The following is a 144179-nucleotide window of genomic DNA, read 5'->3' on the forward strand; positions in this document are numbered from 1 at the left end:
CTTGTCTGTGAAATCAAGCCCATGTCTAAACGGATATCTGCAGATAGTCTGCAGCTCAAACAGTGCATTATATAGAAAGTAAAAGTAACACAGTAGACTATATAAAGCTTTGCAGCGGTTTCATTTTGTCCAGTAAGGACAGCTGAATGAGTCGACATCTTCAGTGTGTTAGAGACTGAGATCTGCATCAATAAACCCAGGTGAGAAATTTTATTAATATTTTTTCAACTCATCACTTTTTAGTCTGCATGGGTTTGAATTAAATTAAATTGTATGTGTCTCAATAATTAAAATTGTACATACAGATGTTGAGTCTGTCCCACAGAACAGACACATGGGAATCTCAACAAATACATGAAAGGACTGCTATATTATATTGTGTATATTACATTATGTTAATGTTATATTATATATTTATGATTTAGGATAAAGACAACAATAAAAAATGGGGGGACAAGCTCCATCAAAACCTGAACTGCCTGCCCCGGGTAAGAGTTTTTTTCTTCAGACACATTGAAGACACTATCACTGTTACATATTAACTGCATTAAATTAAATACTATTTTTATATTTTACTTTATTGCATTCTGTTCTATTGAAAGTCTATGTTATGAACTGTACTGGGCAGAATATTGAAAATCAAGTTAAATTACAAATGTAATTTTAATTATGATTTATTATTATTTATGTAGAATAGAAGTTTAATTTTTATTTAATTATTAGTTATTGTTTTTTCTTTCTTTCTTGGTGACACTACCTGTTTAGGGAGAGAAAAAATAGTTTTTTTTTTACATAATGTTCCTATTAAGTATTCACAGAAAAGATCCCCGGCATAAATACATATATAAAATCAAACAACATTTACTTCTGTAAATTTGATGGTTTCCAGGGATGGGGAGTCATAGCGTGATGTATTGCACCTGGGCGTGGCTTCTGACATCACACTGGGATGTGAGCTGAGGTGGATGTCCACCAGCTTGCCTCTCTGTGCATTTAAATAATTGAGATGTCCAACAAGATGGCTTAACTCAATTAGTTTTAGGAGAAAATAACAATTTAAGTATTGAGAAGCACCCACCTCACTGGTTCCCTTCTTCTTTGTGACATGTTCTGATCAGATCCATAATTGTAGTTATGTTCATTTTTATTTTAAATAATTGCAAATTTTGTGTTATCAACTAAATATTTCACGTCAACCCCTATTGCTTAACACAAATCGACCCTCGATTGTAGTTAACCAAGTTAACCATTCTAGTTACCCATTCTCACTTTTTCTTGTTGAAAACTGTTTAAATCATCTGTAATTTCTTCTCTAGAATTAGAAAAACCATGGAGAACATTTGATTGGAGGTAAGTTTGTAAAAGGGATATATTAAAGTAAACTTTTCTGTCTACCATAATAATAGCGCTGCATTTACACAATGCCATTATCATCATTACTCAACTACTACTCTAAAATTGGTGACATCATGCTCATGTCTATAACGTGTTCCGACATTGTGTGACATTGCCAACTGCTGCCTGGCATGCACAATAGAGCATTTTACAGTTATAGTCTGTGTGCAAAAATGAAAACCCCATACGCATGAGTTAGATATAAAGACAGCAGAGTTTAGACAGCGTCTCAGCATATTATGGTAGCATCTGCACAAAAACGTGTGTCTTTTGTCTTTGCACAGCCAAAAGAGAACGCTGAAAGAAAAGCTAGAGAAATTCTCAGTAAATAACCCAGATGTAACAAACATCAGGATCCTGCTAGCTGGACAAATTACAGCAGGAAAATCCAGCTTCATAAACTCGGTCAACAGCGCCTTTCAAGGAGAGATTATTAATGAAGCGCTTGCTGGTTCAGCTGCTGGTGCGAGTTACAGTTTCACCAAAAAAGTATGAATTGTTTTATCGCTGAAACTTTGTTTTAAAAGAAATACACTTGGAAAAATTATATTCAAAACTAATAGATTTGTGCTGTTTTGATATTGTTTTGTAGCTCAACACATATAAAATCAGAAATGAACGTGGAGATGTGTTGCCTTTTGTCATGAGTGATATAATGGGCTTAGAAGCTGAAAAGTTGTCTGGGTTACAAGTACCTGATATCATCACCACCATACTTGGCCATGTGATGGAGGACTATAAAGTAATAAACTACTACTTCATTTACTTCACATTGAAACACTTTACAAGAAGATTTGTATGTGTGCAATATCTCATGCTTTCTATTTTGTGCCTTATTCACAAACCTAGTTCAAAAAAGACAAAGCAATCACTTCTGAAGATGAATATTACAACCAAAACCCTTCGGCCTCTGACCAGACTTTCTGCCTGGTTTACGTCATAGCTGCAGATACAGTCAATTTAATACAACCACTACTTTTTGAGAAGTTCAAGATTGTCCGTGAGAGAATCAGTGAAAAGGGTAAAACTTCATTTTTAAACATTGGGTTATGTATTTGTATAATGTAATGTGTATGTGACCACTTTTAAAGGATGCGCGAACTGCAGGCTATCCATCGTCCCCTCAAATCACCCACAATCCTTTGCACACATTCAAAAAACATAACGAGAATCAAATTGGCAGTTTCTTTACCCAACCCCTTTCTAAAATATAAACCAAACATTGGTAAGAAAAGAGTGTGCACAGAGCTCATCCAATTTCATTATGAAATTCATCTCCTCATTTGCATTTAAAAGGACACACCCAATCACGTTTTTGCTCACACCTATAACGTGCCGATTTACATACTATAATATATTATATGTGGGGTATTTTGGGTTAAAAACTGACATACGCACTCTGGGGACACCAAAGACTTATTTCTTTAAAAAGTATTATAAAATGTCCCCTTTAATCGAAAAATGTTAAGAATAATGTACATTATAATCTATATCTTGTAGATGATTTACATTGTCTCTGTGTAATCACTGTAGGGATTCCTCAAGTGATTGTCATGACCAAAGTTGATGAAGCATGTCCACTGGTGAAGAATGATCTGAAGAAGATCTACACTAGCAAGAGGATTAAAAAGCTGGTAAATAACAAGATTAGTTTATTTGCTGTTGTAGTTGTTCATATTACAGGTTTGAAAGACTTAAATTGACTTTTTCTATTAAGATGGAGAAATGCAGTATTGAAGTGGGTGTACCGATGAACAACATCTTCCCAGTGAAGAACTACCATGATGAGATTGACACAAATGATGAAGTTGATGTTCTGATTTTAAAGGCAGTTGATCAGATTGTACGTTCGGCTAAAAGAAAAGTGGAAAAAGGTGCTTTAAACTGATGGGAAATGTATGCATCTTTTCTACACTTTCTGGCTATATTCGCTGCAGTGCACATTCAGTTTGCAGTTCTGCAGTAGCCTTATATTCCACACTGAAAAAAATATTATTAGTTTAATTACGTGATTATTTAGTGTAGACATTATTATTTAAATGAAATAAGTAGCTACTGTGTGCAAAGTGACACACATTTAGTTGGTTTTTGACCTTTAAAAATAGGTACAATTTGCACTTGGAGCCTAGTTCCCAGCTAACAGAAAAAGCCTTGAAAGCACCCATAAAAAGTGTCCAGGTTTTTTATGTTTCAGGAAGGTTTCTTGGTTGTGTAAATGTTAGAGGAATGTTACAGTGTATCATTTTTTGAAATGTGATGACAATGTCATGTTTTAATGTTCTTGCAGTTTTTAAAAGACTTGGATGTAAATAAAAAAAAACATTACATTCTATTATTTTAAAACTGTTATAAAACATTACTTCTGAATGTTTGGTAAAAATATTGCTGCATAAAACAATTCACTTATTAAGTTTTGATGTTGGCTTTGTTTCATTTACGACAGTGAGCACAACTGGAGGTACATGTGCAAAACTCTAACTACAGTCTGCACTACCAACAGTCACCTGAGCTAAACAGTTCATCACCTGCAAAACTCACTCCAAGCAACACAACTCTTACAGTTTTTTACAATTGCTATGACAGATTTTTCAATACTTTTAACAAGTTTCCAAAACTCTTAACACAGTTAGCACTACATCCACCTGTGAGCTATACTATTAACACATTTCTTGTTGGTTTAACACAAAATGCATATATTAACACTAATTTAAAATGCTTTAACTTAGTTTACAGACAAGCTCAAACAAGACCAAAACAATAGATTTTAAATGTCAAATTTACAAATGCTTTCACACAGCATGTCAAAACAGATAACATCATGTGCTAAACCTCACTTATAGTCAAACTAAACAGCTATTTATATGATGAATTGAAACATAAATATATCTCCTGTATTTTATTCCATTGGGATTGAAAAACAACTTATTGTACTAATGCAAATATATAAATCACAGTTGATTCCCACCTAGGAAACACACTCAGGTTATTTCTATTGCATGACTATATGGTATAGTAAAAGAGGGGCTCTTTAGCTCGATCTTGTGCGGAAAAGGAACAATATGAGAAACACAAAAATATGTCTGCACGAGTCAGCGGAAGACCACCATGACAAGGGAGAGGTTTTTCTCCAGTCCCACCTGGACATAATAGATGGTGCATTCCCAGACATCACACCTGAACACTGTCAGAGGTGGATAAGACATGGCAAAAGATTCTTCAGAAGATGCCTTGCAAGAGAAAAATCAGGTGTAATGTGAATGAGAACATGTGGCCAAATAGAAACGCAATAGATTAGATTATGAGATTTTCTTTTTTGCTTTATACTTCAGTGGCTTTTTCTGTTTGTATTTGTTTATTTTTACTTTTTTACTGTAAATGGAAGTAATATTGAATATGTTTGTTATCTTGCAGTATTGTCCTGTTGTAAATACTGTAAAGTCTTTACTGCAACAATTCTACTTTTTTCATAAACCGTACTCTAAGATGAATGATTCATTTTTCTCTTGAATTGCTGCAGCAAAACAAACATAATGAATGGCTTTATTAAACCCAACTAAACAAAAATATAAACAAGTTTTCAAAAGAAACTGCAGTGCAAAACTCAGTCTATAATCAATACAATCTACTGTCTATTGTATAAGGGCAGACTTACACATAAACTTATGCAGTTTTTGTTTTTCCATCGTATGTTTGTGTTTTTTATGACATTGTGTTGATGTCACAGGAGTGACGATCTTTTAGGCGGAACCAAAAATTGGGAAAGTTTGGTTCCGCCCGGATGTTTCCGCCCGGACCGGTAAGAGAAAACACCGGACATCCGGTAGCGTCGCGAACGCTGAAATCAGCCAAATTACACACAGCTGGGAGTTATTAGGAGGAGCGCCGGGTGATTGGACAAAAGCGACACCAAGAGAGTATTTTAGGACAACGTGAATTACAGGCTTGGTCGTTGTTACGGTGGGTGATTGTGTATCGCAGCGCCGAGTTGGGCTCGCCGGATACGCTGCTTTGGATCGCTGTATTGCTCTCTCTCTCTCTCGTTTGGATTATAGATCTATACAAAGGAAGACATCGATGACCTTATGGGTGGAATATTAGACAGATCCCGACGCTGAATGACAGAAACGGAGGAAGAGGAAAACTTACTGTTGTGAGTACACACCTGTGGAAAAGTGGTGTTGGTGGCTGGAAACGCCTCGTTTATGCATCTGGAGTCATTACAGTGTGAAGTCAACCTAGGACGAAGGGAGACCGAAGTTGTGAGTACATACATCACTTGAAGTAGGTGTTTTATATGCAGTTGATTTATACAATCGTTTGGAGTGTTTTCAAGAGCGAACGAAGGCCCTACCCCTGTGAGCCGAAGGGTGGGTGAGCCGAAGGGTTATTGTGTAAGCAGCTACAGTGACGCCAATAAACAAATACTAGGCCGTCTACCATCTTCCTATTCTCGCCCAGAGCAAAGTGGAAGAAGGCGGGTGTCACCGTGTGCACTGAGCGTGGTGGGTGAGTCTTTTGGATGTAGAAATTTTCACTTGAAGTGGTGCTGTGTAATGCTGTGTCTTGCAGTGAGAGTGCTGTGTCTTGTCTGACGTAACCCTGCCTTCAGTCACTCGTCCCGGGACGACGAAGAGGAAAAACGGCGCTAGAGAACATCTGCACGATTATGCTGTAGTGTGCTTCAGTCTGACGGTATTATAGAGTGGCGGTGAAGAACTGTGCGAGTCGCGGTGTGCGTGAGTACTACATTTGCTGTTGTTACTTTATCTGTGTCCTTTTCATCACTACAGAGTAGAGGCGAACGAGACCCGCCGGCCCGAGGTCTCGACGAAAGGGCGCCCCGGTCCGGTTTTCGATTGACCAACGGGTCTCGAGGAAAGGGCAGCGCTCGACCCGGTGTGCCGGCGTGACGTCCTCGCCCCTCTGTCAGCCAACAAGTTCGCCGAGTGGGTCTTGGTCCCCGGCGTCCCATTGTAAACTACCGTCCAATCGACGCATTGCATAGCTAGCCAGCGTTAAGCCCGCCACCCGTAGCCGTTTGTGAGAGATTGAGCTGTGGAGAGAGCCATACCTACCTAGAAGCTGTAATCAGCACAGAGGTGAGAGAAAACCTTGAAGTCAATTCACTGTATCCTTGTATCCCAGCAGTCGTCTGTGGAGAGAAAGAGAGCCAGCGTGAACACTGAGATATTGAGCTGTGAAGAGAGCCATACCTACCTAGAAGCCGTAATCAGCACAGAGGTGAGAGAAAACCTTGAAGTCGATTCACTGTATCCTTGTATCCCAGCAGTCGTCTGTGGAGAGAAAGAGAGCCAGCGTGAACACTGAGACATTGAGCTGTGAAGAGAGCCATACCTACCTAGAAGCTGTAACCAGCACAGAGGTGAGAGAAAACCTTGAAGTCGATTCACTGTATCCCTGTATCCCAGCAGTCGTCTGTGGAGAGAAAGAGAGCCAGCGTGAACGCTGAGATATTGAGCTGTGAAGAGAGCCATACCTACCTAGAAGCTGTAGCCGGCACAGAGGTGAGAGAAAATCTTGAAGTCGATTCACTGTATCCTTGTATTCCAGCAGTCGTCTGTGGAGAGAAAGAGAGCCAGCGTGAACACTGAGATATTGAGCTGTGAAGAGAGCCATACCTACCTAGAAGCCGTAATCAGCACAGAGGTGAGAGAAAACCTTGAAGTCGATTCACTGTATCCTTGTATCCCAGCAGTCGTCTGTGGAGAGAAAGAGAGCCAGCGTGAACACTGAGACATTGAGCTGTGAAGAGAGCCATACCTACCTAGAAGCTGTAACCAGCACAGAGGTGAGAGAAAACCTTGAAGTCGATTCACTGTATCCCTGTATCCCAGCAGTCGTCTGTGGAGAGAAAGAGAGCCAGCGTGAACGCTGAGATATTGAGCTGTGAAGAGAGCCATACCTACCTAGAAGCTGTAGCCGGCACAGAGGTGAGAGAAAATCTTGAAGTCGATTCACTGTATCCTTGTATTCCAGCAGTCGTCTGTGGAGAGAAAGAGAGCCAGTGTGAACACTGAGATATTGAGCTGTGAAGCGAGCCATACCTACCTAGAAGCTGTAACCAGCATAGAGGTGAGAGGAAAACCTTGGAACCGATTCACTGTGTCCCTGTGTCCCAGCAGAGTCTGTGGAGAGAGAGAGAATAAGGAAGAAGAGTGAGTCAACGAGCAGGGAGCTGTGGGAGACAGGCGGCGAACCGCCGCGCGCTGTTAAAGGTACACTGACAGGAAGAGCTTATACCAACGCTCATTGTGATTTTATTCTGCCTCCAGGAAGGAAGAGGAGCGCGCCACGGGCAGAGGGAACCAGAGGCGGGAGCCCGTTCCCCGACGCAAACCCCCCCCCCCCCCTGGAGGACAGATTCTGACTTAGTTTTAATTTCCCTTTCCCCAACTCCCCGTATATTTTAACTATTTAAATAAATAAAGAATATTTTATACTTACCTTGTACTCGTTGTTGTCTGGTCATTGGGTTGGTTTTGGGGACCTCCTCGAGGTGGAAGTTTAGAAGGGGCGTGGCTTAACCACTAGCGGCCAGCCCCTGGCTTGTGACAGATTTTGGCGTAGTCGGCAGGGTTCCACCTCGAGTTGAGTAACCAGACTAGCCCAATGACCGACAACGCGGGGCCCGCAGCCCAACCCCGTGCGGTGCCTGTCTTTATGGGCAGCCCTTGGGTCCAAAAGTATGGAGGGACGGAGTCGGGAGTACGACTTACAGAATGGAAGGCCCAGTTGGAGTATCTAGCTGACCTGCAAGGCCTCAGTGTAGCCCAGCGGCTCCAGTTCGTGCTGAACTCCCTAGAGGGAGAAGCGCGGCGAGAAGTACAGGCCGCCCCTGAAGCTGTCCGAACCAGCGCCCAAACTATATTCCAGTTTCTCACCGAGCGATATGGTGATCACACCCCCGTAGCCGTCCTCCGTTCCCAATTTTTTAATAGTAAACAAGGCCCCCGACAACCCATTAGAGCTTTTGCCCTGAGACTGCGAGAGCAGTTCACCCGGTTACAGACCCGCCGCGATCATGGATTGGGAGATGGAGAGACTTTGCTGCGCGACCAATTCCTTTTGGGGATGAAAGAGGGCCCCGTGAGACAGAGTCTGAGGGTCCAGTTTCGAAGAGACCCCGACCTCACCTTTGAAGATTTAAGGAAAGAGGCGCTGGCGTTGGAGGGCGACGAGGTTGAGGTGAGTGAGACCCCAGTGTGTGCGGCTGTAAATGAAAGCGTGCCACCACCACCTGAGCGCACGGATTGGAGGCAGGCTCTGAAGGCAGAACTTTTGAAAGACGTCCGGGAACAGATGTCTGAAATATCTAAGACCCTCCTGGGAGAGCTACGCCAAGGTAGGGCGCGGGAGGAACCAAGGCCGGCACCCCGAGAGCGAGTGTACTCGGAGAGGAGCCGAGAGCCACCTGGACGCCCAAGCCGCTACAATCGGCCCCGTTTCGAATGGGATGACCAGGGGCGGCCGATTTGCAACCGTTGTGGTGAGCCAGGACATTATAGCCGTCAGTGTGGGCCCCGCAGGGCATCGGAAGGGGGTTTTTAGGACGACCGGCCACAGTGGGTCGTGTGGCCGGGACCCCTCGAGAAGACCCGGGAAGAAGGGACAGTTCAAGGCAACAGATGATCGGACATAGCCCGGTGGCAGAAGTAAAAGTGTGTGGCCAGTGGATTCAGTGCCTGGTAGATACGGGCTCACAGGTAACGATGTTTGCGGAAAGCCTCTCCAAGGAGATATTCGGACGAGGGGGAACACAAGGAGCGGAGGCCCCCTGGCTGACTTTGAAGGGCGCTAACGGCCTGGAAATCCCCTACATTGGCTATCGCCTGACGGATCTGGAACTGCATGGAGTAGTTGTCCCTCAAAAAGGTGTGATCATTGTTGAAGATAAGTGTTTGGGTGCCCACAGGGCCCTGTTGGGCATGAATGTCCTCTCTGAGTGTTGGGAGGAGATATTCCGGGCTAGGCCTGGTCTAAGGATCTCACCTACCGAGAGGCCCAAGTGGGAGCGCGTAGTGGCCGACTGCCGCCGGGTCCAGATGAACCAGGTTCGTAGAGATCGGGAGGTGGTGGGAAGAGTAATGTGTCGTTTTGCTTTGTCTATTCCCCCTAGGAGTGAGGCTATCGTATGGGCAAGAGTGCCCCTTCGGGAAGCGAGCCCTGAGGAGTGGGTGTTGGTAGAGCCACACACAGATTGTCCACAAGTGGAGGTAGCACGAGGATTAGCTGCGGTCCACCGGGGGAGGATCCCTGTGAGAGTACGAAACGAGCACCCCTATGCAGTACAATTGCACCGACATCAACGACTGGCCCGGCTGACGGTGGTCACACCCCACCAGGTGAGAGAGGAGAGGGACGTCAGTTTCCGTCAGGTGTGCCCCACTGTGATCGAGGTGGCCCTGACTCAGATGGATGCCCCGGCGAGTAGCCAGGGGAGAGGTGTGCCAAGACATCTGGCGGGTGAGGCACTGCAAGGGGATGACCTGGGACGGGTACAGACCCAGAAACTACAGACACTCCTTCGAAAGTGGCAACATATGTTTGCGAGGCACGATGAGGACTATGGGTGCACCCGGGTGGTGGAACATCACATCCCCACTGGGGATGCAGTGCCCAGCAGGGAGAGGTACCGACCGATTCCACCTACCTTGTATGCAGAAGTGCGTACACTTCTGCAGGGCCTGTTGAGCCGGGGCATCGTCAGAGAGAGTAGCAGCCCCTGGGCAGCCCCCATCGTGCTCGTACAAAAGAAGACGGGAGCCTGGAGGTTCTGTGTGGACTATCGCAAGTTGAACCTGGTAACAAAGAAAGATGCTTTCCCTTTGCCACGTATTGAAGACTCCCTCGCTGGCCTCACGCAGTCAGCCTGGTACTCCACCCTGGATCTGGCCAGTGGATATTGGCAGGTGCAAGTAGCCGAGGTAGACCGGGAGAAGACTGCCTTTACGACCCCGTTTGGACTATTTGAATGGGACCGGATGCCTTTCGGGCTTTGCAACGCTCCGGCCACCTTCCAACGCCTGATGCAACGCTGCCTTGGAGGTCAGTTGATGGAGTCAGTACTGGTATACTTGGATGATGTGATTGTGTATTCCCCAGATTTCGACTCTCACCTCCGGCACCTAGAGGAAGTCTTTCGAGCCATGGAGAGATATGGGCTGAAGCTGCAGCCAGACAAATGCCACCTGCTGCGGCGAGAGGTGAAATTTCTGGGCCATGTTGTCAGCGCAGCAGGGGTGGCCGTGGACCCCGAGAAAGTCTCTGCAGTGAAGGATTGGAATGCGCCTAAGACTGTGAGGCAAGTACGATCCTTTCTGGGGTTCGTGGGATATTACAGACGTTTTATTAAGGATTTCTCGAAGATTGCCAAGCCCCTTAACCAGTTGCTGGTTGGCACGGGACGAAGCCGGGGCCGTGGATCGCCCTCTATTAACTGGGGTAGTGAGTGCGAGATGGCTTTTCAGAGGCTAAAACAGGAGTTGTTACAGGCCCCCATCTTGGCGTATGCTGATTTCTCTAAACCTTTTGTCTTATATACAGATGCGAGCAACCTGGGATTGGGGGCAGTATTGGCCCAACGACAGGAGGGAACAGAGCGGGTGATCGCTTATGCGAGCCGGAGCCTTCATCCGGCAGAGAGGAACGACGCAAATTACAGCTCCTTCAAGCTGGAACTGCTGGCCCTGAAGTGGGCCCTGAGCGAAAAGTTCAAGGACTACCTTTGGGGAGCTAAGGTAACAGTCATCACAGATAACAACCCTTTAGTACATTTACAGACGGCGAAGCTGGGGGCCGTAGAACAGCGATGGGTGGCTCAGCTGGCCAACTTTGATTACAAGTTGCAGTATCGGCCCGGACGAGAGCATACGAACGCGGACGTCCTCTCAAGATTGCCAGAGGTAAAGAGCCCCAGATACCAGGAGTATCGAAGGGAGGATAGCCAAGAGGAGGGCTACATGATAGGGGCTGTAGAGGCGCCAGGAGATCAGCAGGAAGTCGCACCAGGGAGCTGGGGGTGGGACCCCCGCCGTTGGATGGAAAGGCAGGCCCAGGATCGGGACGTGCGCCAGGTGAAGACGTGGGTGGACCGGGGCCAACGGCCCACACCGGCGGAAAGGTTAGCCCAGACAGAGACCGGGAAGAAGTTGCTGGGACAGTGGGAGAAGCTGGAGCTACAGGAGGGGGTACTTTGCAGGAAGACCCGTGATCCGAAAGTGGGCGAAGAGGTGTGCCAGATCGTAGTGCCCGCCGACCAGGTAAACGCATTGGTCTCAGCCTATCATGACCAGTTGGGACATCAGGGACAGGAGAGGACTGTATCTCTACTGCGTAGATTCTTCTACTGGCCGGGACTGGAGGCGTCTGTGCACAACCTAATTCAAGCTTGCCCCCGGTGCATGCTGTTTAAATCTAGACGAGAGGCCCGAGCACCGATGGTACCCATTCACGCGAAAGCCCCCCTCCATATAATGGCAATGGACTTCCTGACGCTGGGTCGCCCTCGGGACCGTTATCAAAACATTCTGGTAATTACTGATCTATTTACCAAATACGCCTGGGCAGTCCCGACGCTCGATCAGACAGCCAACACCACCGCCACAGCTCTATGGCGAAATGTGTTCCAGACATTTGGATGCCCCGAGTTTCTGCACTCCGACCAAGGGGCAAATTTTGAATCCAAGGTAATCCGTGAGTTATGCCAGCTGTATGGTTGTACCAAGACCCACACGACGTCGTACCATCCCCAGGGGAACGGAAGCTGTGAGAGGTTTAATCAGACCCTATTGGGGCTACTGGGGACCTTAGACCAACGACAGCAGAGCGATTGGGTGAGTGCTTTACCAAACCTTTTGCAAGCCTATAACAACAGTGTTCATAGCACGACGGGGTATGCCCCTACTTACCTGATGTTCGGCAGGCACGTACGGATGCCCACTGACCTGGTCTTGGGAGTAGCAGCAGACCGGGAAGAAGTGAGCGTGACGGAGTGGGTGGGGCGCCATCACCAGCGCTTACACTTTGCGTACGAACAGGTCTCAAGGAGAATACAGACGGCAGGAGAGAGGAACAAACGGTTGTATGACCGGACTGCCCGAGAGGCCCCCCTGTTACCAGGTGAGAGGGTCCTGGCGAGAGATAACCGGCGGCAAGGAAAAGGCAAGTTAAGTGACCGCTGGGAGGCTATCCCGTATGTCATCTGCAAGCAGCAGAGGCCGGGACAACCGGTGTACACCATCCGGCCGGAGGGAAAACCCGGCCCCGAACGTGTGGTGCATCGAAACATGCTTCGTCCCTGTCCGAACTACCCTGAGGCCGTGATGGAGGGGCCACCCGAGCCAGTACCGGAGGCCCCCTGGATGGAAGGATGGGCTATGGTACCAGGTCGACCCGCGATAGCGCCACCCCCGGCCACCCAGAGACAGCCAGAGATAGCACCCGAGCCGGCTGAACCCTTTGTGGCCCAGATACAGCCTGAGCTGGCACCGGAGCCGGTTGAACCTCCGGCGGCCCAAATACAGCCTGAGCTGGCACCGGAGCCGGTTGAACCTCCGGCGGCCCAAATACAACCAGAGGTAGTACCCGAGCCAGCCGAGCCGGATTCACCCATGAGACGCTCCCAACGGGAGAGCCGAGGACGCCCCCCTGCCCGGTACGGTGAGTGGACAACGCCGAGGCATTCCAGGGACTAGAATGCATTGGCGGGGGAGGATGTCACAGGAGTGACGATCTTTTAGGCGGAACCAAAAATTGGGAAAGTTTGGTTCCGCCCGGATGTTTCCGCCCGGACCGGTAAGAGAAAACACCGGACATCCGGTAGCGTCGCGAACGCTGAAATCAGCCAAATTACACACAGCTGGGAGTTATTAGGAGGAGCGCCGGGTGATTGGACAAAAGCGACACCAAGAGAGTATTTTAGGACAACGTGAATTACAGGCTTGGTCGTTGTTACGGTGGGTGATTGTGTATCGCAGCGCCGAGTTGGGCTCGCCGGATACGCTGCTTTGGATCGCTGTATTGCTCTCTCTCTCTCTCGTTTGGATTATAGATCTATACAAAGGAAGACATCGATGACCTTATGGGTGGAATATTAGACAGATCCCGACGCTGAATGACAGAAACGGAGGAAGAGGAAAACTTACTGTTGTGAGTACACACCTGTGGAAAAGTGGTGTTGGTGGCTGGAAACGCCTCGTTTATGCATCTGGAGTCATTACAGTGTGAAGTCAACCTAGGACGAAGGGAGACCGAAGTTGTGAGTACATACATCACTTGAAGTAGGTGTTTTATATGCAGTTGATTTATACAATCGTTTGGAGTGTTTTCAAGAGCGAACGAAGGCCCTACCCCTGTACCAGCGTGGTGGGTGAGCCGAAGGGTTATTGTGTAAGCAGCTACAGTGACGCCAATAAACAAATACTAGGCCGTCTACCATCTTCCTATTCTCGCCCAGAGCAAAGTGGAAGAAGGCGGGTGTCACCGTGTGCACTGAGCGTGGTGGGTGAGTCTTTTGGATGTAGAAATTTTCACTTGAAGTGGTGCTGTGTAATGCTGTGTCTTGCAGTGAGAGTGCTGTGTCTTGTCTGACGTAACCCTGCCTTCAGTCACTCGTCCCGGGACGACGAAGAGGAAAAACGGCGCTAGAGAACATCTGCACGATTATGCTGTAGTGTGCTTCAGTCTGACGGTATTATAGAGTGGCGGTGAAGAACTGTGCGAGTGACGGTGTGCGTGAGTACTACATTTGCTGTTGTTACTTTATCTGTGTCCTTTTCATCACTACAGAGTAGAGGCGAACGAGACCCGCCGGCCCGAGGTCTCGACGAAAGGGCGCCCCGGTCCGGTTTTTGATTGACCAACGGGTCTCGAGGAAAGGGCAGCGCTCGACCCGGTGTGCCGGCGTGACGTCCTCGCCCCTCTGTCAGCCAACAAGTTCGCCGAGTGGGTCTTGGTCCCCGGCGTCCCATTGTAAACTACCGTCCAATCGACGCATTGCATAGCTAGCCAGCGTTAAGCCCGCCACCCGTAGCCGTTTGTGAGAGATTGAGCTGCTGAATCAGCACAGAGGTGAGAGAAAACCTTGAAGTCAATTCACTGTATCCTTGTATCCCAGCAGTCGTCTGTGGAGAGAAAGAGAGCCAGCGTGAACACTGAGATATTGAGCTGTGAAGAGAGCCATACCTACCTAGAAGCCGTAATCAGCACAGAGGTGAGAGAAAACCTTGAAGTCGATTCACTGTATCCTTGTATCCCAGCAGTCGTCTGTGGAGAGAAAGAGAGCCAGCGTGAACACTGAGACATTGAGCTGTGAAGAGAGCCATACCTACCTAGAAGCTGTAACCAGCACAGAGGTGAGAGAAAACCTTGAAGTCGATTCACTGTATCCCTGTATCCCAGCAGTCGTCTGTGGAGAGAAAGAGAGCCAGCGTGAACGCTGAGATATTGAGCTGTGAAGAGAGCCATACCTACCTAGAAGCTGTAGCCGGCACAGAGGTGAGAGAAAATCTTGAAGTCGATTCACTGTATCCTTGTATTCCAGCAGTCGTCTGTGGAGAGAAAGAGAGCCAGCGTGAACACTGAGATATTGAGCTGTGAAGAGAGCCATACCTACCTAGAAGCCGTAATCAGCACAGAGGTGAGAGAAAACCTTGAAGTCGATTCACTGTATCCTTGTATCCCAGCAGTCGTCTGTGGAGAGAAAGAGAGCCAGCGTGAACACTGAGACATTGAGCTGTGAAGAGAGCCATACCTACCTAGAAGCTGTAACCAGCACAGAGGTGAGAGAAAACCTTGAAGTCGATTCACTGTATCCCTGTATCCCAGCAGTCGTCTGTGGAGAGAAAGAGAGCCAGCGTGAACGCTGAGATATTGAGCTGTGAAGAGAGCCATACCTACCTAGAAGCTGTAGCCGGCACAGAGGTGAGAGAAAATCTTGAAGTCGATTCACTGTATCCTTGTATTCCAGCAGTCGTCTGTGGAGAGAAAGAGAGCCAGTGTGAACACTGAGATATTGAGCTGTGAAGCGAGCCATACCTACCTAGAAGCTGTAACCAGCATAGAGGTGAGAGGAAAACCTTGGAACCGATTCACTGTGTCCCTGTGTCCCAGCAGAGTCTGTGGAGAGAGAGAGAATAAGGAAGAAGAGTGAGTCAACGAGCAGGGAGCTGTGGGAGACAGGCGGCGAACCGCCGCGCGCTGTTAAAGGTACACTGACAGGAAGAGCTTATACCAACGCTCATTGTGATTTTATTCTGCCTCCAGGAAGGAAGAGGAGCGCGCCACGGGCAGAGGGAACCAGAGGCGGGAGCCCGTTCCCCGACGCAAACCCCCCCCCCTGGAGGACAGATTCTGACTTAGTTTTAATTTCCCTTTCCCCAACTCCCCGTATATTTTAACTATTTAAATAAATAAAGAATATTTTATACTTACCTTGTACTCGTTGTTGTCTGGTCATTGGGTTGGTTTTGGGGACCTCCTCGAGGTGGAAGTTTAGAAGGGGCGTGGCTTAACCACTAGCGGCCAGCCCCTGGCTTGTGACATTATGATTGACTAAATGTTTCTGTTGGAAGAGACCATGTGTTGGTGATCTGGTATAACCAGTTGATTCTGAAACATGTTTACAGTGTTTTTGTAAACAGTGTGAGAGTTTAGTTTACAATGTGTGATTTTGAGGATAAAATTAACTGTTTTGCCAGTTGTGTGTTTTCGGTGTGTTGGTGCGTTAAGAGTTTAGAAAATTTGCCCCTAACCGTGCGCAACAGACACAAGAATGTCCGGATACTATGCCACAATACTCAGACATGGTTATTTAATATTTTGTCAATGTCATATTACACTTTGATGTATAATAAAGCTGTGAAATAATGAACATGGCTAGGCCCTATTAATTTGTCTGTAAAGCTTTCACAAACAACCACCAAGTCTTTGCTAAACACAAATATGAATGACAAGGAAGAACTGGACTCTGATGGAAGACAGACAGTAAGTGCAGGTTAAACTAATATTTGGTCAATTGTGTAGCCCCCTTTCTTGTATATTAGCACGGTTAGAGTGATAGGAATATATTTTCCTGTTTATTAGTCTTCATTGTAGCAAAAAATGTGAGCTCACTACAACCTCTCATATACAATAAAGTCAATGAAAGAAATGAAAACCAATGCAATACGATGAATGTCCACTCACAGACTGTTTTTAAATGGGGTTTGATTAATATTTTTTGCTTTGGTGTGTATGATTTTGATGAAAGTTGTAGGTTACAGTTTGAGTTTACAGTTTGACCAAAGCACAATGTTTTGTTTTATTGCGACTGTACACACATAAGCAAACACTTTGCTGTTTGAATGATGTCCCATATGAACAAAATGACGGAGTATTGTTTTTACGTTTCCACTGTTCAATCGCAGCCACGCGTCTCTCGCTCACACGCTGCACACACACACACACACACACATTCTGGTTTCCATGTTTTGTGGGGACATTCCATAGACGTAATGCATTTTATACCGTACAAACTGTATACCCTTCTACTACTTCACATTTTCAAGAAACATCATTCCGTTTGATTTATAAGCTTGTTTCCTCATGGGGACATCAAAATGTCCCCACAAGGTCACAAAAACACTGGTATTCCTATCTTTGTGGGGACAATTGGTCCCCACAACGTGATAATTACCAGGTACACACACACACACACACACACACACACACACACACACATCACGTCTCTCTCTAACAGTAGTTGCGCATTACGTTAATTTTCACGCGAGTTTTATTTATTTTTATGTCGTGTGTATTATATTAAAATGTCACGTGTCATGCTACTACTGGCACTAACAGGAACTCTTGCTGATGTGAAGTTAACTCCCTCATCATGACCAGGCTGTGGATGCTCAGGGTAGGCTCGCGAAGTCCGGGAATCCGTGGACCAATCACAAGCCGTTTCTCAATGTCAAGGATACTTCCTTGGCAGGACTAGTCCTTACAAGTCAGTTCCTTCAGAGGCTAGGCGAGGCTCCTTTTAAGCATTCGGAGAACATGTTAAATGGAACAGGCTACCAAGTGCACGTCATTACGTCATTGCGTGATTGAAAGGTGTGCTTTCGGTGCTGCGCGCATAGGATTGTGGGTGATTTCGGCGCGTGAAGAGCGCGAAGGATACAAATATGCATCCTTTCCTGTATATGGGACATTTCTCGAACGAAGGACTGAGTCCTTGGCTGAAATTTCGAGGATCCTCAACATTGGAACAGTCCTTCGACGAACGTCGATGATGTAGCATCCTCGAAATTCTGGCTTCCAAGGATCCTTCCTTGACATTGAGAAACGGCTTGAGAAACGGCTACGGATAGTAGACCGACTCTTCTTCCTGTTTTTTTTAACACGTAGCAGCATATAAGTGATCGTATTAGTGCCCCTGCTGTTGGCTATTCATATTGCGTTGTTAGACTTTTTTTGCCGACGGCCACGCGACGGCCCTACGTTGAACGGCCATTCTGGACTTTTCCAGAACGCACAGATTGCCAATCCGTCCCTGATAGCAATCGTAAAAAACTGTAAGGCTTGGCAATCGCAGATCTAAAAACTAAACATGTGCAAAAGACCACATACACCCACATAAAACTAATTTCTCTCTTACTATTACTACCAGTCACTCACAACTTTCATATGGATTAGTGATGTTACGTTCGTGAATGAATCGTTCTTTTTGAACGAATCTTTTAGGTGAACGAATCGTTCTCGTTCACGCCATCCATTGACTCATATTTCTCGTTCACTGAAATTTCCCTCCCTTCTTGAGGAGCATGGACAAATGAAGCGCGGCTTTCTTTCCGCCTTCAAAGAGTGACAAAACTACGAGCCAATGGCAATCGAGTATAAGCTGTGGCCGAGCATATGATTGGCTCAACGTACTGAATGAATACGCCCTTCACTGACCGAGCCGGTGTTTTGAGTCTGAACGAACGAGAGAGAGAGAGAGAGAGAGAGAGAGAGAGAGAGAGAGAGAGAGAGAGAGAGATCGCGTTCTTAAACAAACTGAATGACTGGTACAAGTTACAACCTAATGAATGAGATAGATCGTATAGAAAGCGAGTGCAACGTAAACAATCTTGTGAAAGAATCATGTGGTTTTATTTTAGTAAAGTTTTAGTAACCATGTTTAGGCAGACTATTTACCTTAATACAAATGATAAGCAAGGTAATTACTGTTGAAAAAATTGGTATTTCTGTTTAATATAGTTTTGTATATCTATATAGTTTAATTCTTTCACTGAACTTAAATCAGTCATCTGCGTCTAAACGAAGTCTTGAACGACATGACCGAAATTATATTATTCGTGAACGAGGATCTGATGACTGACTGAACCAGAGGAGGCATGCACGGGAGTCTTTATTTACAACAAATCCAGATTAGATGTACTATAAATGTACGTGTGTCTTAATATATTCTGTAGCTTGATAAAATTATGCTTAGTATTTCACAATTTGAGCTTTATTAAAAACTAATGAGTTTTTGCAAAAAGTCTTTCATTGTCTTATAACACATAATGACACACATCTTCGCCACCTATTGGCATATTTATGTAAAATTAAGAAATGGTCACTGAACGAATCAGTGAACGAGTCTGAACGAATCATTTTGGTGAACGAACTGAAAATGAATGAGTCACCTAAATGAACGAAAATTTCCATCACTAATATGGATAAATCAAACCACTAAAGAACTGTTGGAGACTTGTTTTAACAATCCATTTCATATAGTGATGGTCGTTTTCGAAGCACGGCTTCATGAGGCTTCGAAACATTTACGAATCTTTTGTTTCGAATCAGTGGTTCGGAGCGTGTTTCAAACTGGCCAAAGTCACGTGATTTTAGCAAACGAGGCTTCATTACGTCATAACTGTTTCGAAACGTTTCGAAAATCCGATGGTTCACCACTAGGAGGAGTTGATCACATGACCAGTGTCTAATATGTTTCGGTGAACTCGGGTCAGTTTTATTATAAAAGTTCATAAAACATTTATCCTTCTGACTAATAACGCTGCCATTTTGTCTATTTATTGTTTATAGACAGATTTAATGACAAAAATGTGCATAATTAAAAGGGTAGTTAGTTTTAATGATTTGTTTGCCCTAAATAAAACTAAAAACACATAATACACTTTTAACTATGTCTTAATTAAGTTAAATAATATTTTTAACATATTTTAATAAAAATCTTGCTATTATTTTGTAAAAAAAAGTGTAAAATGTTTGGCCATAACTGCTTTACACTATTTTGACCAGCAGGGGTCGCCAGCGTGTGTGGTGTTTCGAACTGCTTCGAAAAACTGAACCAATTTTCGAAGCAATTGGTTCAATTGATTCGAAGCTTCGAAAAGCTTCGTTTCTCCCATCACTAATTTCATAATTAATAAGTACTATGTGTAACCCACTAACACAATTGACAACAGAAAAAAGAAATCCAGTAACCTTGAGCCTCAAGACCCCAACTAAAACAACCACTGATCACCATAATGGTGACTTCAAACACAACATTTTTGATAAATTACCATCTAATCCTCTGTTAATTCTTAATAAGCGATTAGGTTACACTTTATTTTAAAGGGGTCATATTATGAGATTTTTTTAAGATGTAAAGGAAATCTTTGGTGTGCCGAGAGCTTGTAGGAGTTCTATTTCGTTCTTACTGACCGCCAGAGGCAGTGCTTCTCACTGAATTTTATCTCTTTTGCTCATGCACAGGTCGAGTCTAATAACAACAAAGTCATCACATGACCAGGTACGTCATGGGGATTCCCTCTATTTAACCCCGTGACATCCTGCAAACTGTCCCCTATAATCTTCTCGCATACGTGCAAAGATTGCAGGTCGAAAGGAAAACTTTCATTCAGAAATATTGGATTCCGTCTTTCACAGCCTCGTAACAATCATTTTTGTTGGAGCTGCGCGGTGTGCGTCCTCCAGAGGCTGCGGCGGATTGAAGACAAACTTTACTTTGTTTGAACACGTCTGTTTATTCCGGTCACTGCCAGAACGCGGTAAGTTGCTTAAATAAGCACCGGATATTGTTTCTCTTATGAAATGCGCATAAATGGCGTCTCAGGGTGGTTTCGCCCCGTAGAATAGCCAAATATAGTAACAAAAGAGTGTGTGCGCTCCAGGAACAACAATATATAGGCCTAAAGGCTTTGTTGTTACAGACTGATGGTGTATACTGCAGTTGGTGGCAGTCAGATTGAACATTCAATTAAGGTAAGTAATATTTTAATAAGTTACATTGCTTTATTCATGTAGCTTGTATATGATATTGGTTGTTTTTGTTATTTTTTCCTTTGATATAGGCACATTATATTTTTGCAGTTGCATTACGAGTGTTTTCGCTCTGTTTTCTGTACTGCTACCTGGTACTTATATCAAAATTTGGATACTATTACAGCTAGTTTGGTTGTAAAACATAGATAATTAACATTATTTCAGTACCTTACTGTTATACCGTTATAAATACAGAGTGCTCTCACTCTGTACTATAGCACTACTGTGTCAGTATGGAACACCTTAGCCTGACATGCATTGTTTGCAAGGCCACTTTACAGCAGGACGATGGACATGACTGCTGTCCATCCTGCTTAGGTACACTTGAAGCAGGGCCTCACTGAGGATGCCTGTATGAATTGTAGCATCATGTCGTTGGAGCAGAGAACTTCCAGACTAGCGGCAGTAGAGGCACTCTTGACCTCAGACAAGCCTCGGCATGGGAAAGTGTCGGCTAAGCGGAAAATTGTGGAATCAGTGAGTGTCTCCACCAGTAAGAGGATTCTTTATAAAGTGGAGGTGTTGACTTCAGAGTTTGACCAGATTAAGGCTTTATTGCTAAACCTGCAACCAAAGGAGGCCCCATCACCGATGTTGGCAAATCCCAATGCAGAGTTACCCGTTCCTCAGGACGATATGCTGTCTATGGCAGCCTCTCAAAACCAGTTTCGTGAGGAGGGAAGTGAATTCTTATCAGAAATCCACTCTCAGTTCTCTCATGATGATTCTCAGAACACGGCACGGGGTTCAGCAGAAGGAGTAGAATCGGATCAGGATGTTGTAAGACAAGCCCTCCAGATTGCGTTGGCACGCTTAAGCCTTGACACTGCTCCTACAGTGGCAGCCCCCTCTAGCTCCTTTTTCAGAAAAACGGCAAAACCATATACTCTTAGCATTCCCCCATCCAAAGACTATATTGAGGAACTACATAGGTGTTGGGCTAATCCCAAATCACTTACTCATCATACCACAGCAAGCAGGGCCTTGGCAGCAATGCACGAACCAGAATCTTTTGGCCTGGGTCAGATGCCGAAAGTGGATCCATTTATCGCCTCTTTTATTATATCACCGGAAGAGGCTTGGAGACCTAATGCTCGCTGCCCGCGCCCAGTGCAGAATTACGGACGATCTTCTTAGTCAAGCGTACAATACTGCAGCACGGATGGGTCGCATTGGACATTCGCTCTTCCATCTTATGCTGGTGCAGTCCCAGTCACTCCAACCTATGGGTGGTGATCCTTCAAACCAAATCTTAAGCGATGCGTCATTACAAGCATTCGCATTCATGTCAAGAGAATTAGGTAGACTCATGTCAACACTCACTCAGGCTCGCCACCAAGTATGGCTAGCACAGTCTTCATTATCAGATGCTTGAATGAGAACACTTCGTGACCTCCCTGTGGTCCCAGGCCAACTGTTTGGACCTGCAGCACAGCAGACTCTGGAACAGAGTCTTCAGACAAATAAGACCAGACAGCAATTGGCAGACCTAAGAGGTACTCCACCATCACAAATTAGACAAGGCAATGGGGGTCGGTATCCTACTCGCTCTCAACCTTTACCTCGTTCAGGGGCTGCTCAGAGGACCCTGCAAGTAAGCCTACAATGGCCCTTTATGGGCCCACTTAGGGCTAGTCTAAGGGCCCCGCGCAGGTTTGCTCATTGGCAAAACGTTGGCCCTTTAGCGTTGGCCCTGCGCAGGCAGCCCTCACTTAGCCCCCAGGAAGCCCTCATACAGAAAAATCCCCAGAGTTAAATAAAAACTGCTGGATGTATATACTGTCCCATCTTACAGAGTGTTAAAAAGTAACAATGAAGCAGAATTAAAAGCTTTGTTATCCTCTTTCTCAACATCTCTGTCTGATATCTAAAATTGCATTTCACATCTTGTAGAGTCATTTTCTTAACTTATGTTAAGATGTTGGCTGTTTCATTTAAAGTCACCATAATTGTGATCAGTGGTTGTTTTAATTGGACTTTGACTCTTGACCGTTGGCTTGTTGGTGTTTTCTAACTGCTATATCTAAGTGTGTTTAAAACACATGTTATAGCAATGAAAAGGCAATTGTAGTTGAATATTGATGGTTGATACATAAACATTGTCACACATAATCTTTTAATGAACAGATTTATTAATATAGTTTCCCCCGTCATCAGAAGCATCATTCTCCGTTAATAATGAAATACTACAGCGTAAGGTCTAGAACTCTCACAGCAGTTTATTATTCCGAAGGACTCTGATAGTTTGCACACAAACATTAACCGCTGAACAATGTAGACGCACAGACATCAAGAACCAGAGCACAAACCCCAACAATGGTGACAAAGAATATGGTAAAAAAGGTCATTATTTATTCATGCCGCAGTGCATTCTGGGAGTTCTGGATGACATTTGTAATTTGTTGATACCCAGCATGCATTGCAGCATGAAGCTTTTCGTTTTATTGTCACCATCATTGCGATCCACACTCCGACTCCCGATATCTGTGCGTCCACATTGCAAAGCAGCCAATTTTAAGTGTCAGTGTTTCAAAATTCTTCAGAAAGACAAACTGCCAAGAGAGAGCTGGACCTCACACTATAGCATCACACCGTCAGAGAAAGATCCTTCTGTTAAGCGTGCAAACAATAAATTAATACACAAGTTTTTATATGATGATGTTCAGACTTTATTTACTGAACTAACCACCACCAAAGGATTGCATGCTGCCATAACAAACATGTTTTGGACACACAAAGTTCTAGCAATCAAAAGACTGAACAAGGCAAGAGTCAAGTTTAACTAAATCAAACACTGATCACAATAGTGGTGACTTTAAATGAAACAAAATCTCAACCTAAAGTAAGAAAATGACTCTACAAGTAAGATGTAAAATGCAATTTTAGATTTCAGACAGAGATGGTGAGAGAGAGGATGACAGCGGTTTTGATTCTGCTTCGTTGTTGCTTTTTAACACTCTGTAAGATTGGACAATATATACATCCAGCAATGTTCATTTAAAGGGGACATATTATGAGATTTTTTTTAAGATGTAAACTAAGTCTAAAATAGGTCTGAGCAAAAGTGTGCCGTTTTGGGTGTGTCATTTAAAATGCAAATGAGCGGATGAAGTGCAACCACTGATCACAATGATGGTGGTTTGTTGCAATTGAAACTCAATTGTGCTGTGAAATATTTTCTCTCTCTCTTTCTCTCCCTACTAAATGGTTGTGCTGTGGTTGGATAGTGCAGATAAAGGGGGCGGAATTACCTTATTCTGACATCACAATAAGGGCCAAATTACAATGACCTATTTTTCACATGCTTGCAGAAAATGGTTTACCAAAACTAAGTTATTGGGTTGATCTTTTTAACATTTTCTAGGTTGATAGAAGCACTGGGGACACAATTATAGCACTTAAACATGGAAAAAGTCAGATTTTCATAATATGTCCCCTTTAGCTCTGGGGATTTCTCTGTGTGAGGGCTTCCTGGGGGCTAAGTGAGGGCTGCCCATGCAGGGCCAGCGCTAAGGGGCCAACGTTTCGCCAGTGAGCAAACCTGTGCGGGGCCCTAAGGCTATGCCCATACAGGCCCATCGTAAGCTTACTTGCAGGGGAGCCAGGCTAGGCAACTAGATCAGCATGTGCAGTACCCCAGAGCACGTGGACAACAATTATTTTGGGCGCCAAGGGGCAGGGCATCAGTTCAGCGCCCCTCCAGAGATAATAAAGCCCAAGCTCGCAGAGCATGAAGTTCTGGGGCCGACCGTCTGACATTTTTCAAACCAGCAGCTCAAATACTGGCAAGTAAACACCTCAGATCCATGGGTGATAGCAACGCTATCTCATGGGTACAGGCTGAAATTCCGACGGCGGGCCCCTGCCTTCAATGGGGTCAAGATGACTCTCGTCAGAGACCCCAACAGCTTACTGGCATTGACAAAACAAGTTGCCGAACTCCTGGAAAAGAACGCCATAGAGCCAGTAGAATGGGCATCACGGCTAAATGGGTTTTATTCAGTGTAGTACATAATTCCAAAAAAAGATGGTGGCGTTCTGCCCATTCTTGATCTTCGAAGCCTCAAACAGTTCCTCAAGGTTCTACCATTCCACATGCTACGCACGACGGAGATCCTTCAAGCAGTCAGACCACTGCAGTGGTTCACCACAATAGATCTGAAGGATGCTTATTTTCATATCCCAATTGCACCACAGCACAGACCGTTTCTCTGCTTCGCATTGCAAGGTATAGTCTATCAATTTCGGGTCCTACCATTTGGGCTGTCCCTGTCTCCTCGGGTGTTCACCAGGTGCATGGCTGCAGCGCTGTCCCCAATACAAGCCAGGGGGGTGCAGGTGCTTCCTTATCTGGACGACTGGCTCCTCTGTGCTCCATCTCATAAGCTCTTTTCACACAGATTTGCCGGAAGATACACGGGACAGGCATCCTGGAATTTTACGGGACCGCTTGCTATTTTATTCATTCACACTGCCAAGTTTACACGGCACCTGATGGTCCCGGAAAGACACATGACCTGTTGAAAGTCCCGCCCTCTCTTCTACGCAGTGTCTGAAGTTTGCATATTATTTATTATTTCTCTCTCCAGAAACAACTCGCGTGCATTTTTGTTTATGATAAGACTACAAAGGAGCGCGTGAACGCACAGTTCTATTCTGGTGAATGATCTCAGCTTCAGAGTGGATATTTTGACGAGCTCCCTGATTTCTGCTTTTTCAGACATTTCTCATCGTGATTGTTTATATGCATTTTAAACCCGCATTTTGAGGAGCTGGACGATATATCTTGTTGGGATGACGTGCGGGTATTTTCGTTTATTATGGCTCAAATGAGCAAGTGGCGCTTTTATGCTGCTGAATGATCTCCGTTTCAACGAAGTAAGTAAAAATCTAACTTACCTGATATCTGCTTCAGTCCAGTTTGCTGACATTTCTCGTCGTGAATGTTGTAAATCCCTCATTTTAAAGAGTTGAACCAACTTCATGTTGCAATGACACGCGCGTCCTCACTACGGCACGTGCGTCATTGTTTATGCATCTCATTTATCATTTCCCGATAACTGCTTCAATCTAGTTTGCAACATTTCTCGTGGTGAATGTTTATATGCACGTTATCTCTCGTTGTAAGGAGCTGAACCATAACTTGCGTTGTGATGATGACGCGCGCGTCCTCACTTCGACACGCCCTTTATGGCATTCTTGCGGCTTCTTGTTCACACAGGGGGTTACCCGTGTATCTTACTAGGTCCTCTTTCTGGCAACGATCCCAGAAGATTAACGGAACGAGTTTTTGTTCACACAGATGCTTGTCTGGCAATTTTACGGGTATTTTCTGGGACCAGAGGTCTGTGTGAATGAGGTTAAAGGGAGGCAACAGAACACACCAATCTGCTGATTTCCCATGTCACTCAATTGGGTCTCAGGGTGAACTTGAGCAAGAGTCAGTTGGTCCCATGTCAGTCGGTGAAGTTCATAGGCATCTCTCTAGACTCGAGATCGATGAAAGCTTTCCCGTCACCTCAGAGGGTGGACAGCATCTTGGTCTTACTCCAGCGTTTCCGGAGACAAACCAAGCTTCCATTCAGAGTGGTACTCCGATTGATGGGCATGTTAGCAGCAACAGCGGCACTGATACCGCTGGGTCTTCTTTTGATGCGCCCTTATCAGAGATGGGTAAACAGTCTTCACCTGAACCCTACATGCCACAGGAACAGACTGGTCAAAGTTACAGATCGATGCCTCACTACATTGAAACCATGGAAAGACAGGTCATTCCTGAGGAAAGGGGTAGCTCTTGGGGTGATTTCTTCTCGCCGGGAGATAATTCAGACCGATGCTTCACTAGTTGGCTGGGGCGCAGTGTGGCAGCACAGGATGATCAGGGGGTCATGGAAACCCGATCAAGCTACAAAAGACATCAATACTCTGGAGCTCAAGGCAGTGCAATTGGCTCTGAAACACTTTGCGCCGGCCCTACTACACCAACATATCCTCATCAGAACGGACAATACATCAATGGTTTATCATATCAACCATCAAGGTGGCACCGGGTCCAGCCAGTCTCTGAGAGTAGCACAAGACCTCCTAACATGGGCCTTCCCTCGGTTCACAAGCATCAGGGCAATGCACATACCGGGAGTGTTGAATGTAGTGGCAGACTACTTATCTCGCCACAGACCTCTGTTATGCCGGCTTCTCAGTGGGGAGCCCTGGAGCCTACCCAGGAGACGGGACTTACTCCTTCAGTTACAGGGGAAGATTTGCCACCCAAACCCAGATCGGCTACAGCTCTGTGTCTGGCCGCTGAGGAGCCAAAACTACTGCTAAAGGCTTGTGGCGATAAGGTACAAAACACAATTCTGAATTCTAGAGCACCTTCCACCAGGAATATCTATGCTTGTAGATGGAAGCTTTTCAATGATTGGTGTACACCAAGAGGGTTGGTCCCAGAACACTGCCCAGTGCCAATGGTGTTATGTTTTCTGCAGTCCCTGCTGGACAATAACAGGGCTCCCTCTACCCTAAGGGTATATGTGGCCGCAATTTCTGCCCAGCATGTAAAAGTGAATGATCAGTCACTTGGGTCACATATTCTAATCACACGCTTTCTGAAAGGTGCTCAGCGATTGCGTCCTGCTTCAACCGTTAGGGTACCCGCATGGGACCTCAGTCTGGTTCTAAGGGCACTTACACAACACCCCTTTGAGCCAATGGACCAGTGTGACCTTAAGTGGCTTTCAATAAAGACTGGATTTCTTTTGGCAATAACGTCAGCCAAACGTGTTGGTGGGCTCCACGCTTTGTCAACCAATACGTCCTGCATGTGTTGGAATGCAGATGGAACAATGGTGACGTTGTGGCCTAATCCCTCATTCTTACCCAAAACATTCTCAACATCATTTAGGAATCAACCAATTGAGTTGGTAGCACTTAGGAATTCTGTGTCTGACACACAAGATGGCAATCCAACAGAACAACTATGCCCTGTGCGAGCCCTTCAGGGCTATCTGAATGCTAAAGAGAAACTGCGACAGTCTGACCAAGTCTTTCTCTGCTACGGCGGGCCAAGAAAAGAGCAGCCTCTGTCAAAACAGAGGTTGTCACACTGGGTGGTGGAGGTCATTGCCCAAGCATATAAGGCCAACAACCTGACTTGTCCAGCAGGCATAAAATTCCATTCGATGAGAAGTATCTCAACATCTTGGGCAGCATTAAAAGGTGTCCCCCTAATGGACATTTGTGCAGCGGCTAATTGGTCATCCACTGATACCTTTTCCAGATACTACAGGGTTAATGTGGCAGCCCCTGGCGCCATGGAAACGGCAGTCCTGTTGGGATCCTCAACTTCAGCTTAAGGTGAGGAGCTGCCTCCTCGTGACCTTGTTGCTATGAGCCATCCAGTGAGAAGCACTGCCTCTGGCGGTCAGTAAGAACGAAATAGAACGAAAGTTACGTATGTAACTACGGTTCTATGAGTTCTGGATGACCGCCAGAGCACCCTGTCACTCCGAGTCTTGCGTGAAGATTCTGTAGAGACAGTTTGCAGGATGTCACGGGGTTAAATAGAGGGAATCCCCATGACGTACCTGGTCATTTGATGACTTTGTTGTTATTAGACTCGACCTGCGCATGAGCAAAAGAGATAAAATTCAGTAAGAAGCACTGCCTCTGGCGGTTATCCAGAACTCATAGAACCGTGCTTACATACGTAACTCTCGTTTTCCTTACTCAAACATGTTCTGAGGGTAGAAAGAAAATGATTGGTTCTCAAAAACGACCAATCAAAATGCTTGTTACTGGTTTAATCCCTCAGCGGAGCCTTCAAGGCACCTTCTGCAGTGAAGCAGTTCGAGCTCACCGTTGGTCAGGTGAGTAGCGCAGATATGTTAAGATAGGAATGAGACTGTTTTTGAATTCAGCTTGAAATGTTTTGAGAATTTAAGTGACGTATTTATACGTTTTCACGTGTCCGTGGCACGAATTTCTTTTTTGTGCCGGTTTCACGTATTGGTTATTCAATTGTTTTTCCTATTTTCTTACCATTGTCGCTTGGGATTGGGGTTAGAACAACTTTCATTTACATAAAAATGACATCCTAACCCAACTCTAAGCAAAAACAGTTTAAGTTTCTGACAAATAAACTTATAAACCAATGCCATTCTAACCCAAACACAACTTTATCCTCACGCGAAAACAGTTTAAAAATCTGACAAAAAACACAAATCTAACCCCAATCCCAAGCGACAATGGTTTGAAAAAATAACCAATACGTGAAACTGGCACGAAAAAGAAAGTCGTGCCACGGACACGTGAAAACGCGTAAACACGTCACTTAAACGCTTGATACATTTCAAGCTGAATTGAAAAACAGTCACATTCCAATCTTACCATATTTGCGCTACTCACCTGACCAACGGTGAGCTCGAACTGCCAGAAGCTGGCGGAAGGCTCGATATCTACCACCCCAGCTAGAAATGGAAAGTTCTAGGAACGTTCCCTGGGGGTTCCCGGGTGTTCCCAGGGGCATTCTGCCAGCGTTGAAAGCGGCTGGTTTTTTTGAGTTCTAGGGGCGTTTCTGTTGTCTGAACGTTGGAGTAATGTTACATTTTACCATTTTTAAACGTTATGACAATATCATGTTTTAATGTTCACACAATGTTTAAAACAACAGCTGTTTATTATATTGACTTGTTTGGTTGTTATGTAGATGATGGGGAAACATTGCATTTTATTATTTTATAAAACATTATTTCTGAATGTTCAGTAAATATATTGCTGTAGAAAACTCAATTCACTTACTAGGTTTAGATGTTGATGTTTCATTTTAAGTCACCCTTATTGTGATTCGTGTTTGTTTTAGTTGGTCTCTTGACACTTGACTTTTTGCCTACTAGTTTTTTCCTGGTTGTGTTGGCTTTGTGGTGATGCACCACATTTGTTATGAAAAGTTATTAGTGTATTTCTGTGGTTGTTGGTGCATAGTGGTAGGGATCATCACCTAGTTCATTTGCTGGTCAGGAGTTTGTTTTCTGCCAGTATTGTATAATAGATCCAGCTCTTTCACAGCGGTTTGTCGTTGGGGAGTTTTGGAGGCTTTGGACGAAAAATGTCCGCTGATGGTTGGGATGCCCGGACATCGGGAATCAGACTGTGGGTCTCAACCATGGTGACAATTAAAATTGTTAAAAAAAATCCTTATTTATCCATGCTGCAGTGCATGCTGGGAGTCCTGAATGAGGTTTGTAATTTGTTAATACCCAGCATGCATTGCAGCATGAAGTTTTTCATATAATTGTCGCCATGGTTGAGATTCGTGGTCTGGTTCTTGATGTTTGTGCATCCCAGTTATACGGCAGATGTTTTTTGTCCGGGGTTTCTGGGGCTCCTTGGTGACGGGGTGCTGTGGAGGTGCTGGATCTCGTTTGCATTTTTGACAGAAAATACATCCTTGATTAGTAAATGAACTAGGCGATGATCTCCACCATCATGTACCAACAACCACAGAATAACACCATCAACTTGGCATGTTCACAACAAATGTGGTGCATTAACACAAAGACAACACAACCAGGAAAAAACTAGCAATCAAAAAGTCAAGTGTCAAGAGACCAACCAAAACAAACACCAATCACAACAAGGGCTACCCAAAATGAAACAAACATCAACATCCAAACCCAGCAAGCGAATTGAGTTTTCTACAGCAGTGTATTTACTGCATACAGAAATAATGTTTTATAAAATAATAAAATGCAATGTTTCTCTATCATTTACATAACAATTAAACAAGTCAATATAATAAACAGCTGTTGTTTTAAACATTGTTTGAACATTAAAACATGACATTGTCATAACGTTTAAAATGGTAAAATGTAACATTACTCTAACGTTCAGACAACAGAAACGTTCCTAGAACTTAAAAAAAACTAGCCGCTTTTAACGTTGGCAGAATGTTTTTGGGAACATTCGGGAACTTTCAGGGAACGTTCTTAGAACTTTTTATTTCTAGCTGGGACCAGTGCTGTGATTGGCTGAAACGCTTGGGGCACGGAGAGTGCCTTTCAGGGAGCGCTGCTTTGAAGGCTTTGTTGAGGGCTTAAGACACCGACGAGCCGGGAGCTCGCCTCCTGCTGAAAAACTGTGCTAATTAGCAAATCCAAGTGATTGGAACAAAATACTGGAGAGGACTTTTACTCATGGCACATGGATTTTACACCTCTGGTTGCGGATATGTGCCATCGCTGATCCAGCACCCATCCAGCACCGCCTGATCGTCAGTATCAGCTCGGATTCGTATTGCAGATCTGGACCAAATCAGTGTCAGACACAGCTAATGTCTTTCGGTTGTAATGGGAAAAGTGATCTGGGCCAGATCTGTAAAATGATATAAATACTGAACTGATGGCAGTTAGATGTTTAAGCTGAAACCTCTATCTGGCACGGATCTGGTTCACAATCAAAAAACGTCTCTAAGATAGAAACGGAGGCAAGGGGCTTAAAACGGATCCGGGCCAAATGTAATTGCTATCTGGGTTCATATGCACTTCACAACGTAATCTTGCTTCTACATACATTTTATTTGTATTGCTTTCATATTAGAGACACGTATCAATCACATAAAGTTGATTTGTTTGTTTAGATAAAGTAATCCAAATGGATGGAAATTGTATAATTGTCATTGAGTTGATGTAAAGTGCGCTATAAATAAAATGTATTATTATTATTATTATTATTATTATTATTATTATATGCAATCAAAACACATACTGTAAATCTTATTAATTAGGCTATTAAATCAAGCCCATCCAAACAGATATCTGCATTGCAGATAGTCTGCAGCTCAAACAGCACAAACATTGCATCATATAGAAAGTGAAAGTAACACAGCAGACTATATAAAGCTTTGCAGCGGCTTCATTTTGTCCAGTACGGACAGCTGAATGAGTCGACATCTTCAGTGTGTTAGAGACTGAGATCTGCATCAATAAATCCAGGTGAGAAATTTTATTAATATTTTTTCAACTCATCACTTTCCTGTCTGTCTGAATTAAAATAAATCTTATGGGTCTGAATAATTAAAAATGTACAAACAGATGTTGGGTGTGTCCCACAGAACAGGCACATGGGAATCTCAACAAATACATGGAAGGACTGCTATTTGTATTGTATTACATTATGTTATAATATATAATGTTATATTATATATTTATGATTTAGAAAAAGACAACAATAAACAATGGGGGGCCAAGCTCAATCAAAACCTGAATTGCCTGCCCCGGGTAAGAGGTTCTTTTCTTCAGACACATTGAAAACACCATCACTGCTACATATTAACTGCATTAAATAAAATACAATTTTTATATTTTATTTTATTGCATTCTGTTCTATTGAAAGTCTATGTTATGAACTGTACTGGGCAGAATATTGAAAATCAAGTTAAATTACAAATGTAATTTTAATTATGATTTATTATTATTAATTTAGAATAGAAGTTACTATTATTTAATTAGTATTTATTGTTTTCTTTTATTTCAGTCATACTTGGAGACACTACCTGTTTAGGGAGAGAAAAAATAGTTTGTTTTTTTGACATTATGTTCCTATTAAGAACTCACAGAAAAGTTCCCCTGTTATATGTGCTGTGAATGATGGGATCGGCCAGACAGAGTTTGAAAGATCATTCCTTTAGCAAGGAATAGGAAAGGTGAAATAATGTTGCTTATAAGGAAAATTATTCATGTAATCGTTTCAGGCCCACTATGCATTTGGGAAACACATTCTCTATTATCAAATATCCTATGAAGGCAGCACTTTAGAGCTTTCGGACGCAGCCATAGTATATATGCCTGAATACATATATAAAATCAAACAACACTATTTTATTTAGATCCCTGTAATTGCTGTAAATTGCCGGTTTACATGGATGGGGAGTCACAGAGTGATGTATTGCACCTGGGCGTGGCTTCTGACATCAAACTTGGATGTGGGCCAGCTTGGATTTCCACAATTGGTTGTAGTGAGCCCTACTTGCCTCTTGGTGCATTTAAAGATATAGCGGAAGATTTTCCTGAATTTTAGAAAATAACTGCCCTCTCCACTTAAAAAAAATGCAATTTCCCAACACCTGCTACAGAGACGCTGTAGTGTTTGGAGCTTAATATGTAAGGATTGTAAACGAAGAAAACATCACACGGTTCCAACATTACTCTTACTTTATTCTTCTTCTTCAGTATTCTTTTACAGAACATTTTACTCCTGCAGCCTCTAGCGGCCTGGTTCAGTATTGCAGTATATTAACATTAACACAGGACATAACATTCCCCTCTTACTTTAGAACGAAAACCTCATAATAAAGGAAATTTAAATCTTCAAACCATTAATGTACTTCTGGTATATATATTATTAAATGAATAAACATATGAACACTTTCAACAACAGTTTTCCAAGTACTTTCTCTATTATTAAGGAATGTTCCTTCACTCAGCCACATAGTCTTTTAACCATACCGGAGGCTGTCTGGCTCGTGTGCCCCTAACCGGCTCAGGCACAACATTTTCAGTTCCGGGGTTAACCTATTGCAGGTTGAGTGTTTTCTGGGACAAGAGACAAATGAGCTGCATTCCATTTCCTTCCATCACTCAAGACATAAGTGCTTGATCCTAGTTTCTTTTCCACTGACAAAGGAACAGTGAACTTCCTTCCAGCCTTTGGTACATGCCTTGGTTTTCTTACACGTACATGATCTCCACACTTGAAAGGCGGGGTTTTGGCTCCACGTTTCAGATCTGTATACTGTTTCATCTTTTGCTGAACTCGCCGCACACGGTCACGTATGCCCATTGCCATTTCCTGTCCTTGAGCTTTTGTGGTTGACAAAGTGTTTAACTTTGTATGCATCTTTCTCCCTCTTAACAACTCAAATGGTGACACCCCTGTGGTTGCGTGTGGGGTAGCTCTGTAATTTTGGAGGAAATCAGTGACTGCCTGTTTCCAGGGAAGCTGTTGCATGTCAGCTACTTGAACACAGTTCTTTAAAACACGATTCCATCTCTCCACAGCACCATTCGCTTGGGGCCAGTAAACATTGCAACGAATGTGTTTTATTCCTCTTTCAGCCAGGAAATCAGCAAATGCGGTAGAAATCATCTGAGGACCATTATCACTGACTAAGGGGAGTGGGTTACCTTCTCTTGCAAACACAGATGCTAGAAATTTTGTAAGCGTGTTGGTTGTAACATTTGAGGTAAATGCAACCTCAGGCCACTTACTATAGTAATCCACCATTGTAATAGCAAAACGACAATCATGTGTGGCTCTCTCAAACGGTCCTACAATGTCTATTGCAACTTTCTGAAATGGACCATCTGGAAAGTCCACTGGCTGCAAAGGAGCTGGGCACGTCCGGGCGGTTTTATCGCAGGACTTACAGGCGGAACAAGCAGCAATCATTGAATGTACCTCATAGTCCATACGAGGCCACCAGTACAATTCTCTTAGCCGTTGCTTAGTTCGTACCACTCCTTGGTGTCCCTCATGTGCTAAGTGAATGAGTTTGGAGCGCAAAGTAACTGGCACAACCAATCTCTGTCCTCTTATGATATACTTATCATCCACAGCTAGTTCATGTCTGATAGGAAAGTATGCCGTGATTGTTGGATCCATTTGTTTCTGTGTTTTAGGCCATCCTTGTATGATTTGGGCATGCAGCTTGGGCAATTCTGAACAAGATTTGCACTCATCAATAAGTTCCTTCATTGGAATAGCTCTTGAGACGTCCTTTGAAATCTCTGCAATAAGGCCCAGTTCCTCACCCTGGCCAGCATCGGAATAAGGTAGTGGTAATCTAGACAAACAATCAGCTACAAAGTTTGATTTACCTGGTCTGTACTCCAGATTGTAATTAAAACAAAGAAGTCTGGCTGACCAGCGAGCTATTCTCATTCCTGCTCTGTTCATCCCTCTTGTGGCCAGTAATGTGGTCAGTGCTTGGTGGTCCGTCCTCAGTGTAAACTTCCTGCCCCAAAGGTAAGTCCTCCAGCGTTCTACTGTCCAGACACACACTTATGCTTCTTTCTCAACTGTACTGTATTTTCTTTCAGCTGGTGTTAACGTGCGGGAAGCAAATGCTATTGGACTTTCTGTATGATCTGGGTGCAGTTGGGTGATAACACCTCCGATGCCATAATCTGAAGCATCGGTGGACACGAGTGTTGGTAAGGCAGGGTCAAATAAAGCTAAGGCCGGGCTGTGGGTTAACAGCTGTTTTAGCCGCCGAAAACTGTCCTCAGCTGCCTCAGTCCATGTAAATCCATTCAGGGGCTCAACTACCATTGCATAGTTCGGAATGAATTTGCTAAACCAAGACGTAAGACCCAGAAAGGACCGTAATGAGGGTAGGTCTGTTGGTGCCGGGGCATTTGCAATAGCATCCACTGAGTCAGGGTTAGGATGTAGTCCATCTTTGGAAATGTCATGGCCTAGATATCGAATTCTGCTCTGGCCAAATTTGCTTTTCTCCATGTTGAGTTTCAGACCAATGTTTGTAAGTCATGCGAGCACTGCCTGTAGATTAACGTCGTGGGTGGCTTTATCTCGGCCGTACACGATGAGATCGTCTAAGTAATTCTGTACGCCTGGTAGACCCTCAAGAACTGTTTTCATCATTTTTTGAAAGGCAGAGGGCACCGAAGCCAATCCGAAGGGAACCTTAGTGAATCTAAATAATCCATCGTGTGTGATGAATGCAGTCAAATTTTGACTCTCCTCACAGTAGCCCCTCTGAGCTCCGTGAAAAGATCCTCCATATGAGGTAATGGGTAGCAGTCAGTAATTACAGCCCGATTAGGTTCTCTCAAATCCACACACACACGAATTTCCCCAGATTTCTTTCTAGTTACGATTGGTGACACCCACGGCGAAGCATGGATCTTTTCAATTATTCCATCTCTCAGTAAGCGATTTATTTCCTTAGAAACTTCCTCCCGTACACTCAGCGGTAATCTGCGTAGTTTGTGTAGAAAAGTCTCTGGCCCTCCGTACCGAGACAATGTAATAAAACTGCACGAACTCTGGCATCAGGCCATGCATCACCCTGTGCTCCGATAACAAGCAAGTAGTTCTGGAAGATTTTCTTCCATGTAGAAAACGGAACAGTGGGTTCTCCGACCGTTGGAAGAAAAAATGCAGGCATGGGTACAGATGCAGACATCGTCGCCAATTTTTGTAGTGTTTGGAGCTTAATATGTAAGGATTGTAAACGAAGAAAACATCACACGGTTCCAACATAACTCTTACTTTATTCTTCTTCTTCAGTATTCTTTTACAGAACATTTTACTCCTGCAGCCTCTAGCGGCCTGGTTCAGTATTGCAGTATATTAACATTAACACAGGACATAACAGACGCCTATTAAACGTGTGCATAACAGAGCATGCATGCACTGTAAAAAAAATCTGTCGTTTTTACGGTGAAATACTGGCAGCTGTGGTTGCCAGAACAATTCTGTAAAAATTACAACTTAAAACCGTAAAAACAACAACACCACAGTTGTGTGCATTGCAGCGAACTTTTGTGGATTTTGCAGGTCTTGCCTGTATACAGAATTTCTTTGATTTATTAACTGTTTAGAAACTCTTATTTTTTAATGGTAAAATGCAGATGTGATTGCCAGAAAACCGCCTTAAAAATACATAAACATGTAAACAACTTTTTGTATTTCATTAATTAATATAATTTTATTCATATTTTAATGTATGCAGAAAACCACTATAATCCAGGTGATGGAATAGACAGCTGCACAAAAAAACATAGTTTGTTGTGAAATTATTACAAATTGTTTTCTAATTATTTGCCAATAACTTATAAAGAGACAGTGGACATACCCAAAGATTGTATCATACAAACAAATACAAAACAACATCAGGGTAAGTTTTTAAATCGCTCAGTGTCTACATGAGTCCATTTTAATGACATGATGAATGAACATTAAAGGGGACATATTATGAAAATCTGACTTTTTCCATGTTTAAGTGCTATAATTGTGTCCCCAGTGCTTCTATCAACCTAGAAAATGTTAAAAAGATCAACCCAATAACTTAGTTTTGGTAAACCATTTTCTGCAAGCATGTGAAAAATAGGTCATTGTAATTTGGCCCTTATTGTGATGTCAGAATAAGGTAATTCCGCCCCCTTTATCTGCACTATCCAACCACAGCACAACCATTTAGTAGGGAGAGAAAGAGAGAGAGAAAATATTTCACAGCACAATTGAGTTTCAATTGCAACAAACCACCATCATTGTGATCAGTGGTTGCACTTCATCCGCTCATTTGCATTTTAAATGACACACCCAAAACGGCACACTTTTGCTCAGACCTATTTTAGACTTAGTTTACATCTTAAAAAAAATCTCATAATATGTCCCCTTTAATGATAGAGAGCAGTCAAAACACAAGTACAACTGAACTACTGACAAAATCTTAGATGAACATTAACTGTATAAATATAACATATAAACACATTCAATTGCTCAAGATCTGACCAGAGGAGAATTAAACACAAACATCATTAACATCTATACTTATTACAAACCAGTTTGACTTTATTTGGTTTGTTTGAAGTCACCATTATGGTGATCATTGTTTCCTTAAATGGGGCACTTGGCTCGTAGGTCTTTGGGTTAAGCTTTCTCTGACTGTTAGAGTAATGTGTCAATACACATAAGCTATGGTCTAAGAAGCTGAAATAAGTAAAATCAAGTGATGTTGGTAGATTTTTAATGATGGTCTAGTCATCTTAAAGTTTACCAAGCAAGTGTTCTAAAAAAAAAACTCTAAATGTGAACATTAAGTTTTTTCTCTCACCCATACAAATGTTTTCTTGTGGGACGATGTTACAGAGTGGCAATAACATTTAGACAATTAGACTTAAAAACAGTAAAAATATTGTCAGGCGATTCTGTGACCAAACAAAATCAGTCTAGACATCATGAATCAGCATACAAATCACAACAACGGTGACCCAAAACATGAAAGCTGCATGCCGCAATGCATTCTGGGTATTTTAGTACAAACTTATCTGGCATGCATTGCACTTAATCTGAATTAGTTTTTTGATGGTCACCACTATTGAGATTTGTAGGTTGAATCTTGATATGAATATGAAGTGTCCCAAAACCATTACTTTACAAAACTCTTTCTAGCCCAACAGCTATATTTGCAGAAGACCACAAACACCAGACATTAAACCAATTTCTCTCTTACCATAACTACCAGTTGCTCACAAATTTCATGTGGATAAATTAAACAGCAAAGAAATGTTGGAGACTTGTTTTTACAACCCCTTTCATCATCAATAAGTGCTTTGTTTAACCCACTGACACAATTGACAAAAAGAAAGGGAAATAAGTAACCATTGAGGCTCAAGACCCCAACCAAAACAACCACTGATCACCATAATGGTGACTTCAAACACAACATTTTTGATAAATCATCATCTAACCCTCTGTTAATTCTCAATAAGAGATTATGTAAATGTATGACAGAAATAAGTCAAACTGGTTTGTAATAAGTGTAGATGCCAATGGTGCCCGTGTTCAATTCTCCCATGGTGAGATCTTGTCTCATTTTGTCAGTAGTTCAATTGCACCCGCGCCTCGACCGCTCTCCACCTCATCACCAATGTTCATTCATCATGTCATTATTTAAGTGTCACTTCTTAACTCTGCAAAATTTACTCCTGTAGACACTGAGCGATTCAACAACCCACCCTGATGTTGTTCTGCACTTGTTTGCACGATACAATCCCCGTGCATGTCCGCTGTCTCCCCCCAAGTTGTTTGCAAACAATTAGAAAACAACTTTGTTTCTTTTTGCAGCTGTCTGCATCGCCTGGATTGTAGTGGTTTTCTGCATATATTAAAATATGAATAAAATTATTTTAATTAGTTGGGTACGGGAAGTTGTTTACATGTTCATGTGTTTTTGGGGCGGTTTTCTGGAAATCACATCCGCACCCCACTATCAAAAAACAAGAGTTTCCAAACAGCCAACAAATCAAAACAATTCTGTATACAGGTAAGATCTGCAAAATTCACAAAAGTTCGCTGCAATGCACACAAATGTGGTGGTGCTATTTTCACGGTTCCAAGCTGCATCCTCCACAGAATTGTTCTGGCAACCACAGCCGCCAGTCCCTCACCGCAAAAACGCCAGATTTCTTTTTACAGTGTGTGCACGCTCTGTTTACTAGTTGCGGTCTGCATGGCTCATACATTGAGATGTTTACCGTGTCTGCGCGGTTCGTGACTTGTGTCAGTGCTAGCATCACTAATCATAGCTTACATCAACTTTTACTAGCAGTGATTTTAAATAGATTTCTCCAAACACAAGCAAAACTTTACCTGTTGAGTAGAAACTTCATGACTGAGGCATCAGTGGGAAGCCCAACTTGTGCTTTTAGCACACGCCAGCATGTAAAAAGAATTCTCCCAAACCCTTACGAAAAAGAAGTAAACTTCAAGTTCATTTTATTAAGTATACTTAAGTAATGTTGGAGTATAGTTTTAAGTATACTTTATGTAGTAAGTGTACTAACATTTATGTTCTAGTAGTAAACTTGTAAGTGTACTGCTTGAATACCGCTTGGGACTAAATTGGCCCACTTTTAGTATATAAAAGTATACTTCTAAGTGTACTATAAGTGTAAGAGTAGTCAACTTTAAATGTACAACTAGTGCACAATTAGTTCTTCATTTGTACTGCAAGTGAACTCATGAGTATACTAGTAGTTTTCTAGACTTATACTTCAAGTGTACATGCAAATGTTTGTTAGATTACTCTTAGTAAACTAGTAGGTTACTCATTTTGTGCTGCAGGTATACTTCCAAATGTTCTTTTAATATACTTTTAATTAACTAGTAGTTTACTAGTCATATACTGAAAGTGTACATGCAAGTGTTCTGTTAGTGTACTCTTAGTAAACTAGTAGGTTACTTATTGTATACTGCTTGTGTAACAAAGCACTTTGACACTGAGGATCCATCTGCAGGTTTTTATTAAACACTCATATTCCAACAGGCAAGGTCAAACAACAGCAATGTCAGGCAGGCAAACCGCTCAGCAATGACAGCCAGTACAAATCAAGACTTTGCGCTAACTGAATGTTTCCAGAGAGTTTATATAGGCTGTCCAATGAGCTTCAGGTGGCAGAGTAATCAGTCCAGGTATGCGGGATTATGGGAAATGGAGTCCAGAACGAAAGTAAATATTCAGGGGATTCAGCCATATATATAGATACATATACAACCTCAAATCAGAAAAAGTTGGGACACTGTAGAAATTGTGAGTAAAAAAGGAATGGAATAATTTACAAATCTCATAAACTTATATTTTATTCACAATAGAATATAGATAACATATCAAATGTTGAAAGTGAGTATATAATATATAAATAATATATTTATAATTTTTTTATTTATTATTTTTGTTTGATTAGCTCACTGATAGCATACGAAAGATTTAGCTTCAAATTGAAAGTACAATTAAAAGGTATATGTCAAGTATAAAAATTAATACACAGGAACATTGTATTGTACTTTAAGTGCAATATATTTATATTTATAGTATGATGTTAAGTTCACTTAAAGTAAAGTTGAGTAGTAAACTACTAGTTAACTAAAAGTATAGTAAAAGAATACTTGCAAGTATACCTGCAGCACAAAATTAATAACCTACTAGTTTACTAACACTAAAGATTCTCCATAAAGATAATATACATTTGTACACTACATATACTTTCAAAATTTACTTCAAATATACTGTTTCTAAATGATGCTAAATAATGTATTTTATAAATATGCTGTCAGTGCATTATAATGATAACTTTAACAGATAAAGTATACCTAAAATAAACTTTAAAGGGGACATATTATGAAAATCTGACTTTTTCCATGTTTAAGTGCTATAATTGTGTCCCCAGTGCTTCTATCAACCTAGAAAATGTTAAAAAGATCAACCCAATAACTTTGTTTTGGTGGACCATTTTCTGCAGGCATGTGAAAAAGTGGGTCGTTGTAATTTGGCCCTTATTGTGATGTCAGAATAAGGTAGTACCGCCCCCTTTGTCTGCGCTATCCGGCCGCAGCGCGGCCGTTTGGTGTGGAGAGAAAGAGAGAGATAAAATATTTCACAGCACAGTTGGGTTTCGGTTGCAGCGGGCCGCCATCGTTGTGGTCAGTGGTTGCACTTCATCCGCTCATTTGCATTTTGAATGGCACACCCAAAATGGCACACTTTTGCTCAGACCTATTTTAGACTTAGTTTACATCTTTAAAAAAATCTCATAATATGTCCCCTTTAAAATAAGTTCAAATTAGTATACTTTAAAAATTGCACAGAACTTTAACTCCAAGTATATATTTTTTTAAAGTATACTTTTAGAAAATATACTAAATTATAATTATTTTGAAGTAAATTAAAAGTTTAATTGTAAGCAAATACTTTCGATATATTCAAAGATGGTTTCTTTCTAAGTATATTTGTAATGTACTATTGCAAAGTTAAATATACTTGAAATACAATAAAGTATATTTATTTTTCACCAGGGCTATTCATATGGCTTTTTGCAGCTTTCTTGATGTAGCTTTTGTTGTTGCATTTTTACTTAATACTTTTAAGTATATGTCAGTAAACAAGTATAGGCCAAATATACTTAGACATTTCGGTCAGTATAGGTCAAGTATACTTTAGTACAATTTAAGTATATTTCTAAGAAGTACCTAAAGTACATTTTAGAGACGTACATAAAAAGTCAACTGAAAGTATACTTTCTTATTTTAAGTTTAAAAAAAGTATACTTATAGCACACTTTAATAAACTTCTTTTTCGTAAGGGAAAGCACTCTAGTCTTGTTTCTTTCTTCAGAGGCCTTTCTATTCTTGTCATGCAATTCATAGGCACTTTTTCTCTTGCGCCCCTCAGACATTTTGAAAAAAAAACACGGTGAGAACGGCACGCTTTAATGAATTGCTGAAACTGTAGCTTGGATGTGGCATGTAAAAGAAAAACTTGTTAATATTAAAAGGATTTATTGGGTTATAGTTGTTACAATAACAAAAAATCCTCAAAATGAAGAAAAAGAGTCAGGTGTTTATAAATCTAGTTTTTTAAGAAATTGGGGAATTCTTTCAACGCGTGGTGACAATCATGGTGACATAATTCATGTTGCAGTGAATTCTGGGACACACTCCAATATAAACTAGGGCTGTCAAAAGATTAATCGCGATTAATCGCATCCAAAATAAAAGTTTGTGTTTACATAACATATGTATGTGTAGTGTGTATAATTATTATTTATATATAAAAACACACACAGTCATGTATATATTTAAGAAAAAATGGTTATACTTATATATAAAATATTTATATTTCTATATAATATAAATTATTTAAATGTATATACAGTATATAAATGCAAATATTCATTAAATAAATACATGAATGTGTGTGTATTTATATATACATAATATTTACACACAGTACACACACATGTGTTATGTAAACACAAACTTTTATTTTGGATGTGACAGCCCTAATATAAACTCATGACTCCCATCATGCATTGCAACATGGATAATGTCACCATGATTGTGATTCATTTGCCGATTCTTGATATCTTGCTGTGTGTTGTAAGACAAATTCCCCAATATAAAAAAATGAAAGTTATAAACACCTGATTTTTTTCATTCTGATGATTTTTATTTGTTCTAATAGACAAACTGAAAACAAATAAAAAATACAAAATTAACAAAGGATGTTTTGCTTACATAAGCTATTATAGCCTTTTGTTTTTAACTTTTTTTGCAACAATTGATGCGTTTTTACAAATAATTTTTTTTTATATAAGGCAGTGGCTGGAAGTCAGTTGTAGTTCTTGTGTTTTTTCAAAAGGTGAAATCAATTAAATCAATTAACAGCGTGATTGACCCGGTCTGAGTCGGTCTCGGCTTGGACTCGACTACAACCCTAGATTGACAACTAAGATGACCAATAGTCTTGATAATCCACCCGAAAAAAGAAAATCTTCCGCTATACCTTTAAAGATTTGCAATAGCATCCAGCTGCAGCTCCGCAGACTCACCTCCATCTAGACACCAGTGGCTGGACACCAGTGGATAGACAGCCTACGTCATTTCCGTTTCGCCGCTAATTTCCGTTTTCACTGCTGGATGAACAGCAATTTTATTTCATATATTCACCTCTTGATAGACAGCATTTTTTTTTATATTTTCACAGATAGACATTCTTTGCAGGCTTAATTGCACACGTCTTTTCCGTATTGTCATTTTACTTTAATGACTTCAAATATATAATATAAAATCTGTGTGCAAATTGAAATATGATCACATCACTATATATTATATTCAATATAAATATTATAACATCAATAATTCATGCAAACTGCATTCACAAGAACCACCTTGAAAATATATATTGTTCAGATCATTTCAATTTTTTTGTGACTTAAATTCAGCCTAGATCAATGGACTATAACGTTTTGTCATTACAACAGACTTGTACATGTTAACTGACCACAGTTTTTTTTGTAAATGTAACTACTTCTGTTTTTAAAATATACGTAGATTCACACGATCAGACAATTTACCAAACAATCCAGATCAAATGAACACTTCGTGGTTTTGCAATATTTATTGGAAATTACACACATCTTAGTAAAATTAGACAAATCTAACCATCAGAATGAAGATGCAACAGTCAGGCCCGTAAGGCTGTGGGGGAAGTGCCGATTTAAGAGAAAATAAAACATGAACAGTTCCAAATAAACGATTGCACACTGTGCACACCACCTTCCTTCCCCCTAAAACTGGCTAGCTAGTTTGTGCATTTGAATTCTGACATGACCGATAAATCATCGTCAGTTTATTATTTCTTCTTACCGCTGACATCTGCATGCGCGCGTCAAATTTGAAAAGTGAATGACGATACGGAAATGACGTCAGCTGTCCATCCACTGGTGTCCAGCCACTGGTGTCTAGCAAGAAGTGAGTCTGCGGGGCTGCAGCTGGATGCCTCTCAGATGACCAACAAGATGGCTGAACATGCAAATAGAAGCAACAATTAACGTATTGAGAAGCACCTACCTCACTGATTATCTTCTATGTCTGATTAGGTTCATAATTGTAGTTATGTTCATTTTTACTTTAAATAATTGCAGTTATTGTGTTATCAACTAAATACTTCAACCCCAATTGCTTAACACAAATCGACCCTTGGTAATAGTTAGTTAGTTAACCAAGTTAACCATTCTAGTTACCCATTCTCACTTTTTCTTGTTGAAAACTGTTTAAATCATCTGTAATTTCTTCTCTAGAATTAGAAAAACCATGGAGAACATTTGATTGGAGGTAAGTTTGCAATAGGCATATATTAAAGTAAGCTTTTCTAAAGCCTATATCTACCATCAAAATGTAGATAGGAGTTTTCCATGCGTTTACACCAGCCGCGGTAGAGGCGGCAAAAACGCACTATTCGCATGTAATTGGACGCTTGAACACGCAGAAATTTGCGTCATGGGAGGGGCTTCTGCGACTCCACTGGGCTCAACCCAGTAACTTTGTTTGGGTAAGCCTTTACTGCAAGCATGCAAAAAATTAGGTTGTTCAGATTTCGCATGTTTTGTGAGGTAGGTAGCAAGGCAAATAATACCCCCCCCCCCCCTTTATCTGTGCTATCCAACCACAGCACTGCCATTTAGTGCAGACAGTGGCGTGTTAACCATTTTGGTGGCCCTTAGCAAAGTCCAAGAACCGGGGCCCCCCATGCCCCAGCATTGCCCAAGGTTTTTCATTTGAATTGCACAACAATAATATTCAGTAATTAAAGCAACACCAAAGAGTTTTTTTACCTTAAAATAACGTTTCCAAAAAAGTTTCAGTGGTTCATCCACACAAAACAGGGTGAATGGCACTTTCACATTCGCTTTGCAGCCCTCTATCGGCCAAAACCGCACTAAAGAAGTTTCCAACCGCCGGGTCGCGGTCCTGTAGTTCGAGTGAAAACTACAAAAACTTGCTTTACGGCAGACCTACAATCCAATCAGAGCCAGCTATGCTGCAGTATTTACGACAGTGGTAATGAACAATTACGCTTCTAACCTGTAGGGGGAGCAAAGAGCCAGAGTTCTTTAGTGTTGCTTTAAGTGAGATACATATAAACCTGGTTTATTTTGTTTTACACTGCTTAAAATAACACTAAATTGTTAGTTTGGTATGACAAAAATTCTTGGTTTAAAAAATGTTTCACGTCCCTCTCAGATATATATTTTGCTTGCAAATGTATTATGAGATGTATTTAAAACAATGTAATTTAAACTGCAACTTCAGTGTCTGACATCTTACTAAAAAAAACTAAATGAGGAAAAAGAGGAAGCATTAGATTATGATTCATACTGATCTAACAAACTGAACTAACAAACACCAGCAAACAACATTGTAAGTTGGTTATTGCTTGAATTTATGGATGGGAATCACATAAAACTCGTTCATATTGCAAAAACAAACTTACTGTGAGATACAACAAACATATAGACTAGAAATACACTAGAGATGATAGTTTAATGACAATGATGAGATACAGAATATGATTTGTCTATTTTCGACTTGATTTAAACCCCTGCGTGGTGTCTTTATTATGTTTATACCTGTACAAGTGTGGAACAAACAACCCAGTCTCACCCCATGTCGTCAACACTTGACGACACTTGACCATTCATCAATATGTGACGCGGAGGGTATACCTTTCGCGTCATTTTTTGACGAACTGGGGACTTCAATACTATTACGTCCGTTGCATTCTCTTCTCCTATTTTCTTACCATTTTCGCGTCGGTTTAGGGTTAGATTTACATAATGACATCCCTACCCAAACCTAACTCTAACCCCAACGCCAGGTGACAACTGTTTCTAACCCCAACGCCAGGTGACAACTGTTTAATTTCGCGTACACTGTTTAATTTTGCGTAATCTAACCCTAAACCAACGCGAAAATGGTAAGAAAATAGGAAAGAGAATGCAACGGACGTAATAGTATTGAAGTCCCCAGTTAGTCAAAAAATGACGCGAAAGGTATACCCTCCGCGTCACATATTGACGAATGGTCAAGTGTCGTCAAATATTGACGACATGGGGTGAGACTGTGTTACAACAAAAGATGCGTGTCATCAAACCAAACCACCAATCACAGGTGTGAAGCCCAAAGTCTTTAAAGGGGTCATAGCATGAAAATGTTAGCATTGCCACTTTGTAGGTTTGAGCAAAAATGTGTTGTTTTGGGTGTGTTTTTTTAAATGCAAATGAGCGGATGAAGTGCAAACACTGATCACAATGATGGTGGTTTGTTGTAATTCAAACTCAATTGTGCTGTCAAGTCCTTCTTTTCTCTCTCTTTCTCGCTGCACTAAAGGGCAGTGCAGTGGTTGGATAGTGCAGATTAAGGGGGCGGTATTATTCTAATAAGATGTCCTTATGACATCATAATGAAAGCCAAATTTCAATGACCTATTTTTGCTCACACCTACAAAGTGGCAATGCTAACATTTTTATGCAATGGCCCCTTTAATTATCTCTTGGGAATGTTGAGCTAAAACCTCACTTACGCACTCTGGGGACACCAAAGATTTATTTTACATCTTAAAAAAATTTCATAATATGATCCGTTTAAGAGATAACCCTGGGTATTCATAATTTGACGTTTCACACTGTGCATTCCTTAACCCCGGGTCAGGAGTGTCCAACCCAGCTCCAACACACCTGTCTGTAATTATCAAGCAACCTTGAACCCTTGATTAGCTACTTTAGCTGTGTTTAATTAAGGTCATAACATTCTAACCCTGCTTTGTTTCACACGGCATGCGTTTGGCACCACAATGCGGTGCTAAACCTGCTTTCAAGCAGGGTTTCATAACCCTGGGTTAATTTCAGGGATAATCCGCTTCTAAATGACAAGTGTGAAACGATCCTTAACCCAGGGTTAAAAGCAGGGTTTACAACCAAGATAACCCAGAGTTAAGCGCAGTGTCAAAAGCCCTTCTGTGACTCCCCACCCCTGGAAACCACCAATTTACAGCAGTTACAGGGATCTAAATAAAACAGTGTTGTTTGATTTTATATATGTATTTATGCATATACTATGGCTGCATCCAAAAGCTCTAAAATGCCTTTAATAGAATATTTGATAATAGAGAATGTGTTACTCAAAAGCATCGTGGGTCTGAAACTATTGTACGAATAATTTTCCTTATAGGCAACATTACTCCACCTTTTCCGTTCCTTGTTGAGGGAATGATCTTCCAAACTCTGTCCAGCATCCCATCATTCATAACATTTAAAAAACATATAAAAGCTGTTCTTTTCTGTGAATACTTAATAGGAACATAATGCCTATAAAAACCTAATCTTTTTCTCTCCCTAAACAAGTAGTGTCTCCAAGTATGACAGTGGTAAGAAAATAGGAAAAACAATTGAGCAACCAATATGTGAAATTGGCACAAATAAGAAAGTAGTGCCGCAGACACATGAAAACGCGAAAACACGTCACTTAGGCTATGTTTACAGTAATGCGTTAACCTTTTAAAACGCATTACTTTTGCCACGTTTACGGATTTCATTTACACTACGCCACCGTTTTCGACCCTCATAAACGGAGTCGTTCGTAAACGCTGAAGATCCTGTTTTAGTTTGAGAACTCAGACGTTGTTTTTGTTTTAATTTAGTTAGCTTATTACGAAAAAGATAAACTGTAATTTTAAACTCCATATAGGGCCTTGTAAAGGCCAATATGAAGGGAGAATTGTAATGGTTCAAACATTATTTTCGAGTTTAATTTGTTTTGTTTGTTACTTTAAAATGAATTTCATTTCATATAATTTGTCTCTTAATTTTAATCGATGTTTTGTTGATAAGCTTTGTGAATATAAATTAATAAAAACAATAATATCAACGTCATTAATATTTAATGCTGGTTTAGCCGCTTGAGCTTTTTGCTATTTCTGTGTTGCTAGCGGAGGACGTGCACAGACCTCGCACAGTTTTAAAAATCAATGCAGTAAGCCTTTCTGTAGGCTAAAGCTAACTTTACCTCTTATTATGTTTGATTGAAGTTTGCATTTGCTGAAATTTATTTTTGCTTCAAGTTCGCTACTGTTTACTACTGTTCACTTGAATGCTTCCTTTTTAAATCATAAAGACCTTTCTGTTTGGTTTATAACATCAACATTAACCTATTCATCATATTAATATGTTGTAGGGGGGCTAGAACAATATAAGACTTTCCCAAACACATTTTTATAGCTTCAAAAATAGTGTCTGTTGTAGTTGCCAGCAAAGGATCCAGGTGTGAATTTTTGTCAATATCGCACACCCCTAGGTTGCATAAATGCACAAAGGTAAGCTATTATTAGAGTAATAAGTTATTTTACACCTTTACGCGCATGCCCAGTTACATGATTGGTGGAGGAAGATTATTTTTAAAATGCCAGTATAAACGAGGATCGTTTCCATTTTAAAATGCCGTTTTAAAACACAAATGCTCTAATGTAAACAGGGCCTCAGACACTTGAAACATTTCAAGAATTCAAACACAGTCACATTCCTATCTTACGATATCTGCGCTACTCACCTGACCAATGGTTAGCTCTGTTGAAGGCTTAATCCAGTAACGAGCACTTTGATTGGTCATTTTTGTGAACCAATCATATTTCTTTCTGCCCTGAGAACATGTTTGTGTAAGGAAAACTCCTATCTACATTATGCACGCACTGCAAAAGCTGCTTATTTACACAATGCCATTATCATCTTTACTCAACTACTACTCTAAAATAGATGACATCAGGCTCATGTCTATGTTCAGACATTGTGTGACATCGCCAACTACTGGCCTGGCATGCACACACTCTAGAAGTGGCTGGGTTGTTTTTGACCCGTGATGGGTGGGTGTTGGACGGAGCACATGCTGGGTTAAAAATTACCCCATGCTGAATCAAAAATGACCCAATGTTGAGTTGTTGTTATGCAACCACGGGGTATAATAACCCAGCACTTGGGTTTAAATAGCCCAGCATTGGGTCAATTTTTAACAGTGTTCTGTTCAATATTTACCCATTATGGGTTAAAAATAACCCAGCCATTTTAGAGTGCAATACAGCGTTTTATAGTAATAGTTTTTGTGCAAAAACGAAAAAGAAAAAAATGTCAGTACTTTGTGGTTGTGTAAACATACCCATGAGTTAGACATAAAGACAGCAGAGTTTAAACAGCGTCTCAACATGTTACTGTAGCATCAACACAAGAAATTGTCTTTTTGTCTTTCCACAGGCAAAAGAGACCGCTGAAAGAAAAGCTAGAGAATTTCTCTGTAAATAATTCAGATGTGAGAAACATCAGGATCCTGCTAGCTGGACCAATTGGATCAGGAAAGTCCAGCTTCATAAACTCAGTCAAGAGCGCCTTTCAACAAGAAATTGTTAATGAAGCCCCTGCTGGTGCAACTGCTGTTTGTTGCACCAAAAAAGTATGGATTGTTTTATTGCTGAAACTTTATTTTTTTTAAAGAAATATTGGAATACTTGGAAAAATTGTATTCAAAACTGATAAATTTGTGCTGTTTTGATCTTGTTTTGTAGCTCAACACATATGAAATCAGAAATAAACGTGGAGATGTGTTGCCGTTTGTCATCGGTGACACAATGGGCTTAGAATCTGAAACGTTTTCTGGGTTACAAGTAGATGATATAATCAGCACCATCCTCGGCCATGTAATGGAGAACTATAAAGTACTAAACTACTTCATTTACTTCACATTAAAACACTTTACAAGAAGATTTGTATGGGTGCAATATCTCATGCTTTCTATTTTGTGCCTTATTCACAAATCTAGTTTAAAGAAGGCAGAGCAATCACTTCTGAAGATGAATATTACAACAAAAACCCTTCCGTCTCTGACCAGACTTTCTGCCTGGTTTACATCATAGCTGCAGAATCAGTCAATTTAATACAACGACCACTTTTTGAGAAGTTGAAGATTGTGCGTGAGAGAATCAGTGAAAAGGGTAAAACTTTTGTATTTGTATTATGTAATGTGTATGTGACCACTTTTCAAGGGGTCATAGTGTGTGCTATGTTTAAGTGCTATAATTGGGTCCCCAGTGCTTCTATCAACCTAGAAAATGTGATGAAGATCAACCCAGAAACTTAATTTGAGTAAGCCATTTTCTGCAAGCGTGTGAAAAATTAGGTCGTTCAGATTTCGCCTGTTTTGTGAGGTGGGTAGCAAGGCGAATTACAATAAAACCGCCCCCTTTATCTGCACTATCCAACCACAGCACTGCCATAGTGCAGAGAGAAAGAGAGAGAAAAGAAGGACTTGACAGCACAATTGAGTTTCAATTACAACAAACCGCCATCATTGTGATCAGTGTTTGCATTTTATCAGCTCATTTACATTTTACAGGACACACCCAAAAATGGCACACTTTTGCTCAGGCCTACAAATTTGCGATTTTAACATGCTATAATAAATTATATGTGGAGTATCTGTGAGCTAAAACTTCCCATACACACTCTGGGGACATCAACGATTTACTTTACATCTTAAAAATATATCATAATATGACCCCTTTAAAGGATGCATGAAGTGCAGGCTATCCTTCGTGCCCTCAAATCACCCACACACATTCAAAAACATACCGAGAATCAAATTGGCACTTTTGTTACCCAATTCCTTTCTCAAATATAAACCATTGGTAGGAAACGAGTGGGCACAGAGCTCATCCAGTTTCAGTTTGAAATGTAAGACAAAAACATGTTTTACGCACAAGGTTTTTTTTGGCATTATGTTCCTAATCCTATAAGTATTCACAGAAAAGATCCACTGTTTTTTTTTAAAGTGTGAATGATGGGATCAGCCAGACAGAGTTTGGAATATCATTCCTTTAGCAAGGAATAGAAAACGTGAAAAAAATGTTGCATATAATGAAAATGAGTCGTACAAATTGTTTCACCCCCACAATACTTTTGAGTAACACATTCTCTATTATCAAATATCCTACGAAGGCAGGACTTTAAAGCTTTCGGACGCAGCCATAGTATATATGCATGATGAACACATATATAAAATCAAACAACATTATTTTATTTAGATCCCTGTAACTGCTGTAAATTGATGGTTTCCAAGAATGGGGAGTCACAGAGTGATGTATTGCACCTGGCTGTGGCTTCTGACGTCACACTTGGATGTGGGCCGGGTTAGATGTCCACCTTGCGTGATTTTTTCCCCAAACCAGTTTAGATAGGAGTTTTACTTAAACATGATCTCAGGGGCAGAAAGAAATTTGATTGGTTCACAAAAATGACCAATGAAAGTCCTCAACCGGAGCCTTCAAGGCAGCTTCTGCAGTGAAGCAGTTCGAGCTCACCGTTGGTCAGGTGAGTAGCGCAGATGGTTAGATAGGAATGTGACTGGTTTTGAATTCAGCTCAAAATTTTTTAAGTTATGTTTAAAGGGGACATATTATGAGATTTTTTTGAAGATGAAAACTAAGTCTAAAATAGGTCTGAGCAAAAGTGTTCTGTTTTGGGTGTGTCATTTAAAATGCAAATGAGCGGATGAAGTGCAACCACTGATCACAATGATGGTGGTTTGTTGCAATTGAAACTCAATTGTGCTGTGAATTATTTTCTCTCTCTCTTCCTCTCCATACTAAATGGTTGTGCTGTGGTTGGATAGTGCAGATAAAGGGGGCGGGATTACCTTATTCTGACATCACAATAAGGGCCAAATTACAATGACCTATTTTTCACATGCTTGCAGAAAATGATTTACCAAAACTAAGTTATTGGGTTGATCTTTTTAACATTTTCTAGGTTGATAGAAGCACTGGGGACACAATTATAGCACTTAAACATGGAAAAAGTCTGATTTTCATAATATGTCCCCTTTAAGTTACGTGTGTCCAGGTTTTCAGGTGTCTGTGGCATGACTCTTTTTCGTGCCTGTTTCACGAGTTCGCATTAACATGTAATCGAAAGGGAATGAGATAAAGTATATTTGGTGTGCTGTCCGAGGAGAGGGCTCCGAGCTCTGAATTTTAGCCCGAACCCAGAGTACTCCCCTCTCTTTAACTGTGATAAATGAATCTAGATGAGAGTGAGGTGATGGGGAGGAGGAGGGATGCTGCAAAAAATCTGTCACGGGACAGAGGTGAGGGACTGCCATTTATAGGCACCTCTTTGCACTGATTGGTTGGATCACATGACCATGCTTCTCCCGAACTTAGTTAAATAAACTTCATTTCACGTATTGGTTACTGAATTTTTTTCCTATTTTCTTACCATTGTCGCTTGGGATTGGGGTTAGAACAACTTTCTGTTACATAAAATGACATCCTAACCCAAACCCAACTCTAACCCCAAGCGACAACAGTTTAAAATCCTGACAAATAAACATATAAACCAATGCTTAAAATGACATCCACATTTATGCCAAACCCAACATTATCCTCGCGCGAAAACAGTTTAAAGATCAGACAAAAAACACAAATCTAACACCAATCCCAAGTGACAATGGTTTGAAAAAGGATAAAAATTGAGTAACCAATACGTGAAACTGGCACGAAAAAGAAAGTCATACCACGGACACGTGAAAAGGTGGAAACATGTATTTGCAAGCTTAAAACGTTTCGAGCTGAATTCAAAACCAGTCACATTCCTATCTAACCATCTGCGCTACTCACCTGACCAACGGTGAGCTCGAACTGCTTCACTGCAGAAGCTGCCTTGAAGGCTCCGGTTTTGGACTTTCATTGGTCATTTTTGTGAACCAATCAAATTTCTTTCTGCCCCTGAGATCATGTTTAAGTAAAACTCCTATCTGAACTGGTTTGGGAAAAAAAATCAAGCGTCCAGCTTAGGTTGCAGTGAGCCCTAGTTGCTTCTCGGAGATTTTTTTAAGGTGTAAGATAAATATTTGGTCTCCCCAGAGTGCGTAAGTGAAGTTTTAGCTCAAAATACCCCACAGACAATTGCTAATAGCATGTTTAAATTGCCATTTTGTAGGCCTGAGCAAAAGTGTGCTGTTTTTGGGTGTGTCCTTTAAAATGCAAATGAGCGGATGAAGTGCAAACACTGATCACAATGATGATGGTTTGTTGTAATTGAAACTCAATTGTGCTGTTAAGTATTTTTTCTTTCTCTCTTTCTCTCAGCACTAAATGGCGTGCTGTGGTTGGATAGTGCTGGGCGGTATTATTGTAATTCGCCTTGCTACCTATCTCACAAAACAGGCAAAATCTGAACGACCTAATTTTTTACATGCTTTCAGAAAATGTCTTACCCAAACAAAGTTACTGGGTTGATCATTTTCACATTTTCTAGGGCAGTGGTTCTCAAACTGGGGACCGCGAGATGGTGCCAGAGGGGCAATTAATACATTAAAATACATAAATTTATCATGAATTCTGTGTAATTAAACCAAAAAATATAAGGCTACTAACCAACAGCACTACTTTGAATAATTGTATATGTTTTGTTTAATTAAAATGTTACATTTTAGAACAAATTTGTCATAAATTTTCTTTGGGGGGCCACAAAGAAATGCACTGTACACAAGGGGGGCTGCACGCTGAAAAAAACACTGTTCTAGGGTTATAGAAGTACTGGGGACCCAATTATAGCACTTAAACATAGAAAAAGTCTGATTTTCACGCTATGACCCCTTTAAAGAATTGAGATGTCCAACAAGATGGCTGAACTTAATTAGTTATGAAATATTTTTAAAATGTAAAATAAATCTTTGCTGTCCCCAGAATGTGTATGGGAAGTTTTAGCTCAAAATACCATATAGATTATTTATTAAAGCATGTTAAAATCGCAAATTTGTAGGCCTGAGAAAAAATTTGCCGTTTTTGGGCGTGTCATTTAAAATGCAAACGAGCGGATGAAATGCAAACACTGATCACAATGATGGCAGTTTGTTGTAATTGAAACTCAATTGTGCTGTCAAATCCTTCTTTTCTCTCGCTCTCTCTGCACTAAATGGCAGTTCTGGTTGGATAGTGCAGATAAAGGGGGCGGTATTATTGTAATTCGCCTTGCTACCTACCTCACAAAACAGGCAAAATATGAACAACATAATTTTTCACATGCTTGCTGAAAATGGCTTACCCAAATTAAGTTACTGGGTTGATCTTTATCACATTTTCTAGGTTGATAGAAGCACTTGGGGACCCAATTATAGCACTTAAACATGGAAAAATGGAAAAAGTCTGCCATGCTATGACCACTTTAAGTATTGAAAAGCACCTACCTAACTGGTTCCTTCTTCTATGTGTCATGTTCTGATCAGGTCCATAATTGTAGTTATGTTAATTTTTAATATCTCATGCTTTCCATTTTGTGCCTTATTCACAAACCTAGTTCAAAGAAAGCAAAGCAATCACTTCTGAAGATGAATATTACAACCAAAACCCTTCGGCCTCTGACCAGACTTTCTGCCTGGTTTACGTCATAGCTGCAGAATCAGTCAATTTAATAGATCAACAACTTTTTGAGAAGTTGAAGATTGTGCGTGAGAGAATCAGTGAAAAGGGTAAAACTTTATTTTAAAACATTGGGTTATGTATTTGTAATATGTAATGTGTATGTGACCACTTTTAAAGGATGCTTGAACTGTGGGCTATGCTTTGTTCCCTTAAATCACCCACAATCCTTTGCACACATTCAAAAAACATAACGAGAATCAAATTGGCACGTTTGTTACCCAATTCCTTGGTAGGAAACGAGTGGGCACAGAGCTCTTCCAATTTCAGTATGAAATGTAAGCCAAAATCATGTTTTATGCACAAAGACATTGGTTATCCTTAATTTTTTTGTAAATTGATTACATTGTTAAACTGGAAATTCTGTATAGAACTGGGAGACCACAAACGGTTGATATATGATTCTCATTCACAGTAGTGAATTTAATAGAACGTTGTAAATTTTTGTGGTGATATATTGCATTATCTTTAACTTCTCACTTTGAAAGTTTCATGAGAAGACCACAAGGGCAGTAACCGTTATGATCAAGCATGCCGCACAAGCCATGAAAAGTGAAGCCTATAGACCCCTTCAAGGTTTGTAAACATTGAATGACTACTGGGTGCACATGCGGTCAAACTGTTCATTCCATCCCGGCTTTCTAGTTTAATCTAACAGGGCTGAAAAATGATGACTTATCTGAAATGAAGTGAGCACTACAAACACAAGCCTCTTTGATCTTTGTATTGTTCCAGTCTGCATGTTTAATTGCTTGCAGCCACAGATGTTGTATTTTTTGTTTTTGAGATTCTGCAGGAATCCCAAAAAACTTAACGGCAGACCCGCTTCGGTTTTCAAAGCCCATGACGCAAGTACGCATTTTTGACGATACCGAATAAAACTCAATCTGCTGTAATGACTTTTCTAACCCCGACATGCGCAGTGGGAACTTTCTTTGACGTGAACTGTGAAGGGGTCTATAAAAACGGTGGTGTCACGTCATGATTGACAACTGTGATATGCGCATTCTACGAGGGCGGGGCCTTGCTTTCGCGGCTTTACTTCCTGCTCACTACTGCGCATGACTGGTCCCGAATTTGCTACTGCGCGTACTGAAGACCCAAGATGCCAGCGCCCTATCGGGACACTGACGGCTTCACTTTTTACCAATGGAAGAGAGCGAACGGGCGTCGTCCATCTTTTTTTACAGTCTGTGGTTATGACATTGGACACTTATTAGACCACCTCATTCTAGCGTTTAAAGTTGTGGAGGACTCTAACCTTGAACTGTCCGAAGGACTGTACTAGGAAGGAAATAATTCATTAACAGCACAATTGAGTTTCAATTTCAACAAACCACCATCATTGCGATCAGTGTTTGCATTTCATCTGCTCATTTGCATATAAAAGGACACACCAAAAAATTTCACATTTTAGCTCACCCCATAACGTGGCAATTTGTTCATGCTATAATAAATTATCTGGGGAAACCAAAGACTTATTTACTTCTTTAAAAAGTATTATAAAATGTCCCCTTTAATCGAAAAATGTTAAGAATAATGTACATTATAATCTATATCTTGTAGATGATTTACATTATCTCTGTGTAATCATTGTAGGGATTCCTCAAGTGATTGTCATGACCAAAGTTGATGAAGCATGTCCACTGGTGAAGAATGATTTGAGGAAAATCTACACTAGCAAGAAAATTAAAAACCGGGTAAATCACACAATTAGTTTATTTGCTGTTGTAGTTGTTCATAATTACAGATTTGAAAGACTTAAACTGATTGTTTCTGTTAAGATGGAGAAATGCAGTATTGAAGTGGGTGTACCGATGACCAACATCTTCCCAGTGAAGAACTACCACGATGAGATTGACACAAATGATGAAGTTGATGTTCTGATTTTAAAGGCAGTTGATCAGATTGTACGTTCGGCTAATGCAAAAGTGGCAAGGGGTGCTTTAAAGTGATGGGAAGTTGATGCATCTTATCTATACTTTCTGGTTATATTTTCTGCAGTGCACCTTCAGTTTTTCTGCAGTAGCCTTATATTCCACACTGAAAAAATACAATTTGTTAAATTATTGCCTTAAGTGAAATAGTATGTTGTAACAAATTATTGTTTAGTGTAGTTAGTTCAGTGTAGACATTATTATTCAAATAAAATAAGTATCAGCTACTGTGTATATGCAAAGTGACACACATTTGGTTGGTTTTTGACCATTAAAAATAGGTACAATTTGCACTTGGAGCCTGGTTCCCAGCTAACAGAAAATAGTTCTAAGAACATTCCTTGAAAGCTCCCACAAAAAGTATCCAGGTTTTTTATGTTTAGGAAGGTTTCTTGGTTGTGTGAATCCTAGAGGAATGTTATGATGTCATGTTTTTAATGTTCTTGCAGTGTTTAAAAGACCTATTTTTATTTTAAGAACTTTTTTCCATGTAAAAATAATAGAAAAACATTACATTCTATTATTTTGAAACTGATATAAAACATTACTTATGATGCGGTAGAGGCGGCAAGCGCGAGTGATTTTTATAAAAAGTTGTGCTAGTAATGAAAAATTGTATTTACTAATGAATTCGTGTCTATGGCACAAATGTCTTTTTCGTGACACTTGCACAAATCTCTATAAACAGTTTTTCGTGTCCGTGGCACAACTTTTTTTTCGTGTCATTTTATGTATTGTTTTCTTTTTTTTCCCCTATTTTTAAATCATTGTCCCTTGGGGTTAGATTTGGGGTTTGGGTTTGGATGTTCTTTTATGTATTGGTTTCTAAATGTTTTTTTTTCCCCGCTTTTTTAAAACTATCTCACCAGGGGCCTCATTTATTAAACTTTGCGTAGGATTTGCGTCAGAAGTGGCGTACGGATGAAACATAGGACGGGCGTACGCACAGAAATATTCGGATTTATAAAACCGTGCGCACGTGCGGATTTATAAAACTGTGCTAATTAGCAAATCCAGGTGATTGGAACAAAATACTGGAGAGGACTTTTACTCATGGCACATGGATTGTCCGCCTCTGCTGGCGACTAACATCATGAAATGAATAAAGTGTTATCTTATATACAGTAATGTAATCTTTACTTTAGTTGCACTATTATTGTGCATGGCTACAGCTACCCAGCAAACATGAGACGTCTGCCCGATGTGCGGATCATGTCTTTATTGGGTCGGTTGGTCCAGGACCTTATCTGTATGACTATACAATATGCAAATCTGGTTCAGTATCTGACGTGGCACACTAGTGTGCCGTAGAAAATAACACTGCCACAGTGTTGAAAAAGCACTCAAATCTAGCTAGCAGGTTGCTAAGTTGGTTACAGCTGCGTGTGTCACTGTCATCAATTCCAGCCAGGATATCATTAGTGTTCATCAAAACAAGATCAAGTTTCACATTTAATCTGAATACTAAGTTTAATACAGTATAATATTCCAGGTTAACAAGTCATTTAAGCATTGCAATACAGGTTTATGCAGATTTGTTAATGCTTATTGTGAAAGTGGTATGCCATATGATTTTTTTACTTATCAAAACTGTGCCATGGCAGAAAAAAGGTTGGGAAACACTGATCTGAATGTCTGACTATGACCCCTCTTGGACATCAGGGAGACGTCCAAAAGGGGTTTGGGAAATCAACATGAAGTACGTCCACCATGATTGTGATTCACGTGCCAATTCTTGATATCTGGCTGTACATTAAAAAAAATTCTCAATGTTTAAGAGAATGAGATTTATAAACGTTAGATTTTTTTCATTATGATTTTTTTTATATAGAAAAGACTATAAACAAATAAAGTCTTTAAATGACATACAAAATTAACAAAGCAGTTTTCTTTTTCATAAGCTATGATAGCTTTTTATTTCTTATTTTATTTTCAAAACTTAAAGTGTTTTTACAAAGACAACAATTTTAAACAAAGACTCAAACCGTCAAACAGGCGCGGAGCTATGGGCGGGCCTGGGCGGGCCTGGGCCCGCCCAGATTGACAGCTGGCCCGCCCAATCAGAAATGTAAAAAATACTACTCTGTATAGTTAGACATGTATACTACTTTATGTGGTGTAATTTATCTATTGCATGTAATAACAGTAAAATTATAAGTAAGCCTGATAACTATTTAAAAACTATTAAAGCAGTTGAATGTTGCGTTATAATGAAATATTCCAAAGCAACTTTCAGCCATGATCACTTTGAGAACTTTTTTTGCAAGCAAGTAGAAAAAGTATTTTGAATAACAACACGTTATAAATATGTGCTGCGCGCTTTCCTCTCAATAACATAAACACACAACAAATATGACAGCGGGGTAAAAAATAGAAAGAATACATCTGATCATAGTGATGTTGTTTGATATAGCGATATAGCAGCACTATAAGTCACGCCACGTTTATTGCTACACTTTATACAATATAGCCTATTGCTTTTAAGCAACAAATAGCCTATCATAACAATCTATAAGCCTACTGTGTAATTGAGACATTAATTTAAAGGGGACATATTATGAGATTTTTTTTAAAATGTAAACTAAGTCTAAAATAGGTCTGAGCAAAAGTGTGCCGTTTTGGGTGTGTCATTTAAAATGCAAATGAGCGGATGAAGTGCAACCACTGATCACAATGATGGTGGTTTGTTGCAATTGAAACTCAATTGTGCTGTGAAATATTTTCTTTCTCTCTCTCTTTCTCTCTGCACTAAATGGTTGTGCTGTGGTTGGATAGTGCAGATAAAGGGGGCGGTATTACCTTATTCTGACATCACAATAAGGGCCAAATTACAATGACCTATTTTTTCACATGTTTGCAGAAAATGGTTTACCAAAACTAAGTTATTGGGTTGATCTTTTTAACATTTTCTAGGTTGATAGAAGCACTGGGGACACAATTATAGCACTTAAACATGGAAAAAGTCAGATTTTCATAATATGTCCCCTTAAAGAAATGCATTAAAGCAGAAAGACGTAGGCTGCGGAAATATAGTGGGTTCACTTCAATCCACACCACAGACGTTCTTGGTTTGCTTCCTATTTATTAAATCGAGGCAATTGTTTGATCAAACATTGATTAATATTAAGATACAATTTATACAAAACGAAATTCACTTTAAAGAGAGTCTTTCTACAAAACAAACCTCGCAAAATCGCTTGCCTGACGTCCATTACGGGCTTTGGCGAATTCCTGTCGGGCTAAAAAAAAATGATGCGCCTTGGCCGGCGGGCGGAGGAAAAAATATTGTAATGTGTTTGCATTCTCTCAGATTTAGTTAGGTAATTATGTTGTATGTAATTCGGCGTCATCTTGTTAGCCATTACTATCCTCACTAACAAGTGAAACTGCCAGGAAATGAAGTAAAAGCATTAAATCCATTATTCCTTTCGTTCGATATGCGCGCTCCTCGGCTCCGCTCTTCACGAGTAGGCTTGCTCTTGTGCTCATCAAAAAGTATATTAAATGTTTATTTATTTGTCATTTCGTTTAACCCCAGAGTCTAACATTATTCTAGCAATTCCCTTTTTCTTTCTTTATTTAGTAAGTTAACTTAAATATGTGAGAACGAAAATATATTTTTAGTGATTTGCATGAAGAGAATATGATGTTAGAAGCTTCATTTTAAGCATTTAGTAGCCGTATTTATTTAAACACTTTAATAGGTTATTTAAAAAGTATAAGGTTTTTTTGGGTTCATTTATATTTCCTGTCACTGTGTGCAGGTTCTTTTTTTTGTAGGCTATGAGAGCCCAATATTTTTTTTACCAAAAAGGCTTAATAAATGTCACGTTGCATTACAATTTAAAGTATCAATAATGTCAAAAATGTGACGTGCAGTTCGGGTGTGTGTGTATGCTGTTTAAATTAGTGTTCTGAAGTTTTGACGAATTTTATAGACTTGTTATAGTTTCTTATTCAAAAGTGACACCCATAGATTCAGGCCCACCCGGACTTAATCCATGCCCACCCATATGTCACGTTCTGCATCCGCCACTGCCGTCAAACTGTCCAACTAAAGGAAAAACTAAAGGAAACGCTGATCACAATAATGGTGACCAAACATTTCAATAAAACATCAACATCTTAAAGGGGACATATTATGAAAATCTGACTTTTTCCATGTTTAAGTGCTATAATTGTGTCCCCAGTGCTTCTATCAACCTAGAAAATGTTAAAAAGATCAACCCAATAACTTAGTTTTGGTAAACCATTTTCTGCAAGCATGTGAAAAAATAGGTCATTGTAATTTGGCCCTTATTGTGATGTCAGAATAAGGTAATACCTCCCCCTTTATCTGCACTATCCAACCACAGCACAACCATTTAGTATGGAGAGAAAGAGAGAGATAAAATATTTCACAGCACAATTGAGTTTCAATTGCAACAAACCACCATCATTGTGATCAGTGGTTGCACTTCATCCGCTCATTTGCATTTTAAATGACACACCCAAAATGGCACACTTTTGCTCAGACCTATTTTAGACTTAGTTTACATCTTTAAAAAAATCTCATAATATGTCCCCTTTAAATTTCGGGACTGTCCAGAATTTTTCCACACGCTACACTGTAAAAAAATCAGTATAGGTTTTACGGAGAAATACTGGCAGCTGTGGTTACCAGAACAATTCTGTAAAAAATACATCTTAAAACCGTAAAAACAACACCACCACAGTTGTATGCATTACAGCGAACTTTTGTAAATTGTACACATCTTACATGTATACAAAATTTCTTTGATTAATTAACTGGTTAGAAACTCTTCTTTTTTAATGGTAAATGCAGATGAGATTGCGTGCCAGACGACCACCCTAAAAATATATGAACATGTAAACAACTTTTTGTATTTCATTAACTAATATAATTTTATTCATTTTTTTTAAATATGCAGAAAACCACTATAATCCCAGTGATTGAATAGACAGCTACACAAAGAAACAAAGTTTGTTGTGAAATTACTACAAATTGTTTTCTAATTATTTGCCAACAACTTAAACAGAGACAGTGGACATACACAAAGATTGTATTATACAAACAAATACAAAACAACATCAGGGTATTAAATCACTCAGTGTCTACATGAGTCCATTTTACAGAGTTAAAAAGTGACACTTAAATAATGACATTATGAATGAACATTAATGATGAAATAGAGAGTCAAAACACAAGTTCAACTGAACTACAGACAAAATCTTAGATTAACATGAACTGTATAAATATAACATATAAACACATTCAATCGCTCAAGATCTCACCAGAGGAGAATTAAACACAAACACCATTAGGGGTGGGCGATATGACCAAAAACTTTCTATAACTATCACGATAGGATTAATTTTATATCATGATAACGATATGCATCACGGTAGAGTTTTTTTTTATGTTTTAATAAGGTTTAAATCTTTAATACCATAGAAATGTTCATAATTCTCACAAAAAACATATACAAGCATAGAAAGAAGATAAAACCAAACAAAACTTAAGCTCTCTGAAGATAAACAGTCAATGATATAAGAATGATAATAAATAATTATGCTTGTATGTATGTATAGGCCTATATATATTTTTATTTAAGGTAGAAAAGTGATTTAATCAGGAGCAGTGAGAGATTTTCTCTCAATGCTGTTTGATTAACACGAGTGACAGACAGGAGCAAAATTAGGTAACTTCCCCTTTAAGACCAAAGTTCGGACCCAATGTTACACATCTTTTAGCTGTTTACTTTCTCTTAAGACCTAACTGGTCGTGTTTATGAGGATGCTTGCAAAGACGGGAATTTTGACGCATATGCGTATTTAAGGACAATAAAGCGGGAAAAATGCTCACGAGCTTAATGAGCAGTGGTCGCGTGACTTGCGCGCTCCTCACAGACAGAAAGAGCAGCGGTTGCACGATTGTCCGCTCCTGACACACAGAAAGAACGCACGCATACAGATCTGAGGGCTATTTCATAAAACTAGATTACAGAATAAGCCAGGCTTATTTTGTTAAGTCTGGCTTATTGCCGGTGGATTTCGTTTCATAAAACAAACTTGAACTAGTTCAACCCCGGTTACTATGGAAACTTACGCTTGCAAACTAGCCTGGTCCGGAGCAGGCTAACTGTCAGGCTAAGCCTCAGTTGTTGCTTAAAGGCGGAGTCCACGATGTTTGAAACACGCGTTGGAAAAGGAGACGGGCCGACTACCAAAACACACTTATAGCCAATCAAATCAAATCAAATGCCGGTTTGCGTATGTGTGGGGCGGGTCTATCAACAGAAGGTCCAGATTCTATTGGGGTAGGGGCGTGTTTGTTTAGGTGATTTCAAATATCAACATTGGCTTTCAAACATCATGGACTCCGCCTTTAACTAGACTTCCACTGACACTGAAATAAATGTAAATGCAATGATATTACAGTTGACTCTTTGACATTTTATTTGACTTTATTAACCACTATTAAGCTAACAATTAAAGAAAATCAACTTATATATTAAATTTGATAAATTTTGTTACAATAATAATTAATAAAATATAAACATGTGTTTCATAATATGGTATATTATAGGCCTATCAAATGTTGAATATAAATGATAATCTTAACTACCCCAATATAAGGATAATAGTTTATTAACAAATTTAAGATGTATCGTAATTCATATAATTGCAATGTATTGATGAAATATATATATATATATATATATATATATATATATATATATATATATATATATATATATATATATATATATATATATATATATATATATATATGTATATATATATATATATATATATATATTTTTTTTTTCAGATTGTCTGTCACACAAAGAGGAAATTTAATTTAAATATACAACACAAAAAAGTCAAGTACAGTCATTTAATTTTTTTATGCTTGGTGTGCATAAAAATACACATTATTTTAAAGATCTACAGTATTTGTATCTTTCTCTAGTTGTTTCATTTTTCTTGAAATTTAAAAAAAAATTATGGTGTCTGCATGGCTGAAGGAATACAATATAATTATGTGATGGTATGCTCTTGACATTTTGTTGTAATGAGTTAAAATTCTTTTTTATCACAGAGAAGATTGTTAGTGTCCTGCAGACAATAATTTTTCAGCTCACAAGGCTTGTACTGACTTACAGTATAGACTTACAGTATAATGTGCTTATACCGGCTTTTCTTCAACTGATCCTCACCCTGTAACCATTCATAAAACTCTGTTTATCTATCAACACCTAACACTACACTGTTAAAAAATTATGTAGAACTTACAGTATTACTGTCAGCTGTTTGCCAGTAACTTACTGTAGATTTATATGTATGCCATCCACTGGCAACAGTTTGCTCAAAGCCAAATGAACACCAAACACCAACAAGTCTTTTTATCTACAGAATAAAACCATCAAATAACAGCCTCATGCAAAGCATTCTGGGAACAAAAATATGAAGTAAACAACAGAAAAAGGTTCATGAGGATTTCTGGTTCACAAAATGCTTTGCATGAGGCTGTTATTTTATAGTTTTATGCTGTAAAATCATAGACTTGTTAATGTTTAATGTTGATAAATAATAAACCTTTAAATCTACATAAGTTACTGGCAAACAGCTGCATAACTACAGCTAATTTTTTTAACAGTGTGATAATAAACCAGTGGTTTAAAATCTCTCATCCTCCCAGGGTTTAACATGATGACTTGTGACTCTATAACGCACACATAATTTGCCATCAAAAATGTTTTGAGTAACATGTCAAGTAATAATGATTGGTCAAGAATATGTGTAACATATATGATTTTACACAATCATTTCTTGTACTACTGTAAATTCAGAAATGCATATGCTGTTCACCCCCCATTCTCTCAGTGACCCCATTTTTTTCTTTCAAGAACAGTTCATCTGCAGGAGTAAAGCTGTGCTGCTGATAGATGACAGTGCTCTCCTCAGTGCCAGTCAACATCTTTGGCAGCTAACATAATAAGATTAGACACTTCTTCTAGCATATGATTATGCTTAAATCAACTACACTTCTTATGAACAATATATTTATATTTTATTTTCACCTGTTACTTTATTGTCCACTTAAGTTGCTGCTTTTGAAATGTACCCCCAAATAAAAAATAAATATGTATTATATAGGTTACTTAGTAAACTACAAATTGTCTTTTAAAAGTTAAGATTTGTGTTATTTTTAAAAAGTACAGCATATAAAAATTAGCAAAGCATAGCCATAAGCATTGACAGGGCTTGAACCTGGATCCCTGCATGTGCTGCTGAGAGCACTAACCGCTAGGCCATCATTTCTGACGGCATTTCATGCTTTCATGTGATCACTTTAAAATAAGACAAAATATTTAAATTTAGTTTCTGCATGCAAGGATTTAGTCCATAAGGACTTTCCAACTATTTTATGGGTTTGTTTATTGCAGCAGTATTATAATTTTCAGTCAGTAGTACATTTTCATAAATTTTTATCAAAAATTACCGCTTTCTCTTTAACTTTGATCGATTTGATCCACGCTCGACCTCTAGGGCTGCTCAAGAATAGCGTGCACGCGCAATTATCTTGACTAGGGAAATCTGGATCACATTAGTTGGATTGCGTAAGCTTCATTTGCTTTTTTTGAAACCGCTTTAGCCTCGCCTCATTTGTTAGGTTAATTCAAGTCGAGTTTGTAACTTTAATCCTCGCTTTTCCAAGCGAGTTTTATGAAATAGCCCTCTGTTCACATTGGCTTGGTTTTGTCAACGTGAAACTAATCCTTTAACCCCGAGTTTGTTTAACCATTTTCATGGTACAGGCCCCAGGTGTCTTCAATAATCAAAAAATCATCACTTAAATGTTTACTTAAATCTCTCTTCTTACAAAACAGGCTGTTCTTATGTCTGTCAGCTGTCTATATTTGTCTGATCAAAAATAACAAAGTTTAAGATGTTGATGTTTTATTGAAAATGTTTGGTCACCATTGTGATCAGTGTTTCCTTTAGTTAGACAGTTTTACTCTTTGTTGTAAGTTGTCTTTGTAAAAACACCTCAATTTTTGCAAAGAAAATTAGAAATGAAACACTATCGCTTATGTGAAAGCCTAATTCTTTATTAGTTTTGTCTGTTTTTAAAATGATTTTTTGTTTATAGTTTTTCTATAATTAAACAAGGTTTATAAACACCTGATTTTTTTATTCTTCATTTTGAAGATTTTTATTCATTCTAATATAAAACTACATACAAATAAACCCTTTTAATAAAAGACAAAATGAACAAAGGATTTTTTTACATAAGCTATGATAGCTTTTTATTTCTAATTTTCTTTGCCAAAATGTATTTGTTTCTAGAAAGACAACAACTAAAAACAAAGAATCAAACTGTAATGTCAAACAATAATGGTGACCAAACATTTTCAATAAAACATCAACATCTTAAACTCTGTTATTTTTTTTTAATTTCAGACAAATGTAGACAGATGACAGAAATAAGAACAGCCTGGTTGGTAATAAGATAGATTTCACGAGTTCACACTTACAAATAAATTGGATAGATTAAATTAGTAAACGTATTTGGCGTGCTGTCTGGGGAGAGGGCTCTAAGCTCGGAAATTGGCCCGAACGCAGAGTAAGACTTCCTAAATTTGGCTATGTTGTGGACTGCAAATGGAAGAGATCGCGTTCACATATTTCAATGTTTCTCAACCCTGGTCCTCAAGGACCCCTTTCCAGAATGTTTTAGATGTCTCCTTAATTAACACACCTGATTTAAATTATTAGCTTGTTAGGGAGACATTCTGGAAGGAGTCTGATGAGTTAGTTCAGGTGTTTTAAATGAGGCGACATCTAAAACTTTCTGAAACGGGGTCCTTGAGGACCAGGGTTGAGAAACACTGACGTATTTGATTACGGATTAAATATATGCAACTGAAATACCAACAAATGCACCGGTGAACGGTTCTGCACAGATTTTGCTCAAACAAGCCTAATGTCATGAGGTATGGTTCCGCGCTTCTGCAGTTGGTTAGTATTGATTTTTACTGGCCACACTTTTGTTGTTGGGAAAATACATTTTATATGATTAGAGTTAACTTTGGCATGCTAAAATTGCTTAGTTTAGAGTAATTTTATTTGGTTTAGCTAGATTTAAAAAATCTTTCAAATGCTGATGTACCACCCAAATTAAGACTATGGTAAGACTGGTATATCACTACAGGTCATATTATATATTTAGCTGCATACAACATTCAGTTTAGTAAGGCGAGTAGCTTCTAAAGGAATATAATTGAAGTGGTGCAAGGGTGTAAACGATTTACTGTAAGGAAAAACACTTTAAATATTTATTAACAACAGCAGTAAATACTGTAGTGCTGCAGAGTAGAATCTAATATCTACACTAAAAAACAAAGAAGAATAAAATACATTTTGATTTATCTTATTACAGGTAAAATAAAAATATCATAAATGCTCTACACTAAATAATTATTTGTTAGAACAACATACTAGTTCTATTTTTATGTGTTTTAAGGCTGTTTTATGGGTACTGTGTGATTTAACAAATTTTATTTTTTAGAAAAACTGAATATGCACTGCAGAGAATATAGACTGAAAGTGTAGATAAGATGCATCAACTTCCCATCACTTTAAAGCACCCTTTGCCACTTTTACTTTAGCCGAACGTACAATCTGATCAACTGCCTTTAAAATCAGAACATCAATTTCATCATTTGTGTCAATCTCATCATGGTAGTTCTTCACTGGGAAGATGTTGGTCATCGGTACACCCACTTCAATACTGCATTTCTCCATCTTAACAGAAACAATCAGTTTAAGTCTTTCAAATCTGTAATTATGAAAAACTACAACAGCAAATAAACTAAGTGTGTGATTTACCAGCTTTTTAATCTTCTTGCTAGTGTAGATCTTCTTTAGATCATTCTTCACCAGTGGACATGCTTCATCAACTTTGGTCATGACAATCACTTGAGGAAGTCCTACAATGATTACACAGAGACAATGTAAATCATCTACAAGATACAGATTATAATGTACATTATTTTTAAAATTTTTCGATTAAAGGGGACATTTCACAATACTTTTTAAAGGGGTCATATTACCCAGAGTGCATATTTGAAGTTTTAGATCAAATAATTTATTATAACATGTTAATATTGCCACTCTGCAAGCCTGAGCAAAAATGTGCTGTTTTTGGGTGTGTCCTTTTAAATGCAAATGAGTGGATGAAATGCAAACACTGATCACAATGATGTTGGTTTGTAGCAATTGAAACTCAGAGGCTGTTTACACTTGGCATTAACATGCGTTTTCATCAATCGGATCACAAGTACGACGTTAATGCCAGGTGTAAACGGTGTTTAAAACGTTTTGAGCTCGTCCACTTTCGACCACTTTCAACCACATCCAGAGGTAGTCGAAACCACTTTCGATTGGATCGCTTTGGAGTTGCGGAACGCATATGTGGTTGAATGTGTTCGAACAGCCACACGCGACCGCCTTCTTTCCGCCCATGTATCTAATCTGAGGTATTAAACACAAGTTTTACGTCTTTTTTTACTTCTGGCGTGAACATATGGTGAACAGAGCTATTTTTAGCCTTTCATTAATAAAACTAAAGCGGCTGATCTCCGTAGTTTCGTTTTGAAAGCGTGTGAAAGTTGCGCGATCCTATTTCATCAATTGCGCCGAAAATTCAGAGAAAGCTCTTACATACACGTACAAAACTCTGTGCAGCATGTTTACTTTCTAAACAAGCAGTGGACTCCGACATAATATTAGTTTGCGTCCATATAAACTCATAATTACTCCCTTTTGGGTTTGAATGACAGCAGAGAGACTCGCCCACCGTCCCACAGACCACCCCCTCACAGTATTCAGGACAGAAGCGGTCGAAAGCGGTCGAAAGTGGACAAAAGAGACGGATTTAAATACCAGGTGTAAACGTAATGTGTCTCTCTCGTCCACTTGTGATCCGATCGATGAAAACACATCTTAATACCAAGTGTAAACAGCCCCTCAGATTGTGCTGTCAATTATTTTTATCTCTCTTTCTCTCTGCACTAAATGGCAGAGCCATGGTTGGATAGTGCAGATTAAAGGGGCCATGTCACAAGACTTTTTTAAGATTTATTTTAATTATTATTAAAATTATATATTATTAAAATAATATTAATAAATTATTAATTTATTATAACATGTTAAAATGTACACTTTGTAGGTGCGAGCAAAAATGTGCCGTTTTGGGTGTGTCTTTTAAAATGCAAATGAGCTAATGAAATTCAACCCTGATCGCAATGATAGTGGTTTGTTTCAATTGAAACTCAATTGTGATGTGATTTGATCTCTCTCTTTTTCAACTGGGTTGTTCTTTTTCACATTTTCTAGGTTGATAGAAGCACTGGGAACGCAATTATAGCGCTGAGACATAGAAAACGTCTGATTTTCACGCTATGACCCCTTTACAATGTAAGATAAGTTGGTGTCCCCAGAGTGCGTATGTAAAGTTTTAGTTTAAAATACCCCATACACTGCAAAATCCCGGGAGTTAAATTAACACTGCTCAGTGTTTATATAGGTCCACTCTCCAGAGTGTTAAAAAAGTAACACCGGAGAGAGTTAAAAGCAGCAATCTGTGACTTTATTCTCTCTATCACCATCTCTGTTTGAAACCTAAAATTGCATTTTAGATCTTACTTGTAGGGGTGGTTTCCCGGACAGGGATTAGACTAGTCCTAGACTAAAACATTTTTAAGAGCTGTCCAAATTAAAAACAACTTGCATGGCATACCTTAAAAAACATCAGTGCCCTTTGCTTTGCCTCAAAATACACACAGATAATGTTTTTAGTAAGGCATGTTTGTTAAAACTAGTTATATTTCCTAATTGAACTAAGGCCTAGCCCTGGATTAAGCTAATCCCTGTCCGGGAAACCGCCCCGTAGAGTTATTTTCTTAACTTAAGTTTAGATGTTGGCTGTTTCATTTAAAGTCACCATTATTGTGATCAGTGGTGGTTTTAATTGGACTCTTGAGTCTTAGGCTTAGCTTTTCAGCTTTTTTGGCTGTTATAATTGCATGTGTTAAAAACGTGTTTTTTTTAGGCCAAAGAGCAGACACTAGTGCATTTCTATGATTATAGTGGTTGTTAGGATATACTTTCAAATAACACTCTTAAAAATAATTTATTTAGTGATTTCTTACTAGAAGTATTTATTTCTGCCAATAATATGATACTGTAGTATGAGATCCAGCCATCTCATTGCAGTTTTTCATTCTGAACCATTTTTAAACACTGACACTTACAGATTAACTGCAGTTTAGCGTAGACACTTAAACATCAAGAATCAGAGCATAAATCACAATGATGGTGACAATAAAATGAAAAGCTTCATGCTGCAATGCATGCTGGGTATTAACAAATTACAAACCTCATCCAGAAATCCCAGAATGCACTGCGGCATGAATAAATAATGAACTTTTTTACCATATTCTTTGTCACCATTGTTGGGATTCGTACTCCGATTCTGGATGTCTCTGTATCCACATTGTTCAGCGGTTAATGTTTTTGTGCACACTATCAAAATCCTTCAGAATGTCAAACTGCTGTGAGAGTTCTGGACCTTAAATTGTAGTGATTTATTATTAATAGAAAATGATGCTTTTGATGAGGGAGGAAAAACTATATTAATAAATCTGTTCATTAAAAGATTATGTTTGACATTTTGTTTTATTCAATCACACAGTAACCTTTTCTTTGCTATAACAATGTGTTTTAAACACACTAAGATATAGCAGTTAGAAAAAACTAACAAGCTAATAGTCAAGAGTCAGGTCCAACTAAAACAACCACTGATCACAACAATGGCGACTCCAAACGAAACAGCCAACATCCAATCCCAAATCAAGACAACAACTCTACAAGCAAGATGTAAAATGCAATTCTAGGCCTCAAACACAGATGGCGATAGAGAGGACAAAGCCACAGACTGCTGCCTTCAACCCTCTCCGGTGCCACCCCTCCAACACTCTGGGGAGTGGACCCATACAAACACCGAGCAGTGCCAACCCAACTCCCGGGATTTTGCAGTGTAGATTATATATTATAACATGATAAAATTGCCACGTTATAGGGGAGTATTTTTTTTTTTTTTACAGAAAACAGAAAAAGATTTTCATATGTCCCCTTATAGTCAAAATATAAATATAGGTTTCCCAGACAATGATTATCCTAAGCCAGGACTATGACTTAGTTTCATTAGGGAATATAACTAGTTTTAACAATCCTACCTTGACTTGTGTGCATTTTAAGGCAAAACAAAGGTCACTGATGTATTTTAATATATGTCAGTGCAAGTTTGTTTGGACAGCTCTTACATTTATTTTTGACTACGACTTGTCAAATCCCTGTCTGGAAAACCGCCCCATAAACAACTATTTAATACATTTAAAATGTAATTTTTAAACATTTAAAATTATAGATGATAGTTATAGATGATAGTGATAAACATAATGGTTCATCTGAGCTACTAACTTACATTTTAATACTACTACATATACACACTGTCTAGGTAACACACACATACAAATACATAAACCAATGGTTAAAAATGAAGTTTTACCCTTTTCACTGATTATCTGATGGATCATCTTCAACTTCTCAAAAAGTGGTCGTTGTATTAAATTGACTGATTCTGCAGCTATGATGTAAACCAGGCAGAAAGTCTGGTCAGAGACGGAAGGGTTTTTGTTGTAATATTCATCTTCAGAAGTGATTGCTTTGCTTTCTTTGAACTAGGTTTGTGAATAAGGCACAAAATAGAAGCATAAGATATTGAACACATACAAATCTTTTAGTAAAGTGTTTAAATGTTAAGTAAATAAAGTAGTTTATTACTTTATAGTCCTCCATCACATGGCCAAGTATGGTGCTGATGATGTCATCTACTTGTGACCCAGACAATTTTTCAGGTTCTAAGCCCATCATATCACTGATGACAAAAGGCAACACCTCTCCACGTTCATTTCTGATTTCATACATGGTGAGCTACAAACCAAGAAACAAACCAAAAACAGCAAAAATTTATCAGTTTTGAAGAGAATATTTCCAATTATATTTCTTTGAAAACAAAGTTTCAGCAATAAAACAATACATACGTATTTGGTCAAACTGAAACCCGCACCAAAGGTTGATCCAGCAAGCGCTTCATTAATAATCTCTCCTTGAAAGGCGCTGTTGACCGAGTTTATGAAGCTGGACTTTCCTGCTCCAATTTGTCCAGCTAGCAGGATCCTGACGTTTCTTACATCTGTATTTCTCACAGAGAAGCTCTCTAGATTTTTTTTCAGCGTTCCCTTTTGCCTGTGCAAAGACAAAAGAAAATGTTTTGTGCAGATGCTACCATAACATGCACTGCCTGAACTCTGCTGTCTTTATGTCTAACTCAGGGAACGTTTACACAACCACAAAGTACAAAATAGTCTTGGTTCAAAGAATAGCTCAATAGCGAGCACTTCAACTATTATATTATATTTGTTGAAACGCACGCGTGATCAGTGGAGGTTCGCGTTGCGGACCAAAGCGCAAGTATATACAAAAGCTTAATGCGCAAGCATTGGACTCTTGCTCGGACCTGAATGCGCACAGCATGGACTCCTTTTATCACCTGAATTTGTTGTTCTGCTCCCTGCATGCAGCACATTTCAGAGTGTTCATGCGACTAAGACCGACAGTGTTGCCCTTAGAGTAAATCAGCTTCTTTTTTGTCTACCAATCAAGTTACTTGTCATAAATTAGTAAAAAATAAACAAATAAATAAATTAGTAAACTACCCTACCCCCTGATCCTATGTGTATCAGAAATTTCAGAGGGTGACGATAGGACGATCTCAAAGCTCAAAAACACTAAATAAACAGCTTTTGCAGTGATATTATTAGGAATGATGACAACATTTTCAAAACCCCCAAAGCTCAAATTTATCACCTGACAAGACAGAACAGTAACAATCCATTGAGGATTGAGAAAGTAATTATATTTTTTATATTCATATTCATATAAATCAGAGGAAAAAGTTAGATATGGATGTCAATAGAAGGTGTGTGACTGAAAATGCTGCTTATTCACATGTTTTTGCTCGTAACTTTCTAATTTTATCTGATATTTGCATTAAATTTTAACAGAAGGTAGAATTTTGTTAGTTCTTTTAAATAAAATTAACATTTACTGTTTTAGTTGGAATGGACATCAAACTTTAGTTGGAATGGGCATCAGACCCATGGTAACCATGGTTTTTAGAACAATGCCTGCAGTTCTGATGTTCTGACAGGGTTCGTTATAGTCTATTACCAGAAATGTGACTACCAAATTTCTGTGGCTTATTTAAATACCATCTCCTCCATAGATTTAAAGTACAGTGTTTCAGTACAAAGATAAAAGATATATAGTTTGGTCCACCTACCTTTCATTAGAGTCCAGAGTTTAGTGGAAGAAAGTGACACAAATTTTCAAACAATTGCTATGATCTAAAAACACCTCCAGGTTGAAAGCTTAAAATATCAAACGCTACTGGTGGTCGGACTTGACCTATTTATTGTTGTATTTAAAACAAAAAACAAGGCTTTGAACCAGTTTATGGAACGAAAATGAAAACCAGAAACTTTTGATGTTTTGCAAGGAACAGAAACGAAACCAGAAACTTTTAGAAAATATATGTTCCGGAACAGAATCTTGTATTTAGAATAATGGTAACCGGTTAATACCATTATATTTTTCATTCTTCGACAAGATTTCTGTCCAATACTCGATAAAGTTAACTTCCAGTCGTTATTGACTCATCTGAGAAATGAGAAGCTTGCCACCAGGAAGAAGCCTACTCAAGCCCAAGTCTCTAATGCTCAATCATAAGAGGTAAATATTGTAGGCTACCAAGTATCTCAAGATGTTTGTTTTTTACTAATTAGTGGTGTAACGGATCGCAGTTGATCCATGATCCGTACAGATCACGAACCCACGGTTCGGCTCGCTTGCAATTCAGATTAATACGCAAATTTAAATAGGGTAAAAGTTGATCATTTGCACGTGTTTCAAAGGCTTGCAAAAGTTAACACTTATGTGGTTTTAAACAATTTAACCACAAAAAGGCGCTAAACCGAGCAATTTTCTGTACACACCAATGCACATGCGGTTGAATGTGTCCGGTCGAGCTCCAAACAAACGTGACTATCCCTATGCCCTTCAAAGATCAGAACTCTTGATGTATAAACTTTAGAGAAAGTTGCACAACTGTGTCTCATACTGTAGTCCATTAAAATACATTTGGTGTATAAAGCACTGAAACCCAACGTAATTTTCACTTTATGTGGAGCGACTGTTTTTATTGCATATTCTTCCTGAAGCGCCATTTGGAATTCGTCCTCCGTCTGTGTGTGTGTGCGTGTTTATTGCACTCAATTGGGAAAAAAATCTGGTTCAAAGCCCTCGTAAAAACATGCTACAACCTTGCGTCTAGAAGTGAATATTGCATGACACACATTTAAAAGTACCGCGCAGGCTGAAAAGAGATTCTTCGACCCAGAAATTCGACGTGCGTGCCCGCGATGTCAGCACTGCTACACAGCAAAATTCCCAGTGTTAAATTAACACTGCTCGGTGTTTATATAATCCACACCAAGATTGGTGTTAAAAAAACACTAAATCAGTGTTAAAGTTAATAAGATAATGAAGTGATTGAGTCATTAATAGTGAACACCTGCTGGTCATTCCGTGTCAAATCAACTCAATTTTGGAATTGTTCCTGTCTTAAAATTTTTATTTTGTTGACTCTTTTTCTGGAAAAAGTAATACTAAAATGAGGAAGAAAGCCAAATTATTAAATGCAATAGATGAAATCACCATAGTTAAATGAACACTATCATCACCTCTGTTTGAAAACTAAAATTACAACTTGCTTGCAGAGTTACATGGATGATAGGTTTAACTTCTAAAGAACTGCTGTTAATCTGGTTAATAAAGTAAGTCACCATTGCTCCGATTAGTGTTTCCTTTAGTTGGGTACTTGGGTCTTGAAGTTTACTGTTAGTTTTCTTCTGCTCGTTGTGGCAGTGTGTTTATAAAACACATCTGTTAAAGCAGAGAAAGATGAGAGAAATGAAGTCTATAACTGTTACTATGTTAATAAGTATGAAAGTATAAGTCTTGGGATTCAATGATATCATAAAAAAATAATCACTGAATATAAGTGTTTAATTTATGTTCTGCCAACCCTGTGAGGCTCCCATGAAATCCAACAGTGCTGTAAAAAGTCCACATACCCTAAAGAGTTAAATATTGTTTAACCAAATCTAATCTGTGGTTTAAGTCAGACGCACTGAGACATCAACAATCAGCCTATAAAACACAATCATGGTGACAATCAACAACAAAGCTTCATGCCGCAATGCATGCTGGGTACCAGGATTGTAGAAAACTCATTCATAAATCCCATCATTCATTGCAACATGACAAAAATTTAGCAACTTTCCTACCATTAACTGTCATAATTGTTGAGATTTGTATCAGAAATCATGAAGTCTCTCTTAAAGGGGACATATTATGAAAATCAGACTTTTTCCATGTTTAAGTGCTATAATTGTGTCCCCAGTGCTTCTATCAACCTAGAAAATGTTAAAAAGATCAACCCAATAACTTAGTTTTGGTAAATCATTTTCTGCAAGCATGTGAAAAATAGGTCATTGTAATTTGGCCCTTATTGTGATGCCAGAATAAGGTAATACCGCCCCCTTAATCTGCACTATCCAACCACAGCACAACCATTTAGTATGGAGAGAAAGAGAGAGAGAAAATAATTCACAGCACAATTGAGTTTCAATTGCAACAAACCACCATCATTGTGATCAGTGGTTGCACTTCATCCGCTCATTTGCATTTTAAATGACACACCCAAAACGGCACACTTTTGCTCAGACCTATTTTAGACTTAGTTTACATCTTAAAAAAAATCTCTAAATATGTCCCCTTTAAGCAAAAAACAACAACAAAAAACACTAAAGCATTACGGCAGTCTCATTCAATACAATGTCATTTGCATAGCGCTTTTTTATATGCCTGTTTCTTCATAACTAATTTGTGATCAAATGTTTCAATGATTTGTAGAGTAGAATATAATAAAAATAAAATGAGAAGGTCTGGAAGGTTTTCCCTCTACATGAAGCAATGAACAAGTGGTCTTAGTAAAACATTGTTGCTATTGCTAGAAGAGGAGAGTTAGATCAGTGAAGGTCAAGGGACAAATGCCTAACTAAAGGAAACACTAATCACAGTAATGATGACTTCAAATGAACTCATAACAAACACAAACTTAAGATTTAATGTGATACATTTTGTGATAAATGTCTATTTGACTTGTGAGACATCGCGTCAGAAAAAAGATTTGTCTACTAAATCACGCGTGTGGATGCTGGAATAGTTGAGCACTTGTATTTTGTTCTGACAGCTGTTTAGAAGTTAAACTTATCCAATTAGAAAATAACTCAGCAAGTTATCTTTTTATTTTCAAACAGAGATGCTGATAGAGAGGCAAACGTGAAATATTGCAGCTTTTGAAGACATGCACCCAACAGTATTCATCTATTGCATTTAATAATTTGTCTTTCTTTATTATTTTAGTATTTTCTCCAGAAAACGAGCCATCAAAACAAAAACTCAGAAACAGGAAAATGTCCAAAATGTAATTGATTTGAATGACCAGCAGGTGTTCATCACCAATGTCTCAATCATCACTTCATCATCTCATCAACTCCAACACTGATTCAGAGTTATATTTTTAACACCAGTCGTTTTTAACACCGATCTTGGTGTGGATTATATAAACACCAAATAGTGTTGATTTAACACTGATAGAGTTAATTTAACACTGGGGATTTTCCTGTGTACTATTATTATGGTAGACATAGGCATATATTAAAATAATCTTTTCTAGGCTATTACAAACTTACCTCCAATCAAATGGTCTCCATGGTTGTTCAAATTCTGGAAGAGAAAATACATATGATTTAAACCATTTTCGACAAACTGAGAATTTATCTGTGGTATACTCAGATTATGAAAATACAGCTTCAGTTACCTATAATATAATAACTATTTAACATACTACATAACTACATTTATGGACTTGATCAGAACATGACACAAAGATATTCTCAATACTTAAATTGTAGCTTCCATGTTCTCCTAAAACCAACTTCAGGCATCTTGCTGGACATCTCAATTCTTTAATTGCACCATGAGGCAAGTAGGGCTCGTCTTGTGTAGCCAGACCTTCAATACTGAAGGTCTGGTGTTTTTCACTGCTTTTTCTAGACAAAGCCGGCCCACAAGTTGTTTGACCGACATGTCAAACAACCAATCACAGTTTGTTTCGTCCAGCGTCACGTTTCAGACTCCCCACAATTACTCACAATAGAACAACGTTGTGCACTACATCAACAGCCACACCAATGAGATGCTCCCGGTAAACATCTGTTTGAAGCATATCTCTCCACTTTTTAACACCTACAAGCAATTCAGGAGAATTGAACTTTTAGACTCCACTAACTGCCTCTAGCAAAACTCTTGGACGTCTTCTAGAGAGTCTATGCCGTGAACTTTGCATATATTTGAGAATCCAATGTTTAGCTGATCATGATAACTAGTCATTACCCAGATAGCAATTACATTTGCCCCGGATCCATTTTAAGGCCCTGGCCTCCGTTTCTATCTTAGAGACGTTTTCTGATTGTGATCCAGATCCGTGCCAGATAGAGGTTTCAGCTTAAACATCTAACTGCCATCAGTTTAGTATTTATATAATTTTACAGATGTGGCCCAGATCACTTTTCCCATAGGTAACCGAAAGACGTTAGATGTGTCTGACACTGATTTGGTCTAGATCTGCAATACGAATCTGAGCCGATACTGACAATCAGGCGTTGCTGGATCGGTGTTGGATCAGCACTGATACATATCCGCAACCAGAGGTGTAAAATCCATGTGCCATGAGTAAAAGTCCTTCTTCAGTATTTTGTTCCAATCACCTGGATCTGCTAATTACCACAGTTTTTCAGCAGGAGGTGACCTCCTGACTCGTTGGTGTTTTAAGCCCTCAACGAAGCCTTCAAGGCAGCGCTGCCTGGAAGGCAATCCCCGTGCCCCGAGCGCCTCCGCCAATCACAGCACCGGTGCAAGACATCGAGCCCCCCGCCAGCCCCCGGCAGCCTGAGCCCACCGCCGGTCAGGTGAGTAGCGCAGATATGGTAAGATAGGAATGTGACTATTTTTGAATTCAGCTTGAAATGTTTTGAGTGTTTAAGTGACGTGTTTCTGCGTTTTCACATATTTGCAACGCCACTTTCTTTTTCGTGCCAGTTTCATGCTGTGTCCGATATCACCTACTAACGTACTACATAGTATGCAAAAAGCACTACTTTGCCTACTATATAGTATGGAAGTATGTTTCGGATCCTTTTTTTCAAGCCATTGTTGCATGGGATTTGGTTATGATTTGTTGTTTTTGTCTGATGTTTAAACTGTTTTCGCGTGAGGATAAAATTGGGTTTGGTATAAAGCAGATGTCATTTTAAGCATTGGTTATATGTTTATTTGTCAGAATTTTAAACTCTTTTCGCTTGGGGTTAGAGTTGGGTTAGGGTGAGGATGTAATTTTATGTAACAGAAAGTTGTTCTAATCCCAAGCGATAATTGTAAGATAATAAGAAAAAAAATTGAGTAACCAATATGTGAAACTGGCACAAAAAAGAAAGGGGCCATGGCACAAGACTTTTTTAAAGTGTCAAATAAATCTTTGGTGTCCCCAGAGCACATATGTAAAGTTTTAGCTCAAAATACCTTATAGATAATTTATTATAACATGTTAAAATTGACACTTTGTTGGTGTGTGCAAAAATGTGCCGTTTTGGGTGTCTCATTTAAAATGCAAATGAGCGGATGAAGTGTAAACACTGATCACAATGATTTGTTGCAATTGAAACTCAATTGTGCTGTGAATTATTTTTTTTTCTTTCTTTTTCTCTGCACTAAATGGCAGTGCTGTGATTTGATAGTGCAGATTAAGGGGGTGGTATTATTCTAATAAGAGCTCCTTATGACATCATAAAGAGAGCCAAATTTCAACGACCTATTTTTGTATGTGCTTGTAGAAAATGGTTTACCAAAACTAAGTTAATGGGTTGATCTTCTTCACATTTTCTAGGTCAAGAGAAGCACTGGGGATCCAATTATAGCACTTAAACATGGAAAAAGTCTCATTTTCATGCCATGGCCCCTTTAAACGTTGGAAACATTTCGAGCTGAATTCAAGTACCGTCACATTCCTATCTTACCATATCTGCACTACTCACCTGACCAATGGTGAGCTGAACTGGCGGAAGGCTCGATATGCAGCACTAGTGCTGTGATTGGCTGAAACGCTCGGGGCACGGGGCGTGCCTTCCAGGCAGCGCTGCCTTGAAGGCTTCGTTGAGGGCTTAAAAAACCAACGCGTCAGGAGGTCGTAGATAGGAGTTTTCCTTACTCAAACATGTTCTGAGGGCAAAAAGAATGTGATTGGTTCACAAAAACGACCAATCAAAATGCTCGTTACTGGTTTAAGCCCTCAGCGGAGCCTTCAAGGCAGCTTCTGCAGTGAAGCAGTTCGAGCTCACCGTTGATCAGATGAGTAGCGCAGATATGGTAAGATAGGAATGAGACTGTTTTTGAATTCAGCTCGAAACGTTTCGAGTATTTAAGTGACGCGTTTTCACGTGTCTGTGGCACGACTTTCTTTTTCGTGCCACTTTCACGGATTGGTTACTCAATTTTTTTCCTTTTTTCAAACCATTGTCGATTGGGATTGGGGTTAGATTTGTGGTTTTCGTCACATTTTTAAACTATTCTCGCGCGAGGATAAGTTGGGTTTGGGTTAAAATGACATTGTTTATACATTTATTTGTCAGAAAACTTAATTGTTCTTGCTTGGAGTTGGGGTTAGAGTTGGGTTAGGGTGAGGATGTCATTTTATGTAACAGAAAGTTGTTCTAACCCCAATCCCAAGCGACAATGGTAAGAAAATAGGAAAAACAATTGAGTAACCAATACGTGAAACTGGCACGAAAAAGAAAGTCGTGCCACGGACTTTCACTGCAGAAGCTGCCTTGGAGGCTCCGCTGAGGGCTTAAACCAGTAACAAGCATTTTGATTGGTCGTTTTTGTGAACCAATCACATTCTTTCTGCCCTCAGAACATGTTTGAGTAAGGAAAACTCCTACGTGCCAGGAGGTCACCTCCTGCTGAAAAACTGTGCTAATTAGCAAATCCAGGTGATTGGAACAAAATACTGGAGAGGACTTTTACTCATAGCACATTTTACACCTCTGTCCGCAACAACCCCGAAAAACAGACCAGAAACGGCTTCGGCCCGATGTACGTTTGGACTCAGGAACGAGTCCGACTCTATCGTTTTGCGGTTGCGGTCCTGTTCCGTTACAGCATCCAGTGGCTATCAGGGTATTATCCACATGAACACGACTGATTCCCTTCCTCAATGGAACGTCAGAGCTTTGTTTTCCAGGGACCGAAACTAATCGTGACACTCACGTCTCCTGGAAATCCGGTTTATTTAACCAATCAAAAGATGACTTCAACATTCCCACAGGGTTTCCAGGATAGTGTAAAGCCCACAATACACTGCAGGATTTTTGCCCTTATAAGATCATTACTTATCACACTGTGCGACATGGATCGTTTAAACTGGGGTATGACAGGCATCTAGACTGTACGATGATGACACAGAAGCTATCGTAGGCTATCATTGGACGCAAGACCGGGATAACGGCCGTCTTTAAACCTCTCTCGTTGTACGACAAAGAACCACAGATGAAGAGCCACGATCACAGAAATCGCGACGATTGTTTCACGATGACAATCTTTCGTCTGGGACAGCCAAGAATCGCGCAGTGTACCCTGGGCTTTACATAAACATCAGATGTTTAGTCAGAAGCCACGCCCATGTGTAACAGAGCACTCTGTGACTCCCCATCCCTGGAAACTGGCAATTTACAGCAGCTTCAGGGATCTAAATAAAATAATGTTGTTTGATTTTATGTATGTAATCATTAATCTTTTGGTCTTCTCAATGCTTCTTCTGGTTTCAATGTTAACGGTGCAATCAGGGAGTTTTAGCGGCATCTAGTGGTGAGACTGTGGTAAATTGCAACCAACAGCTCAGTTGAAAGGTTATCCATCCTTTTCGAAACACATGGTAAAGCTATGGTAGCTGCCACAGGACTATAACGTCATCATCTGAGACAACATAGTGGCATAACACGTTTAGGGCTACTGCAGAACCGCGATGAACTTCCATGTAAGGGGATCCGCAGCATATGTAAATAAAATGGCTTATTCTAAGGCAGTGGTTCACAATCCTGGTCCTGGAGCCCCACTGCTCTGCACATTTTGTATGTCTCCCTTGTTTAACACAGCTGATTCAAATCATCAGCTCATTAGCAGAGATCTCATTGTCTGTCATATAAGAGAGACATACAAAATGTGCAGAGCAGTGGGGCTCCAGGACCAGGATTGAGAACCACTGTTCTAAGGTAATAAAAACATATCTGTTTGTTATGTAAGGTCTTTTCCAACCACTGAAAACATAGTTATGTATATTATATTCCATTTTTTAACCCAGCATGTGTTCTGTCCAATATTTACCCATTATGGGTCAAAAATAACCCAGATATTTTTAGAGTGTATGAACTCTAAAGTATCCGTTTATTTGTATTATTAAATTAATATTTAATAATAGAGAATGTGTTTCCCAAAAGTATTGTGGGCCTGAAATGATTATACGAATAATTTTCCCTACAACTAACATAACTTCATCTTTCTTATTCGTTGCTGAAGAAATGATCTTCCAAATTTTACATAGACTCTCAATAGAAAAGAATGCAATAAAGTTAAATATATTTATTCTGTCGCATATGTCATAAAAAAATTTTAAGATGTAAAATAAATCTTTGGCATCCCCAGAGCACATATATAAAGTTTTAGCTCAAAATACTATATAAATAATTTATTATAACATGTTAAAATTGCCTCTTTGTAAGTGTGTGCAAAAATGTGCTGTTTTGGGTGTGTCCTTAAAAATGCAAATGAGTGGATGAAATACAAATACTGATCACAATGATGGTGGTTTGTTGCAATTGAAACTCAATTGTGCTGTCAATTATTTTTTCTCTTTGTCTTTCTCTCTGTACTAAATTTTGATCTAATTTTTAATGTGCTTGCAGAGAATGGTTTACCAAAACTAAGTTACTGGGTTGATAGAAGCACTGGGAACCCAATTATACCACTTAAACATGGAAAAAGTCAGATTTTCATTTCATGACCCATTTAATGCAGTTGATATGTAACAGTGTGTGTCTAAAAGAAAAGAACCTTCTTACCCGGGTTAGGCAATTCAGGTATTGGTTCTGCTTTTCCCATTGAGAGTCCCATTTGCTTGTTCTGTGGGACACACGCAACATCTACACTTTAAAAATGTCTGGTTTATTTTTGACCCATAGTGGGTAAATATTGGACAGAACACATGCTGGGTTAAAAATTACCCCATTGGTCAATTTTAACCCAGTGGTGTGTTCTGTCCAATATTTAAAATAAACCAGACATTTTTAGAGTGTGTATGTACATTTCTAATTATTGAGACTCAATAAAAAGTTAAGACCCATACATACTGGAAAGTGGTAATAAGTGATAACATTAAAGATAACAATATTGAAATAAATAAATTTGAAAATTCCTTACCTGTGTTTATTTCCAAGACCTGGAAATTTAGCTAGTGTTTGTGATTTCTCCTGTGTGAGTGATGCAGATCTCAATCTCTCACACTGATGATGTTGATTCATTCAGCTTTCCTTACTCAATGGAAGAATCCTCTTTATAGGCTACTGAAATACTTTTACTTTCTATATGATGCATCTTTATGTTTGAACTGCAGACTATCTGCAATGCAAATATCTGTAAGATTACACAGATAGTGGTTTTATTACCCTTCATTTCAACCCAATTAAATTGTATATTTTAATTTTACAATTTGTACAATTGTACAACATGTGTTTAAAATCCCCTGTGACTAAACTTAGTTTAAGCACCTTTAGATTTTATCACAGGATTCAATCTTAATGGGTATGTGTCAATCAATTTCACACATCTTGAATTTGCAATATTTTGCAATTTCTCATTTTAAAAACATTCTAACTCTGTCAAATTGGCTGGGTGTCTTCTGCGCACAGCCCTCTTCAGATCACCCCATAGATTTTGGATGGGACTTAGATCCGGACTCTGGCTGGGCCATTCCAAAACCTTGATCTTGTTTTGGTGAAGTAATTCCTTTGTTGATTAGATGTGTGCTTTGTGTCATTGTCATGTTGAAAGGTGAAATTTCTCTGTTTTGGCAGAAGCCTTAAGGTTTTGGGCAAAAATTGATGGGTATTTGGAGCTATTCATTATTCCATCCACCCTGAATAAAACCCCAGTTCCAGCTGAAGAAAAGCAGCCACAAAGTATGATGCTGTCACCTTCATGGGGCCTTTAATGGTTAACACCGGTTGGGTCATTCCGTGTCAAATCAACTCAATTTTGGAAATTTTTCTGGAAATTATTTTTTCTGGAGAAAGTAATACTAAAATGATTAAATAATATTAAATGCAATAAATAAATACAGCAAAATAAAGTAAAGTTTTCTTTACCATATATGGGGCTCAATGTCATCCTAATGCCCTTGCTACTAGGGCCTGAATAAGAAAAGCTGCATTTCTTATTCTTTGCACAGCATTTAGTTTGGCAATTAAAAGCTTATTAAAATTAAAATTAATAACTTGCCCCATTGAGATTACACGCAGTCTTGTCTCCACTTTTCAAGTGTGCCTCGTTTTGTTTACTTTGGGTTACTAAGTTACCAATACCACCGTCATTTGCTCTAACAACTTAATGGAAATGCACCTAATTCACGTTTGTTGTTTTTTCTTTTCTTCACTTCATTATAGCAGTGTTCTTCAATCTTCATAGTACCTAGGAAGCACCTATAAAGCACCTTATGGTTCTACACAGGTACTTCATTTGTGCTATATGGTACTTAAAATGGTTCCTCTATGATTACGAGCCAAGAACCACTTTTAGCACCGTTAGTTCACAAACATGGTGAATATATGTTTAATTTGTTATTTTCTAACACAGATGTACACCATGCCTTGTGTTCTTTTTCTTTTAATTGTCAATTAAATATTTTTATATCACCTACACTTTGAGCCTGACAAACAGTAGAACAACCATAAAACAACAGCAACGGACTCTAACCCATTTTTTCTACCTGCCTTATCTAGTTCTAAGAGCATATTGCAACATTTTCTTAGAAAATGATAGTTAGGCATGGTCACCCTTTCCCTAGAAATTGCAAAATCATACTCATGTCATTTTATCAAGAAGCTTTTTGAAGTTTCACTTTAGGATGAATTTTAAAAAATATCAAATAAATTTACATTTAATCTGGGCTCTTATTGGCTGCTTTTCTTTCAATATTCAGTCTATGTCATCTATTTCAAAAATAATATTTTAAAATAAAATTTTAGTTTTCTAATAACAGAAATTAACCTGTTTGGCACCGGTATATTTTTGTCTACAAAGGTAATTTCAAGCATTTAACCATACACCTTCAGATTAAAAGATTTTTAAGATCATAGTTTACATTTCAGTCAAGTGTTTCAAAACTTTTGACAGGTAGTGTACCTTACAAAAATACTACTGGTTTGCATCAATTCGGTTTCTTATTGAGTATCGTTTAGTTCGACTTGACAACGTACAGCGTGTGTGTGTTTGTCCTCACAACAGGATTTCTGGTTTTGCATTCGAAGCGGCACTGACGTGCAAATTCTGAAGCTCTTAAAACACCGCCTTCCACAGGAAAATCTGATAAGATAATAGGTTCAATCACGTAGACAATCGGGACTGCATACACTGCAAAATCCCGGCAGTTAAATTAACACTGCTCAGTGTTTATATAGGTCCACTCTCCAGAGTGTTAAAAAAGTAACACTGGAGAGAGTTAAAAGCTACAATATGTGACTTTATCCTCTCTATCACCATCTCTGTTTGAAAACTGAAATGTCATTTTAGATCTAACTTGTAGAGATATTTTCTTATTTTAGGATTAGATGTTGGCTGTTTCATTTAAAGTCACCATTATTGTGATCAGTGGTTGTTTTAATTGGACTCTTGAGTTAGTCTTAGCTTTTCAGCTTTTTTGGCTGTTATAATTACATGGGTTTAAAACATGTTTGTTGTGGCCAAAGAGGGGACAATAGTGCATTTCTATGTTTATAATGGTTGTTAGGATACACTTTCAAATACACTGAAAAAAATGACTCATTGAATTTAATAAATTTCCTCAAGGTAAGTGGCTGCAATCAATCCATTCAAGCCACATTCAAACAAAAGTTTTATATTTTATTTTATTAATCTTTTTTGTTTAAATGTAGCTTAAATAAATTGATTGCAACCACTTACCTTAAAAAAATTGAGTAAATTCAATGAATCATTTTTTTCTGTGTAACACTCTCTTTAAAAATGATTTCTTCAGTGATTTCTTACTAGAAGTGTTTATTTCTGTTAATAATATGATGCTGTAGTATGATATACAGCTCTCTCATAACAGTTTTTCATTCTGAATAATTTTAAACACTGACACTTAGAATTAACTGGTGTGTTATGTAGACAATTAAACATCAAGAATCAGAGTATGAATCACAATGATGGTGACAATAGAATGAAAAGCTTCATGCTGCAATGCATGCTGGGTATCAACAAATTACAAATCTCATCCAGGACTCCCAGAATGCACTGGGGCATGAATAATAATGAACTTTTTACCATTTTCTTTGTCACCCTTGTTGAGATTCATACTCTGATTCATGATGTCTTTGTATCTACATTGTTCAGTGGTTCACGTTTATGTGCACACTATCAAAATCCTTCAGAATAACAAACTGCTATGAGAGTTCTGGACCTTAAATTGTAGTATTTCATTATTAACAGAGAAATATGCTGTTGATGAGGGAGGAAATCTATATTAATAAATCTGTTCATTAAATGATTATGTTTGACATTTTGTTTTATTCAATCACACAGTAACCTTTTCTTTGCTATAACAATGTGTTTTAAACACACTAAGATATAGCAGTTAGAAAAAACTAACAAGCTTATAGTCAAGAGTCAAGTCCAACTAAAACAACCACTGATCACAATAATTGTGACTTTAAATGAAACAGCCAACATCTAAACCTAAGTTAAGAAAATGACTCTACAAGTAAGACGTAAAATGCAATTTTAGGTTTCAAACAGAGATGGTGATAGAGAGGATAAAGTCACAGATTGTAGCTTTTAACTCTCTCCGGTGTTACTTTTTTAACACTCTGGAGAGTGGACCTATATGTAATGTTCTCAGTAAAGATGCTGTTTTGTATGCGCATGCGCGGTACGCATACGGAAGTATCACAGACTGCACTATGCTCAACGTGCATGTTATGATGAAGAGTTTTGAGTAAAGCGGAACATTTTGGTTCAACTACACCTCCAGCGTGTCTGTGTCTCCTTAACAAACAGAAACATCACACTGGCGACGAGGATTAAAATCTATATGTAAAAACAGAGCGACAGTTCAACGCTGACGATCACAAACAGAGGACGACGACAACATGGCGATTACCCCGCACTCGTTTCCAGCGTTTGATATGGAAAGTGAACCACACTCTATCGGACCTCGTTGGACTAAATGGGTGCAAAGATTTGACAACTATGTTACTGCAATGAACATCAGTGGCGACGCGAGACTCAAAGCTCTGCTGTTGCATCTGGCTGGAGAAAAGGTACACGACATATATGACACGCTCGCCGAAGCAGCAGATAAATATGCAGACACAAAAACTAAGCTCACTAACTACTTTGCCCCGAAGAAAAATGTACAATATGAAGTATATGTCTTTAGAAATGCAACGCAACAGCCAGGGGAAAACTTAGACACATTTAACACAAGACTTCAGATGCTTGCTAAAAACTGTGAATTCACTGATGTCAACAGAGAAATAAAGGCACAGATTGTTCAAACCTGCACATCGTCCAGACTTCGCAGACGTGCTCTGAGAGAGCCAGACTTGTCTCTGCAAGACCTTTTAGAACATGGCAGGACCCTTGAGATCTCAGAACAGCAAGCTTCAGGTATTGAAAATAGCTCAAAAACACCTGAAACTGTCAATGCAATCAGCCACAAACACTTCAAAAATCAATCAAAGCATTATGTTGACGAATCAACACGCCCCACCACAAAATGCAGAAATTGTGGAGGTCTTTTTCCTCACAAAACGGTCTGTCCAGCAAAAGGCAGAACTTGTAATGCTTGTGGCAAACCCAATCATTTTTCAAAAGTGTGCCGATCATCCAACAAAATGAAGAGACACACAACACAAAAATTCAAGCGAACAATCCCAAACATACAACACAATGAAGTTCATCACGTCATTGCAGATGTGCAACACGCAAGCCCAGGCTCATCTAGCAGTGATGATGCGTACGTTTTTGTGGTCAAAACAGCGAATACTGCCAAATTACCACAAACACACATCGAACTATGTGACACAAACATACCTGCACTTATTGATTCAGGAGCTGCTGTGAACATCCTCAGCGAGACCACCTATAAATCTCTAGTGCAACCACCAGAACTACGACCGTCCAACATCCAAATATTCTCCTATGGTTCCAAGCAGGCACTTCCTATTCTCGGAACATTCACATGCACTCTGAAATCTCGCAGTGACATAACTCGCGGAACCTTTTATGTGATACCTGGTAATGGCTGCTCTCTACTCAGCTACCAAACCGCTGAGGAGCTAAACCTCATCAGAATTCTGAACTCTCTAAATACTACTGTCATAGGACGCAGTATAGCAGATGAACTCGTAGAAAAGCATCCTGAGTTATTCCAAGGAATAGGAAAGCTTAAGGATTTCCAGGTCAAATTACACATAAACCCTGATATTCAACCAACGTGCCAACCTCATCGGAGAGTACCATTCCATATAAGAAAAAAAGTAGAAGCAGAACTAAAAACGCTGGAAGACAGTGACATCATAGAGACCATAACTGGCCCCACACCATGGGTTTCACCCATAGTCGCACCTCCAAAACCAAAAGACCCAGACAAAGTGAGAATTTGTGTTGATATGAGACAAGCCAATGTTGCCATCGTGCGTGAACGTCACCTCACACCAACGATGGATGACATCATACATGAGTTAAATGGTGCCACAGTATTTTCAAAGCTGGACCTCAAGGCTGGATACCATCAGCTTGAACTACATCCTGACAGCAGATATATCACCACTTTCTCGACACATCTTGGTCTAAGGAGATACAAACGTCTCAACTTTGGGATTTCATCTGCTGCCGAAGTATTTCAAAATGCAATCAGACAAACACTTCAAGGCATTCGTGGTGTCATGAATTTCAGTGATGACATTATAGTATATGGATCAACACAAGCAGACCATGATAGCAGCCTGACAACACTGTTTCAGCGCCTCAAAGAAAAGGGTCTCACGCTCAATCGCAGCAAATGTGAGTTCAACAAGTCCAAGCTTGAGTTTTTTGGCTTTGTCTTTTCAGCGAATGGCATATCTGCTGACCCTAAAAAAGTGCTTGCAGTCCAACACGCCAGTGCTCCAACATGTGTTACTGAAATGCGCAGTCTTCTGGGCATGGCCAACTATTGCTCGCGTTTTATTCCAGACTTCGCGACTGTAACAGAACCATTGAGAAAGCTCACTCGGAAAGGCACAACCTGGGAATGGGGTACTGAGCAGGAGTCAGCATTCAATCACCTCAAAGAGCTCCTGACCAGTAACACAGTGATGGCCTATTTCGATCCTAGAAAAAACACAGAACTCATAGTCGATGCCAGCCCAGTGGGTTTAGGTGCAATTCTGCTTCAGAATCAAAATGGACAGCAATCCATCATTGCATATGCCAGCAAAGCTCTTACTGATGTTGAAAGACGTTACAGTCAAACAGAACGTGAAGCACTGGCAATCGTGTGGAGTTGTGAACATTTTCACCTTTACATTTACGGAAACCCGTTCACACTGATAACAGACCACAAACCCCTTGAGCTCATCTGGAACAATCCATGCTCCAAACCACCTGCTCGAATTGAACGTTGGGGACTCAGACTTCAACCGTATGACTTCACTGTAAAATACAAAAAAGGCTCAGACAATCCAGCAGACTACATGTCTCGTCACCCTGTTTCCACACCTGCGCCTTGCAAAACTCGAGCCACAAAAGTTGCGGAAGAATACATTAACTTTCATGCACAACACAGCACACCGAAAGCCATGACCATTGATCAAATCAAACAAGAAACTTTGAACAGCCCAGTTCTCCAAAAAGTGTGCTCCCTCATTCGCACTAACTCCTGGGGTTCAATTACTGACACTATGGAAAATGCATCTACACTATTAAAGTATAAACGCATTCACAGTGAACTCACCACCCTGCCTAATGATGACTTAATCCTCAGATTCTCCAGAATTGTAATTCCACCTTCGCTAGAGCAACAAGTTCTTCAGTTAGCCCATGAATCTCATCAGGGCATCGTAAAAACAAAGACCCTGCTAAGAGAGAAGGTCTGGTTTCCCGACATGGACACAAAAGCTGAAGCTATGGTAGCAAACTGTTTAGCCTGCCAAGCCAACACACCTGCAGTACATCCTGAACCACTGCAAATGTCGAAGCTTCCTGAAGATGCCTGGCAAGAGGTCAGTGCTGACTTCTATGGCCCTCTACAGACTGGTGAATATATGCTTGTCATCATAGACGATTACTCTCGTTATCCAGTAGTGGAAGTTCTTCACTCCATAAACGGAAATGCAGTGATTCCTGTAATGGACAAAATTTTCTCAATGTTTGGCATTCCGAAAATTGTAAAGACAGACAATGGACCCCCTTTTAACAGCGATCGTTTCAGCAAATTTGCAGAGTACCTTGGATTCCATCATCGTAAAATCACTCCATTCTGGCCACAGGCAAATGGCTCTGCTGAAAGATTCATGCAGACCCTGAGCAAAGCACTCCGCATTGCAGGAACCATACAAATTCCGTGGAGACAGCAGCTGTGCCTCTTTTTACGGGAATATCGTGCAACACCACACAGCACTACCAACACATCCCCAGCTGAGCTAATGTTTCGCCGCAAGATGCGCACAAAGATCCCGAACATAGCCACAGAAACGCCTGTTGTGTCCGATCATGATCTGAGGAAAAGAGACGGTGTGGCCAAAGCAAAAATGAAAGCATATGCTGATTCCCGCCGACATGCTTCTTCTCATACTCTACAGATCGGTGACCAGGTACTACACCGGCAACCCAAACAACATAAACTCACAGCACCGTACAATACTGTCCCACACACGGTGACCAGGACCAAAGGCTCCATGATCACAGCAGTACGAGGTAGTCACTCCATCACTCGGAACTCATCGTTCTTCAAAAGATTTGTCCCTCCTCAAAACGCTGCGCCATGTGAACGTGGTAATGATCTTCCAAAAGTTGTGCCATCAACAAGATATCCCATTCGGCGAAATAGACAGTCTCCTGCATACCTTTCAGACTACAGTTTAAAGTAGAACTTCAAAGTCTGGACTCCATAGTTAAAGTCAAACATGGAGTAATTCAGCCCATACCATACAAGTAACAGTATTCAGAAATAATGTTCATAATGATGTCTGTTCTGTGTTTAGAGTTTTTATTTCTGTGAAAGATATGCAATGTGTAAAAAAAAAAAAAAAAAAGAGCGTTGTAATGTTCTCAGTAAAGATGCTGTTTTGTATGCGCATGCGCGGTACGCATACGGAAGTATCACAGACTGCACTATGCTCAACGTGCATGTTATGATGAAGAGTTTTGAGTAAAGCGGAACATTTTGGTTCAACTACACCTCCAGCGTGTCTGTGTCTCTTTAACAAACAGAAACATCACACTATATAAACACTGAGCAGTGTTAATTTAACTCCCAGGATTTTGCTGTAGGATTTAGATCTTTTGGTGCGTACCAGGCTTTAGTTAAATTAAGATGTTTAAGCAACTTTAGTAAACATGCCTTAGAACAGTGGTCTCAAACTCCCGGCCCGCGGGCCATTTGCGGCCCGCCCTCCCCCTCTCTGCGGCCCGCGTCACCCTTCAACAATATAACGTAATCTGGCCCGCAGAAAGATATTTATTTAAATTCGTTTTTTTATTTAAACGTTTAAGGGTCCGGTCACATGTCGCGTCTAACAACGCGAGTTAAAACGAGTCGAGGCGTTTCTTAAAGTATGTTTACTTTTCAGAGTGCTTGCTTGGGAGCGGAGGTTGCGCAGGGTTGGATCGCCAAGCAGCCACGAGCGCGCGCTCCGTGATGGCGAGGGTAACGGAATGCGTGATCGGATTTTAATTCCTCTCGCGTCAATCATATCATTGTCACAATGCGATCAGTTCATCTGATCGCGACTTTGTAGTGTTTGTCCAGAGAAGATTTGTTACTTCCGGGTGGATACTCTGTTACTCAGAGAAGAGCTGCTGTGGGGTTATTACCGTAGTTCACATCAAGTCACAGCTTCTAATGGAGACACCGCAGTGGGAGATGTAGTGCAACAGTTTAATATTAAACTACGGATGAGAAAATGACCCATCAAAGTGCCCAGGTTAGGAAAAGAGGAAAGATGAGGAAAAATTACAGAGGATACAAGTATGTACACTTCTATATGAAATATATATGAAGTATAATACATTATTATCTTGCTTGGTTATACATAGAGCAGTATTATTTATTTTTACTGTCCAACTAGCTTATGTAACATTGACTACCCATCCAAATGTTTTAGGATCACTTTCACTTATTAATATTTTTCTAAATATAATAGCAAATTCATTAAAACGGTGGAATAACAAAAAGGAACATAATAAAGTCAATACTATGACTGAAAACAGTCAAAAATAAATAAAAACAGAAACACCCACTGTTGGTGCATTTTTATAAATGTATAGGAATTAAATTTGTTAGTTTTAATAGGCCTTAGTTAATAATTTAAAGCCTAATAAGGTTAAAAAAATATTTACTTACTTTTATAAAATAATGTATATTAAAAAATAAAAAACACTGTTTATATATTTTCAAGTATTATTATACATTAAAAAATATTTTAAAGAAATATTGTACTTTTTTGAACGTTAAAATAGCTCTGCGGCCCTCTGATGAAATGTCAGTCTCAGAAATGGCCCCAAGCCAGTTTGAGTTTGAGACCCCTGCCTTAGAAGGAGACATTATTGGTGTGTATCCTGAGAAAAATCAATGGCACTGGCTTATTTCTAGATCTGTCAAGACAGTTCAAACATGTGTTTTAGTCTAGGTTTAAGCTTAAGCCTTGTCGGTGAATCCAGGAGTATGCACAATAAAAATGTGCCTGTGTGTTATGTAGACAAGAATGAGAGTATCAACAATGGTGACCAAAAAATTGTAAAACAGATAGTTTGAGTTAATTTCAGGAATATATTGCGGAGATATCACTATGACATGGCAGATACTCTTTTTTAAATAACAAACCAACATTTTAATTTTTTTACTCCAGAATGCAAACTTTTACAGTATATTTCTGTTTTTCTTGGAATAAAATTTTTTACTGTAAAATGTTGCTGTATTTTTAACATTGTTTCAATGGTTGCTTGCTGGGTATTGACCTTCCACGTGTGCATGAAACTATTAAAATGCTGCCTCAAGTTTTACAAGTTAAGACATCATGTAAATTTTGTGTTGTCATGTAGAAATTATCCACTTCATAAAAATTCCTTTCTCCTTACTTTATTTATGTTTTCTCTACAAAACTACACATTTCAGGATAGAGCCATTTCAGGGTACAGTTTTACATGTTTAATATAATAATGTATGACAGTTGCAGCCACTTGTTTTCACGTTGCCATGTCACGTGTAGTTTCAAGTGCAATTCCATGTAATCCAGAAAAAAGTTATTACAAAAATAATTATTAATTGTTATTATAGCCGGCATGAAGTCTAACATGGTGCATAATGGAGGCAATGTAATTATCTTGAAGCCCATGGTTGAATCAGCAGTCTAAAACAACATTGCCACTATAATGCTTAACGAGAACAACACAACACAACATAAATAAAAGTCTCTAATCATGTAGGCTACATGTGTGGTTTTGTTTGTATGTCGATTTCAAATATATTAACAGCATTTCACAGAAATCACCTAGTGTAGCATTAACCCAGATAGACGGTGGGCCGAGGCTCCGTATCTGCTTTACTTTTCGAAATGGATGATCCCCATGGAGGGAGAACCTGAATTTGTAAAGTTTGGACGGTTGTTTTATTCTCAACGATATGAAAAGTGTTGCCACTCGCATTTATTGCACATTTTCCCCCGAAATGATAAAATGCCCCCGTAAATATGCAGGCAAACGCTTTTGCCTACTATATCAGTCGAACCAATAGAGCGGCAAGATACTGACATAGGATTATTATTAACCAATCAGATTTAGGTTAATAGAACAGCTGTTACGGATTCATAAACGAGCTGCAGCGGAATTGACCATCGCCAAGGACATTCTTTGTGTGATTGTAAGTATTCATTTGATTTAATTGATATCTATTTAAAATGTTTGTTGTGTACACTGGTTTGTTCAAACGTATGTATGCGTCTCGTTAGTGTCGTTTTACGTAGGCGTAGACTAACGTTAACCGTTCAATACAACAACGATGTTCCGTGCAGATTCACTTTTACCGCCGATCGATCATACACAAAACATGTATATATGTCGTCTTCATTTCTCTTACATCTCCGTTTAAGAGAGACACACCCCAGCCGGTTGTTCTAGTAATATTTCATAAAGTTTGCGCCCACTGTGCTTGAAAATGACCGGTGGGCAAGCCACACTTGACAGCTGCTTGGGTGTAGACAACTAGAGCAGCGTAAATGTACATTACGATATATTTTATGCTTTTCACAGTATTATAGTTTTTATAAGCTGCAATGTTCACTCCCTCTGTTTCTTCCACAGTTTTTTTGAAAAGTACATTTAGCTTTGACAGTCAAAGTTCACGTTGTTAACAGCCTCTCGTCAATGACTGTTTTGCAGAAGTGCTTGTACACATTTAGTTAATGTTCTCGTGTTTTTGTGTGGTGAGGTACCGGGTATAATCTCGATAGCACCCTTACGAAAATTAACCATGGTTTTATTGTGGTAAAAGTGTAGTAACCAATGTATTTTGTTGTATTGATTACTATCAGCAAAACTATGGTTTTACTACACTAACCACGATTTAACTATGGTTTTTGAAAACCATAGCTGTCAAAACAATAGTTATTTTGTGGTTACCATGGTTTTACTACAGTAACCGTTTTTAACTGTAGAAAAACAATGGTTAATTTTTGTAAGGGCAGGTGAAGTGATACCTTGTTTTTATACTGTTAATTTTATTTGAACCCCTTTACTGCTGTTTTTCTGAACCGTATACTTCTTATGTTTGCAGATAATGCAAGGTGTGGGGCCTGCTTGGATGTGTAAAGACCATGGGCTTAAGACCTTAGAGCCTGTGTTTTTACTGGCGCTGCCTCTCCATCCTCTGCCTCTACCACTAAAAAAGTGCTAAACAATATGTTTAGGTTCTGCACATCACTGATTGAAGAAAAATGATTTGTAAAGCCCTTTTCACACAGATATTCCGTAAGATACACTGCACAAGCATCCTGGAATTTTACGGGACCGCTTGATATTTTATTCATTCACACTGCCAAGTTAACCCGGCATATGTGATGGTCCCGGAAAGACACGTGACCTGTTGAAAGTCCCGCCCTCTCTTCTACGCAGCGTCTGAAGTTTGCATATTATTTATAATTTCTCTCTCCAGAAACAACTCGCGTGCATTTTTGTTTATGATAAGACTACAAAGGAGCGCGTGAACGCACAGTTCTATTCTGGTGAATGATCTCAGCTTCAGAGTGGATATTTGACGAGCTCCCTGATTTCTGCTTTGATACAGTTTTCAGACATTTCTCATCGTGATTGTTTATATGCATTTAAAACCTGCATTTTGAGGAGCTGAACGATATTATATTGTTGGGTTGACGTGCGGGTATTTTCGTTAATTATAGCTCAAATGAGCACGTGACGCGATATTCTTTTATGCTGCTGAATGATCTCCGTTTCAACGCAGTAAGTAACGAGCTAACTTACCTGATAACTGCTTCAATCTAGTTTGCAACATTTCTCGTGGTGAATGTTTATATGCATGTTATCTCTCGTTGTAAGGAGCTGAACCATAACTTGTGTTGTGATGATGACGCGCGCGTCCTCACTTCGACACGCCGATTACGGCATTCTTGCGGCTTCTTGTTCACACAGAGGGTTACCCGTGTATCTTACTAGGTCCTCTTTCCGGCAACGATCCCAGAAGATTAACGGAACCAGTTTTTGTTCACACAGACGCTTGTCTGGCAATTTTACGGGTATTTTCTGGAACCAGAGGTCTGTGTGAATGGGGTTTAACTTTCATCAGGGAAAAACACATGCTACATATATTGGTTCCACCTGTTCCCTTAACATGGGTAATAAACCAATTTCACATCGTTTAGGGGTCTTATTTATAAAACTGTGCATAGGATCCTTACCAAAAGTCCACGTACACACAAAAGCCAAAAATGGCATACACCAAAAAAAACACTAATACTTATAAAACAAAGCACTGTTCCCTTTATAAATCACAGATCACCTGCAAGTGTTCATACATGAATCATTCTCAGGTCCCACCCTGCAAGCCCATCTCCCATAAATTTTTATTTTTTTTATAGATCACAACCTTTGTGTGGGAACTGCCGTACGCACAAAACGGGGCTGGAAATGTGCGTACACCAGTTCCCAAGGTTGTGATCTATTAAAAAAAAACTTAATGGGAGATGGGCTTGCAGGGTGGGACTTGAGGATGATTCATGTATGAACACTTGCAGGTGATCTGTGATTTATAAAGGGAACAGTGCTTTGTTTTGTCTAAGTATTTTTTGGCGTATGCCATTTTTGGCTTTTGTGCGTACGTAGACTTTTAGTAAGGATTTATAAATGAGACCCCAGGTGTCTGGTCTTGTTGATAATAACGATGCCATAATTGAAAAGGTAAATTTTGTAGGTTGTTTTTATTATATTACTGTTAATACACTGCATCTACATTTGTACTACTCTTATACTTTTACTACACTGCACATGTGTATGTATATACACTGTATATGTTGCCATCCCCCAGCGATTTTCTATGTAACTGTTATAATAATCTTAAACCATTTGTCTTTGATGCAATTTTGCTCTGCTATTTAAAGGCTACTGCTAAAACATTGCATATTTAATTTATACTACTGTAAACATGCTACTTACTTCACTGCATGTCTATACAATATACTACCAACCTTCCTTTGCAGTTTCTTCAATAAAAACTTCCTCTCTTCTCCTTTGTTCGCTTTTTATCTTTGTGATATTTGTAAAATAGCTGTAGCACTGCCTGTGGTAGCTATAGTGTTAGCTAGTGTGACTAACTTGTTTTTCGGTTCCTGGCTTTGTAACTTATATGCCTGTATTCTTGTATAATGCTTTCTCTGCATTCAAGGTCTTTCCACAAAACATTGATTAAATCAATTTCTGCCAACTTGTGCCTGTGAAGGGAATGGTGGGTCCACTACCCTCAGATACATGCATGCAGCACTTCATTTTTTGACATTTCTTTCCAGTAAACATGATAAAGCAGGGAAAATAATTGTCTGTCTTGCTTTATGACGTTGTGTTTCCAAGCGATAACAGATATCAGAACGGTGTATTTATTAAAGATTACAGGACATGACAAAGATGGTTACATAAAATAAAAACAGTAAGAATGGGCAACGTTACCTCTACATTCACATTTTGTGTCAAACTGAATATTAAAACTGCATTAGAGGCTAAAATTAGTTAACAAGTTCAATCTTTCATGCGAAACTCGCCAGTGTGTTGACACGCGTCATCACTTTTCCCCGCACGCTATTGGATGAAGGCAACAAATACGTCATGAACTTCGGACCCCAAACGTAGCTGCTTGCTCTATTCGCCGGGAAAATAACCTGAAGAAAGTTACCGATATTATAGTAATGTGCAAGGTATGTAAGTGGCAACAATTTTTATTTGCTTTGTTGAAAAGCGTAGCGGTTACATAAAAAAAACTGGGTTATCCATCACCAGAGATCGTCTGATAACACGAAATCTCCCCTCGGCCCACCGTCTAAGAGGCCCAAATCACTTTCAGTTTCGGTTTACTGTAAATGCAGCCTGATCTCAGAAAGACTGATCTTACCTACATCATTTTTAGTCATTAAGACTAACAATAAAAAATATAAGCATACCTTGAGCCATAACAAAGTGTCAGCTAAATTACACTGTAAAAAATGATATTTCTAAATAAAGTAAGCATTATCTATGACAGTTATATCACACATGGCATTCATGCTTCAATCAGCAACTAACATCAGCCTGCACTGGTTCTAAACATTACTTTTATAAATGTGACCTTTTTACAGTTTTTTACAGACGCTAGGACACATTTCTCAATACTTAGGTCACTTTTGCAAAACTCTTCACACAGTTCTCCTAAGCACGTAGGAGTTTTCCTTACTCAAACATGTTCTGAGGGCAGAAAGAATGTGATTGGTTCACAAAAACGACCAATCAAAATGCTTGTTACTGGTTTAAGCCCTCAGCGGAGCCTCCAAGGCAGCTTCTGCAGTGAAGCAGTTCGAGCTCACCGTTGATCAGATGAGTAGCGCAGATATGGTAAGATAGGAATGAGACTGTTTTTGAATTCAGCTCGAAACGTTTCGAGTATTTAAGTGACGCGTTTTCACGTGTCCGTGGCACGACTTTCTTTTTTGTGCCAGTTTCACGTATTGGTTACTCAATTGTTTTTCCTATTTTCTTACCATTGTCGCTTGGGATTGGGGTTAGAACAACTTTCTGTTACATAAAATGACATCCTCACTCTAACCCCAACTCCAAGCAAGAACAATTTAATTTTCGGACAAATAAATGTATAAACAATGTCATTTTTACCCAAACCCAACTTTATCCTCGCGCGAGAATAGTTTAAAAATGTGACGAAAACCACAAATCTAACCCCAATCCCAATCGACAATGGTTTGAAAAAAGGAAAAAAAACTGCGCAACCAACACGTGAAACCGGCACGAAAAAGAAAGTCGCGCCACGGACACGCGAAAACGCGTCACCCAAACACTCGAAACGTTTCGAGCCGAACCCAAAAACAGTCTCATTCCTATCTTACCATATCTGCGCTACTCATCTGATCAACGGTGAGCTCGAACTGCTTCACTGCAGAAGCTGCCTTGGAGGCTCCGCTGAGGGTTTAAACCAGTAACGAGCATTTTGATTGGTCATTTTTGTGAACCAATCACATTCTTTCTGCCCTCAGAACATGTTTGAGTAAGGAAAACTCCTATCTACTCTCCGCACGAACTTTCAGCTTGACAAAGCAGTTCATTTCTCATTCAAAATGCACTACAACTACCAAAACTCTTTATTCAGGTCTCAAATCAACTCATTCTTCCAGAACACTAGCAAAGGTTGACAGCAGACAAACAAACTTTGTCACCCACAAAACAATGACCTAAAAAACACTAACAACATTTAGCATTATACAATGTTTTCTTGTGTAAAACAAGGACACATCTCTGTTTATAATTCACTGCAATATACAGTTGAAAGAAAAAGTATGTGAACCCTTTGGGCTTACTTGGATTTCTTCATAAATTGGTCATAAAATGTGTTCTGATCTTCACAATAATAGAGAAACACAGTCTGCTAAAACTAATACCGCACAAACATTATACGTTTTCATGTTTCTATTGAACACAACATGTAAACATTCATAGTGCAGGGTGGAAAAAGTATGTGGAATCCTAGGCTAATGACTTCTCCAAGAGCTAATTGGAGCCAGGAATCAGCCAACCTGGGGTCCAATCAATGTGATGAGATTGCATGTGTTGATTAAAGCTGCTCTGTCCAATAAAAAACACACAACAGTTTTGAGTTTGCTGTTCTGAAGAAGCATTGTCTAATGTGAACTATGCCTCTCACAAACGAGCTCTCAGAAGACCTACACTGTAAAAAAAATTCCGTAGTTTTTACGGTAAAATACCGGCAGCTGTGGTTACCAGAACAATTCTGTAAAAAATACAACTTAAAACCGCAAAAACAACACCACCACAGTTGTATGCATTACAGCGAACTTTTGTAAATTTTACAAATCTTACCTGTATACAGAATTTCTTTGATTTATTAACTGTTTAGAAACTCTTCTTTTTTAATGGTAAAATGCAGATGTGATTGCCAGAAAATCACCTTAAAAATATATGAATATGTAAACAACTTTTTGTATTTCATAAATTAATATGTTATTCATATTTTAATATATGCAGAGAACCACTATAATCCAGGTGATGGAAAAGACAGCTGCACAAAGAAACAAAGTTTGTTGTGAAATTATTACAAATTGTTTTCTAATTATTTGCCAACAACTTGAAAAGAGACAGTGGGCATACACAAAGATTGTATCATACAAACAAATACAAAACAACATCAGGGTAAGTTTTCAATGGCTCAGTGTCTACATGAGTCCATTTTACAGAGTTCAAAAGTGACACTTAAATAATGACATGATGAATGAACATTAATGATGAAATAGAGAGCAGTCAAAACACAAGTACAACTGAACTACAGACAAAATCTTAGGTGAACATTAACTGTATAAATATAACATATAAACACACTCAAACGCTCAAGATCTCACCAGAGGAGAATTGAACACAGACACCATTAACGTCTACACTTATTACAAACCAGTTTGACTTATTTCTGTCATACATTTACATAATCTCTTATTGAGAATTAACAGAGGGTTAGATGATGATTTATCAAAAATGTTGTGTTTGAAGTCACCATTATGGTGATCAGTGGTTGTTTTAGTTGGGGTCTTGAGCCTCAATGGTTAATTATTTCCTTTTTGTCCGTTGTGTTAGTGGGTTACACAGAGCACCTATTGATAATGAAAGGGGTTATAAAAACAAGTCTCCAAAATTTCTTTACTGTTAAGTGGTTGTATTTATCCACATGAAAGTTATTATTGACTGGTAGTTATAGTTAGAGAGAAATTTGTTTAATGTCTGGTGTATGTGGTCTTCTGCCAATATAGCTGTGGGCTAGAAAGAGTTTTGTAAAGTTTTGGTTTTGGGACTGGTTAAAATTTTTTTTTGAAACTTCATATTCATATCAAGATTCTACCTACAAATCTCAATAGTGGTGACCATCAAAAAACTAATTCAGATTAAGTGCAATGCATGCTAGATAAGTTTGTACTATGGTAATACCCAGCATGCATTGCGGCATGCAGCTTTCATGTTTTGGGTTACCGTTGTTGTGATTTGTATGCTGATTCTTGATGTCTAGACTGATTTTGTTTAGTCACAGAATTGCCTGACATTATTTTTACTCGTTTTAAGTCTAATTGTCTAAATGTATTGCCGCTCTGTAACACCGTCCCACAAGAAAATATTTGTATGGGGATCAGAAAAAACTTAATGTTCATGTTTACAGTTTTTTTGAGAACACCTGCTTGGTAAACTTTAAGATGACTAAACCATCATTAAAAATCTACCCTCATCACTTGATTTAATTTATTTCAGCTTCTTAGGCCATAGCTTATGTGTATTGACATATTATTTTAACAGTCAGAGAAAGCTTAACCCAAAGACCTACGAGCCAAGTGCCCCATTTAAGGAAACAATGATCACCATAATGGTGACTTCAAACAAACCAAATAAAGTCAAACTGGTTTGTATTAAGTGTAGATGTTAATTGTGTTTGTGTTTAATTCTCCTCTGGTGAGATCTTGAGCGATTGAATGTGTTTATATGTTATATTTATACAGTTAATGTTCATCTAAGTTTTTTTCTGTATTTCAGTTGTACTTGTGTTTTGACTGCTCTCTATTTTATCATTAATGTTCATTCATCATGTCATTATTTAAGTGTCACTTTTTAACTCTGTAAAATGGACTCATATAGACACTGAGCGATTAATAACTTACCCTGATGTTGTTTTGTATTTGTTTGTATGATACAATCTTTGTGTATGTCCACTGTCTCTTTTTAAGTTGTTGGCAAATATTTAGAAAACAATCTGTAGTCAATTCATCACAAACTTTGTTTCTTTGTGCAGCTGTCTATTCCATCACCTGGATTATAGTGGTTTTCTACATATTTTAAGAAATGAATAAAATTATATTAGTTATTGAAATACAGGAAGTTGTTTACATGTTCATATATTTTTTTAGGGTGGTCTGCATCTGCATCTGCATTTTACCATTAAAAAAGAAGAGTTTCTAAACAGTTAATTAATCAAAGAAATTCTGTATACAGGTAAGATTTGTAAAATTTACAAAAGTTCACTGTAATGCATTGAACAAATCTTACAATTACATTTTGTAAAAATTACAGTAATATTATGAGCATTTTGTTGTCAGGAAACATAGCTGTCATAAGTCCACAGATTTACCTGATTTGTCTTAATTAGTTCAGTCAACACAATCCATTCTGAATGTTGACTGGATTTGAAAATAACCATTCATTTACAGTTTTTTCAATTGTTTACACGCAATTTTGAAAACTGGGTTCTTTTTATCAAAATATAATCACAGTTATCCAAACACCACACTCAATTTGCATAATTCCTAGATTGTTTGCAAAATGACACGTTTAAGTCAAAACATACACACTTCAGTCAAAACATATACACATATTTGTGAAAATGCTATTAGTTTTCATTTCAACCAACACACTTCTCAATGATCAGACACTATTGCAGCCAGTTTCACACTGCTGTGATAAATAAAAAACACATTTGTAAAAAAATTATTTTAGGAGATAGCATGTGCTAGATTTTTGTCCAGACATTGTTATGTAAGGGATAATTTAGATAAAAAATTGTGACAAACCCACAACAATCTTCATGATTAGTTTGAGATAAGGGGAGAATGTACACAAATAGGCCTACTATAAACTTAACAAGCACTGCACAACACTGATGCTGCAGAATGAATATTTCATTTATTTATTTCAATACTTACAGTATTTCTTACGATTGTCAGTTATAGTAATCAACCAACAATGAAATCATTGAAACAAATAACATCTGTAGACAAATAAAAAATAATGCATGAAGTACATACACTTTGACTCTGAAGAAAAACTTCTGTAAAAGAAACAAGTATACTGTAACTATTCATCATCTCTCCGTCTGGCTGCATCAGGCCATAAGATTTCATCCACATCACAGGCTATAGGTGTGTTCGACATCGGCTGCGGCTGGATGTAACCGATCAGCGAGATTAGCCGCGTGCAGGCGGGGAGGAGCTGAAAACGGAGACGTGAAGTCGGACGCGCTGTGGTTCCCGTAGGTTGCTGCATTTACGTCAGACATGGCTGATCACGTGCCGTTTGCTTGCTTAATCGCATTAAACATGATTTGTAAGATGTAAACTACATAAAAAGTGAATTATACTGTTTTGAATGTCCGTGTATGAGCATGAGTGGAACTGAAGAGGCTTACAGGATCTGTTTTTACAAGAATAAAGTTTAACATAAGCATATATTATTTAAATACCAATGTAGTGGGGTCTATGTTTTTTATCCATTTTATTTGATAAAGATGACACAATATAACATCGCGACTACATGAAAATAGCTTTAACTGTTATAAAAATACAGATTTGTGAGCATTTGTGGAACTGAGGGCGTGATAATAAGCACGAAACACACGTGAATGTTGTCATGTGGTGAATCCGACCAATGGTGAAACAGCTGTGTCGTCATTACAGCCCGTGCAGCTCATCTTCGGGAAATGCGCTGGCTAACTCAGGCGGCTGATCTCGAACCGCTCTCGCGGTACTTAAAAACCATATGACACAGTCACGTGCCTGCAGCGCCAGCTGAAGTCGGACAAAAATACTAACCGGAATGCACTGCTTTAAGTCAGCCACCGATCGGTCTGCGCAGCGCCGTATGAAGTCGAACACACCTGTTGTCTTCATTGGCAAGGCACCGTTGGAGGAATCGCCTCATGTGACGAATCCACCCCTGCACAGAAGCTGCTTCGATATGATCACAGGCCTCCTCCATGGCCTGAATGAGGGGCACACGATCATAGGGCCACATGTCATATACCTTCCACCACCATGCTCTTTTATTGGATTCAGGAAGGGGGAGTATGGGAGAAGGTATAAGACTTCAAATTCAGGGTGCTCATGGAACCAATTCTGGACCAGAGCAGCCCGATGAAATAAGACATTGTCCCAAATGACAATGTACCTCATCTGGTCCACTTGGTTTAATGCTGTGACAATCTTGTGCAATCTGTCAAGAAATGCAAGTATTAGATTGCATTATAGGATCCCATATTTGCATGGTGGTGGAGGACCCCTTTTTGTGTAATAGCAGTGCAAAGGGTGATGTTACCCCTCGCTTCCCTGGCACATTGGGGATTGCTCTGTGTCCAATTACATTTCTTTGTCTTCTTTTTCTTTTTCTTCTATTCTTTCCATTTTTATTAAAGTTGCCTTTTATAGCACACCTGAGTGCTGTGTTTTCAAATTAGCACATGTGTGCTTCCACACTTGGTGGATGTGACTATCCAATTCATTCAATAGTGTGGTAATTGGCAATCCAGGGCTTTGTAATGACAAGGAAGTAACCTCACAAACGTTATCTGTGTATAAGGTGTGAAAATGTGTGTAAAGTTTTACAAATCACTGTGTGTAATGTTTTGCAAAAAGGGTGAAGCAAACATTGTGTGTTATGTTGTGCAAATCTGTGGAGGTGTTTTGCTCATTGGAGTAGAATTTTGCAAATTGTGTGGAAATTTATATTTTAGTGTGTAAACAATTGTAAAAAACTGTAAACTGGAGTGGGGTGGATCATGCAAGAGGATTTTACCGTCGCTGTTTGGCTACAGCCAATATAGCCTGTGATGTGGATGAGATTCTCTGGCCTGACCCAGAACAAAGATCGGGTGTTGAGGAGGAATATTTTTATTATTATTATTACAGATGTGCTGGTAGCACATGAATGAATAAAAATGTGCTAATGCATACATTGATTGTGTCTTTGTTTGGAGTATTGGTTGAGATGTTATGGAATTGTGTTAACTGTTTTGAGAATATGAGGCATAGTTTCAAGAAATGTGTTTAAGCAACTGAGAAAAACTGTAACAGCATTTTCAAGAAAGCACCTGGTGTATCATTAATCCAGTGGCCCAATTCACATTTTCAGTTTCAGTTTACTGTAAATGCAGCCTGATCTCATAAAGACTGATCTTCCCTATACTATCAATAGTATCTATCATTACATGGGTCAAGAGTCTAAAGTACAATGTTTTTTTTTTGTTATATGTGGAAAAGATTAGCATAACTTGAGCCATAATAAAGGGACAGCTAAGCTGCATGCAGTCAACTTAACCCCCAACCTAGAAAATCAGGGTTGCCAACTCTCACGCATCTGGCGTGACAGTCACGCATTCAGCCTCAATCTCACGCTCTCACGCTTAAAAAAAAAAATCTCACGCTAAAATAGACATTCTTCTCTGCTGTATTTTTTTCACTCATGTGCACTGCAAAATCCCGGGAGCCAAATCAACACTGCTCAGCGTCCACACAGGTCCACTCCCCAGAGTGCCAAAAAGCAACACCGGAGAGAGCCAAAAGCTACAATCTGTGACCCCCATCCTCTCCATCACCATCTCTGTTCGAAAAAGAATTTAGATCTTACTTGTAGAGTTATTTTCTTAATTTAGGATTAGATGTTGGCTGTTTCATTTAAAGTCACCATTATTGTGAATAGTGGTTGTTTTAGTTGGACTCTTGAGTCTTAGTCTTAGCTTTTCAACTTTTTTGGCTGTTATAATTGCATGTGGTAAAAGCATGCTTTTTGTGGCCAAAGAGGAGACACTAGTGCATTTCTATGGATATACTTTCAAATTACACTCTTAAAAAGTAATTAACTTAGTGACTTCTTACTAGAAGTGTTTATTTCTGTCAATAATATGATACTGTAGTATGAGATCCAGCCATCTCATAACAGTTTTTCATTCTGAACCATTTTTAAACACTGACACTTACAGATTAACTGCAGTCTAATGCAGACACTTAAACACCAAGAACCAAAGCACGAATCACAACGATGGTGACAATAAAATGAAAAGCTTCATGCTGCAATGCATGCTGGGTATTAACAAATTACAAACCTCATCCAGAACTCCCAGAATGCACTGCGGCATGAATAAATAATGAACTTTTTTACCATATTCTTTGTCACCATTGTTGAGATTCATACTCCGATTCTTGATGTCTTTGTATCTACATTGTTCAGCGGTTAATGTTTTTGTGCACACTATCAAAGTCCTTTAGAATGACAAACTGCTATGAGAGTTCTGGACCTTGAACTGTAGTAATTTATTATTGATAGAAAACTATATTAATAAAGGGGGGAAAACTATATTAATAAATCTGTTCATTAAATGATTATGTTTGACATTTTGTTTTAATCATCAGTATTCAATCACACAATAACCTTTTCTTTGCTATAACAATGTGTTATAAACACACTAAGATATAGCAGTTAGAAAAAACTAACAGAGTCAAGTCCTACTAAAACAACCACTGATAACAATAATGGTGACTTTACATGAAACAGCCAACATCTAATCCTAAGTTAAGAAAATAACTCAAGTAGGATGTAAAAGTAAGATGTAAAATGCAATTTCAGTTTTCAAACAGAGATGGTGATAGAGAGAATAAAGTCACAGATTGTAGCTTTTAACTCTCTCCGGTGTTACTTTTTTAACACTCTGGAGAGTGGACCTATATAAACACTGAGCAGTGTTAATTTAACTCCCAGGATTTTGCAGTGTGCATGGCCATAACCACCATTGAGGTCTTTGTCTGCTCATTCTGCATGTGATGTCTTAGCACCGCGAGACCGATTCAACAGTAAATGACTCGGTATGCATTTAAATCGATCTCGCAGTGTGATGTCACAAGCCAACAGGTCTGCACTGCACCCCATTAAGTAAGATAAAGTCAAATTGATTCCCAGATGAAAATTCAAATCAGAGACAGGGGTGTAACTCAAAGGAGGACAGCTGCGCGATTACTCAGAAAGTGGAAGTGCAAAAAAAATATAAGTAATGAAACGCTGACTATTTTACTGTATAATATACTGCTGTGTAATGATAAGATTTACAGCCTATAACTTGAAAACCCGATGCATCGTGCCCGGCACAACGCTTCATCCACCGGTAGCGCGAGTGCACAGAGTTTAAATAAGCCCATGTTTGTCTTTTGGCTTAAACAAACACATTTACATAACATTTGTGAATGTAAGGGGCTGGACACACCAAAACTTTTAAACGCGGCTGAAAACGCCTTGAGGACGCCGAATGCCAGCTGTTTTTCAGCTGAGTGCCAGCTTTCCTCAGCTAAGCGCTTTGGTAGCTCTGATACGTCATCTGTGAGACGGTTGGTTGCTGTGATACTTGTCCCGCCCCACCTCCACTGTGATTGGACGGCCGCGTGAGAACTGACATTGACGAGCGGAGCTTTTCTTCCAAAGTTGAACATTTCTCAACTCTCTGCGCCGGATTTCAGCGCCGAAAAAAACCCTGCTAGCTGCTGGCTTATTTGAAAAACGCTGAGCTTCCATTGAAAACAATTGAAAACATGCGCCGGCCGCGGGCGTAAAAGCGTTGGTGTGCACGCCCCCTAACTGTCTTAGTGAGTATCTTGGTAAACAACTGATTATGTCTTAACCGAATGTAAACAATTTATTGTATTCTGTCTAAAGCCTGCCCAATACCTGTTGAAGTCATTAAAGTTAAACAAAAGAAGAAGAGAAAATCACTCACTGGCAGGGCAGGACTTAACAGGGTGGAGGCCCCTGGGCTTGAATAAATTTTGGGCCCTACACTTTCAGAACAAAAGGTACAAAAGCTGTCACTGGGACGGTACCCTTTAAATGGGTCCTAATATTTACCATTTAGGTACAGATATAGGTACATTTGTACCCATTATATGCACTCTTTAGGTACAAAGGTGTACTATTTGAAAGGGTACCACCCCAGTGACAGCTTGTGTAAATTATCTACTGAGAGTGCACATACAGTAAACAACCTAAAATAAAAAATATATCATAGAACTACATTTTAGGGAAGTTTCCCGACAGGGTTTAGATTAATCTAGCACTAGGCCTATTGCTATAGGTTATATTAGGGCATTCAATTAGTTTTTACAAACAAACCTTACAAAAACATTACTGGTGTGCATCTTGAGACAAAACAATGGCAATGATATATGTTAAGATATATCAGTGCAAGGTGTGTTTAAATTAAGACAGATCAAACATGCATTTTAGTCTTGGACTAGGATAAAACCTGACTAGGAAACTGCCCCTATATCTCTAGCAGAACATAAGCCCAGTCTAAAATTAAATCATGTATTTTAGGGATGTCACAAATCCAAATTAATCATGCACATTAAAAATACCCCATAACAACATTTAAAATCATTGTGTTAGACTTAGCTTAAGAAGAGAATGTTTGATTAACATTCACCATTACACACCATATAAAGTTATGAACATAATCAACAAGCGTATTTTGTGCATATAGCCTAAGTGGTGCAGTGAAAAGAAAAGATTTTAGGATGTTATTTAATAATTATGACAAGACCATCATGTAATATTAGACACCAAAAACCAAAGTGGAGAAGATGATCATTAATTAATTTTTGCGTCTGATATGAACGTAATACATTAAAACCTTGAACGTAGATATAAAAATGAACACTTTTCAGAAGTTTAAACTGTGATTCTGTTAAGCACAAGCAAACATGCTGAAAGACAAACTACAGGTAGGCTAGCTAATGGATATATCAAAAACCATCAGGACATCAACATGGCCATGAATTAGTGAATCCTCACCTCCAGATGAAGTAATAAACTGGACTGATGATTTAAATGTTGACATATGTGCGTGGTTAACTCTCCGGATTTTGTTATGTTTCGTAGCTCTGCTCCACTCGTTCACAGTTTGGTTACAGTGTCGTGTGAGCTGCAGACTGCGAGCAGATTGGATTTCATTTAGCGCTACGCAGACCGCTTGGTGATGATGTCAGAGTACCGCGAGAGCGATTAGAAAGCAGACTTCTCCGTGTGATTTCTCGAATCGCTCTCGCGGTACTCTGATGTCATTTTTTGGCTGTTGTTGAACCATATGAATACCCCCGTCTGCTTTACATTCACTTTTCCGCCGTGATAATTTGATTTCATATAATGATCGGATCGCGCAGTGCCGCATGAAGTCAAATGTACCAAATACCAAATAGCCGACTGTATATGAGGTTCAACCCGCCAAAGTAGCAAGTGGAGCATGCGAATGGTGAGTGATTCAGATGTCAATTTATGAATGAAAGTGTCAAAGGTTTGTCACACACTGTTAAGTATTTTCACGCTTTTTTAAATGGGTATACGGAAATCCTTGTTCTTTCCTAGTGGGTATACTGCGTATACCTGCTGCGTATCACGTTAGATTACAAACAAACAAGAAAAAAAACAGAGTTACAAGACCTACTCTAGTAATCTTTCATACGGAGCGCTTCATTTTCGCGTTTGCTCTTTCTCGTTATCTGTAAAGCTCATTTATGACTCTCATTTCGCGTATTCGCTACTAGCATCTGTGGGTTTCAAAAGCAGTAAACTCAGCGCGTCATATTCCGCACCAAGACTGACATATATTAACGAATTAAATGCATCACCAACCAATAGGCTGTAAAATAAAAAATGAAAACGACTGAACAAATCAAACGAACGCAAGCCGGCACGGAGGCCCCTATTGGCCGGGGCCCCTGGGCTTAAGCCCACTCAAGCCCAATGGTAAGTCCGGCCATGCTCACTGGTCTTTACTGTAACTGTAACTTTGTAAAAAAGGATTTCTTTCGGTTATCTATGGGAAAAGTGATCTGGGCCAGATCTGTAAAATTATTTAAATACTGAACTGATGGCAGTTAGATGTTTAAGCTGAAACCTCTATCTGGCACGGATCTGGTTCACAATCAGAAAACGTCTCTATAAGGGAGGGAAGGGGCTTAAAACGGATCCGGGCCAAATGTAGAAAATGTTTTTATTAAAATTGAAAACTGAGTAAAAGGCCAAAAATTTGTGTATGGTTTTGGAGATTTAGTGTGTGGTTCTGGTGTTTGAGTTTCAGGTAATTTTGAGAGATGAACTAAGGATTTTGAGTAAGAGAGTGGCTTTTGCAGGTTATCGATGGTGTTTTGCTATTTTTACAAAATGTTTTGAGAAATGCACTTACTGTTTTGCAGATGTCGAGGATGACTTGAGAAATTTACCAAAACGATTGAGAAAAACTGTAAATGGCAAAGTCGTTAAACAGTGTAAATCTTCAGGTTTAAAATGAAGGGTTTTCTGGATCAATATGGAAAAGTCCAACTGTGGGATAAAACCAAAAGGACACTAAAAATACAATAAATAACTTAAATTAAAATATTTTAAAATTGCACAACCAAAAGATAAATAAAAAGCTCACTTAGCATTTGTAAAAAAATGTCCAAAAAAATGTCCAAAAACAATAATCATACTCTTTAAATAGAAAATCTTCAAATCACTACACCAGCTAGAAAAAAGAACCTCCAAAGATGTGATTACAGCCCCATCTTGTGACCAGAAACGGTATTTCAACCAAAAGACCAACAAGCAACCATATGTGCTTCATGCACACAAAGTACAACCAAGAAAAAAAAATAGCAAACAAAATCTTAAAGGGGTCATAGCGTGAAAATCAGACTTTTTCCAGGTTTAAGTGTTATAGTTGGGTCCCCAGTGCTTCTATAAACCTTGTTTGGGTAAGCCATTTACTGCAAGCATGTGAAAAATTAGGTCATTCAGATTTCGCCTGTTTTGGGAGGTAGGTAGCAAGGCAAATTATATTAATACCACCCCCTTTATCTGTACTATCCAACCACAGCACTGCCATTTAATGCAGAGAGTAAGAGGGAGAAAAGAAGGACTTGACAGCACAATTGAGTTTCAATTACAACAAACCACCATCATTGTGATCAGTGTTTGCATTTCATCTGGTCATTTGCATTTTAAATGTCACACCCAGAAACGGCACACTTTTGCTCAGGCCTACAAATTTGCAATTTTAACATGCTATAATTAATTATCTGTGGGGTATGTTGAGCTAAAGCCTCACTTACGCACTCTGGGGACACCAAAGATTTATTTTACATCTTAAAAAAATCTCATAATATGACCCCTTTAAAGGGACACTACACCCATTTGCATTAAGCTTTGAATAGTTAAAAACCCAGTCATGTTTTTGAATGGTCATGCATCATTTCCTCTGTTTCCCCTGAGACGGGAGAAATATGGATTTCAGTGTTGCACTTCCTTCTTTCAATGATGTAAAAATCATCATTTTGCATCATTGAAAGAAGGAAGTCCAATATCTTTGTAGAGGGGGTGAGACTACAAACACCCCTTTTCTCTGTCAAATAGGCACCAAATTCGAAATTTATGTTACATTTCGACCACAAATATGATCCACTTTTAATAGAGATTAATGTTTCGACGGGTGAAATGCTCCTTTAAGGGTCAAGGTTCCAACTAAAACAAACACTGATCACTATAATGGTGACTTTAAATGAAACAAAACATCAAAATCTAAACTTCTTAAATGAATTGTGTTTTCTACAGCAATATGTTTTGCATGCGCATTTATTATCTGGGTTTGTAAGTATCTTTTTCTTGCATTTGTCATTTTTTCATCCAATTGATTTCAATAAAAAAACACAAAGTTAATATTACTTGAGCAATTCAATTAAAATTTACCAATGTATTTGAGAACAAAAAATAAAAAAAGAAACTGCAAATGACTCATTGAAATAAACGTAACATTTAAGTATTTGTTTGTAAAACATACTAAGATAATGGTAACTTTATTTACAAATTAAAAAATCCTTTTTTACAGTGGTGCAGGGCAGACAGATGCATAGGTCAGTCAATGCAATAAAAATGATGTGCAAACACTTAATTTAAATTTCACAAAAAATGCATGCAAATAACTAAGCTTGTTTTGAGAATTAATATATACTCACATAAGTGTTTATGAATGCTCATACCCTGCTTGAAGTTTACTTACTGAACAACATACTGCACCACAGCAATATCCCCAGTGTTAAAGGCCCCATGACATGAACATGTTAAAATTGCCACTTTGAGGTGTGGACAAAAATGTGTCATTTTGGGTGAGTCATTTAAAATGCAAATGAGCTAAAGAAATGCAAACACTGATCACAATGATGGTGGTTTGATGCAATTCAAACTCAATTGTGCTGTCCATTATTTTTTCTTTTTCTCTGCACTAAATGGCAGTGCTGTGGTTGGATAGTGCAGATTAAGGGGGCGGTATTATTATAATAAGAGCTCCTTATGACATGATAAGGGGGGGGGGCTAAATTTCAATGAGCTAATTTTTGCTCACACCTACAAAGTGGCAATGCTAACATGTTCATGCCATGGACCCTTTAAATTAGCACTATTTGGTTAATATATAATTCGCACCAAGATTGGTATAGCATGAAAATCAGACTTTCTACATGTTTAAGTGCTATAATTGGGTCCCCAGTGCTTCTATCAACCTTGAAAACGTGAAAAAAATCAACCCAGTAACTTTGGATAAGCCATTTTCTGCAAGCATGTGAAAAATTAGGTCGTTCAGATTTCGCCTATTTTGTGAGATAGGTAGCAAGGCCTATTACAATAATACCGCCTGCATAATCTGCACTATCCGACCACAGCACTGCCATTTAGAGCAGAAAGAGAGAGAAAGAGAGAGAGAAAAAAATGTTGACAGCATAATTGATTCAGTTACAACAAACCACCATGATTGCGATCAGTCTTTGCATTTTATCTGCTCATTTGCATTTTAAAAGACATACCCAAAAATGGCACATTTCTGCTCAGGCCTACAAAGTGGCAATTTTAACAAGCTATAATAAAATATCTGTGAAGTGTTTTGAGCTAAAACTTCACATACGCATTCTGGGGACACCAAATATTTATTTTACATCTCAAAAAGTTTCATAATATGACCCCTTTAAGGCTTAGTTCTGCTTTTAGCTAAGCCTTGTCTGTGAAACCAGGCTTATGTCTAAACAGATATCTGCATTGCGGTTAGTCTACATCACAAACAGTGCATTATATAAAAAGTGAAAGTATCAAACTAGCCTATTTAAACTTTGCAGTAGTTTTATTGTGTCCAGTAAGGACAGCTGAATGAGTCGACATCAGTGTGTTAGAGACTGAGATCTGCATCACTCACACAAGAGAAATCACAAACACCAGCACCACAAACTACAGCTCAGACAATCTATAGTTCTTAGAAATAAACCCAGGTGAGCAATATTCAAATGTATTTATTTCATTATCACTCTTTTTAAACTTCACTTTCCAGTCTGTATGGGTCTTAATTCAGATGTTTAACTGTGTCTCAATAATTAAAAATGTACAGATGTGTGTCCCACGGAATCTCCAAAAATACATGAAAGGACTGATATTGTTTTGTATTATATTATATTATATTATATTATATTATATTATATTATATTATATTATATTATATTATATTATATATTATTATATATTTATGATTTAGGAAAAAACAACAATAAAAAATGGGAAAAGGAGAATCAAAACCTGAATTGCCTGGCACGGGTAAGAAGGTTGCCTTATTTTAGATACATTGAAGACACTACCAACACTGTTACATATCTGCATTAAATTAAATACTATTTTAATATTTTACTTTATTGCATTCTGTTCTATTGAAAGTCTATGTTATGAACTGTATGGGATAGAATATGCAAAATCAAGTTAAATTATAAATGTAATTCATTTATTATTATTTATAATATGTTATCACTTAATTATTATTTATGGTTTTATTAAAATAGGCAGAACATTCAATATGTTCCTTTTAATTATTCATAGAAAGATCCGCTTTTAGATGCTTTTTTAATGCTGTGAGTGATGGGATCGGTTGGACAGAGTTTGGAAGATCATTCCACCAGCAAGGAATAGGAATATTGCTTATAAAGACAATTATTTGATAATCGTTTCAGGCCCACAATGTTTTTGGGAAACACATTCTAGATTATCAAATATAAAGTGCATTAAGCACTAAAAATATTAATTTAATTATACAAATAAAGTAAACACATACTTTAGAGTTCATAGACCCACTACATTAAAATAAAAGACATCTTAAAAGTGCTCTAACCTGAATATTATATTTCTATACGAAAATATTAAATATACTAGTCGATCTAAAATTATTCTACATTTACAATAACATGAATAGTAGAAAAGATGATGTGAAATGGGAAGGAGAATTCTATGTGTGTCAAGTTTGCATAGAAGAGTGGTGTAGTCTACGTGACGCCGTATACGCACTAGGAAAGGTCAAAGATTTCTGTATACCCACTTCAAAAAGAGGTTGAGGATATGTAACAACATTGTTTTGTGACAGAAGTTTAGCTTTCCCGCTTTCATTCATAAATTGACATGAGAACCATTAGCACGCTCGCTTGCTAATTTGGTGTGCACTGAAATTTTGTTGGAGTAGAATTTACTTGAAAAAGCTAAAAAACAATTTTCACTCAGAAAAAGCTATTAAATTTAAAAGAAAAATCTGCAGCTTTAACTAGAATTTTCTAAGTAATGTTTACATGGAATTTTAAGTTACATATTTGGGACCAACAAACATCAAGAATCAAGGTATGAATCCCAACAAGGGTGACAAAGAAAATGATTTATTCATGCCGCAGTGCATGCTGGCAGTCCTGGATGAGAATTTGTTAATACCCAGCATTGCAGCATAAAGTTCTTCATTTAATTGTTAGCTTTGTTGAGATTCATACTCTGATTCTTGATGTGTGTGCATCCTATAACAGTTAGTTTTTTTGTGCATAGTTCCTAAAAATCCGTAATGACAAACTACTGTGAGAGTGCTGGATCTCATTTTGACAAAAAATAAACTTTTTTAAGTGTGTAAATAAATTAATTAGATGATGATCTTAATTATTTTGCATAAACCACCACAAAATTGCACTATTAATTTTACATTACCATAACAAATGTGTCTTATACATTCAAAGTTAATGCAACCAGGGGAAAACTAGCAAACAAACCCTCAAGGGTCAAGAGTCCAAACAAACTAAAGAGTCTAAAACAAACACTGATCACCACAATGGTGACTTTAAAGGGGCCATAGAGTAAAAATCAGACTTTTTCCATGTTTAAGTGCTATAATTGGGTCCCCAGTGTTTCTATCAATCTAGAAAACATGAAAAATAACATCCAAGTAACTTTGTTTTGATAAACCATTCTCTGCAAGCTTTTGAAAAATTAGGTCTTTCAAATTTCCCCTGTTTTGTGAGGTAGGTAGCAAGTCAATGACAATAATACCGCCCCTTAATCTATATTATCCAACCACGACACTTCTATTTAGGGCAGAGAGAAAGAGGAAAAAAATAATTGACAGCACAATTGAGATTTAACTATCTTTGTGATCAGTGTTTGCACTTCATCCGCTCATTTGCATTTTTAAGGACACATCCAAAAACTGTACACTTTTGCTCAGGCCTACAAAGTGGAAATTTTAACATGTTATAATAAATTATCTGTGGAGTAGTTTGAGCTAAAACTTCACATACACACTCTGGGGACACCATATATTTATTTTACATCTTAAGAAAATCTCATGACCACTAATATGACCACTTAAGAGAACATGAGAGGAACAATTTAAGTGTTGAGAAGCACCCACTTAACTGGTTCCCGTCTTCTATGTGTTCTGATCAGGTCCATAAATGTAATTATGTTCATTTTTATTTTAAATAATTGCGTGTTTCAACTAAATACTTCACAGTTCAACCCCTATTGCTGAACACAAATCTGCCCTTGGTTATAAATAACCAAAGCTCTACTTTCATAAACTGATGCATTCTCTCTGAATGAAAACTGAAAATGGTTTAAATCATCTGTATTTTTTCCTCTAGAATTAGAAAAACCATGGAGAACATTTGATTGGAGGTAAGTTTGTAAAAGGGATATATTAAAGTAAACTTTTCTGTCTACCATAATAATAGCGCTGCAAAAGCTGTTTATTTACACAATGTCATTATCATCTCTCTAAACTTCAAAAATGCTTATTTGTGAATATGGTGACATCATGCTCATGTCTATAACATGTTCAGATGTGTGACATCTGGCCTGGCATGCACAATACAGCGTTTTTAGTTGTTTTTGATCTTGACAACTTTTTTGTCTGTATGCAAAAATGAAAAGGAAGAGCATTTTTAGTACTTTGTGGTTGTATAAACATAAAGAAAGACAGCAGAGTTTAGACAGCATCTCAACATGTTACTGTAGAATCTGCACAAAAACTTGTCTTTTGTTATTGCACAGCCAAAAGAAAGAGCTGATACAAAAGCTAGAGAAGTTCTCTGTGAATAATCCAGATGTAAGAAACGTCAGGATCCTGCTAGCTGGACAAATTGGAGCAGGAAAATCCAGCTTCATAAACTCGATTAACAGCGCCTTTCAAGGAGAGATTATTAATGAAGCAATTGCTGGTGCAACTGCTGGTATGAGTCACAGTCTCACCGCAAAAGTATGTATTGTTTTATTGCTGAAAATTTGTTTTCAAAGATATATACTTGGAAATATTCTGTTCAAAACTGATTTGTGCTGTTTTTGATCTTGGTTTGTAGCTCAACATGTATCAAGTAAAAAATAAACGTGAAGAGGTGTTGCCTTTTGTCATCGGTGATATGATGGGCTTAGAAGCTGAAACGTTATCTGGGTTACAAGTAGATGACATCATCAACGCCATAAATGGCCATGTGATAGAGGACTATAAAGTAATGATCTACTTTATTTACTTGACATTAAAACCCTTTAGGCTACCAAAAGATTTGTATGTGTTCAATATCTCATGCTTTCTATTTTGTACCTTATTTACAAACCTAGTTCAAAGAAAGCAAAGCAATCACTTCTGAAGATGCACATTACAACCAAACCCCTTCGGTCTCTGACAAGACTTGCTGCCTTGTTTACGTCATCGCTGCAGATTCAGTCAATTTAATAAAAGCACAAATTTTTGATAAGCTGAAGATTGTCCGTAAGAGAATCAGTGAAAATGGTAAAACTTTATTTTTAGCCATTGTTATATGTATTTGTATGTTTGATATGTATGTGTATTTTTTTGTTACTGTTGTTGTCTTGAATATTTGTTGTATTTACTATTTATTATTATTACTATTTTATGTGGAATTTTTATTGCGGCTTTTTTGGCCAGGGCTCCTTTGCAAAAGAGACTTGTTCTCAAAAGATTTCCCTGGTTAAATAAAGGTTAAATAAAAAAAATATAAATTTGTATTAGATAATGTGTATTTGACCTATACAGTGTGCACTGTAAAACTGTAAAGAATTGCTGTAGTTATGCAGCTGTTGCCAGTAACTACTGTATATTTAAATGTATGTTATTTACTGGCAACAGTTTGTTCAAAGTTAAATGAACATTAAACATTAACAAGTCTTTGTCTTTACAGAATAATAAAATAACAGCGTCATGCAAAGCATTCTGGGAACCAGAAATCCTCATCAACCATTTTCAGTTTTTTTTCTTCAGATTTTGGTTCCCAGACTGCTTTGCATGAGGCTGTTATTTTGTGGTTTTATTCTGTAAAGATAAAAGTTATGTTAATGTTTAATGTTCATTTGAACATGAACAAACAGCTGCCAGTAATACTGTAATTTCTACAGACATTTTTAACAGTGTGTATATGTAGTAAAATGTAAGTTAGTAGCTCAGATTAACCATTTGGTTTACCACTGGAAAGGGAAAACGTTAGGTGTTTGACAATTTCTATAACGTTACTTTATAAAAATTATACATTTTAAAATGGATTTAATAATTGTTTGTCTTTCTTAATCCAAAAATTTTAAGAATGGGTACATTATAATCTATATGATTTATAATTGTCTATAATCGCTGTAGGGATTCCTCAAGTGATTGTCATGACCAAAGTTGATGAAGCATGTCCACTGGTGAAGAATGATCTGAAGAAGATCTACACTAGCAAGAGGATCAAAACCCTGGTAAATTACACAATTTGTTTATTTGCTGTTGTAGTTGTTTGTAATTACAGATTTGAAAGACTTCAATTTTTTGTTTCTGTTAAGATGGAGAAATGCAGTATTGAAGTGGGTGTACCGATGAGCTACATCTTCCCAGTGAAGAACTACCATGAGGAGATTGACACAAAGGATGAAGTTGATGTTCTGATTTTAAAGGCAGTTGATCAGATTGTACGTTCGGCTAATACAAAAGTGGAAAAGGTGCTTTAAACTGATGGGAAATTAAAGCATCTTATGTACACTTTCTGGCTATATTCTCTGAAGTGCACAGTCTATTCAGTTTGCACATTCAGTTTGCAGCCTTTTAATCCACACTGAAAAAACAGTTTGTTAAATCATACCTAAAAACAGCCTTAAGTAAAATAGAAATATGCTGTACTAACAAATGATTAGTTAGTGAAGTGCATTTAACATCTTTTTTTATTTGACTGCAATAAGATAAGTCAAAATGTATTTTATGCTTCTTAGTTTTTTAGTGTAAAGATTTGCAGCAGTATTTACTGCTGTTGTTTATAAATAATCGCAATATAAGGCTTCATGATTATGCTCATTGTTTATATGGAGCTGGTGTATTGGCGCTGGTGTATATGACTAACATCATAGTCTTGCTTAGATGTGTTTTTCTCCAAAGTCCCTATACTTTTCTTCACTTGTTTTATTGCTGCTGTCAAATTCAAATTTTTCTGCCTGGGGTTGAATAAAGTATTATATTATCTTATATACTGTAGTGTAATCTTTACTTTAGTTGCATTATTATTGTGCTTGGCCACAGCTATGATAAAGACACATTCATCTACATGCCCTTTAAGCTTGGTATCTATAAACTTGTGTCTTCATTATTTTGAGGGCGGAGCAATTATGTGTGTTGTTTTTTTACTTGTGTGGTTTTGTGTGGATGTTGATTTCAAATATCATCAGCATTTCCAGAAAGCACTTATTGTGTCCCTTCAACACATAGACCCAAATCACTTTCAGTTTCTTATTCCCGAGAGCCTGATCTCATAAATTATTATTTTTAATTAAATAAGGTTAGCAGTTTTATTTGCAGTTTTTTTCTGTTATTTGTGCTCAAATACATTCATAAATTTAAATGGAATTGCTAATATTAACTTTGTGTTTTGTTTTCGAAATCAATTGGTAGAAAAATTACAAACGCAAGTAAAAGACTTACTAATGTGCAATAGATGCACATGCCCAGCTAACAAAGAAAAGATCTTAGAACGTTCCTTAAAAGTTCCCAAAAACCTTCTGCCAACATAAAAAGTGTTTTTTTTTTTAAGAAAGTTTCTGGTTTGTTTGAACGTTAGAGAAATGTTACATTTTACCATTTTCAAACGTTACGACAATTTCATGTTTTAATAATCACACAATATTTAAAGAGAACCTATTTCATTGCTAAAAAACAACATTTTGTGTATTTGGTATAACAAATGTGTTTGCGTGGTTTATGGTTAAAAAATACGCATTATTTTCCACATACTGTACGTTTTTATAGATCCAGATTTCACTCTCTTTCTGAAATGCACAGATTTGAAAACCTCTCTGTTTCTTATTGGCCAGCTAATTTGTACGTTGTGACTTCAGAAAGTCAGTTGTAGTTCTTGTGTTTCTCTTTCCTTCAGTGATTCTGCTCATCAGGTGTCTTCAATAATCAAAAAATCATCACTTAAATGTTCACTAAAGTATCCAATTAACTCTAACACTGCTTCAGGCCCTGTTTACATGTACATGGTTATTTTTAAAAACTGAGAGATTTACCTTCGTTTGTGCCCCTCGTTTACACGCAAACGGAGAACTCGCCCCTGAAACCGATTGTTTCTAAAAACTCCAGCCAGAGTGGAGATCTTGAAAATCTTTGGTTGCACGGTTGCATGTAAAGTGAGACAAACGGATGTTTAAGCAGGCAACGTCACAGAGTATGCGTCAGAGCTCGCACCTACGTCAAAAGTGCGACCTGTTTACATGTGACTGCTACTCTGAACGCTTCCAAGATCACATTTATGTTCGTGCAAACTCGTTTCGTGTGTTTGTATTTGCAAATACAGCTGCTCCATTACGTCGAGGAGCAGAGACGAGTGCTCGGAGGGCAGCAATTTTACACGTGTTTGACTTCATGCGGCGCTGCAAGAACCGACAGACGGATGATGTCAAAGTACCGCGAGAGCGATTCGAAATTAGACCTATACGTGTGATTCCTCAACACGCTCTCGCGGTACTTTGACGTCATCAATCACCTTCTGCAACAACTCCTCCCTCCAACATGAAGAACCAGTTTGTGTCACCACCAGCGCTGCCGGTGATTGGGTTACGTGGGCTTGAGCTTCTCTTGACGGCATATATGCACGGGTATGTGTAAATAAACACTTTTCTGAAAACTGACATGTGTGCACGATATTATTTTTGAAACCGGAGAGGTTGAAATGTCCGTTTATGAAAATAGCCGCCCACATGTAAACATAGCCTCAATATTACTTTAACACACTGCAGGTGAAAATCAATTAATTCAATTAACACAGCATGATTGATCCGGTCTTGAGTCGGTCTCGGCTTGTACTCGACTACAACACTAGTAATTCAAGTAAAATCACAGGATTTTATTTATGGTGAATGCGCCACACGAAATTCAGATAATACTTATCCTCTGCATAGGGCTATAGTTGTACATATCCCTGAAAATATACACCCTGTTCACCAACAAATCAGAATTGAGCATTCAGTAGCTCCATATGTGACTCCTAAAAAGATAATCATGAGTGAAAAGGAATCAAAAATATTGGTGTAACATACATTTTATATGAATAAATTTTTTATATGAAGAAATATTTACTTCTGATTTAATGTTCCTTATTTCAATAATCGTTTACAGGTTACATTAGAGATCACTTCTCTTTCTATACCGTTTAAACAGCTTGCATAGGCACATCAATTTTAGTTCATTTTGTGGTAAAGAGTTTAATGAAAACCTTCTGTTTGCATTTATCTTTTAGACACAAGTAGTTTCACAATTCTATCCAAATCTTTAGTTGGTAGTAGAAATTAGATCATACAGGCATCCTACCATTGGTGTCGTTTAGTACATGAAATATAGACCATTTTAGAAGCAGAAATAAGATCAACAAACAGCTTTTTTTTGAGTCCAATCTAAACTTCAGATACATTTTTGCAAAAAATTAAAAATAACAAAAACAACAACAGAGTTAAAGTAGATTAAAAGGAAAACCGAACAATAATCAAGAGCCCAGACATACTATATCCTATTCATACTATATATGAAATAGTATAAATAGCACGCAGTGTGAAAAGTCGTGCAATACATATGCCAAATTCCAATATTGCGTGCATATGATTCGCCAGTCCTTCCAGTTCACTTTTCATGTCGTTTTATGTATTGTTTTTTTTTTCAATATGTTTCTGTTTTTAAAACCATTGTCACTTGTGTTTGGGGTTAGATTTGGGATTTGCTTTAGGACGTCAATTACTATATAGGTTTTTCCATGTTTTTGTCTTTTTTATGGTCGCTTGGAGTTGGGGTAAAAATTTAAGTTTGGGTTAGGATGTCATTGTAAGTTGTTCTAACTCCAAACTCAAGTTTCAATGGGGAAAAAAAACAGAAAAATGAAAGAGAAACCAAATATTTTTTTTAAATGAAGAAATATGTGTACAACTTCTGTTTTAAAGTTCCTTATTTCAATAATTTGAAACCAGCATCTTTTACAGGTCACCGTAAAAAAATAAACTCTACACATTCAGGGCCAACAGGCAATACAAGCGATTCCAAGCATCAAATTATTTTGTCATTACACAAATCGCACAGATGCAATCAACAAGCATCACACTCTGCATGCAATAGGACCTTGTTGATTTACATAGGGATAAAAAAGGGGAAAAAACAGGGATTGTAGTAGATATTTTTATTGTTTGTTCATTTTTTAAACTTGTATCTGCTCACTTGCTATTTTACTCAGAAATGTTCATAAGTGTTTCAATGATTGTTTAACTGTAAGAAAGGCTTTGACAGACATAGTTCAGTCTAGTAAACATCATGTGTGTCTGCAAATTAGGAAGTGCATAGAAAGTGCATACCCAGGTCAGAAGTCCAAAAGAGCATTCAAATGTCAATGGTTCCTTTTAAGAAATATGTAGGTTTACAAAAGAGGAAGTATGAAATATTCTGCACAAAGAGTTGAACTTTCCTATAAATGTTGTAGACAACCTAGAAGAGCTTTAAGCTTTGGGACAGAAATTCACTGTGACCATCGCTCCCAAGATCTTGTAAAATCATAGACCATTATTATTATGATATATTAAGACAAGAATGTTGTCATTCACAATTTTTTCCACAACAGGATTTCATAACAGTATAAACTCTCCACACAACAATCGACAGTAAAATGACAATAAATACAAAACATCAATATGAAGAAAGACAGAAAACATTACAAAATTGGAGCAGAGTGGGCTAATTTGCATAATGATCATGATGCACTTGCGAAGTTGTGTCAAATACGTCTCATTGCACATGGTTGGAAATTAAATGTTAAGGATTGTGGGTAATGTAGTATCATATAAAAACAATGTTCATGTTACATCTTTCGATAAAGATAAAAACAAGACTTATTTTAGTGAGGAACTTTCGGAAGAATTTTGAAACACTGACACTTAAAATTAACGGGTTTGTTATGTAGACACACAAACATCAAGAATCAGAGTATGAATCACAATGATGGTGACAATAAAATGAAAAACTTCATGCTGCAATGCATGCTGGGTATCAACAAATTACAAATCTCATCCAGGAGTCCCATCATGCACTGCAGCATGGATAAATAATGAACTTTTTACTATTTTCTTTGTCACCATGGTGATTCTTGATGTTTGTTTGTCTACATAACAAACTGGTTAATTTTAAGTGTCAGTGTTTCAAAATTCTTCAGAATAACAAACTGCTATGAGAGAGCTGGATTTCATACTGTAGTATCACATTATTGTCAGAGAAAGATGCTTCTGATAAGTGTTCAAAGACTAAATTAATACATAAGTTTTCTAGTTGATGATGTTTAGACTTTATTAGCAGTGCTAACCACTATCAAAGAACTGCGCTATTGTTTTTTCCCTGCTGTAAACAACATGTCTTAAAACACAGAGATAAAGCAGTCAAAAAACTAAACAAGGGAAGTCAAGTTCAACTAAAACAAACAGTGATCACAATAAGGGTGACTTCAAATGAAACAAAATCTAAACCTAAGTTAAGAAAATGACTCTACAAGTAAGATGTAAAATGCAATTTTAGGTTTCAGACAGAGATGGTGAGAGAGAGGGTAACACAGCTTTTAATTCTGCTTCAGTGTTACTTTTTAACACTCTGTAAGATTGGGACAATATATACATCCAGCAGTGTTTATTTAACTCTGGAGATTTTGCTGCATTAGGGCTTCCTGGGGGCTAAGTGAGGGCTGCCTATGCAAGGGCCATCGTAGGCTTGTTTGTAGGGCCTGTTCTGGCCCAGGTCTGGGCCAGTGATGTGCTATTGTCTGTAATCCAGAACTGGGCCATTGTAGGGCCGTCATTCTTCGTTGTATGTGGGCCGAGGAAAACTGGTTGTGTGGGTCGGAGCTGGGCCGGAACAACATTGCTATGTGGGATGTCTCTTTTGAAAGCCATGCATGCCAGATGTGAGGACACAAGTCCAGAAGACTGCCAGGCATGGATAAGGCACTGCAGAAGGTTCTTCCCTGTGCATAGCAAAGAGAACATTAGATGTGATGTTGATGAAAACCTGTGGCCTGAAGTTATAGAGGGGCAGGATTATTTGTTTGAATTACAGTATGTACTTTTAGTTTCTTCTTTTTTCCTCATTACTGTAATTCCGTAAATTACTACAGACTATTGAAGCAAACTGCTAATTTTCATTTACCTTAAAGAATTGTTCTGTTCCAAAAATGTATTAAACATGTTAAAGAATGTCACTCTTTTCTTTTCGAAGAAAACATTACTTTGTATGAAGTCACTGAAATTGTTGAAACTGTAAAGATGAAAAGTTTGTATTTTCTGTATTGGTGTTTTTCCTCTCAGTGTGTTCAGTGTGTGTTATCTCAGTGAGGGTTGTTCATAGTGTTTGGCTGCACTGAGCCTGAGTTGTGTTGCTTGGAGTGAGTTTGCAGGTGATGTGAACAGTTTAGTTCAGGAGGCCTCATTTATAAAATGCTGCGTAAAAACCATCCTATATCTGGGGCCTCATTTATAAAATGCTGCGTAAAAACCATCCTACATTTGATCTTACGATCATTTATCAAAAATGCGTACGTGTGATTCATAAACCGAACGTATGCGCAAAAAACGCGCGTTCCCCTTTCAAATCTATAAATCGCAAATTAACTTGACCTTGTGCGCAGCCGCGCAGTTTCAGATCTCCGCCTTTAAACGATGCCTATTTAATGGTCACAGACATATATAAGAACAATTCTCAATGTTTAAACCAAATTCCGAGCAGCAAGATTGGCTTATATTTCCAAAAACCTGCAGCAATCAGACAAGCAAAAGTGCGTACGTCTGCCCAGACCCTGGGCCTCATTTATAAAGCGTGCGTACGCACAGATTTGATCGTAAAGTGTGCGTAATCAAAAATCCACGGCAAAGTCCATATTTATAAAAATTGTCTTTGACGTGGAATAGTGCTTAGTGCCACATCAGGGTCTGAGCAGACGTACGCACTTTTTTTTCTGATTGCTGCAGGTTTTTAGAAATATAAGCCATTCTTGCTATTTGAAATTGGGTTTAAACATTGACAAGCGCTCTTTTATATGTCTGACATTAATTACGCATTGTTTAAAGACGGGGATCTGAAACTGCTCGGCTGCGCGCACAAGTTCAAGTTCATTTGCGATTTATAGATTTGAAAGGGTTTTTTTTGTGCGTACGTTCGGTTTATAAATCACACGTACGCATTTTTGTTAAATGATCGTAAGATCAAATGTAGGATGGTTTTTACGCAGCATTTTATAAATGAGGCCTCCTGACGTGGCGCTATAAGCACTTTTCCACGTCAAAGACAGTTTTTCTAAATATGGACTTTGCCGTGGATTTTTGCGTACGCAAATTTTACGATCAAATCTGTGCGTACGCACGCTTTATAAATGAGGCCCCAGGCGACTGTTGGTAGTGCAGACTGTAGTTAGAGTTTTTCACATAGTTCCAGTTGTCATTAAGCAATCAACAAATACTGAAATATGATTAAAAGGGTTGCTATTTTAGTGTTTGCTGGTTTTATTTATGTTGTTTTTGCTGTCACTGTTATCTGTTGTATTTATAGTTCATTTTTAACTAACAATATTTGATGTCATACACCATGATTGAGGTCTGTGTGTTCATTAATGATAAGAACTAATGTAGTTAGGTTTGGTTGTTGTAATAAGTATCTGGTCTTTGGTGGGGCCAGAAAAGAATTGCAGGCCAAGTGAAAACATCGCCTGGCCCAGATGAAAAAGTCCTGCACTGAGACTTGCATTGCATCTACAATCAGTATTAAATTCAGGAGTTTGCAAAGCCCCTTATATTCTTTAGATAGCTAAGTGTTTAACATTTAGAGGTTCAAACACTCATAACACTATCTGTTGTTGATTAGGTTAAAGCTTACAGTGAACTTTTGAACCTTTTAGGAAAAGAGAAGGATAAAACAATCTTAGCTGGTTTTAGTTCCTGGTGTATTTTAGCAGCATCAGTGAAATGTAATGGTGGGCTCAGCACTTTTTATTCATTTCAAAGTTTTATTTGTGTGTGTGCGTGCGTGCGTGCGTGCGTGCGTGCGTGCGTGCACGTGTGTAGTCCAAGCATCTATTAAATGGCCTGTTTAGGTGTGTTCTTAACATGCATATAGCAAAATACTGCGGTAAAGTTGGTTTGATATTCAGACATTCGGACTTTTAGGTTCAATAACTTTGTTAATATGCATTTAATAGTGATAATTTCATCAGATTACACTTACCAATCGAAACGTGCATATGTTACAAGCCGTATTTTAGTAAAAGTCGCGGTTTTTAAGAGTCTTTTAAACACGTTAATCTCTATGGAATGGTGTGACGTCATCAGTCTCTGAGGGACCGTCTACAAATTACATGATACTTTTACAACAACCTGCTAAAATTATTGTGAACTGAAAATTTCTGCTTTTGCTATTGATTAAAAACGTTTCAGATGATGTCCTGTGAAGTTTTCATTGTATAACTATTTGCCTTAGATGAAGATTTTTTTCTGCCACTGTGTTGTGTTGATTTATTAATGTCATAAAGAAGTTCAATAGGTTTGGAAAAGATGGACTGAGTGCTCCAATAAAAATCCTATTTTGTACCATACAGAACAAGTTACACCCCAGTTTTTCGAGTTCTTATCTGTTTTTTTTTTATATTTATTGTGTGCTAATTGACCTATTGGATGGGTTGGCTGTAAAACTGAATTGCCCCTCGGGGACTAATAAAGATATTTGAATCTTGAATCATGAATCTTGAATCTTGTTAAGTGTAATAAAGAGTTGAGATCATTATAATAAAACGTATCAGTGTTCTTCATGTGTTAAATGTTGAATGACAAGGTATACCATCTTTTATATTTTCCTGTTGTATGAGATTTTCTTTAATTTATTTATTACATTAAACTCTCACAGTATTAACTGTTGTGTTGTGCATTACTTTATGATTTGATTATTTGATATTTACAGTGTTTCACTGTCCATGGTACTGAACTCATCATGTTACTGACTTCACAGAAAGCAGGTCATCAAACAGAATGTTTATTTAATTATCATTCAATTCTAACTAATTAAAAATAAAATGTTGAAATGTTTTGTAAACAATTTATGTCTCAGATCATTTGGTCTTCGAGCACTGTGTTCTATTCACTTCAGTGAGATATGATCTACACTGTAAAAAAATTCCGTAGAAATTGCAGCTGGGTTGCCGGTAATTTGCCGTGGATTTAAATTTGTTTTTTGCTGGCAACATTTTGTTCAAGGTTAAATGAACATGAAACATTTACAAGTATTTGTCTTTATAGAGTACAACTAAAAAAACAGCATCAAGCAAAACATTCTGGTAAACAAAATCTGAAGCAAAAAACAGAAAAAGGTTGATGATGATTTCTGGTTCCCAGAATGCTTTGCATGAGGCTGTTATTGTATAGTTTTATTCTGTAAAGATAAAGACTTTTTATTATTTAAAATTTATTTAACTTTGAACAAATTCTTAATATATGTAGGCTATATAAACATTTAACTATAAATATTTATATATTTTATAATATAAATATTTTGCACAAGAAAACAGCAGATATTAATGAATTATTAGTAGCATAGTATCTCGGAAGATCGGGCTTGTTAAATAGCTCTGTGGCTATACTGCACTGAAGCGGCAGTTTAAAATATAAACCCAGAATTCAGCGAACGTCAAGAACAAGAAAACGGAAACAACAATCAGACAGAGACGCGGAATTTACATCATGTTACACAGACCATGTTTAAATTCCAATGTTTCTGCACAGAAATACCAACTTGTTCACTTTGTTTGTATTAATAAGCTGCGCATTGGAGTGCTGGCCGCGGTGCTGAAGACGCGCTCAGACGGAGTGGTAGCACAGATATTTACGTGCAACCTATTGGAAACTATTATTCGTGATGATATAATTATTATTCGTTATTTTACTTTATTACTTCCACTTAAGAAGAGTTCTGCACTTTTTATTTCAATATTTCTCTTTATATAAATACTATTTTGTACTTAAATCTATAATTTCAGTATTTTACTAACCCAACTAACTCATCTGCGCTTTCCGATAGGTTGCACGTAAGGGGAAAAGTATAGCTTTCTTCCCCTTGAGAAGAGTTCTGCACTTTTAAACTTTAAAAAAATATCTCTTTACAAAAAAAACTTTTTTCTTCTATTTAAAAGCTGTAATTTTGTTATTTTACTAACCCAACTAATGACTCCTCCGCTTTTCAATATATTGCACGTAGATATCTGTATATATGTGCCATCACGCGTCTTCAGCACCGCGGGGAGCAGCCAGCACTCCAATGAGCAGCTGTTTAATACCAGACAAAGTTGGTATTTCTGTCCAGAAACATTGAAATTTATACATGGTCCGTGTAACGTAATTTAAATCCCGCGTCTTGGCCTTATTGTTTTTTTCTTGTTCTTGACTTTCGCTGAATTCAGTGCAGTTGTCACAGCCGGGGGCGGACCCGAATATGCTACTGGGCCGCGCCCCTCTTAACTCTTCCACCTCGAGGAGTTTCCCAAGACCACCCCAATGACCAGACAGACGAGTATACTATAATTAAAACAAACTTTATTAAATATTTAAAAGGGGAAAGGGGGAAGGGAAAAAGGGAACTTTAAAACTAATGGCTCTTCTTTGCCTCCAGGGCCACTTGGGGAAAAGACTGGGGGCCGGGGCTCTGACTCAACAACCCGTGGCGCGCTCCGCTTCTCCTGGAGGCAGAATCGAACACAGACAGACCAGGGCACACCCTCCACTGATGTCCGCAGCCCTGGGGGATCCTCGTTCCCACACAGGGCCTCACTGGTTCAGGTAGGTAGTTGCTGCAAGCATAGAACAGATTAGTCCACAGGTTGCGTTACTCACAGTGCCGGGGGATCCTCGTTCCCACACGGAACTCCACTGGTTCAGGTAGGTTGTTGCTATAAGCACAGAACAGGTTATTACACAGGCTGCGTTACTCACAGTGCCGGGGGATCCTCGTTCCCACACGGAGCTCCACTGGTTCAGGTAGGTTGTTGCTATAAGCACAGAACAGATTATTCCACAGGTTGTGTTACCCACAGTGCCGGGGGATCCTCGTTCCCACACGGAGCTCCACTGGTTCAGGTAGGTTGTTGCTATAAGCACAGAACAGATTATTCCACAGGTTGGGTTACTCACAGCGCCGGGGGATCCTCGTTCCCACACGGAGCTCCACTGGTTCAGGTAGGTTGTTGCTATAAGCACAGAACAGGTTATTGCACAGGCTGCGTTACTCACAGTGCCGGGGGATCCTCGTTCCCACACGGAGCTCCACTGATTCAGGTAGGTTGCTGCTATAAGCACAGAACAGGTTATTGCACAAGCTGCGTTACTCACAGTGCCGGGGGATCCTCGTTCCCACACGGAGCTCCACTGATTCAGGTAGGTTGCTGCTATAAGCACAGAACAGGTTATTGCACAAGCTGCGTTACTCACGGTGCCGGGGGATCCTCGTTCCCACACGGAGCTCCACTGGTTCAGGTAGGTTGCTGCTATAAGCACAGAACAGGTTATTGCCCAGGCTGCGTTACTCACAGTGCCGGGGGATCCTCGTTCCCACACGGAGCTTCACTGGTTCAGGTAGGTAGTAGGCGAAGCTCTCGTGGTCACGCCCCGGGCGCAAAGCTTGATTTTCTCTCTCTCTCTATAGGATTCAGGCCGCAACAGATGTCACCATCTCGCGTCTCGTCGGAGGCTGGGCAGTTCGAACGCTATAAGCACAGCATACGCACAGCAAGTCAAGCGTAAACACCATCAATCAGTGAAACTCACCCACAGCACTCTTAGACCACGTCACGTGAATTCTTTAAATCGTCCTTGCCACCTGACCACGACGACCTCGAGAGATCGGTTGCGCAACAGCTGGTTCCCAAGGGAGGGAGAGATGTATGGTATTCACAAGCCCAGCGTGTCGGTTATCACTTCCCTGGCTCACCTGCACTTCCTCTTTCCCACAGGGCCACTGGTTTACTGGCGGCCGGTGTTTCGTCCACGCTTCTGGTCAACCACGGCTCACCCACGCTCTCCTCTCCAGTGGGGCCAGGGACCTCACGAAACACAAGAACACACACCAGGGTAATCTTTCAAACAAGACATTTGCAGAGAAGTATCACAGCGGCTACTCACGCTTAGTTGCCAATAACCTCTGTTCACGGTGCTCTCGACGGCTCTGTGTCCACTCTTCCTTACATAAACTCCACAATACCCCTACGTTCGCTGACTGCCTCTCACTCTCTTCCCCAGGAGAGCGATCCGACCAGCGTGATCCGTCTGCAAAGCAGCAACACAACGTACACAACGTATGCCAACGACACCCCGTTTGATGTCTGCAAGGTGTTTTTATACCCTGACTCTTCTCCTTGTCAGCCTATTAACAACCGCTGTGTTAATTTGCCCCACCTGAGCGTGATCAGGCTTAATTTGACTTCGGGGAAACCCCGGAAATGAAATGTGGAAGCCGGGTTCCGCCCGTCGTCCAAATAAAATGTGGAAGCCGGGTTCCGCCCGTTGTTCATTTAGAACGTCACCTGTGACATCCTCCCCCGCCGAAATGGTTCTAGTCCCTAGAACCGCTTCCTGTGACCCACTCTCCGTACCGGATGGGCGGCCGCCCCCGGGTCTCCCGCTGGGGGCGCTGTGGTCGGGGCTCTGGGGCTTCTTCCGCAGGTAAGTCATCCAGCTCTCCTGGAGCCTCTGGGGCTCCTTCAACAGGTAAGTTGTCCGGCTCTCCTGGAACCTCTGGGGCTCCTTCAGCAGGTAAGTTGCCCGGCTCTCCTGGAGCCTCTGGGGCTACGTCGTTCGCTGGACCCACTACGACAGGGACGTCCTCGGGCTCCCTTGGGGCTACTTGGGCCGGCCTCTCCACCGGACCTCTCGGAAAAATAACCCACCCTTCATACCAGGGGGCAGCAGTCTCTGGCTCCTTAGGAGCCACCTCTGTGACTAGCGGGGGATAGTTTGGACAGGGGCGGATCATGTTCCGATGCACCACCCGATCCGGTCCAGGCTTCCCTTCTGGCCGGATCGTGTATACCGGCTGCCCCGGTCTCTGCTGCCGTTGCACAATATACGGCCTCGCCTCCCACCGATCACTCAGCTTGCCTCCCCCTAGTCGCCGATTGTCCCGGACTAGTACTCTCTCTCCAGGGAGCAAGGGGGCGTCCCGTGCCGTCCGGTCATATAACCTCTTGTTCTTGTCCCCCGCCGCCTGGATCTTCTTATTGACCTGTTCGTATGCGAAGTGGAGACGATGGTGGTGTCGTCCCACCCACTCAGTCACGCTCCCTTCTTGCTCCCCTCCAGGTGTTCCCAATAGGAGATCTGTGGGCAGGCGAATGTGTCTACCGAACATTAAATACGTGGGGGCATACCCCGTCGTGCTGTGGATGCTATTGTTGTATGCTTGTAATAAGTTCGGTAAGGCACTCACCCAGTCGTCCTGGCGTCTCTGATCCAGCGTTCCCAACAGGCTCAACAGGGTCTGGTTAAACCGCTCACATCCCCCATTCCCTTGGGGATGGTACGAGGTCGTGTGGGTCTTCACACACCCATATAGCTGGCACAGTTCCCGAATTATTCGGGACTCGAAATTTGGGCCCTGATCTGAGTGCAGGAACTCAGGGCACCCAAATGGCTGGAAGACCGCCCTCCACAGCGCTGTGGCCGTAGTGCTTGCGGTCTGGTCGAGGGTGGGGATGGCCCAGGCGTATTTGGTGAACAAATCTGTCACGACTAAGATGTTCTGGTATCGGTCCTTCGGACGACTCAGGGTCAGGTAGTCCATTGCCACGATATGGAGGGGGGCCTTTGCGTGGATGGGTACCATCGGTGCTCGTGGTTCCTGTCGAGATTTGAACAGAGTACATCGGGGACATGCTTTAATGAACGCACTCACCGAATCCTCCATCCCTGGCCAATAAAAGTGTCGGCGTAGTAACGACGTGGTACGCTCCTGCCCTTGATGCCCCATCTGGTCGTGATAGGCCTCCAAGAGTGTCCGGACTAGGCTGGCCGGTACCACGATCTGACTGACCTCTTCATCGGTCCCCGGATCCCGGATAGTCCTACACAATACACCTTCCGTTAGCTTCAATTTCTCCCACTGTCCCAGTATTTTATGACCCACCTCTGGCTGAGTTTGTCTCTCTGTGGGGGTAGGTCGCCGGGCTCGCCTAAGCCACTCGCTCAACCTCCGTAGCTCTTGATCCTCTTGCTGTCTGGCCCTCCAACGCTGGGGGTCCCATCCCCAACTTACGGGCACCGCCTCCTGTTGGCTCCCCGGCGCCTCTACCACCCCGACCATCAGTCCTTCCTCTTCTTGTCCTCCTTCAGTTCGGGCCAAGCCCCTCGAGTCCTCCCTCGCTGGTAGCCGGGAGAGGGCATCTGCGTTGGTGTGTTCCCGCCCCGGACGGTACTGCAGCTGATAGTCATAGTTGGCTAGCTGGGCCACCCATCGCTGTTCCACTGCTCCCAACCGGGCCGTCTGCAAATGTACCAAAGGGTTATTGTCAGTGACCACGGTTACCTTGGCTCCCCAGAGGTAATCCTTGAATTTTTCACTCAGGGCCCATTTTAGTGCCAGCAATTCGAGCTTGAAGGAACTGTAATTGGCATCATTTCTCTCAGCGGGATGGAGGCTCCGGCTAGCGTATGCGATCACCCGTTCCTCTCCATCCTGTTTCTGTGCGAGCACTGCTCCCAGGCCCAGGTTGCTGGCATCTGTATAGAGTAAGAAGGGTTTGGAGAAGTCAGCATAAGATAAGATCGGGGCTTGTAACAACTCTTTCTTCAAAACCCTAAAGGCCGTCTCACACTCTGGGGTCCACTCCACCGTGGGGGATCCTCGGCCCCGTGGTCGCCATGTCCCGACCAATAGCTGGTTTAAGGGTTTGGCAGTCTTCGAAAACCCCTTTATAAATCGCCGGTAGTACCCTACAAAGCCTAGAAACGATCTCACTTGCCTTACAGTCCTAGGGGCCTCCCAGTCACGCACCGCAGCTACCTTCTCGGGGTCTACAGCCACTCCGGCCGCACTCACCACGTGTCCCAAGAACTGCACTTTACGACGCAGCAGATGGCACTTTTCGGGTTGCAATTTCAGCCCGTACCTCTCCATCTCTCGGAACACCTTCTCCAGATGTTGTAAGTGAGTCTCGAAGTCTGGGGAATACACAATCACATCGTCAAGGTATACTAGCACAGATTCCATTAACTGACCTCCTAAGCATCGTTGCATCAGTCTCTGGAAGGTGGCGGGAGCGTTGCAAAGCCCGAAGGGCATCCGGTCCCACTCGAAAAGACCAAAAGGCGTAGTAAAGGCGGTCTTTTCTCGGTCCCGTTCTTCCACTGGCACCTGCCAGTACCCGCTGGCCAAATCCAAGGTGGAATACCATGCAGACTTAGTCAGGCTTGTTAGTGAGTCCTCGATGCGGGGCAGGGGGAAAGCATCCTTCTTGGTCAACTGGTTTAGCTTCCTATAGTCCACACAGAACCTCCATGCCCCTGTCTTCTTCTGAACCAACACTATAGGTGCTGCCCATGGGCTGCTACTCTCCCGCACGATCCCCTGCTCCAGCATACCTTGTAGGAGAGTCCTCACTTCGGTGTATAAGGTGGGGGGTATCGGCCGATACCGCTCCCGACTCGGTGCAGCTTCTCCCGTAGGGATGCTGTGTCGTATCACCGTCGTACACCCATAGTCTTCATCATGGGTAGAAAACACGTGTTGCCATCTCTCCAGTAACTTCCGCAGCTCTTCTGCCTGTTCCTGTTCCAGGTCCTCTCCTCGTAAGGAGTCCCCTGTCAAATGGGCCGGTACCTTTTTCTCCCTCGTCCTAGACGCTCCTTCTGCCTGCGTTAGTGCTACTTCAACAACTGCAGGGTGCACTCGCCGGAAACTCACATCTTCCTTGTCCCGCACCTGATGTCCTTCGACCGACGTCACCGTCACTAGCCGCTGGTGCTTGTGTAAGTGTACTGGGTAGGGGTTTTCGTTACAGACCTTTACCGGCACTCGGCCTCGTCGCACTACCGTCAGTCCTCGGGCCACTCTCACCTGTGTGCAGTCTTCGTGAGGTTCAACCAACACCCAGCTCTCAGAGCCTCGACGCTGTTGTGGCACCCTGGCCCACACTATGGCTTCACTTTCTGCTGGCACTGACAATGCAAATCGACATGCTACTCGACCAACCTCTTCTCGGCCATCTTGGTCCTTAGCCAGCTGCACTCGCCTGCAGTCGGCCACTACTCGTTCCCAGCCTGGCCGCTCGGCCCTCGGTATCGTCTGAACGGGCCTAGCCCGGAATAGCTCCTCCCAACACTCCGAGAGAACATTCATACCCAGGAGGGCTCGATGACGGCCGAGGCAGTGGTCCTGTACGATGATGACCCCCTTCTGCGGAACTCGTACTCCATACAACTCAAAGTCGGTAAGTCGATAGCCGATGTAGGGGATCTCTAAGCCGTTCGCCCCCTTCAGGGTAAGCCAGGGCGCTTCAGCCTTGTGTGCGGGGTAGGCCCCAAATAGCTCATGGGACAAGCTCTCGGAGAATAGGGTGACCTGGGAACCAGTGTCAACGAGACAGCGCACCGTGGTGCCACATACCTGGGCCTCCACTGTTGGGCTAAGCCCAATCATCCCGTCCTTGGGTTCCATTCTTCTATGGGGGTCACTTTGGGGGGCGCCGACCACATGACCCACTGTGGCCGGTCGTCTTAAAAACCCCCCTCGGAGGCTCTTCGTGGTCCGCACTGCCTACTCACATGCCCGGCGGTCCCACACCGATTGCAAATGGGCCTCCCTTGCTCGTCCCACTCGAACCTAGGCCGACTCGCCTGCCAGGGCCGCCTCATCCCATCTCGGCCTCGCTCAGAGTACGTCCGTTCTCGGGGGGCGGGCCCTTCTTCTTTCCTTCCCGGCCCTAGGCGCAGTTCCCCTACCAGGGGCGTGGTTAGCTCGGCCCTCTGATCGCGCGCGTCTTTTAGGGGCTCCATCTGCAAGGTTTGTGTCCAGTCTGATACTTCAGAGGCTGCCGCCGGGCCACTCACTGCTGCACATACGGGGGCCTCCTTTACTTCTGCTTGGTCACCTTCCAAGGCCATAGCCTCCTTCTTCAGATCATCAAACGTAAGTTCAGGGTCTCTTCTAAACTGTACTCTGAGGTTTTGACGTAGGGGGCCCTCTCGTAGCCCTAACAGGAACTGGTCCCTTAGTAGGGTCTCCTCATCTCCCAACCCATGATCTTGTCGTCGCTGTAGGCGTGTATACTGCTCGCGCAGCTTCAGGGCAAAGGCTCGAATAGACTGGTGGGGGCCCTGCTTGTAATTAAAGAACTGTGCCCTCAGGACGGCCACAGGGGTAGTGTCACCATACTGCTCGGTAAGGAAGTGGAATATGGTCTGGGCGGTGGCTCGAACAGCTTCGGGGGCGGCTTGTACTTCTCGCCGGGCTTCTCCTCCTAGTGAGTTTAATACGAATTGCTGTTGTTGACTGGCACTCAGCCCCTGGAGGCCGGCCAAATACTCAATCTGGGCCCTCCACTCAGTTAAATGAACCTCGGACTCGACCCCAGTATACTTCTGCCCCCAGGGGTTTCCCAGGAACACGGGCATGACACGGGGTGGGGTTTCTGGCCTTTCAGGCACAACACGGGGCGGGGCTTCGGGCAACTCGTCGTCGGCCATTGGAGGACCTTGGTCGCTCAACTCGAGGTGGAATCCTGCCGACTACGCCAAATCTGTCACAGCCGGGGGCGGACCCGAATATGCTACTGGGCCGCGCCCCTCTTAACTCTTCCACCTCGAGGAGTTTCCCAAGACCACCCCAATGACCAGACAGACGAGTATACTATAATTAAAACAAACTTTATTAAATATTTAAAAGGGGAAAGGGGGAAGGGAAAAAGGGAACTTTAAAACTAATGGCTCTTCTTTGCCTCCAGGGCCACTTGGGGAAAAGACTGGGGGCCAGGGCTCTGACTCAACAACCCGTGGCGCGCTCCGCTTCTCCTGGAGGCAGAATCGAACACAGACAGACCAGGGCACACCCTCCACTGATGTCCGCAGCCCTGGGGGATCCTCGTTCCCACACAGGGCCTCACTGGTTCAGGTAGGTAGTTGCTGCAAGCATAGAACAGATTAGTCCACAGGTTGCGTTACTCACAGTGCCGGGGGATCCTCGTTCCCACACGGAACTCCACTGGTTCAGGTAGGTTGTTGCTATAAGCACAGAACAGGTTATTACACAGGCTGCGTTACTCACAGTGCCGGGGGATCCTCGTTCCCACACGGAGCTCCACTGGTTCAGGTAGGTTGTTGCTATAAGCACAGAACAGATTATTCCACAGGTTGTGTTACCCACAGTGCCGGGGGATCCTCGTTCCCACACGGAGCTCCACTGGTTCAGGTAGGTTGTTGCTATAAGCACAGAACAGATTATTCCACAGGTTGGGTTACTCACAGCGCCGGGGGATCCTCGTTCCCACACGGAGCTCCACTGGTTCAGGTAGGTTGTTGCTATAAGCACAGAACAGGTTATTGCACAGGCTGCGTTACTCACAGTGCCGGGGGATCCTCGTTCCCACACGGAGCTCCACTGATTCAGGTAGGTTGCTGCTATAAGCACAGAACAGGTTATTGCACAAGCTGCGTTACTCACAGTGCCGGGGGATCCTCGTTCCCACACGGAGCTCCACTGATTCAGGTAGGTTGCTGCTATAAGCACAGAACAGGTTATTGCACAAGCTGCGTTACTCACGGTGCCGGGGGATCCTCGTTCCCACACGGAGCTCCACTGGTTCAGGTAGGTTGCTGCTATAAGCACAGAACAGGTTATTGCACAGGCTGCGTTACTCACAGTGCCGGGGGATCCTCGTTCCCACACGGAGCTTCACTGGTTCAGGTAGGTAGTAGGCGAAGCTCTCGTTGTCACGCCCCGGGCGCAAAGCTTGATTTTCTCTCTCTCTCTATAGGATTCAGGCCGCAACAGATGTCACCATCTCGCGTCTCGTCGGAGGCTGGGCAGTTCGAACGCTATAAGCACAGCATACGCACAGCAAGTCAAGCGTAAACACCATCAATCAGTGAAACTCACCCACAGCACTCTTAGACCACGTCACGTGAATTCTTTAAATCGTCCTTGCCACCTGACCACGACGACCTCGAGAGATCGGTTGCGCAACAGCTGGATCCCAAGGGAGGGAGAGATGTATGGTATTCACAAGCCCAGCGTGTCGGTTATCACTTCCCTGGCTCACCTGCACTTCCTCTTTCCCACAGGGCCACTGGTTTACTGGCGGCCGGTGTTTCGTCCACGCTTCTGGTCAACCACGGCTCACCCACGCTCTCCTCTCCAGTGGGGCCAGGGACCTCACGAAACACAAGAACACACACCAGGGTAATCTTTCAAACAAGACATTTGCAGAGAAGTATCACAGCGGCTACTCACGCTTAGTTGCCAATAACCTCTGTTCACGGTGCTCTCGACGGCTCTGTGTCCACTCTTCCTTACATAAACTCCACAATACCCCTACGTTCGCTGACTGCCTCTCACTCTCTTCCCCAGGAGAGCGATCCGACCAGCGTGATCCGTCTGCAAAGCAGCAACACAACGTACACAACGTATGCCAACGACACCCCGTTTGATGTCTGCAAGGTGTTTTTATGCCCTGACTCTTCTCCTTGTCAGCCTATTAGCAACCGCTGTGTTAATTTGCCCCACCTGAGCGTGATCAGGCTTAATTTGACTTCGGGGAAACCCCGGAAATGAAATGTGGAAGCCGGGTTCCGCCCGTCGTCCAAATAAAATGTGGAAGCCGGGTTCCGCCCGTTGTTCATTTAGAACGTCACCTGTGACACAGTATAGCCACAAAGCTATTTAACAATGAGCACAATCTCCCGAGACACTACAACATGCTACTAATAATTCATTAATAAGAGCCGTTTTCTTGTACACAATTAAATATTTTAAGTTAAATGTACAGTGTTAAAACATGTAAAAAAGATCTATATAAGATTTTAACAATGTCAAGATCAAATGCCTGAGTAACAGGGTATTGTGTGTATGTTTTCGTGTGCGTGTGTTTGTGGGTGTTTCCAAAATATTTTCAAAATAAAGAAAAACAAGACAAAGCAGTCCAAAATGATTGGAACACAATTGTGATTCTGTGATTCTAAAGGGCACCAGGTGAAATCTTGCCTAGGGCAGCAAATTGGCCAGGGCCGGCCCTGATTTGCTTAATATATCCAATTTATAATAACACAGTTTTCTGTAGGAATTCTGTATGCAACTCTATTTTTTCCTATAGCTTTAGAAACAGTATGGTCACTGCTCAAAAACATGATGGGAAATCAGCACTGTACTCCAAAGAACATATTACAACTTTTAAAAATAAAATTATTTGCTTAAATTGATTATTTATGACAGAACATTTCTTCATTGGAATTCTCTATGCAACTCTATTTTTCAATAACTTTAAAAACAATGGGTTCACTGGTCAAAAGCATGATGGGAAATCAGCATTGTACTTCAAAGAACATACAACTCTCAAATGTACAATTATTTGCTTAGAATTGATTATTTATCACAGCACATTTTATCTATGGGAATTCTCTATACAACTATTTATTTAATATCTTTGGAAACAAGGGGCTTACTGTACTCCAAAGAACACATTACAAGTTTAAAATGACCAATTATTTGCCTAATATGTCCAATTTATTCTTCAATGCAAAATCATTTTGCTCGAAAGCTCTAAAGAACAAGAACCTGCTACTCTAAAACAAGATGGAAAATATGTATTGGACCCTCAAGAATATTTTACAAGGGTGAAATATAAAGTTTTGGCCCTTATATGTCAAATTAAGAATAACGTGCTACTCTAAAACAAGATGGAAATGTGTATTGAACCCTCAAGAACATTTTACAAGGGTGAAATGCAAAGTATGTCCAATTTAGAATAACACAGTTCTCTGTGGGATTCTTCAATGCAAAATCCTTTTGTTCAATAGCTCTCAAGAACAAGATCCTGCTTCCCTAAAAGTTTACAAGTTTGAAATGTACAATTATTTGTTTAATATTTCCAATTTATAAAAGAATGCTTCTTTATGAGATTATTAAATGAAAAACATTTTAAATAAACAAGGTATCAAAAATATATTGAATTATATTGTCTCAGATGTTTAATTAATTTCTAATACAAATCAAAGGACTTAAACACAGTCTTAATGCAGGCCAAGACAATGTGAAGATTTACACACCCAGAAAAAAAGGTCCCATGTACCATTTTATTAGAGATGTGTACCTTTAAGGTACCAGTTGTGAACAAAAATATTACCCCCCTTGGTAAATATGAGCAAAGAAAGCTGTGAAAATAAACCCACAATGTTTCTCATTTTGAGTTTGAATAAATATATGATAAAAAATATGATGTTAAACAATTGTGGGAAAAAGTGTGGGGGGAATTACACTAAGAAATAAATGGTTTTCTCTAATACACACTGGATACAATTACCCCCCCCCCCAGAAATTTTTATCAGTAAAATATTTCTGAATTATATTCCCATTGATATAAACATTTTCTTCGCACATCAAGGTGACTAGAAACATGATGTTGCCCAACAGTCATATCTTCCAGTTCCACAGGAGAATAAATATGATGTAACAAATTCATTTATCACAATGGGTAAAACCAAAGACTGTCAGCAAAAGATTGTTGAGCTACACAAAATAGAAAGTGGCTTTAAGGAAATAGGTAAACAATAGAAACAAACAAAAAACAAAACGCATTACATCAGTCTTATTCAATAAAGTGTCATTTATAGAGAATCTACTTTATATGCTTTATTCTTCTTTTCTCATTACATGTTCAAAGGGACTGACATGAAAATCTGACTTTTTCCATGTTTAACCCTTTAACTGTCACCCCCCCCCCCCCCCCCCCCCTTGAGTGTGTGTGTGTGTGGGGGGGGTGAAAATGTGATATGCACTTTCAAATTCCTAAAACTCTGGAATTCTTTAGTCTGGAAGCTAAATCTTGATCTTGTTTTAGTGCTATAATTGGGTTCCCATAATTGGCTTCTATCAACTTAGAAACTGTTAAAAAGATCAACCCAGTAACAGTTTTGGTAAACCATTCTCTGCAAATACATGAAAAATTAGATAATTGAAATTTGGTTCTCCTTATGATGTCATAAGGACATATTATTATAATAATACCGCCCCGTTAAACTGCACTATCCAACCACAGCACAGTAGTGATGGGCGATCTCGAAGCACGCTTCACGAGGCTTTGAAACATTTACGAATCTTTTGATTCGAATCATTGTTTGATTCGAAATCATTGATTCGAAACCATTAAACTAATTTTAATGGTTTGTTTGCCATAGATAAAACTAAAAACATAGTAAATTCTTAAGTAAAGTCTTAAGTAAATTAAATAAATTTTTTTTCTTAAAAACATATTTTTATAACAATCTTGCTATTATTTTGTAAAAAGTGTAAAATGTTTGGACAGATCTTGCTGCTTTCACACTATTTTGACCAGCAGGTGTCACCAGCATGCATGGTGTTTGGAATGCTTCGAAAAACTGAATCAATTTGCGAAGCAAAAAGAATGGTTTACAAAAACTAATTTACTGGGTTGATCTTTTTCACATTTTCTAAATTGAGAGAAGTACTTGGATTTAAATTATAACACTTAACAGGAAAAAAAATCAGATTTTCATGCCATGGCCCTTTTGAATAATGTACAACATTTTTTTTCCTCCACCAGCTAGCAAGCAGTCTTAATAATACACTGTTGCAATTACTGAAAGAGAAGAATCAAGAATCAGTTCAGTAAGAGTCAAGGGACAAATGCCTAACTAAAGGAAACAGTAATCGCGATAATGGTGACTTCAAAGGAATCTAAAACAAACACAAACTGTTGATTTAATGTAACAAAATTGGTGGAAAAATAATATCTTTCTACTAAATAACGTGTGTGAATGCTAAAATAGTTGAGCACTTGTATCTTGTTCTCACAGCAGTTTAGAAGTTTGAAATTTATCATCCATGTTTAGAAAATAACTTTGCAAACAAATTGTAATTTTAGGTTTTAAACAGAGATGGCGATAGAGTGGCAAAAGTGAAAGAGTGCAGCAGGGGTTATTGCACCCACAATGCAATGAATTGTAAAAACTGGCAAAACGCCGGTAAAACATTTTATATTTATAATATATCTTAATTTAATCTAGTCCATTCAACAAAAAAGTGTGTCTTGTCAGCTTTACTTTGAAATTATTTGTTTAGCCAACATAACATTGTAACAGATTAAGTTAAGTAACCAATACAGACTTGCATCCCATTGGCTGAGGATTTTGCAGTGTATTATGGGTAATTGTTGTTCTGGCACCCTCTTGCAGAAGTGTAGCACCATTAGATAGGTATGTGAGTAATAAATAGCCATATATTAGGCAATAAATTTGTTCTAGGATGTTTGTTAAACACACAAACATACAATCACACAGTTTGACATATTATTTTACATTTCAAATTAGGTTCTGATGTGTTTGACAAACTGTAATTAGGGTTGGTAGAAATAAAGCTTTGAATCAATTGAACCTAGTGATGGGAGAATGGATCTTTTTGAAGCTTTTAATCAATTGAACCAATTGCTTCAAAAATTGATTCAGTTTTTCAAAGCGGTTTGAAACACCACACACGCTGGTGACCCCTGCTGGTCAAAATAGTGTAAAAGCAGATATGTCCAAATATTTTAAACTTGTTTAACAAAATAATAGCAAGATTTGTATTAAAATATGTAAAAAAAATATTTAACTTAATTAAGACATAGTTAAATGTCTATTATGTGTTTTTAGTTTTATTTAGGGCAAACAAATCATTAAAACTAACTACCCTTTTAATTATGCCTATTTTTGTCATTAAATCTGTCTATAAACAAAAAGTAGACAAAATGGCAGTGTTATTAGTCAGAAGGATAAATGTTTTATGAACTTTCATAATAAAACTGACCCGAGTTCACCCAAACATATTAGACACTGGTCATGTGATCAACTCCCCCTAGTGGTGAACTATCGGATTTTCGAAACGTTTCGAAACAGTTATGACGCAATGAAGCCTCGTTTGCTAAAATCACGTGACTTGGGCCAGTTTGAAACAAGCTCCGAACCACTGAATCGAAACAAAAGATTCGTAAATGTTTCGAAGCCTCATGAAGCAGTGCTTCGAAAACGACCACCAATAACTCTAATTAAAATAGGTTTATTTGATGAGTAGTTTTGAGCAGCTGCATTCTGATTGATTGATGTTATGGACTTATTAAACCCTAATGAAAGAGGATGGAGTTTATTAAATGGCTAGTAATGGGAGAAATTAAGCTTTTTGAAGCTTCAAATCAATTGAATCCATTGGTTCCCAAATTGATTCAGTTTTTCGAAGCCTTCAAAACACCATACACGCTGACGACACCTGCTGGTCAAAATATGCAAAATGTAAAAGCAGCAAAATCTGTCCAAACATTTTGCACTTTTTACAAAATAATAGCAAGATTGTTCTAAAAAAATGTTTTTAAGAAAAATAAATTATTTAATTTAATTAAGACATAATTAAAAGTGTATTCTGTGTTTTTGTTTTATTTATGGCAAACAAATCATTAAAACGTATGAACTCCCTTTTTAATTATGCACATTTTTGTCATTAAATCTGTTTATAAACAAAAAAGTAGACAAAATGATAGTGCTATTAGTCAGAAGGATGAATGTTTATGAACTTTTATAAAAAACTGACCCCAGTTCACCTACTGTTCATTTGTGATCAACTCCCCGTAGTGGTGAATTGTCGGATTTTCGAAACGTTTCGAAACAGTTATGACATAATGAAGCCTCGTTTGCTAAAATCACGTGACTTTTGCCAGTTTGAAACAAGCTCCGAAGATTTGTAAATGTTTCCAAGCCTTATGAAGCGTGCTTCGAAATCGCCCATCACTAAAAATGGCATTATTAAAAAAAATGTGATCAATTGCATTTTTCATGTACAAATAAATACATTTTTGTTTGTTGACTCTACTAAGGTTTGTTAAGTTTACTTAAATATCTTTTGTAAAATTAACTAACTTTATTTTTAGATTACTTAAACAAATTGCGTGGAACCCTTATGACATTATATTTTTAATTAAACCCAACATTTTATTTTTTTGAGTGAATTTTGATTTTGTTTGATGTGGGTTTCCCTGCATTAAGTACATCCATTTGCAAATCTACAAAATAATTTGCAGCATTACACACTTCTATTCTGCTTCTGTTTTCTTAGTGTTTAATAAGGGAAACATTACTTCTTATGTGGACCAGTGTTGGGCAGTAACAAGTTACTAGTAACGAGTTTCAGTAATAATATTATTTTCCATGGTAACCAGTATTGTAACTAATTACGGTTGGCTGCAGTAATAAGTAATCATTTTATTTTTGAAAGTAGTAACTAGTAATGGGTAAAATATTATATTTTCTGCCCAACACTGATCTGTACAAAGAATATAATTGGCTGGAAAATAATATATATAGAAAATAATATATTTACAGGCAATACACTGTACTGCAGCTCTGCTCAACTCATATCAGGCAATTCCAATGCCAATCCCTGCTGTGTGAACTGTCCTGTTGATTAACCATAATATAAAAAGTGTCCAAGTATGCATTTATGTGAATGCTCCATTTGAAAAACCAAAGGCGGATCACTTAAAAGCAAGTCAATAACCTTTAACAGCATTTTTCTTCAGCTGTTTGAAGAGATCCTGGAACGACAGTCACACAAGCCAATGTCAAGTGAAAACAATCTGTACCTTTGTCCAGAAATTCTAAACTTACTTTTGACACCTACATTGCACCCTTTCCCTTTTGAAATAGTATGATAAAGAAATTTAACTAAATCTGAAAAGGTATGCCTCATATTAGAGTAACAAAGATCAAGTCCGAGAAGTCATGGAAAACAAACTGCCATGGGAAAAGGTGTTTGACATTGTAAATAAATATTGCAAATACAGTGGTGACCACCATGACTTGGTGGCCTAAAGCACCAGTCAGCTCATGCTATCTTGGACTGCATTAAGACTGTGTTGAGGTCCTTTGATTTGTATAAGAAATGAAACAACTGAGGCAAATAATTGTACATTTAAAAGTTGTAATATATTCTTCAGGGTCCAAAACACATCTTGCTTTGGAAAAGCATGTTCCTGTTCTTAAAACTAGTAAAGAAAATGATATTGCATAGAGAATTCCTATAGAGAAATGTGCTGTCATAAATAATGAATTCTAAGGAAATAAATGTAGGGGAGAGCGGGGTAAGTTGTCACCAGGCCCGTCGCGACAAGGCAAGCAAACCAAGCAATTGCTTGGGGCCCCGGAATTTTCTGGGGCCCCAAGACAACGACTAGTTGAGAATAAATGCAACGACAAACTGTGTCCCTTTGATAGTCAATGCAATGCAGTAAAGTGCAATGACACTGTTATTATCGGAATCCCCCTCAAGGGGGCCCCCTCTCAGGACTAGTCGCTGACAACAGGCAGCCAGCCAACCATGTGATCTCTGCTGCCGGCAAAATACAAAACTTCAGCAGTCACCATGAAACGGATTTATGCTTCTGGAAGCCAGAAAAGAAAGAAAAGAAAGGAAGAGGATTATAAAAAACAAGATAGTGGTAAGTAATAATTTACATTGGATGAAATAGCTCTACTTGTCTTGTGCAAATGATGTAATTTTGCAGCAGGTAGGCAGTAGCAAAAATCTGTTTATGTTAGCTATACCTGCCTGACGGCAAATGCTGCTTGTAACGAACAGTTAGTCAACTTTTTTTCGAACAAACGGAATATGGTTACATATATACTGTAATATGTTTTTAACGAGATAAGGAAGACGCAGATCTGTTTCAAAATCGCTGTTTTATTCCATGACGTTGCTGTAGCTAATAGGTTTAAATGAAAGTGCTAATGAAACGAACTATTCCAAACCGTGATAATCTATTTAACAAAATAATGTATCTACCAAAGGGGTTAGGAAAACGACACGATAAATTCTGTGCATCAAACAATAGCTTGGGAAGTTTTTAAGCATTGGTGGTTGTGAAAGCAGACGTATCTCTTATAAATATCAAAATTTGGAAATGCTATTGCTAACATATCTTTTCGGTAACACTTTATAATAACCATCATTAATAGATGGTAAATTGTTAGTTATTTAATCTTCAGTTATTGCCATTTAACTGCTAGCAAACCGATCGTTTTACTTAATAAATACTTTGTAAACAATCTATACGTTATTTACCACAAGGAACATTATTTTTTCATAGCTTATCTTAATGTGCTAGTGTCAGGATATACAGTAGTGACAGTTTATGGAAATATGACATAAGTTACAATGGATTTTGAACAGTTACTTTATTCTGTGTAGCAATGTTTACACTGTTACAAGTTCAGTATCAGGACAACCCACATGTTTCACTGGTACTGTTTATTAACTATTTAACAAAGTATTATAGTCATCATTTGTTGCAACTTTGTCTATGTTTATA

At 39.3% G+C, this 144179-nt stretch overlaps 6 protein-coding genes and 1 long non-coding RNA gene across 8 annotated transcripts; 3 read left to right on the forward strand and 4 right to left on the reverse strand.

Moving 5' to 3' along the window:
* The first annotated feature begins 1421 nt into the window (after positions 1–1421).
* On the forward strand, positions 1422–3396 carry LOC129445457 (interferon-induced protein 44-like). The gene is made up of 6 exons (XM_073866357.1): positions 1422–1501; positions 1680–1884; positions 1988–2137; positions 2245–2416; positions 2929–3029; positions 3113–3396. The coding sequence occupies exons 1-6, from the start codon at positions 1422–1424 to the stop codon at positions 3281–3283; spliced, it is 879 nt and encodes a 292-aa protein (XP_073722458.1). The 3' UTR covers positions 3284–3396.
* Positions 1617–56980, forward strand: LOC129445459 (interferon-induced protein 44-like). 2 transcript variants are annotated; one of them, XM_073866231.1, is made up of 5 exons: positions 1617–1884; positions 49421–49570; positions 49675–49846; positions 55931–56031; positions 56116–56980. In XM_073866231.1, exons 2-5 carry the CDS (start codon positions 49484–49486, stop codon positions 56284–56286), a joined length of 531 nt encoding a protein of 176 aa, XP_073722332.1. In that variant the 5' UTR covers positions 1617–1884; positions 49421–49483; the 3' UTR covers positions 56287–56980. The 2 variants fall into 2 exon arrangements, with proteins under 2 accessions (XP_073722332.1, XP_073722333.1); XM_073866232.1 differs by lacking the exons at positions 1617–1884; positions 49421–49570; positions 49675–49846 and adding an exon at positions 54599–54907.
* LOC129445461 (interferon-induced protein 44-like) lies at positions 31943–117546 on the forward strand. Its single transcript, XM_073866230.1, has 7 exons — positions 31943–32006; positions 44115–44148; positions 115099–115303; positions 115404–115553; positions 115663–115834; positions 116693–116793; positions 116878–117546. The coding sequence occupies exons 1-7, from the start codon at positions 31964–31966 to the stop codon at positions 117040–117042; spliced, it is 870 nt and encodes a 289-aa protein (XP_073722331.1). The 5' UTR covers positions 31943–31963; the 3' UTR covers positions 117043–117546.
* Positions 66566–72003, reverse strand: LOC129445460 (interferon-induced protein 44-like). The gene is made up of 6 exons (XM_055206670.2): positions 71954–72003; positions 71445–71649; positions 71185–71334; positions 70910–71081; positions 67168–67268; positions 66566–67083 (listed from the first exon to the last, which is right to left on the reverse strand). Exons 1-6 carry the CDS (start codon positions 72001–72003, stop codon positions 66913–66915), a joined length of 849 nt encoding a protein of 282 aa, XP_055062645.2. The 3' UTR covers positions 66566–66912.
* LOC141353833 (uncharacterized) lies at positions 76225–82267 on the reverse strand. The gene is made up of 3 exons (XR_012360784.1): positions 82120–82267; positions 81762–81822; positions 76225–76314 (listed from the first exon to the last, which is right to left on the reverse strand). It is a non-coding gene; the product is annotated as an uncharacterized lncRNA (long non-coding RNA).
* A 9509-nt stretch (positions 117547–127055) lies between the features above and the next one.
* LOC141363552 (uncharacterized) lies at positions 127056–129158 on the reverse strand. The gene is made up of 4 exons (XM_073866358.1): positions 129150–129158; positions 128558–128702; positions 127564–128114; positions 127056–127421 (listed from the first exon to the last, which is right to left on the reverse strand). The coding sequence occupies exons 1-4, from the start codon at positions 129156–129158 to the stop codon at positions 127407–127409; spliced, it is 720 nt and encodes a 239-aa protein (XP_073722459.1). The 3' UTR covers positions 127056–127406.
* A 4177-nt stretch (positions 129159–133335) lies between these two features.
* Positions 133336–136469, reverse strand: LOC141363553 (uncharacterized). The gene is made up of 2 exons (XM_073866359.1): positions 134882–136469; positions 133336–134739 (listed from the first exon to the last, which is right to left on the reverse strand). Exon 2 carries the CDS (start codon positions 134302–134304, stop codon positions 133336–133338), a length of 969 nt encoding a protein of 322 aa, XP_073722460.1. The 5' UTR covers positions 134305–134739; positions 134882–136469.
* Positions 136470–144179: the final 7710 nt, after the last annotated feature.

This window comes from Misgurnus anguillicaudatus, chromosome 3 (assembly GCF_027580225.2).
Source record: "Misgurnus anguillicaudatus chromosome 3, ASM2758022v2, whole genome shotgun sequence".
Lineage (NCBI taxonomy): Eukaryota > Metazoa > Chordata > Actinopteri > Cypriniformes > Cobitidae > Misgurnus > Misgurnus anguillicaudatus.

What these genes read in the sequence shown, in the direction of transcription:
- LOC141363552 (XM_073866358.1), bottom strand. An exon ending in GTGGGAAAGAGGAAGTGCAG is followed by an intron (nt 128,115 to 128,557) that starts GTGAGCCAGGGA and finishes CTGTGCTTATAG; the next exon opens with CAGCAACCTACCTGAACCAG.
- LOC141363553 (XM_073866359.1), bottom strand. Translation starts at nt 134,304, where the DNA reads ATGGCCGACGACGAGTTGCCCGAAGCCCCGCCCCGTGTTGTGCCTGAA.
- LOC129445457 (XM_073866357.1), top strand. Translation starts at nt 1,422, where the DNA reads ATGCCATTATCATCATTACTCAACTACTACTCTAAAATTGGTGACATC. An exon ending in TGAGAGAATCAGTGAAAAGG is followed by an intron (nt 2,417 to 2,928) that starts GTAAAACTTCAT and finishes TAATCACTGTAG; the next exon opens with GGATTCCTCAAGTGATTGTC. An exon ending in GCAAGAGGATTAAAAAGCTG is followed by an intron (nt 3,030 to 3,112) that starts GTAAATAACAAG and finishes TTTTCTATTAAG; the next exon opens with ATGGAGAAATGCAGTATTGA.
- LOC129445460 (XM_055206670.2), bottom strand. Translation starts at nt 72,003, where the DNA reads ATGAACACTCTGAAATGTGCTGCATGCAGGGAGCAGAACAACAAATTC. An exon ending in TCAGATAATCAGTGAAAAGG is followed by an intron (nt 67,269 to 70,909) that starts GTAAAACTTCAT and finishes TAATCATTGTAG; the next exon opens with GACTTCCTCAAGTGATTGTC. An exon ending in GCAAGAAGATTAAAAAGCTG is followed by an intron (nt 67,084 to 67,167) that starts GTAAATCACACA and finishes GTTTCTGTTAAG; the next exon opens with ATGGAGAAATGCAGTATTGA.
- LOC129445459 (XM_073866231.1), top strand. Translation starts at nt 49,484, where the DNA reads ATGGGCTTAGAATCTGAAACGTTTTCTGGGTTACAAGTAGATGATATA. An exon ending in TGAGAGAATCAGTGAAAAGG is followed by an intron (nt 49,847 to 55,930) that starts GTAAAACTTTTG and finishes TAATCATTGTAG; the next exon opens with GGATTCCTCAAGTGATTGTC. An exon ending in GCAAGAAAATTAAAAACCGG is followed by an intron (nt 56,032 to 56,115) that starts GTAAATCACACA and finishes GTTTCTGTTAAG; the next exon opens with ATGGAGAAATGCAGTATTGA.
- LOC129445461 (XM_073866230.1), top strand. Translation starts at nt 31,964, where the DNA reads ATGGGGGGCCAAGCTCAATCAAAACCTGAATTGCCTGCCCCGG. An exon ending in ATGTGATAGAGGACTATAAA is followed by an intron (nt 115,554 to 115,662) that starts GTAATGATCTAC and finishes TTACAAACCTAG; the next exon opens with TTCAAAGAAAGCAAAGCAAT. An exon ending in TAAGAGAATCAGTGAAAATG is followed by an intron (nt 115,835 to 116,692) that starts GTAAAACTTTAT and finishes TAATCGCTGTAG; the next exon opens with GGATTCCTCAAGTGATTGTC.